Source organism: Lontra canadensis, unplaced genomic scaffold (genome assembly GCF_010015895.1).
Source record: "Lontra canadensis isolate GAN:19392208 unplaced genomic scaffold, GSC_riverotter_1.0 scaffold12, whole genome shotgun sequence".
NCBI classification, from domain to species: Eukaryota; Metazoa; Chordata; class Mammalia; order Carnivora; family Mustelidae; genus Lontra; species Lontra canadensis.
The window spans coordinates 17,975,696-18,118,777 of record NW_022631006.1 but is presented as its reverse complement, the minus strand read 5'-3'; the positions used below and the strand labels follow the sequence as shown (position 1 = coordinate 18,118,777).

General features: G+C 42.1%; 3 protein-coding genes across 9 annotated transcripts in view; 2 read left to right on the top strand and 1 right to left on the bottom strand.

Annotated features, from left to right (window-relative positions):
• Positions 1-2,039, bottom strand: part of LRRC57 (leucine rich repeat containing 57) — a 6,221-nt gene extending 4,182 nt beyond the window's left edge. Inside the window, exons 1-4 of the mRNA XM_032856724.1 lie at positions 1,920-2,039; positions 1,565-1,670; positions 1,320-1,458; positions 503-771 (exon numbers count right to left, since the gene is read on the bottom strand). Coding sequence (XP_032712615.1) covers positions 503-771; positions 1,320-1,458; positions 1,565-1,648 — 492 coding nt within the window. The 5' untranslated portion in view covers positions 1,649-1,670; positions 1,920-2,039. The remainder of the gene's footprint in view (positions 1-502; positions 772-1,319; positions 1,459-1,564; positions 1,671-1,919) is intronic.
• A 13-nt stretch (positions 2,040-2,052) lies between these two features.
• Positions 2,053-14,411, top strand: HAUS2 (HAUS augmin like complex subunit 2). 4 transcript variants are annotated; one of them, XM_032856727.1, is made up of 6 exons: positions 2,053-2,186; positions 8,119-8,211; positions 8,548-8,617; positions 10,112-10,244; positions 11,678-11,786; positions 13,988-14,411. In XM_032856727.1, exons 1-6 carry the CDS (start codon positions 2,094-2,096, stop codon positions 14,195-14,197), a joined length of 708 nt encoding a protein of 235 aa, XP_032712618.1. In that variant the 5' UTR covers positions 2,053-2,093; the 3' UTR covers positions 14,198-14,411. The 4 variants fall into 4 exon arrangements, with proteins under 4 accessions (XP_032712618.1, XP_032712619.1, XP_032712620.1 ...); XM_032856726.1 differs by lacking the exon at positions 2,053-2,186 and adding an exon at positions 2,241-2,423; XM_032856728.1 differs by lacking the exon at positions 8,119-8,211.
• A 12,469-nt stretch (positions 14,412-26,880) lies between these two features.
• STARD9 (StAR related lipid transfer domain containing 9) lies at positions 26,881-142,790 on the top strand. Of its 4 annotated transcripts, XM_032856720.1 has the most exons (34): positions 26,881-26,969; positions 32,167-32,236; positions 34,181-34,297; positions 84,648-84,764; positions 85,923-85,955; positions 86,045-86,106; positions 88,362-88,474; positions 96,653-96,722; positions 98,128-98,200; positions 103,633-103,700; positions 104,863-104,960; positions 105,372-105,581; positions 105,757-105,854; positions 106,880-106,957; positions 107,386-107,457; positions 110,120-110,299; positions 113,241-113,279; positions 113,731-113,782; positions 114,109-114,246; positions 114,904-114,986; positions 115,122-115,225; positions 120,125-120,312; positions 120,781-121,255; positions 122,982-133,184; positions 133,371-133,544; positions 133,959-134,142; positions 134,527-134,664; positions 139,059-139,176; positions 139,367-139,485; positions 139,714-139,778; positions 139,953-140,155; positions 140,353-140,450; positions 140,616-140,774; positions 141,312-142,790. In XM_032856720.1, the coding sequence occupies exons 1-34, from the start codon at positions 26,923-26,925 to the stop codon at positions 141,411-141,413; spliced, it is 14,148 nt and encodes a 4,715-aa protein (XP_032712611.1). In that variant the 5' UTR covers positions 26,881-26,922; the 3' UTR covers positions 141,414-142,790. The 4 variants fall into 4 exon arrangements, with proteins under 4 accessions (XP_032712611.1, XP_032712614.1, XP_032712612.1 ...); XM_032856723.1 differs by lacking the exon at positions 113,241-113,279 and having other exon boundaries at positions 140,353-140,432; XM_032856721.1 differs by lacking the exon at positions 113,241-113,279.
• Positions 142,791-143,082: the final 292 nt, after the last annotated feature.

The window sequence follows — 143,082 nt, the reverse complement described above, 5'->3', positions numbered from 1 at the left end:
TCTGCCTTCGGCTTAGGTCATGATCCCAGGGTCCTGGGATGGAGCCCCGCATCCGGCTCTCTGCTCAGCAGGGAGCCTGTCTCCCCTCCTCTCTCTCTCTCTGCCTACCTCTCTGCCTACTTGTGATCTCTGTCAAACAAATAAAATCTTAAAAAAAAAAAAAAAGCCTATTTTCCACTCTACCTGACATAGCTCCCTGCAAGATGATTAGAGGCATATTTGAAGAGGCTCTGAATTCTTCAAGATTTGTGAGACAGTTTAACTTTTGAAATTATCCAACCCCATTACCCATCCCACTCTCCTAAAAACACCTACGCAACACACACACACACAGTGTCTCAACTAATTCTATAGCACTTTGAGCTTTGAAATAGTCCAGCCCATAGACTTTACTGTTCATCTAGCCTCTGATACCCAGCTCCATGACTACAGTTTAGAGAACAACGGATTACAGAAGACTGTAAACCCACATGATGTAAGAAAAAACCCTTAAGCTCTAGACCTGGTTCTGGTTGAGATTGAGTTCGATGACCTGCAGCTCTCCCACTATGTCAGGTATGCTCCGAATCTGATTCTTGGAGAGATCCACCACATCCAAGTGCCGGAGGCTACAGAGTTGTGGTGGTAGTGCTCGAAGCTGGTTCCCAGAGAGGCTCAGGGTCTTGAGGGCTGCCAGTTGCCCAAAGGTAGATGGTAGCTCTCTCAAGTGGTTGTTGTTCAGGCTTAGCATCTCTAATTTTTTCAGATTGCATAACTCCTCAGGAAGAACAGCTGGCAAGGAAAAAAATTAAAAACCTGAATGATACAGCTGAGACACACTTTAGACAAAGTCTAGAAAAACTACATGGCCACCTTATATGCCTCCTATCAAAATTCAATAAAAATCAATAAAATTCCAACATTTTGTGCCATTTTTAAGTATTGCATTTTACCAACATAGTCTTCAGAAAGTGAGGGTGCCATCAAAATACAGGAAAGCATTTATGTGTATATTGGGCTCCTTTTATAAAAGGACCTCTGCAGAATCCGACAGCAATTTTGTGGGCTCCCCCTTCCCACTCCATCCCCTTTTTTAAATTTGCAAAATTAGCTCTGTTTACATTACATCCCAAAGATGGTCTTCTCTTTCAAGTCCAAATTAAGCCAGTACCAATCATTACACACCAGAGGAGGCGTGTAGATGTAATTACGAGATAGCTTCAAGCACTCTGTGTCTTTAGCTCTCAGAGCGGTTTCATAACAACAAAAATCAGCTTGTAAGAGAAAACCTTCTTAACAGCTGATCACTAGCAAAAGCTTCCCAGGCGCAAAAGCCGTACTCAGTTTGTTGTTGTTCAAGGAGAGGCTCTTCAGCACAGTGAACTTCCCTATAATCATAGGCGGTAGGCTCTCGATCTTGTTGTTGGACAAGTCGATGGTCCTTAGATTGCTGGTCAGCTTCTGCAGCTCTGAGGGGAACTGGAGAAAGGGGTTCACAGCGCGAAGAATCCCTCACCGATTAACTTCGCCACCCCCGCAGTCCCTCTCCCTTTATTTTCCCTGGTCCGTCCCCTCCCAGTCTCACCTCGGTCAGCCCACGGTCCTTAAGCTGAAAGACACCAGTTTTCTGCGCGGTTTCCACATGAGCGCGGAGGGCACTGTTTCCCATCCTAGGACCGCGGCTCAGGTCCCTGCCGGAAGGAAGCGCAGCTGTCACCGCTCAGTCCAGGCACCCAGCCACCCCATCCGCCTCTCGGCTGGGTCTCTTGGCCAAGCTGTCACCTCCTGCCGACTCCTAGATCTTGGGGATCAACTAAAAGTGGCAAGGAAGAAAGGGAAGAACAGCCCGACCACCACGCCCAATAAGTTTTACAGCTGTTCTGAGGCCTGACGCCGCTAGAGCCTACAAATGATCAGGGAGCGCGGAACTCGTCTCCTACCCCTCAGCTCACAGCCAGCTCAGCAAGGGAAGACCCGCGGCCCGCGCTCGCCCGGGATGAGCTCCCTGGGCTTCCACCCGGGCGGAAACGCCCAGTGACGTCATCGATCCGCGCCGCGCGGTCACCGTGCGTTCCACTCACTCATCGCGGGAGCCGGGGAGGTGGGTCCCAGCCATGTCTGCTGCGAACCCTTGGGAGCCCGCGTCCGCTCCGAGTGCTGCCGGGCTACTGCTGGGCCATTTAGTTGCTTCGGGGGTGGTCACTCAGGTGCGTGGACGGCGATGGCGTCATTAAGGGGGTGCCGGCGGTGGCGACAGAAGATGGCTGTGAGGTGGTGGTGCTGGGCGGCGGGCCTGTGTGTGAGGGTGCTGGGTGGGGGCTGTGGTGGAGTAGAGGCCAATGGAGGCCCTTCCAGGCAACAGTAGTGACGGTTCTGTAGTGGTTGTGCGAAAGCGGGGCTCCGAGCAGAGGATGTTTCAAGTGTCTGCGGGCGAGTTATCCTCGGTCGGTTCTTGAGGGATAATAAAGATCAGTCTTCTCCTGCTTTTTTTCACCCAGTGATAGCGCCTCTGTATAGTAATGAGTGCCGGGGTTAGGAAATACGATTAAGTGTTAAACGCTCCCAAACGCTTGTTTGAGGTATTGAAGCATATTTGGGGTGGGAGATGCTGGGTACAGGAGAGCTTCAGGGAAAGCACACAACTTTAAAGGCAAAAAAAAAATAAAGAAAATTTTTTAAAATGTTGAGAAGTACCGGGAAGACCTTGGAAGGTGAATGCAGGAGGGGAGTAATTATCAGAGAAGAGGCACATTATTCCCAGCTTTTTAGTTGTAGTTTTAGGCTCCGCAAAAAGAACATGTTAATATGCCAAAGTGAAAGGAGCCAGTAGAGGGAGAAATTAAAGATACGCGGGAATAATGGAATCCAAGTGGCAGAAGTGAAAAGGGAATGGGGAAAGTGAGATTGAGGGAAAGAAATTTTGAGATAACGAGCAAGTTGAAGGTTTTCACTAAAAAAGAAATGGAAAAATAGAAAGGTAAAATCATCCGTGGAGATTAGCTGTATGAACATGATGGAAGATATTTAGAAGAGTCATTAGAGAATTTTACCTTACTCTGTTTTTTAAAAGATAGATTGATTGATTAAAGAGAGAAAGAGGGTGGGGAGGGGCAGAGGGAAAGAATCTCAAGCCGACTCCTTGCTCAGCTGAGCAGGAGGTTGGGGCTGCATACCACGACCTTGACATTAAGACCTGATCCGAAATCAAGAGTGGGAGGCTTAACGGACGGAGCCATTCAAGCGCCCCTACTGTACACTGATTTTTAAGATGAGGAATGTAAAGGGGCGCCTGGGTGGCTCCGTTGGTTAAGCCTTAGACTCTTGACTCTTGATTTCGGCCGAGGGCCTGGGGATGGAGCCCCATGTGGGGCTCCCCGCTCAGCAGGAAGTCTACTTCATGATTCTCTACTTCTGTCCCTCCTCGCTTGCGCATGCGCGTTCTCTCTCCCTCTCTCACTCTCAAAGGTTTTTTTGTTTTGTTTTGTTTTGTTTTGTTTTGTTTTGTTTTTTAATGAAGAAACTAAGGCGTAAGGAGAGCAAGAAATTTACCCAAGGTCACTCAACCAGTGAAACAGATCACAGTGCTCTCCCTTTTCTGACACATTGTATCATCTCTGGGATGAACTGTGATAGGTGATACTATGACACTATCTTGAAAAAGTTTAAACTTCTGATGAAGAATTCCTGTAGATTAATGGAGGTTCTAGTAACCAGATCTTAAGGATTGGGGGTGGGAGGGGGTACAAATGAATGCGTTGGAAAATAGGCAGAACATAACTATAGAACTCCACCAGTTCTCACCTTCTCTTACCTCCTGTTTTCTTCCTACCAAATCGCCTGGTAGTCTCACTTACATTGTTTAGTTCTGTAACAAAGTAATTTGGTAAACCTACTGTAAGACATTTGGGACTTACCCTCTAGAGTGTATTGGTAGAAGAAATAAACACCTAAGAGAATTTTGACATTGATAACTCAGGTATTTGTTGGGGGAAGTTGTTGTGAAGAGCATTGTCTAGTGTCCTTTAAGTATCACTAATTGGACAGTTAACTGCTTTGCCTACAGGTAAAAATCTCTTTAAGACCATCTTACAATCTTACTACACAACTAGTCCCAATGAGGAAACCTTACAGATTTGTAGCATGATTTTACTTTAAGCAAACTTTACATATGAAGACCCATTTTTATTAGGAGGATTTAGCATTGGTTCTTTCAAAATGATGTTATATGATCTCTTTAGCCTATCCCTTAAGTGCGCATCATCCCATGTGCATTAAAAAAATCAAGTGATGCTTGAAATTGTGATATGATGCAACTCTTCCAGAAAACATAACTTGTTGTGTTTTGTTTTGATCTATCCATTGGGCAATGATTTAGTGGAAGAAAGTATAGCTAACTCTCTGTGGGGTAAATGGGGTATTTGTTTTCCTTTATGCCCTAGGACTACTTTAATGGCCTTACATCCTAGCTATTTTTCTGGCAAGCTTTAGTGAGTTATGGTAGGTCGATCGAATACATACACATACACTATATAGAGATATATGTAGATATTATTTATATGTGTGTTTATACATTTATATATATAAATTTTCTATGTAAATTCTGTATAAATATATACATTCATATATATATTATTTTCTCAGTGTGTCCTGCCCACCTCTGTATCCCCTCCCCCACTTTAAAGACTCTGCTTTTAATTTCTCTGCTATACTGCCTCCCTTTTAATGTCCCTCAGCTAGAATTCAGTATGAAGTAGAAAGGACAAAAAAGAAGAAAGGGTGCCCCCAAACACAAGTTTATACATATATATACTTTGTACAGTGTTATCAGGATTTTTATATTATACAGAAAAGTCTTGGATTTCATCTTCTTGTGCCTAGCATCAGAATGAACAGAAATACCTTAAACAGACTCCCTTTTTCAGGATCCTTTCATTTTCGGTGTCCCTTTACCCTACTGGCATATAAAGTGTATAATATATATTGGCAGTAGTCAACAGTAAAAACTTTTCTGTAGTCCCAATCCTTGCCTTTTTTTTTCCTTTTTTTAAGATACAAGGTTAAGTCACAATCCTCAAATGTTAGAATTTCTGTTTTATTAGAGAAATTTGGCTACTCTTTCTTTCCTCTCTCCTTTTGGCTCTCAAACATTCTTACTTTTCCATTGGTTTCTCTTACATGTTCTTGGCTAAGCTCCATTACCCTGCTGTTGAACCTAACAGTTTACTCGTTTGCATGTGTTCACTTAAGATTAGCATATACGCAGGGAGGGATGAGGAGATACCAGACTACCAGTAAGTTACAGTGAGGAATGGGAGATGTTTTACTTTTCATTGATCTTCTACCTAAGAGCAGAAAGAAGAGTAAAAGAGTTATGCTGATATGATGGGAATTCAGTAGATTAGATTCATCCTCATTTCAGCCATGATACATATTTATAGAATGAAGTTAAACTCATGCTTTGCTCTCCCAAACCTCGGTTTTGCCATCAGTAAAATAACTTGTGTTATCTTCGTCATTGAATGGCATATCTATCTGTCCAGTCACTAGGGATCCTCAGAGTCAGTATTGACTTGACTTTATCCCTAGTACCCCATATCAGCCAGGATTTGCCCTTTTTAAAATAGATTTTATTATTTATTTGAGAGAGAGACAGAGTGGGAGAGAGAGAGAGCATGAGCAGGGTGAGGAGCAGAGGAAGAAGCAGACTCCCCGTTGAGCAGGGAGCCTGATGGGAGGTTCAGTCCAATGTAGGGCTGGATCCCAAGGTAGATGCTTAACTGACTGAGCCACCCAGGTGCTCCAGTGGTGGGTTTTTTGGTGGTGAAATGCTCATAAAACTTACCATGTTAACCATTCTTAAAGTGTACAATTCAGTGGCATGAAGTACAGTCACAGTGTTGTGCAACTATTTTCAAAACTTTTTTTTTTTATCAACCCCAGTGAAAACCCCATCTGCATTAGTCACTCCCCATTCCTTACTGCCCCCAAGCCTAATTAGTTTTATTTTCCATACCATCCCCATTTAAATTTCTAAGATATATATCATCATGTTACTTCTTCACCACAAAGCCTTGAATTACTCAAATTTCCTGCATTATAATTGCTTGTCATAGCCATTAAGATCTTCCACAATTATGTAGGAAACTACATAATCAGATTCTTCTTTCCCTTCTTTTCACATATATGTTAGTACTAGAAAGCTTTTCCTTCCCATCCATCCTTCAGTCTTCTACAGCCTAACTCAATGAATGCCTATAAAATCGGTTGTCATTGGTCAGCAAATTTTTGCTATTAAGGACCAGAGGGTGAGTATCTGAGGCTTTTAGGTCAATATGGTTGTATCTTGTCTATTGTAGTGTGAAAGAAGCCAGAGATAATAAGTAAATGAATGGGTGCAGTTGAGTGTATTCTGGATCCTGAAATTTCAATTTCATGTTGGACGTGTGTCACAAAATACTGTTTTTATTTTTTTTCCCAGCTTTAAAAAATTAAAAAACCATTCTTAGCTTATGGGCTGTACAAAAATAGGCAGTGGGCTGCATTTAGTTCATAGACTATCCTTTCCCACCCTTTTTCCTATAAGATCTCTAAAGATCTCTAAATGTGCTAATATTCTTGAAAAGAAGAAGAGGATACAGAAACTTGTGGATGAAGCCAGGGGATGAACAATATTCTTATTCTGAAGTAACCTGCAATTTAAGGAGGCAATATATGCAAGCAGTATTTTGCATAGAATTAAAGGATAAAAGGAGGGAGTAAGCTTTTTAGAAGAATAATTCCACCTGGACAAAACATTCCTTTAAGAGAGTGAGTATGTGGGGCACCTGGGTGGCTCAGAGGGTTAAGCCTCTGCCTTCAGCTCAGGTCATGATCCCAGGGTCCTGGGATCGAGCCCCACATCAGGCTCTCTGCTCAGCGGGGGGCCTGCTTCCTCCTCTCTCTCTCTGCCTGCCTCTCTGCCTACTTGTGATCTCTGTCAAATAAATAAAATCTTTAAAAAAAAAAAAGAGTGAGTATGTGAAAAGAGACAGTATGCATGAATTATAGCCAATAGAGGTCATTTAATGAATCAGATAAATCATTCCATGGTGGGAAAGTATTTGACTTTAGCCCCAGGAAGGTCAGAGGCTCGGTTTTGTTGATTTGTGTAGAGGTAATTCTCCATTAAGCTCAAGCTCATCCTTCTTAACCTTATCAGCTGTTACTAATGCAGTTGTATTGTGCATAGTCCTTGAGGAAATAGGACAAAGTGACTGAGTCTTGTTTGTTTTTCTTATTTTTTAAATATTTGGCCAAAAGATTTCTGATAGTGAATATTTAGTGCCTTTTTTTTAAAAGAACATAATTCTTTCTTTTACTTTTTTTTTTTTAAGATTTATTTAGGGGCACCTGGGTGGCTCATCCAGTTAAGCATCTGCCTTCAGCTGGGGTCATGATCCCAGCGTCCTGGGATCAAGCCCCCTGTTGGGCTCCCTGCTATCTCTCAAATAAATAAAATCTTAAAAAAAAAAAAGTTTATTTATTTATTTGAGAATGAGAGAGCAGGCACAGACTGAGGTGCAGAGAGGAGGGAGAGGAAGAGGGAAAGAATCCCAGGCACACTGAGCACAGAACATAATGTGGGGCTCAGTCTTAGAACCCCAAGATCACTACCTGAGGCAAAACCTAGAGTCTGCCTGACGCTTAACCCACTTAGCTACTTGGGTGCGCAGATAGTGAGTATTTTAAAAAGAGGAATGTACATTGCTACTGTTACTCTCTGTACTTCATTTTTCAAGGGCTCTGTTGGATGTAATAAATCCTCATGTTTGGGGCACCTGGGTGGCTCAGTCCTTAAATGTCTGCCTTCGGCTCAGGTCATGAACCCAGGGTTGTGGGATCGAGCCCCGTGTTGGACTCCCTGCTCTGCAGGAAGCCTCCTTCTCCTTCTCCACTCTCCCTGCCTCCTTCTCCTTCTCCACTCTCCCTGCCATTCCCTTTCTTGCCATCTCTGTGTGTCAAGTAAATAGGATCTTAAAAATAAGAAAGTAAGTAGGTAAATAAATAAATAAATCCTCATGTTTTAAGCCTGTGGGGGTGCTATTCCAATGCGCACAGAAACTTTGTGACACACTGCTTTCTCTGTTCATTTACCAATAGGAGATGTTAAATATATCCAAGAAATCAGCTTCCTACTTTGCAAACTTCTCCAGACTACAGCAGATCACAGATATTCAAGCTGAAATCTACCAGGTATATTATATTGGACTTTGTACTTTCTGTTTCTAGTGCAGGAAAAAAAAGATTAATTGATTCCAGCAGTAGTTCTCTTACACTTGGAACATTGTCTAGCACATAACTGGGTAAGTGTTTACTTATTTGTAGTAATAGTCATAGTAATAGTTAGTAGTAGTAGCAGTAGCAGCAGTGCGGCTTCAACACCAAAATGAAAATCTTCAGTAAATTCCCTGGGCTCATAACAAATCCTCCTCTCCCTGTGGGGCCCGCCCCATATTCATGGGTTAAAGACTATGCCTTTTTTACTAAACATTCTACATGAACTAAATATTATTTTTCTTCTCAATGTAGAAAAACTTGGAAATTGAACTTTTAAGACTAGAAAAAGATACAGCAGATGTTGTTCATCCTTCCTTTTTGGGTAAGTAATTTGATGAAATGGGTAATCATTGGAATTTCAGCTTTTTCTTGAATTACCTTGGATAAGCACCAGGCAATAAAATTACGATATACCATAATTTTTTTAGGTATTAGCCCAAAGCTAATAAAATCTTATATTCTGTGCTCAAATAGAAGTTCTGTTGGTTGTAGTGCAAATAGCATTAAAAGTGACCCAGGTTAGAGCTCTTCAAATTCAGGAAAGCTTGAAAGACAAAGAAAGGCTGAAGAACTTTCCAGATTACAGGAAACTAGAGGGACTCAACAGCCAAAGTACAATGTGGTCATGGATTGAATACTTGATTACGAATTCATTTTGCTATAAGGGACATTATAGAGTTATTGGTGATATGTCAATATGGACTGTATTAAATACTGGTAGTATTGTACCAATGTCAAATTTTCTGAATTTGATACTTGTAGTTACATAAGATTACGTTCCTATTTGGGGAAATACATGCTGAAGTTTTAGAGGTAAAAGTTCATGGTATTGACAACTTACTCTCAAATGGGTCAGCAAAAATACATGTGAAGAAAGAAAGATGTAGGTAAATGTTAATAGTTGGTGGGTCTAGGTGAAATGTATGTGGGAGTTCAATAAAACTTTTCTCTAAGTTTGAAATTTTTCAAAATAAAAATTTAAAAGAATCAATTGGCAGCATTAATTGAATTCTGGTCAAAATATTGAAATAATCAGAAATAGCTTGAAGACATGTTCATTTTCTTAATTTCATGTAGAATGTTAGAGGCAGAGACGAGAAAAGATTTTATGTGAAGAATATGGCTCTGGCTATAAAAACCTGAACTAGGTATAGAGTTGAACAATGAAGACAAAGAATTTAGCACTGGATTTGGTTGTCAGCAAGCAAAATAAGAGAAAATCATTGCGGGGCGCCTGGGTGGCTCAGTGGGTTACAGCCTCTGCCTTCGGCTCAGGTCATGATCTCAGGGTCCTGGGATCGAGTCTTGCATTGAGCTATCTGCTCTGGCAGGGAGCCTGCTTCCTCCTCTCTCTCTCTCTCTCTCCCTGCCTGTCTCTCTGCCTAGTTGTGATCTCTATCAAATAAATAAATAAAAACTTTTTTTTTAAAGATTTTGTTTATTTATTTGATAGACAGAGATCACAAGTAGGCAGAGAGGCAGGCAGAGAGAGAGGAAGGGAAGCAGGCTCCCTGCTGAGCAGAGAGCCCGATGCGGGGCTCGATCCCAGGACCCTGGGATCATGACCTGAGCAAAAAGCAGAAGCTTTAACCCACTGAGCCACCCAGGTGCCCCTAAATAAATAAAATCTTAAAAAAAAAAAAAATCATTGAAAGTAAACTGATTTTGATATTAAAGATAGCAAAGGGGAGATACTTAGGGGGAAATGGATTAATTTTTGACATTGGTAGTGTCAAACCAAAGCAAAAAAAAAATTATAAGTGATTTTAAAACTTGTCATATTGCTAACTGTAATTACGGTTTCTGGTTTGTATAGCTCAGAAGTGTCATACTCTGCAAAGCATGAATAATCATTTGGAAGCGGTGCTAAAAGAGAAGAGGTCCCTCAGGCAAAGACTGTTGAAACCCACGTGCCAGGAAAACTTGCCTATTGAAGCTGTTTATCACAGGTTAAACTAAAGAGTTGAAATTAATGGTTACACATATTTCTTGAGGGTTTAGTTTATTATTTTTTTTGTTTAGTAGTTATTTCATAGCATAATTTATTAAACAATATATAGTGATTATATCTGTTATCATTATTTTTAATGCTGATACATACAATCAGAAAGAAAATCTTCTGCTTTTAAAGAGTTAAGCTGTGGTGAAGAGAAAGGCATTCTTTTTGCCCACTATATTTTGGGAATGATATAATGAATTCAATTAAAGAAATTAGATCAATAGCATCTAGTAAGATGGATAAAAATTATTTTTATCATGTATAGACCGTTTTCTATGAAGTAAACTTATTGTTGTGTTAATCGTACCTATATGTAAAAATTCTCTTAGGGAGTGTAGGCAGAGAGAGATGAAAACCATGTCGGCTAAAAGGAAAAAAACATGAGTTCTGCTCTCATTTCTGCTGTTTGTACGCCTCAAAACCTTGGGCAAATGATTTGTTTTAGCCTCAGTTTCCCAGTCCATAGAGTGGGGATGCTTTCCGTTCCTCTTTTCCTCATACGAGTATCGCAAGTATAATAATAAACAACAGTGAAGAAGCAAACATTTGGGAATCTGATTGCTAACTTTCTCCACCAGTGCCTCACTAGCTGACCCTTAGCAAATCAGTACCTCTCTCTTAAATGTCAGATTTGTTATCTTGTAGTAAAATAATAAATGTAAAAATCCCATTCTTGTGGATATATTCAGTTATCTATTCAGTATAGTAAAATACCATTAATGTATATATTATACATTATATATATCAGAAGAACTGAGTAATGATTTTAAAGCATTTTGCAAATGTGAAGATTCAAAGTGGTTTTAGGTGTAGACAGTTTCAATCAAGTACGTTTATCTTTATTATCTTCACCCTTCATGGAAAATGAGTAGATTGAAATGGAATGAGATTTAATCTAGGAAAATTATATGAGAAAATTACTAACATTAAGTTTTGTCTCATATTAGGTTGGGTACCAAATTAGCATTGTCTCTGTTTTTCTGTATGGATGACGAGTTAATTTCTACTTAAAGTGAAAGAAAATGACATTTTTATCACTGGTATTTCCATGAATGCAGAAAGGTTATTATTGGCTCACTGGGTTGATTGTAGTTCTTATATTAAAAGTCCTGATTGAGGGGTGCCTGGGTGGCTCAGTGGGTTAAAGCCTCTGCCTTTGGCTCAGGTCATGATCCAAGGATCCTGGGATTGAGCCCCACATCCGGCTCTTTGCTCAGCGGGGAGCCTGTTTCCCCCTCTCTCTCTGCCTGCCTCTCTGCCTACTTGTGATCTCTGTCTGTCAAATAAATAAAAAAAAAAAAAAAAAAGTCCTGATTGAAAAGAAAAAAAAGGAACACAAACTAAAAAAAAAAAACATAGTTGATTTTTTTCTCTCTCTTTTAGCTGTATGGTACATTTGCTGGAATTGGCAGTAACTTTCATTGAAAGATTGGAAAACCATCTTGAAACAATTAAAAATATCCCTCATTTAGATGAAAATCTAAAGAAAACGGTGAGTATTAACAGTAACATTTAAGTATCTCAACTACTTCACATTACATTTGGCTGTCTTTAGTTCTTTTATACCAGAATCTCAAATGTGTGATTGCTTTAACCTTTTTTTTTTCTTTTTTTGAGAGGGAGAAGGTGGGGAGGGGCAGAGAAAGAGAATCTTAAGCAGGCTCCACACCCAGTGCAGAGCCTGATGGCAGGATTTGAGCTCACAAATCTGTGATCCTGACCTGAGCGAAAATCAAGAGTTGGACGCTTAACCAACTGAGCCACTCAGGCACCCCTTTGTTTAACTTTTTGATGGCTAATATTCTAAATGACTTATTTTTTAAAATTAAAGTGTCTTTTTATAGCTTTTTTAGAAGTCATTTTACATTGTTTTATTCTAATATTTAATAAATATGTGTTAACTTTATTGTTCAAGGGGTTATGCCATAGGTATCAGGAGAGATAAACAGATATGACAAGTCCCTGCCCTCAAATTCTCAACGTTTAGTGAGCTCTAAGATACTATCTGTTTTATAATATTATTTTTGTGCAGTGGATATAGTAGAGAATTACAAAGAAGGTCCTGTTTATTAAGCAAAGAAAACAGAGGGATTGTTTCTACTTTAGGGAGATAGGGAGTAGAATGGGGGTAAGAATGCTTCAGTAAAGTTTTTATTTTATTTTATTTTTTTAAAGGTTTTATTTATTTATTAGAGAGAGAGAGAACACAAGCAAGAGGGAGAGGGAGAAGCAGACTCCCCACTGAGCAGGGAGCCCAGTTTGGGGCTCAATCCCAGAACCCTGGGATCATAACCTGAGCTGAAGGCATATGCTACCCAGCTGCCCTTTCAGTAAAGTTTTACAGAGTAGTTAGTAGTGAGCTGAAGCTTGAAAAAATCAGTGAAATTTGTATCAAAAAGAATAGTTTGGTCCAAAGCAGCAATGTGAGGAAAGACATGAAAATTAGCGTTGGCAGTTTGGGGGAAGAGTGGTACTCCACTTTGGCTGATCCTTAAACGTATTGAAAGGGAGATTAAATCATGGTTAGTTTATGGAATGCCTTGAAAACCAGACTAAGAAGTTGAGACTTTTGAATACTGGGGAACATTCAACAATTTAAATGGTTGTTTGGTTTGGTTTGTTTTTAGAGAAGGGCACAGAGGAGTGACTTGATCAGAATTACACTTTAATGGAGAAAATATTGGGTAGAAGAGACTGAGTCACTCAGAGTATGGGCAGAGAGCTCAGCAGCACCTGGAAGCTTGTTAGAAATGCAGAATTGCAGACGTCATTCACCTTAGACATTCAGATTCTGAATCTATAATTTATTAAGTTCCTCAGGTGATTCCTACACCCATTAAAGTTTGATAAACTGTAGGTTAGAGGACTAGGCAAATGAACCAAAGGCAGAGAAACTTGGAGAATAAATACAAGCATTCAGATAAAAGATTTAAAGCATAGGAAAACAGAAGATTATATAGACTTTGAGATTTGGGACATCAAATTTCTAGAATGTGTCTACTCTTTGGACAAGAGACACATCCAAAGTAATGAAGTAACTAGCCTTGGTGACTTGAGGGTGAGTAGGATCAAGAAATCAAAAAAGCTAATGACCTTGTTTTCTTACACGCCTTCCACAGAAAGTAAATCTTCAATCATTGTTGAATTGCAATAAAATCGAGTTTGTGATACTGAATGTACACTCAGGTAGAGATACTCAATAGACAAATATGGGACTGAATTTTAGGAAGGGAGTAGGTTTTGCAATACAGATTATGGGTCATCTGCGTTGAGGTGATAATTGAAGACAAAGAAGAGGTGAATTTATAAAGAAAAAGCATGTTCTGTAATAAGTGGGGAGGATACATTTTTTTTTAAGATTTTATTTATTTATTTGACAGACAGAGATCACAAGTAGGCAGAGAGGCAGGCAGAGAGAAGGGAGGGGGAAAAGCAGGCTCCCCACTGAGCAGAGAGCCCGAGTCGGGGCTCGATCCCAGGACCCTGGGATCATGACCCGAGCCAAAGGCAGAGGCTTTAACCCACTGAGCCACCAGGCGCCCCGGGAGGACACAATTTTAAGAAGCCTTTGTATTAAGGCAGTAGAAAAGGTCAGGTGTGAACTTTTGGTATCATAACCATTTATGATATAATAATGATATATTGATGACAAATGTAACTTCTCCTCTTTTCCCCTTCTTTCAAACACTACAGAGTATGGCTTTAGCAAAAATGGATATGTTGGTGACTGAGACAGAAGAACTGGCAGAGAATATACTCAAGTGGCGAGAACAACAAAAGGAAGTTTCCTCTTCTATCCCCAAAATACTAGCAGAAGAAAGTTATCTTCATAAACATGATGTTGTAATGCCTTCTTTACCTTGTACTTCTAAAGTTCATGTCCAAACTGTTAATGCCAAGTGACTTGTCAACTTTATTTTTGCCTAGTTGTATGTATTACGTGAAGTCTATTTCTAGCCAGTTGTAATATGGGCATGTGTAAGCTCTGCTGCTAGCAGTACTGAGAGAGCCCTCTTTATATTGAAGCAGTAAGAGTCCAAGTTCATTGAGACCAAATTGAGTTTTCCTTTGTTTTTCATATATTTTCATTATACTTCACAGTAAAACGCTTGAAAATCAAATATAACTATGAGAGTTTATTAACATGAGTGCATTAGCCATTTCTCAGACAGCAACTCTATTTATGTCTTCTTTTTAAATGCTTGTTTCTGAATTAGAAGAGTCTTCTTGCAAGTGAAAGTATGTCAATTTTTCCTGTGGGATAGTTACTGAATGTATAGAAAAGAGCAAACATAACAGGCCTAACTGCTATCCTTTGAAAGGCTTGCTTACAAAGTTGGTCCTTGCGTGGCTTCTGGGAATTTAGATTTCACTAGAGTTCCTTCCACTATCACTGATAAGAGCACTCACTGTGACTGAAGTGTTTGTACAGTGTGGTTTGTGCTGAGCACCTTTCCTTCTGGGAATCTAGAATTTTGGTCCATGGTAGAAGATAGCTATGTGGCTAGCCCATGATAGTAACCCTCGGCACTGCATTTCTTTCTTTTTTTTTTTTTTTAAGAGTTTATTTATTTATTTGACAGACAAAGATTACAAGTAGGCAGAGAGGCAGGCAGAGGGAGGGGAAGGGAAGCAGGCTCCCTGCTGAGCAGAGAGCTCGATGCGGGCTCGATCTCAGGATGCTGGGATCATGACCTGAGCAGAAGGCAGAGGCTTTAATCCACTGAGCCACCCAGGAACCCCTCAGCTCTGCATTTCTTTCTTTTTTTGTTTTTTTTTTTTTAAAGATTCTATTCATCTATCTGACAGACAGAGATTACAAGTAGGCAGAGAGGCAGGCAGAGAGAGAGGGGGAAGCAGGCTCCCCGCTGAGCAGAAAGCCCGACCCGGGGCTCGATCCCAGGACTCTGAGACCATGACCTGAGCCGAAGGCAGAGGCCTTAACCCACTGAGCCACCCAGGTGCCCTGCATTTCTAATGAGATTTCATGAAGGACATTTCACACGTTACACCTTAGTTGCTATGGGAATTAAGCATATCCTCTGTGACTCCACCAGCAGAGGACTCTGGAAGCTTGTGCTTGGATTCCTCTGGACTTTGTCCCTTGCACCCTTTCCCTTTGCTGTTTTACTTTGTATGCTTTTGTTGTAATAAGTCATAGTCATGGATACAGTGATATGCTGAATCCTGTGAATCCTCAAAACATCCGACCTTGTGGGGTGTAGGGGGTTGGTCTTCAAAACCCTGAGACATGAAGAAATTCCTGAGGGTGTTCACTGGCAGCCTTACAGATAGGCAAAGAAGAAAGGTAGAATAAAGAACAGAAAAAGGCACGTTATAGTAAAACTTTTAGATGTTTACCTTACAAATGCTCAGATATTTTACCCGAGATTATTATACACATAAAAGCAGTACCTTGGGGCACCTGGGTGGCTCAGTCAGTTAGGCTTATGATCTCAGGGTCCTGGGATTGAGCCCTGCTTTGGGCTCTGTACTCAGTGAGGAGTCTGCTTGAGATTCTCTCTCCCTCTCTTTCTGCCTCTCCCTTCTGTGCTCTCTTGCACTCTCTCAAATAAATAAATCTTTCTTTTAGAAAAAGTGTTATAGTTTCTAAGACTAAGCCTCAGGATGTATTAATTTGTATCAGTACTGTAACTACCTCTGGTTATTTTCAGACTTGGTGTTTTCTTTTGCTTTAAGAAAATGGAAGCATCAGTATTATTATGCTGTTGCAGTCTCTGTCACCAGGGTTCACTGATCCTTTTATTCATCACACTCCTTAACACGAGAAGACCTCAACAGAGTGAGTAAAGTAGTTATTCGTAAGGAAGCAATATCATTACCAAAAAACCGCTAGAACAACTAGAGATCATGTTTTGAAGCCTTCTTTGCTGACTTTTGTAAATTGGGTATAGAAGAGTGGTCAGAATATCTTGAACATTACCTAATATTGTCAAGTCATTTATACAGTTTTAGTTGTGTTTCATCAGAAATTTTTTCAAACCCAGCCTTGGTTTCAAACATCATACTATGTTTTTTCTTCATGTGATTTCCTATATGTCTTCATGTGATATCCTATATTAGTGTGTGTGTGTGTGTGTGTGTGTGTGTGTGTATGTATTTATATTTATATATATATCATGCCACAAAAATTGATATCCCTAGTGGTGTTTTTGTCTAGTTATGTCTTTTATAAAATAAAATGAATAAACCTGTAATTTCTAAATAAAATTGTGTGGCCTTGGTCTGAATCCTATATGATAGATTCTCTATGTAGTGTCTGCTGTTCAAATATAGGCATGTAGTCCTATAGGCTGGCCGACTCAAAAGCTTAAGGTAAGTTAGGACAGGTCTGCTTCAGGGCGCTGGGGTGGCGCAGTCAGTTGAGCATCTGATTTGTGATTTCATCTCCGGTCATGATCTCACTGTCATGGGGTTAAGCCCTGTGTGGGGCTCCACACTCAGCGGGGAGTCTGCTTCTCTCCCTCCCTCTGCCCTTCTCCCAACCCCCTCTCTCAAATAAATAAATCTTTAAAATTAAAAAAAAAAAAGTCTACTTCAGAGAGAAAAGCTAATTTAGTACTACATTAGTGTGAAAAAGTGCTGATCAACTTTTTTTTTTTTCTTTTTAGTTATTACCCACCTTTAGATGCGGATACTAAAAGCTCTGGAATGTCTAGATGGGGGAGGTCATTGAGAAGATGTGACTACCAGTTGATCTGTGAGCTGGACCCCAGCAGTTAGAAGTTCCTCACCCCCTCCCCTATCCTTGAAATTTGGGTTCTACTTTCCCTACTCCCCAAAACTGACCAAAGGATATATGTTTGAGATATATATAAGTAAGTCCTTGCTATTATTGGTTAAGATAGTCATGTGCTGAGACTATCTGGATGGTATACATGACTGAACCCAGTTAAGGCCTCTGCCTTCGGCTCAGGTCATGATCCCAGGGTCCTGGGATTGAGCCCCACATCGGGCTCTCTGCTCAGCAGGGAGCCTGCTTCCCTTCCCCTCCCTCTGCCTGCCTCTCTGCCTATTCGTGATCTCTGTCTGTCAAATAAATATATAAAAATCTTTAAAAAAAAAAAAAAGAAATGCAACAGATTTTTGTAAATTGATTTTATATCCTACAACAGTACTGAATTCTTTTATTCTAATAGTTTTGGGGGGGAATCTTTGGGGTTTTCTTTTTCTTCTTTTTTCTTATTCTTTTTTTTATTTTGTTCCTTCATTTGACAGAAAGAGAGAGAAAGCACAGGAAGGGCAAGCACCAGCAAGAGAGGGAAAAGCAGGCTCCCCACTGAGCAGAGAGCCCAATGTGGGGCTCGATCATAGGATTCCGGGATCATGACCTGAGCCGAAGGCAGACACTTAATTGAGCCACACAGGTACCCTTCTGTATGGTTTTCTATATATAACATGTCATGTCCAAGTAGTGACAGTTTTACTTCTTCCATTCCAGTTTGGATGCCTTTTATTTCTTTTTCTTTCCTAATTGCCATGGCTAGGACTTCCAAAACTATGTTCAGGGAAAGTGGCAAGAGTGGGCATCCTTGTTCCCTATCTTAGAGGAAAGGTTTTTAGCTTTTTATTATTGAATATGATGTTAGCTGTGGGCTTGTCATTTTTTTTTTAAGATTTTATTTATTTGACAGACAGAGATCACAAATAGGCAGACAGGCAGGCAGAGAGAGAGGAGGAAGCAGGCTCCCTGCTGAGGAGAGAGCCCGATGCATGCGGGGCTTGATCCCAGGACCCTGGGATAATGACCTGAGCTGAAGGCAGAGGCTTTAACCCACTGAGCCACCCAGGCACCCCTGTGGGCTTGTCATTTATGCCCTTAATTATGTTAAGGTACATTCCTTCTGTAACCAGTCTGTTGAGAGTTTTTATCATAAATGGGTGTTGATTTTGTCAAATGTTTTTCCTACATCAGTTGAGATGATCATATGATTTTAATCATTCACTGATTTTAAGATGTTGAACCATCTTTGCATCCCTGGAATAAATCCCATTTGATCATGGGGTATGATCCTTTTAACATATTGTTAAATTTGGTTTGCTAATATTTTGTTGAGGGTTTTTTTTTTTTTGAAAGATTTTATTTATTTGTTTGACAGAGATCACAAGTAGGCAGAAGGGCAGGCAGAGAGAGACAGAGAAGCAGGCTCCCTGCTAAGCAGAGACGCACCACCCCCATGCGGGACTCGATCCCAGGATCCTGGGATCATGACCTGTGCGGAAGGCAGAGGCTTTAACCCACTGAGCCACCCAGGCACCCTTGTTGAAGGTTTTTGAATGTATATTCATCAGGGACATTGACTTGTAATTTGGCATTCTTGTCTGGTTTTAGTATTAGGATAATGCTGGCTTAGTAAAATGAGTTTGGGATTGTTCCCTTTTCTATTTTTTGGAAGAGTTTGAGAAGTTTTGGTATTAATTTTTTGAATGTTTGGTAGAATTTGCCAGTGAACCTGTTGGGTCCTGGACTTTTGTTTGTTGGAAGGTTTGTTTGTTTGTTTTTTAAGTTTTATTTATTTAGGTAATCTCTACACCCCATGTGGGGCTCAAACTCACCACCCTAAGATCAAGAGTCACATACTCCTCCAACTGAGTCATCCAGGCATCCCTGGAAGGTTTTTGTTTTTTGTGTTTTTTTTTTTTTAAAGATTTTATTTATTTATTTGACAGACAGAGATCACAAGTAGAGAGAGTCAGGCAGAGAGAGACAGAGAAGCAGGCTCCCTGCTGAGCAGAGAGGCTGATGCGGGGCTTGATCCCAGGACACTGGGATCATGACCTGAGCCAAAGGCAGAGGCTTTAACCCACTGAGCCACCCAGGCACCCTGGAAGGTTTTTTATTTACACATTCAATCTCCTTACTAGTAATTATTCTGTTCAGATTTTCTATTTCTTCATGATTCAGGCTTAGTAGTTTGTATGTTTCTAGGAATTTATCTTATCTTCAAGGTCATCAAGTTTGTTGGCATGTAATTGTTCATAGTAGTCTCTTTTTTTAAAGATTTTATTTATTTATTTGAGAAAGAGGGACAGAGAGTGCAAGCAAAAGCATGAGAGGTGGGGAAGGGTGAGGGAGAAGCAGGCTCCCCACTGAGCAGGGAGCCCAATATAGGGCTTGATCCCAGGACCCTGAGGTCATGACCTGCACTAAAGGCAGACGCTTAACAAGCTGAGTCACCTAGGCGCCCTGTTCATAGTAGTCTATTATGATCCTTTGTATTTTTATGTTATTAGTTGTAACGTCTCTTCTTTCATTTCTGGTTTTGTTTGACTCCTCTCTTTATCTTGGTGGGTCTGGCTAAAGGTTTGTCAGTTTTTCATTTTTTTTTTTTTTAAGATTTTATTTATTTATTTGAGGGGGAATGAGTGAGAGAGAGCATGAGAGAGGAGAAGGTCAGAGGGAGAAGCAGACTCCCCAAGGAGCTGGGAGCCCGATGTGGGACTCGATCCTGGAAGTCTGGGATCATGACCTAGCCGAAGGCAGCTGCTCAACCAACTGAGCCACCCAGGCACCCTAAAAGTTTTTATTTTTAAGTAATCTCTGTATTCAACATGGGACTTGAACTCATAACCCCAAGATCAAGAGTTGCATGTTCCATCTATTGAGCCAGCCAGGCACCCTAAGTTTTTTCAGTCTTGTTATCTTTTCAAAGAACCAGTTCTTAGTTTCACTGATCATTACTATTGTCTTTTTAGTCTCTATCTTATTTATTTCTGTTCTGATCTTTGTTATTGCCTTCCTTTTACTAACTTTGGGCTCTGTCCCTTTTTTTCTCAGTTCTTTGAGGTAGGAGGTTACATTATTTATTTGAGATTTCTTATGATAGGCATTTATTTCTATGAACTTCCCTTTTATGACTGCTTTGCTGCATCCCATAAATTTTGGTATGTTGTGTTTCCATTTTCATTTGTCTCATGATATTTTTTTTCTCCATTGATTTGTTTCTTTGACCTCTGGTCAGTGGCATGTCATTTAATCTCCACACACTTGTGAGTTTTCCAGTTTTCTTCTTGCTTGATTTTTAGTTTCAGAATGTTGTGGTTGGAAACATTGCTTGATATCCTCTTAAATTTATTAAGACTTGTTTTGTGGCCTAAGATAAACTAATATATTTTTTTAAATTTTTAAATAAAAAATAATAAATAATAGAGACATTAAAAAAAACAGAAATCCTTGAAGAAATGGCTGATATCACATTTGGAGTGGGAAATGTTCAAAATGAACCTAGAACTTCTTGTCATATCAGAAATAAATGAAGCTACCAAAGACTACTGGAGCTGAGTCAGAATTCAGTGAGTTTCCCACTGGCCAAAGTTGGGATGATTGGGGTATCAATAATAGTAAGTACAGGGGCGCCTGGGTGGCTCAGTGGGTTAAGCCACTGCCTTCGGCTCAGGTCATGATCTCAGGGTCCTGGGATCGAGTCCCGCATCGGGCTCTCTGCTCAACAGGGAGCCTGCTTCCCTTCCTCTCTCTCTGCCTGCCTCTCTGCCTACTTGTGATCTCTGTCTGTCAAATAAATAAATAAAAATCTTTAAAAAAAAAAAATAATAGTAAGTACAATAGGCTGAAGCAAATCAAATACACTTAAATCCATGAATTTGTAATAGTATTAAAGACAACAACTCATTAACCATCTTTGGGAAGTGCTAGGGAACAAACTTATTTTAAAAACTGGTAATTGAAATAATCAAGCATTTGTTCTGCCTTTGCAATGTAAACTTTACCTCGGAGTAACCAAATAGTTGATGAGGAAAAGTTTCTCTGTAAAGAAGTATTTCAACTCATAAATGAAAAATGATAGGAGCACCTGGCTGGCTTAGTCAGTAGAGCATGTGAATCTTGCCCTCAGGGTTGTGAGTTTGAGCCCCATGTTAGGTGTAGAGATTACTTAAAAATAAAATCTTTAAAAAAAAATGAAGAATGATAAAATTAGAGTATCATCACTGCAATCCTATGACATTGTAACTTACAAAAAGGAATATGTATAATGGTCTTCACCCCATTTCTGGCATAGAACTCCTAAAACCCTTGGAATTTTCTAAGTGATGAGACTGTTAAAGGTGTCACTTGTTTTGGTAATGAGGTGACTTTTTTATTCCACCTAGGAATGAGGGCTGGTTGCCAGGAGAAGCAACCATGTGAACAGAGAGTTGGAACTTCCTCACCTCCCTAAACTTGTTGAATCCATTGAAGTCTTTTTTGGTTGAATTCATTGCCAATAGTCAGTTACTTAATCAGTCACGCCCTTGTAATGAAACATTCATAAAACCCCAAAAGGATGGTGCTCCAGTAGCTTCCAGAATGGGGAACCAGAACACTTCCATGTGCCACCATCCTGGGTTCTGAACTTAATGAGGAAAGAAGTTCCTTTGGGACCTCACCCCGTGTATGTCTTCATCTGGCTGTTGATTTGTATCCTTTAATATTCTCTGTAATAAAGTGATTATCTAGTAAGTAATTGGGTTTCCTGAATTTTGTGAGCTTCTCTAGCAAATCAGTTGAACCCAACAAGGGGCTCATAGGAATTTCTGGTTTATGCCCAGTTATGTCAGAAGTACAGGTAACAACCTAAACATTTTGACTGACATCTGAAGGCCACTCTAGGAAATTAATTAAATACAGGACAGGTTTGTGGTAACCTCCAGTTTGTGGCCAGTGTGTCTGAGGCACAGGTAACAAACTGGGTTAGTGACTGGCATTGGAAGTGGAGGGCAATCCAATGGTACTGAACCCTTAACTTTTGGAATCTGATGCTATCTCTGGGTAGATAGTATCAGAATTGAATTGAATTGTAGGACACCCAGCTAGGGTTGGAGAATTGCTTGGTGGTGTGGGGAACCACCCCCATCCCTCCACACACCTTTAAACACCTAATTAATTGATGACCCACAATGAGCTCAGAGGATAATTATTAGTGGTTGCAAATAGCACAAAAAGAAAGACAAGTGCTGATTGATTTGATCAAGGTTCTGGATTGAACTACCAATTACAGAAAATACAGAGGATGGAAAAATACTTCGATATCACCACAGGGATTAATTTGCAAAATCTACAGGAAAATGGCCTTTTGTTTGTTTGTTTGTTTTTTAATAAATTAATGCCAGGGAGAGAAAGAAAGGAACAAGGAAGTTACTGAGTAAAAGATTAAAAGACATACCAAGCCAATTTATTTGGATCCTGATTTAAACAGATTGTAAAAAACAAAAAACAAACAAACAAAAACCAACAGCAGCAGCTTTATGAGACAATAAGGGAAATTTGAACTCTGAATATTTATGGTATTAAGGAGCTAATATTCTTGGTTGTGATAATGGTATTTAAAAGATAAGGACTTACCTTTTATTTTTTATTTTTATTTTTTTTTAAAGATTATTTATTTATTTATTTGACAGAGAGAGAGATCACAAGTAGATGGAGAGGCAGGCAGAGAGAGAGAGGGAAGCAGGCTCCCTGCTGAGTGGAGAACCGGATGCGGGACTCGGTCCCAGGACTCTGAGATCATGACCCGAGCCGAAGGCAGCGGCTTAACCCACTGAGCCACCCAGGCGCCCCAGGACTTACCTTTTAAAAACCCATATTGAGGGACATCTAGGTGGCTCAGTCAGTTAGGCATCTGCCTCCTGCTTCAGTCATGATCCCAGGTCCCTGACAAGCAGGGAGCCTGCTTCTCCTTCTGCCTGCCACTGCCATTCCCTCTGCTTGTATGCTCTCTCTCTAACAACAATAACAACAACAAAACCCCCCAAAAACCCATACTGAAATATTTACGAGTACATACAGTTTGAAAATATAGAATATTGTTGTGCCAACCTCTGCAACCTGAAAATAGAAATATATTAACATAGTAATGCTTTTCCAAGCTTTATTGAGATACAGTTCATATTTAACTGTGTAACTTTAAGGTATAAAACATGACTATTTCTTCTTTTTTTTTTTTTAAGATTTTATTTATTTGTCAGAGTGGGGGGGAGCACAAGCAGGGGAGCGGCAGGCAGAAGTAGAGGAAGAAGTAGGCTCTCCACTGAGCAAGGGGCTTGATGTGGGACTTGATCCCAGGACCCTGGGATTATGACCTAAGCTGAAGGCAGCCACTTAACTGACTGAGCCACTCAGCCATCCCTGATTATATATTGTGAGGTGATTACCACAATAAGATTGGTTAATATATCCATCACCTCATATAATTACTTTTTTTGTGTTCCTGGTGGTAAGAACACTTAAGATTTATTCTTCTGGTATCTTTCTTCCTCCCACTCTTTTCCTTTCTTTCTTTCTTTCTTTCTTTCTTTGTAATCTCCACACCCAGCATGGGGCTGGAACTCACAACCCTGAGATCAAGAGTCACATGCTCTACTGACTGAGCCAGCCAGGGGCCCCTCTTAGCAACTTTCAAGTATACAATATGGTATTGTTAACTATACTCACTATTTTGTACATTAGATCCCTAGAACTTACATCTGGAAGTTTGTAGTTCTTGACCAACATATTTAAGGGCTGGAACCACAAAATCTAGTCTCTATTTTTATGAGTTTTATGTTTTTTAAGATTCCACATATAAGTGAGATCATACAGGTTTTATCTTTCTCTGTCTGAACTTCTTTCACTTAATATATTGCCATCCATGTTGTCACAAATGGCAGGATTTCCTTTCTTTTAATGTCTGACTAATATTCCATTACACACACACAGACACACATACACACACCACATTTTCTTTATCCATATTTTGATGGACAGATTTTTTTCCATGTCTTGGCTAATTGTGAATAATGCTTCAATGAATATGGGAATGAAGATATATTTTCTTTTTTTTTTTTTAAGATTTTATTTATTGGGGCGCCTGGGTGGCTCAGTGGGTTAAAGCCTCTGCCTTCGGCTTAGGTCATGGTCCCGGGGTCCTGGGATCAAGCCCCACATCAGGCTCTCTGCTCAGCAGGGAGCCTGCTTCCTCCTCTCTCTCTCTACCTGCTTCTCTGCCTACTTGTGATCTCTATCTGCCAAATAAATAAATAAATAAATCTTTTAAAAAAAAAGATTTTATTTATTTATTTGACAAAGAGAGACATAGTGAGAGAAGGAACACAAGCAGGAGGAGTGGGAGAGGGGAGAAGCCAGCCTCCCGATAAGCAGGGAGCCCTACGCAGAGCTCAGTCCCAGGATGCTGGGATCATGACCTGAGCCAAAGGCAGATGCCCAACGACTGAGCCACTCAGGCACCCCCATTTTCAAGATAGTGATCTCATTTCCTTTGGATACATACCTAGCAGTGGGATTGCTGGATCATAAGGCAATTCTATATTTAATTTTTTGAAGAACCTCCATACTGTTTTCCCTAGTAGTGATTCTTTTCACTGTAAGACACAGTGAGTAGAGAAGCCATTCGTAAGTCTAGGGTTCTAGGTGAATCTGGTTAGTAAACCAGCTGTCCTAATACTCCAGATGCACATTAAAGGCACCACCATAAATCTAGCACTGTCACTAGAGTACAAAAATAAGGTCCTGACTGGTCTCTCTTGGGCTTTCATCCTTCCCCATTCCTCAACTTAGCCTCTAAATGGCAGCCAAAGAAATCCTTTAAAGTTATATATCACATAATTTGCTTTCTTCTTAAAACTTTCCAATAGTTTGGGGGCACCTGGGAGGCTCAGTTTTTGGGCATCTGCCTTCTGCTCAGGTCATGATCCCAGTATCCTGGGATCAAGCCCCATGTAGGGCTCCCTTGCTTAGCAGGGAGCCGGTTTCTCCCTCTCCAGCTCCCCTGTGCTTGTGTTCCCACTCTTGCTAATTCTCTCTGCCATAAACAAATAAAATCTTAAAAAAATAAAAAGATGTATTCTTAAAAAAAAAAAAAAAAAAAAGCTTACCCGTAGTTTTCCAAGTCACCTAGAATAAAATCCAAAGACTTTATGGTGGTTTCATGTTACCTCCATGACTCCCTCCTCCTCTGTCACTTCATTCTGTCACTCCTGAATTTATTGTTCTTATTTTCCAGACTACCTCCCAGTTTAGGGCCCTCACATTGGCCGTTCCCTGTGTCTGGAGTTGTCCTTCCAGATTATTGCAGGAATCTTTCTTTCACATCCTTCAGATTTTTCTTGTGTCACTTTCTCAGCAAAGACTAACCTGGCCATATTTAAAATTTCAACACTCTTTCCACTCACTCTCTATCCCCTCTCCTGCCTTATTTTTTTTCTCCTTAGCTTATCTGATATACATATTACTCAAATTGTTTTGCTTATTCTTAATTTCTCTCACCAAGCTCCATGAGGTCAGAGGTTTGCCTGTTTTCTTCGCTGCTTATGTCCCTCCTGCTTAGAACAAAGCCTGTCCTAATAGGTGCTTACTTAGAAAATATTTATTAAATAACTGAATAACTGCACAGCTCCCTCCCTCACTTTCTTCAAATCTAGTCAAGCATAACCTTCTCAGTGAGGCCTTTCCTAAAGATCCTATATCAAATAAGCACCTTTCCCTTTACACACCCCAAACCGTTACTGTATCTTATCCTGCTTAAAAAAAAAAAAATTGCATTTAGCATCACTTGACAAATTATATATATATATAATATATATATATATTTTTTTTTAAGGTTTTATTTATTTATTTATTTATTTACCAGAGAGAAAGAAAGCAGGAGGGGGGGGGGGGAGCGGCAGGCAGAGGCTCCCCGATGACCAAGGAGCCCAATGCAGGACTGGATCACAGGACCCCAGAATCATGACCTGAGCTGAAGGCAGCCACCCAACCGAGCCACCCAGGCATCCCGACAAATTATATTTATTGTCTCTTTCCCTTCCATGTAGATTCTAATTTCCATGAAGACTTGGGCTGTGTCCTCAAGAACCTTAAAACAGCACTTGAGTCTCGGTAGGTACTCAAGTTATTTCTTGGATGAACTAATGAAATATTTCTGACTGACAGCATTCTCTTCACGATCACAAACACTGCTAGAGTGGCCCTGAAGTTCCATCACAATCGAGAGAAGCTTGGAGCACTCTAAACTTCTCCACACACCCAAAGAGACACTTGCTCTTTTCTGGTAACTGCAAAAACACTGGTGTTCCCCGTCTCATTTCTGCCCCTAAAGTTTAAGCACAGAATTGACAACTCAGGCCAACGCAGCGAATACAAGTATTTAGCAAATTCCGTTGCAAATTTCGCCTTAACCGAAAACTTAAACGTGTTTACTTGACCCTGTTTAGCGTTGTCCGAGAACAAAAGCTAGCTCTTAGTAGGTGGGACTTGGCCACACCCAGCGGGGACTGGCGCCCTCTCGGCCACAGGGCTCAGGATTGGCTGAGGGACCTCGGGCACCGCCCCCATGGAACGCAGGAGCGCGTGGGCGGGGCCGACCGGGAGGTGCGTGGGCGGGGCGGGGCGGGGCGGAGAGAGGTGGGCCCGGCTGGCGGGGCCGGGCCGCGCGACTTCCCGCCCATCGGGCTCAGGATTGGCTGAGACACGGCAGGCACCACCCACGCTGGCCCTAGGCGCGCGCATGGGCGGGGCCGTCCCGTGAGGCGCGTGGGGCGGGCGGGGCAGGGTTGGGCTTGGGACAGGGGCTGCTGGCCCTGGGCGGACTTGTTTCTTGGGTGGTGGCCGAGGGATGGCGAATGTGCGGGTGGCCGTGAGGGTCCGGCCCCTCAGCAAGAGGTGAGTTGGGGAGGGAGGGGGCGCCTGAGGCGTCAAATGAGCTGAGAGGAGGGCGAGGTCTCCGCCTCTCCCTCAAGGGATTCTGGCGCGGGGAAGTCAGACACAAAGTGGCCCACGGGGCCAGGGTCCGGAAACCTTAAAGGACTATCGGCACAAAGCCCATGTTAGAGCTTTCAGGTCGTGTCCTGGGGTATAGCGGTTCCTGGATTGCGTCAGGGGTGGGGTGCGCCGTGTCTGTGTTCCTGGAGTCCTGTGAGCAGGAGTTTTGGGGTACAGCGGCTCAAGTCTGGGTGCACGAGTTGGGCCTTTCTCAGTGAGTTCCCTGAGTAGGGCTGGGAAAGTACGCGGGGAGAGAGTGATCAGTCTCCTTTCCTTGGTGGCTCTAGAGTACCTATGGAGACTGAGGCAGAATCCTGCGTGTTTTGGGCGCACGTGGGTTTCTCTGCAGAGATGTGGAGAGAGTCAGGTTGTAAGGTGTGAGAAGGAAATTGAGGCCCGGGGAGATCGTGGTTTCATCCTACACGCGACAGCAATACTGTGAAATAGAAGGAAGTTTCCTCACCGTGGCCAGTGCGCATTTCCTTATGGGTCAGTCTCATGCAGCACCTCTCAGGTCTTGAGGCATCCAGTGTCCAGCTACATAATTTCTTCCCCTTTTCACTGATTTTCCACTCACATTTGGAAAGTCAGGGAAGAGCTGATGTCTGTATGTCCAGTGTGGGGCTTGAACTCACCACCCAAGTTCAAGAGTCAAATGCTGTACAGCTGAGCCAGCCAGGTGCTCCAGAACAGCTTTTTAAAGAGCTATTAGAGTTTGCTGACAGGTGAAGAAGGTGTAGAGAGCACTGTAGAAAAGACACTGAAAATAAAGGACTTCAGCTGTTAGAAAAGTTTTGGTGGTTTGGTGAGAAGGTGTGTAGAGGGAGGTGAGAGGACACAAAGCTGGCAGAGTATAGCCTGGGATCAGAAGACATACCGTGGAATTATTTGGGAGGTTTAAAAATTTCCAGGACATAAGATGGCTGGAAAATTGGACAGAAGAATCAAAAAATGCATTGTCTTCCATAACAAAATTTGGTACTAGTAGGGATTATATTTGTCCCTGATATGGTGGTGATTCATTTTGAAAAGTCATGCAACTGACAGTAATGAGGAGAACAATGGGATGAGGGAAAGAAACAGAAGAACAGAAAAGAAAGTAGGAAAAAGACGAAAGCGATACATGGAGAAAGAAGGAAAGCAGCACATGCCCGAACTACTGTGTTTAGATTGATAAGTGGCTTATGACATCTGGCCTCTACATTACTGGATGTGGTTACTTAGGGTTGAAAAGTTTTCATAGGAGTATGCTACCTTGGAGGTAGCCTCTAAGCAGGTCTTCTTTTTGCAAAACTGTTCTTTTAGGGTTCTCAGGGTAATTACCTTGGCCTCTCCTGACAGTGACTTCTCAATTCCTTGAGAGCTTGGAATTTATAATAGTGTGGATTAGGTTAAGAAAATGCTGTTGAGGGACGCATGGGTGACTCAGTGGGTTAAAGCCTCTGCCTTCGGCTCAGGTCATGATCCCTGGGTCCTGGGATCGAGCCTCACATCGGGCTCTCTGCTCAGCAGTGAACCTGCTTCCCCCTCTTTTTCTGCCTGCTTCTTTGCCTACTTGTCATCTCTGTCTGTCAAATAAATAAATAAAATCTTAAAAAAAAAAAGAAAATGCTTGAAACTGAGTTACTTGCAGCCACAGTAGAGAGTAATTTATCTCATCAAACAGAAGTGAGGGGAAAAGGGCACAAAAGCTTATTTACTTTCAGTCAGGTTAAGAGACTTCAGCATCAAGAGGTAGGATGCCAATAATGCAGATACCCAGGTGTGAGTAGGTTATTACCAGGCTGAAGATTCAGGAGCAAATATGGATAAACACAGTGTGACCACCAACATCCTCCCTCCCCCAGTTAAGAAGTAGAGACCACTCCTCTCTCCTCAGAGAATCCTGCAGAGATGCAGCTGTACTCCAGGGTTTGTTAACTTCCACCATCTTTGCTGAAGCTTATCCAAATGTAGGCACTCTGCTAATTACATGGTTTGTTCAACCTTCAAATAAGTTATCGGCACAGATTCAGTTAATAATCATTGGATCTGATGTTATTCTTGGGAAGAAATCTTAGAGATCATCTGGTCTAAACTTATATTTTTTGTTTTTCCAGATGAGGAAAATGATCTTGTTTAAGGGTTAAAGTAGGTAAAGCCAAGTTTCTATTCAATAGACCAAGCTGCTCCTTCCTGAGACTACAGAAAAATTGTACTGCTTGATCAAATGCCTATTTGCCTAGAAGAACTAGAACTGACCATCAGTAAAATGATAATGTGGGGCATGGTTTTGATTCCCTTCCCACTCCTCATAGTTTCCCGTGATTAGAAAGTCTGTAGCTCATTATGTGATGCTGTCCCTTGTCTATCCAAAATCATTAGTCATTAACAGAACATGTTCTCTTCTTCCAGTATTGTAGACTTTGGAACACTCCCCACTGCCCTGTCAAAATTTACTGTTCAAATAGTATATTCCCTTTATGTGGAGTGTGTATGTGTTGTCTGTGTGTGTGTGTGTGTGTTTTTTGAATCAAATATAGGATAGCTACTTCAGTGGTTTTTTATGAAGATTAAAAGAAATAATACATTAAAAATACTTCGGGCTTGGCTCATTTTAAGTGTACAATAAAGTGTTAACTGTATAATTTTTAACTGTTTTTATTACTGCTTATACTTAGCTTTCTACTTATATTTTTAAAGTTTTACAAAGGAATAGATAATAAGTGGTTTTGTCTTATTTTCTCTTCCAGGACAGTGATTCTCAAATTATAGTATGCGTACAATCCACCTAGAGAGTTTGTTACAATGCAACTTGGTTTTGTTTTTTTTTTTTACCCCCCCCATAATGCAACCTGTTAACAGGAATTTGAATTAATAAACCCCACCATCTCATGTAATTCCGATAAAGGTAGCCTGTGGACCATGCGTTGAGAAACATTGTTCTAGGAGTAAGTGTATAACTGAGGATTTATCCCTGTGCACAGGGAAATTCATCTTAAGGAATGAATGCCTGTTGGTAGAATTTAGGACCCAGAGGCAAGTAGTAGTAGTGCCACTCTGCCATGTGTAAGGCTCCATCTCCATAGACTTTCATTGAACTCTCTGTGGCCAGCTCCCCAGTTGAGGTTGGTGCCCTTTCTTTCTGTTCTGCTCAATTTTAATTCTCCCTCACTTTGTTTTAGAAAAGCTTGGAATCACTAGGTTACCAATGGCAGTGGTCCAGGCCAGGAATGAGAAACATCTTACTCTTATAGTTTGTATCTTTCTCCCAAGAAGTAAAATTCAGGGGGTGCCTTGGGTGGCTCAGTCGTCAAGCGTCTTCTTCGGCTCAGGTCATGATCCCAGGGTCCTGGGATCGAGCCCTGCATTGGGCCTCACACTGGGCTCCCTGCTCAGAGGGAAGCCTGCTTCTCTCTCTCTCACTGTATCTCTGTCAAATAAATAAATAAAATCTTAAAAAAAAAAAAAAGTCAAATCCAGGACACTTCTTTCTAGGCTGCTTTATGTGAAAGAACCTTAGATGAATCCTCAAGAAAGGGCATACTTTAAAAAAATATTTGATGATAGATTTGGAAAAATTATTGCATCATTTTTTATTTTAAGATTTTATTTATTTATTTGACAGAGATCACAAGTAGGCAGAGAGGCAGGCAGAGAGAGAGGAGGAAGCAGGCTCCCTGCTGAGCAGAGAGCCCGATGTGGAGCTGGATCCCAGGACCCTGGGATCATGACCCGAGCCGAAGGCAGAGGCTTTAACCCACTGAACCACCCAGGTGCCCCAGCATTATTTTTTCTTATTTATTGTCCAAGTTTACTACAATCTGTGTATTACTTTTATAGGGGGAGGAGGGTTAAGAAAATCTACCTTACAATGGAAAAAGGAAAAAAAATGTTACCTTGTAAAATGATAACAGCAAAGATGAAAGATTTTCTTTAGAATTGTGGAGGGCTGTGTGGGGGCGGGGGTGTGGTTTATGATCCTGAAGGCCTAAGAATATCTCTGCTGCCTTAAATACTGTGTAGCATGAAATGTGAAATAAAGAGCATTAGGGCCTTGAGGAAGTTTAAGTAACAAATGTTATTACATGGGAGAGGGAAATTTCCTATCCTGGGCTTTATCCCAGGCTCACTTAGTGGTGTCTTCCCCTCCCCAGATTCTCAAGATTACATCCTGGGAACCATGAGGAAGGATAAAAATGAGACAGAACATATTTTCTTAACTTTAAGTTCCCAGGCTAGGAATAATTTAATTGATTACTTTCACTGTAGTGGAGGAAATGCTGATGACTTAATTCTTGTCTCAACATTCTGGCTTGAGCATGTTAGCTAAAGGTTTTTATGTATGAGAAAAGATTTCATCTATAGAATGGAGTAATTCTCATTTTGGGCTTCAGGTTTATGGGTCACTTGGATTAAGCCCCTTAAAGTAAATTTAGGGGTTGGTTAGTTGTTAACAGTGTTACTGCCTAACTGCAACATAGGAAAATTTTTGAGAATCTTGGCTCTCATTCCAATTTAGGAAGATGAAACGATTTGGGAAATATGTTCTCAGTATGTCAACAGAGAGGACTCCAAAACCTTTTTCATTACTCTCCATGCTCAAAATCCCGGAGAAAGTGAGGGGGATGCCTTGTGCATTGAGCAAAAGATACTCTCCAGAATTTCAGGCCTCATTTCTAAGGATATAGTTAAGAGCCCAGGCTTTGTGGTCAGACAGATCTGGGTTTAAATCTCAGTTCTGCCACTGCTTGATGTGTGACCTTGGACAAGTTACATAATTTTTCTCAGGTTCAGTCTTCCATCTGAAAAAATGAAGATATGGTAGGAAACCATGTCAGGAGAGTGTGTTAGTGGGAAGATTGCATAAGATGAAGTATAATATGTACTGTACCTAATACAATGCCCAGCACATGAAGGGTGCTCAATAGTGGTCATTCGTAGCTGTTCTAGGGCCAAATTCAAATGATCCAGAGAAGCATGTCAGCTAGGGACATCTACTTACCGAGATAGCAGTAGGGAAACATTTTGTCCCAGTAGTACTGATCTCAGCTTCCCTTTTCTTAATTTTTTTTTAAAGCAATGTTTCTTCTTATATGGGCTTGGGTCTTGTTTCTAGGGAGACCAAAGAAGGAGGAAGAATTATTGTGGAAGTTGATGGCAAATTGGCAAAAATCAGAAATTTAAAGGTAAGCCTGAAATTGTTTTCCTTTCTCTTTCCACTGAGGAGTTTGTATATTACAGGGGCTTCTGGGATGAAGATGTGTGTGTGTGAATGGGTTTAAGGTGGGGGTTTGGGAGAAGGGAGAGTTTTATACAAAGCAAGTATAAAAATAAAGCAGGAAAGAAGTATAGGGACTGTGGCCACTACAGGCCAAGTTCTGTCAAACAGGGTGCAGCTGTTTGGAAACTGGTCGCTTACTACTTATGAGCGTCATGGCTAGTGTAAGTCACTTCCATGGGTATATTTAACTCACCGGACCACCAGTTAGACTTTGTCTGAAGCCTCTCATTTGATACCACTTAATCCAGAAGCATTACTAGATTTTAGTATGCATCAGCTCCCCGAAGGGAGTCAGTTGCTGTCCTGGATCCTGCTGTAGATCTTCTTTCACAGATCTCACTGACCTTTGAGTCACAAGTGGACAAACACTGGGAACTTCCTCCTCCACCCATCACCCCCCAGGGCTAATTTCCTCCATCCGTTCTCCATTTACCAGAACAGCGGAAGTGGAAGGGGTTCTTTCTATATGGGCCTTGGGGAGTGGAGCGAGACAGGGAAACTGACCTCGAACCTGCTGCTGTAGACAGCTTGCAGGTGGTACTCAGCATTCCCGGAGCTAAGGAATCGGACTTGTAGGAGCGAGGGTTATCTGGACCCCAGGTCTACAAGCCATGCCCACCCCTGTGATGTGGTATCTCCATTTGTCAGCAGCTCTCTGCTAAAAGAGAAGGGGACCTTCCAAACTTTCAATAGGTGCTCCCCAGGGACAAAAGACCTTTTATTCTCTACTGTCTCCTATTTATATCTCTGTTGCTTACATACTTCAAGGGCTTTGTTCTGAGAGTTGAGAGTTTTGGTTTTTTAAGAATAAATCCTGGCCAAGATCAAACTCTAATCTGTCACCTGCACACCTACTTAGCTGCTTACTTCCTTGAGTTCAGTTATCCCCTAAGAATTTCTTAGTAATTCTGACAGCCTCTTTCTTTCTTTTTTTTTTCCTAATTTTTTTTTTTAATAAACATATAATGTATTATTAGCCCCAGGGGTACAGGTCTGTGAATCGCCCGGTTTACACACTTCACAGCACTCACCATAGCACATACCCTCCCCAATGTCCTAACCCCGCCACCCTCTTCTTACCACCAACCCCCCACAACCCTCAGTTTGTTTTGTGAGATTAAGAGTCTCTTACAGTTTGTCTCCCTCCCGATCCCATCTTGTTTCATTTATTCTTTTCCTACCCCCCAAACCCCCCACATTGCATCTCCACTTCCTCATATCAGGGAGATCATATGATGGTTGACAGCCTCTTTCTATTGTAGTTTATGGCAGCTAGTGCTAGGGTTTGTCTATCCCTGTCCAGAGTCTAAATATTAAAGAATAAGATAAAACATTTGTGGCATTAATACCATTCTCCCCACTACCTGGATGTCAGTGTGGTTCCAAGCTCTGAATTTATCCTCATCTACCCTGGGCAGTTGGGTTGGTCCTCGTTCTTCTATCCAGTGTGCTTTCTAATGCACTGGGGGTAAATACCTCTTTGAAAGCCCTAGATTGATAGGGTCAGAACTACTCATGTACTCCTGGTATCATTTACAGAAATACTTGGAGAAAGAAATGATAGTGTTAAGAAGATGCTCAGCAAGGGAAAGGCTTTCCCTCCTAAGCTGTTCTATGCTTGGTTCATATGTAGGCAGATAGGTGATAGTATGAGAGACAAATTTAATTCTCTGGAGCTTTTATTTGATGATGCAAGGACAGAGTTTACATGTTTTCTTTTTCAGGTCGATAACATAAAGATTCTCATGGCCAGTCAGGATTTCTCTAGGTATAGCAGGGAGGAATCAAGTGGCACTGGCTAGATTCTGACATTATGATAGAGAGGACTGTATTCTATGTTTGATTTTAGGTGGACAATCGACCAGATGGCTTTGGAGACTCCCGGGAGAAGGTTGTGGCATTTGGCTTTGATTACTGCTACTGGTCGGTCAACCCAGAGGATCCTCAGTATGCATCTCAGGATGTGGTAATGTCATTTTCCTTCACTCTCCTTAGTCCCATAACTGGATAATTATTAGGAAATTGACATGGAATTGGGGCCTGGCTATTTCTTATTTTAATAGTTTGGTCAGAAATTAATAATGTTTTGGGGTACCTGGGTGGCTCAGTGGGTTAAAGCCTCTGCCTTCGGCTCTGGTTATGATCCCAGGGTCCTGGGATCTGGCCCCGCATCAGGCTCGCTGCTCGGCGTGGAGCCTGCTTCCCCCCTCTCTCTGCCTGCCACTCTGCCTACTTGTGATCTCTTTCTGTCAAATAAATAAATAAAATCTTAAAAAAGAATTAATAATGTTTTTATCTGAGAAGTAGTAGTGAGAGGCCATCAATTACAGAAAGAACAAAGGGGATGAGAAAAGAGTGCTTCTCTAGGGCATAGAAGTTGGCTAGTGTCCATTTAGGCTTGGGCCTCAGCATGATTCAGGAGGGTACAAGTTAGTTCAGTTAGTGATCTTCTCCAATGGCAGGTAAATGGGTTCACTTCAAAGTTGGCCTGTGTTTTATACAGCAGAAGGGCCCAGGAATCCTAGAGGCTCGTATCTTTGAGCCTTAGGCTTGTGCTTATGGTCCTAGGCTGAGCATAAAAGGCTTAGTTGGCTAGTCTGGCAATAGAGGTGAACTCTGTTGATGTGCTGAGGATTGAGAGAACAAGCCAAGGCCTTCCCAGCATAGTTGTGACTATATATGTGTCATAGAAGACAGTGGTCTTTATTCGTAGAAAGTGTGAGCAGTCTGATGGCTATTTCAGCCCTCCCTGGCCACAGCATACCTAGGGCTAGTCTCTTTTTCTAAGATTTATTTATTTGCTTTAGAGAGAGGGAGGGAGAGAGAGCGGGTATGTGCGTGCATGGTGGGAGGGGCAGAGAGAGAATCCTGGAGCAGACACCCTGCTGAGTGGGGAGTCTGATGTGGGGCTCAGTTGCAGGGCCCTGAGATGATGACCTGAGCTGAAATCACAAGTCTACCGTTTGGGATGCCTGGGTGGCTCAGTTGGTTAAGCATCTGCCTTCTGCTTAGGTCATGATCCCAGGGTCCTGGGATTGAGTCCCATAGGGAGCCTGCTGCTCCCCCACTTGTGTACTCTCTCTCTCCAGAAAATAAATAAATTAATTAAAAAAAAATTCCACCACTTAACCAATTATGAGCTACATAGGCACCCTAGGGCTGTTCTGGATACAAGAAAAGTTAAAACTCTTTTGTGTAACATTTGATAGATCAATAATCTGGGTCAATAATGTTTGTAAACAAAACTACATATCTATATATATCTCAAAAAACTTGGTATAATTTTGATGTGAGGCTCACATTTTACATTTATATAGCTTAAGTGTATAAAAAATAATGTAGTGGGAAGCCCAAAAGTCCATAGTGGAGGGGAGTTCATAAATATGATTTTTATGTTGTTGCCCGATTTGGAGTTTAGTGGAAAGATCAAATGGGATTTAGATAGGAAGCCTGTGCAGAGAGATAAAACCACTGTCCCCTGAGGTTTATTCTCACTTGTTTATTGTCTAAGACTTTCATCAGTCTCAAGGGGAGTTAAGATAGGAGACAGCAGGAAAGGAGCCTCTGTCACAAGCTTAAGTAGGGCCAGAGATCCTTGAATGATGGCAGGACTCATTGCTTTAACACAGAAATTGGAGCCCAGACTTAACCCTGAGGTCACCAGGAATGGAGAGGCAGACTGTAATAAAACCACAGGACGTGGGGTGGAAAGAATTTTTATGTCATCCAGTTCAACCTCTCCTAACAATCTTCTCTGTAGCATTTGTGGTCATATCTTGGGGGTGTGGGTAAGAGGGGTCAGTTTTTTAAAAAATTTTATTTATTCATTTAACAGAGAGCACAGGCAGGCAGAGTGCAGACAGAGGGAGAGGGAGAAGCAGGCTCCCCACTGAGCAAAGAGCCTGATGTGGGACCCTGGGATCACAACCCAAGTCAAAAGCAGACACTTTAACAACTGAGCCAACCATGGGCCCCAAGGACAGTTTTATTGAAATATAATTTAGATATAGTAGAATTCACATTTTTAATGTACAGTGTACAGTTTTATGAATTTTGACAGTTTTGTAGCTATAATCAGTATATAAAACAGTGCATCATTACTCAAATTCCTTCAGGTCCCTTTGCAGTCAAATTGTTATCCTTACCCCCATTACCTGGCGACTGCTAATCTGTTTTCTGTCCCTGCAGTTTGTCTAATCCCAAATATCATGTAAACGTAATAAAATAGCATGTAGCCTTTTGAGTCTGGCTTATTTCAGTAAGCATGATGTATTTGAGATTCACGTATGCTGTTGTGTGTATTATCTTATTCTGACCTTGATTCAGAGCTACTTAAATCAGCTTCTTGGCCAGAAGGAACTTAAGGCTTTGGAAGCATGGATTCTAACTGCAAAGAACAAGGGACAAAGTCCCTGGAGGATTGTGCCCCCTTCATCATTGGGTTTCTTCCTTTTTTAGTCAAAAATTTTTTAAAGATTTTTTAAATTATTTGTTAGAGAGAGAGTTCGCACAAGCAAGGAGAACAGCAGGTGGAGGGAGAAGCAGGTCCCCCGCTGAGCAGGGAGCCCAATGCAGGGCTCAATCCCAAGACCCTGGGATCATGACCTGCAGCGAAGGCAGCTGCTTAGCTGACTGAGCCACCCAGGCATCCAAGAAACCTCTGGGTTTCTTCCGTTGTGGGGAAAGACTGTCCTCACCCTCAAAAATATGGCACTGATTTCAGAATATTCACATATTGGAGGGAAAGTTTTCCTCCACTGGCTATAGGGGGATTTTGAGCAACGTCATAAGCCATTGCTTGATAGATATTAGCAGGAATGTCATCTATTTGGTGTCGGTTCTGCCTCAGAGTCTCTTAGAATGTTAGAGCTCGAAGGGAACTTAGCAGTCACATCTAGGCCAGGGCTTCTCAGCCTATTGATATTTTGATATTGTTACTGATATTTTGACCAGATAATTCTTTGCTGTGGGCATCTGTCCTGTGCACTGTAGTGTGTTTACCAGCATCTCTGGCCTCTACCCATGAAATGGCAGTGGCAATCTGAATCAGGAACATAAAAAAATGTTTCTATCACCCTCAGGTTCCAGATATAGCTGTTTGATTTATATGGCATTATACAGGCAGTTAATGCCCAAGCGAGCCTGGACCCATGCTTCCTGTGGTGGTCTTTTCATTGCACTGTACCATTCTACCTCCTTCTTTTTATATTTATTTTACAGCCTCAGAAGATAGGTTCAAGATTAGCATTTCTTAGTGCTTTAACAATTGCCAGTCCTTAGTGATGACACACTCAATTCATAAATTAGGCATCCACAAACATGGGCCTCTGGAGAACAAGTCAGCTACTCTTAGTTCTACTGAGAGGCAGGTTTCTTTGTTAATATATGGCTAAATATCTATAGATTAAAAATGTTTATTGTTTCATTTGATCATCTCCCAAACCTTTAAGTCCTTACTATTTATTTCATTTTATAGATAAGGAAACTGAGGTACATAAAGATTACAAGACTTCCAGATCACTTAGCCAGTAAGTGGTGGAGCAGGGATTCAAATCCAAGACTGTCCAATTATAAATTGTTTGCCAGCAAGCCTCACAGACCCTCAAAGTTAAAAGAAATCTCAGTCTACTAGGAGACCAGGTTATCTCTTCATACATACTGTCTGATTTAATCCCTTCAATAGCCTAAAAGGTAGGAGATTTTATCCTCTTATAGTCAAGAAAATTTAGACTTAGAGAAGCTATGTGATCTGCCCAAAGTCACACAATAAGATATGAGTTTTAGATTTGAACACAGGTTATCTGAATGTGAAATTCATATGCTTTGCTACGTTACAGTGTAAAAAGGAAAAAAAAGGGATATAGGAAAAAGAGATGGTAAATTAGGAAAGAGGAGAGAGGATGAAGAGGAAAGACAGGGAAAAGACTGTAGTGAACAGGGGCTGGTAGGGGATATCCTACCACCGGTCTTTTTTTTTTTTTTTAAAGATTTTATTTATTTATTTGACAGAGAGATCACAGTAGACAGAGGCAGGCAGAGAGAGAGAGAGGGAAGCAGGCTCCCTGCTGAGCAGAGAGCCCGATTTGGGACTTGATCCCAGAACCCTGAGATCATGACCTGAGCCGAAGGCAGCGGCTTAACCCACTGAGCCACCCAGGTGCCCCTCCTACCACCTGTCTTGTCCATTACCCTATGACCCTCGTTTTAGCTTCCCATTCTTAAGGCAGCTTGTTCTTCATCTTAATTGTGTTTTTAGTCTTTGTTAATGTTTAGACTTGCACTCAAGCCTTTTCTTGGTATATATAAGCCAAAATTGGCCTATATTTTATCTGGTTATAATCTGTATTAATGTTAATCTACTTCTTCTCTGAGGTTAGGCATGGGTTTCAATTCAGGCATAGCCACTTATTAGCTGGCTTACTTAACACAAGTTACTTAGATTCTCTGAGTCCTCGTTTCTTGAGCTTGAGTTCCTGTGAGGAGGAATTGAAATAATTAAGTTCCCAGCCTAGAATTTGGCAACCAGAGTTGATAAGGGAGGTCCAGAATACTGTGGCTTGGTTCCATGTTGTGATTACCCTATCACAGTATGAGAGAAACGAGGCCTATGCTCCTAAGAGCTGAACTAGATTTGAAAATCTCTTCTTGAATCTGGTTGTGATCCCTTCCGGATCATCATGCTTCACTTGGAAAAGTAACTTCCCTCCTTTCCTCCTGATCAGGAATATCTCTTGGAGCTGGAGTTCTCTGCTTAAGTGTATTGTGTTTGGGTAATTTTGTGTTTGTTAAACTTTCCATGAAGAGCATTAGCTCAGCTTTACCTAAAAAGGGCTGTAATAGGCTGTCAAAACAATTGCAGACTGAGTCAACAGAAAGCGTGTCCAGAACAAAAAGCTACCCAGCCCTTTGTGGAAAGCAATTGCTTCTATTCTCCTGGGAATCTTTATTTTTAAATGGCCAGTTATTTGGCTGAAACACAACACCTAAAACACTTGTATCTTTTCCAGATAAAAAGTCAGGTGAGTGTACAAGAGATTTCCTTCTCATAACCACTGAATCCAAAACTGAAATTATAGCAGCAATGTGGTTGTGCTTTTGTTTTATAATATTTATTTATTCTCTGCCATGCACTGAACACCGAACACACAGTATATCCATTGTCTACTCTCAAAGAGTCCTGAAGAGGGGTGGGGTGTGTGTGTGTGTGTGTGTGTGTGTGTGTGTGTGTGTGTGTGTGTTAACACATTCTTTGGTAAATATTCTCTTTAGTTCTAGACTTTAGTTCGAGCATGTTAGGAAACTCCAAGAGTCTTCAGAAAATAACCCCACATAACACTAAAAATGATTGAAGGGCTGACCACAGGAACCAAGAAGAAAGCCACTCTCGGTATAGTGTACATTATGTGCATCTGCATGTGATTATTTAATAAAGAAATGTTGGTTCAGGGGTGCCTGGGTGGCTCAGTCAGTTAAGCATCCGCCTTCCGCTCAGGTCATGATCCCAGGATCCTGGGATTGAGTCCTGCTTCGGGCTCCCTGCTCAAGAGGAAATCTGCTTCTCCCTCTGCTTTCCCTCCTGCTCGTGCTCTCTTTCTCTCTCAAAGAAATAAATAAAATCTTTTAAAAAGAAATGTTGGTTCAGAGACAAGACAGGTGATAATAATGCTCAAGTGCAGAACATGATGATTTTAACAGTTTTTGGAGCATTAGAACCAGTTAGTCTTTAGTTCCATTAGGATAAAATGGAGGAAATTGCAGATGATTATATGTAATTAGGACATGAAGAGTAAGTTGTGCAGAATTTTTGAATCCTAATATGTGACCAGGCTGTGATTAGATACTGCTGCCAAAGAAGGAATGTTTCTCTCTGGGGACCCCAACCCATTATAAGATGAAGACAAATGATCTATTACTTCCTCAGTAAGCAGAGTTAAGTAGAGAAACAGACTGAGACCCTCATTTCTTTTTTGTGTTCTGAGCTTAGAGTGTGAATGAAGGCTTTGGGGAAAGAGTAGAGAAGGTGGAGGAGTTACTGCAACTGAGGGAGGGACCTTAGAGGGGTAAGAGGAGGGGGAGCACAAAGAGAAAACTAAGACGAGAAGAAATTTGAGAGTTTACAGAGGGGGAGATGCTGTTAGGGTTATGGTACATTTTACAGTCACCATTATTATCTCCATCTTCAGGATGGGAGCAGGCTCAGGCACTATGAGTAGCTTGCTTTAAGGTCATACAGCCAAGTCAGAGACCCAATATTTAAACCCTTGACCATGTGATACCAGAGTCTCAGCTTTCAAATGCCGCACCACACACAGCTCTGTTTATTTCTGTATTTCCAGTGTTGCACATTTTATGTTTTTTTTTTTTAAGATTTTATTTATTTATTTGACAGAGATCATAAGTAGGCAGAGAGGCAGGCAGGGTGGGGGGGACCAGGCTCCCCGCTGAACAAAGAGCCAGATGTGGGACTTGATCCCAGGACTCTGGGATCATGACCTGAGCTGAAGGCAGAGGCCTGACCCACTGAACCACCCAGTGGCCCCACATTTTATGTTTTTTAAGATTTTTTTTTTTTTTAAGTAATCTCTACACCCAAAGTGGGGCTCAAACTCACAACCCGGAGATCAAGAGTCACAGGCTCCACTGACTGAGCCAGCTAGGCACCCCCAGTGCCATATATTTTAAATGACCAATTAATGGTTATTGGATCAATTATTCAATTTATGGTTCAATAGATGAAAGACAAGTTAGGACTCTGCCCTCTTGAATCTTGCTGCCTGTTTTCAGAAAGCCTCTCAGTTTACTTACGTTAGAGAACCACAGTCCCCTATCAGTTTCTCTGTGTATCCCTTTTCCCTAATGCATGTGTGTTTTAAGGGAGCTAGGGAGTGTGTAGGCGACAAAGCATTTTCTCATGAATATTTGCAGAGTTGTGTACATTCCATCACTAGTGCTATTTCTTCCCAAGCAAGATGGAGACAGAGGTAGAAGGGAGAAAAGTTTATAAGAAAAAGCCTTTTTGTGCAATAACTGGATGGGGCTCTGCAGGCACAAGTGGGGGAAGGGAGATTATCATGAGTGTTTCATTTCAGTATGTTCCATCCCACTGCCAGCAGCACAGCTGCTCAGCTACATAAGCATGGCCATGGGCTGGATTTTAAGGGAATAAAGTCATTCTTTTGGCTTCATCTAACACATTTTTCCCCTCTTTAGAAACTTGATTATAAATCTTTAAAGAGTAGCTTTCAGACTCATAAAAGTCTAAAGAATTGAGGTCCTTGAAACTTAGTTTGCTGCTGGTGCTGGATGCCTGTACAAAAATGAACAGCAGAAACAAGAGAACACTTTTAAAATGCAAAAGTTGGCTTGAAGCGGTCTTTTGGATTTTTTTCTCCTTCCCTGTGAGCCAAGGACTAACAGAAATTTCTGGTACAGAGCTGGGTCCTTGAGTTCTAAGCCAGTGAGGGAGGTTATTTGTAGAGGAGGCATACCCAAAGCTCCATAGTCAGTTGCAGATGTGGAGCAGCCTAAGTATATAAATAGGGTTCCTGAGACAGTTGTCCTTGACATTGCCCAGAAGTTCTCTTGCTTACATGTGCAATGCTGACAAGTTGATTTATACACGCACTCCCTTTATATTTGAATTTGTCCTGGGTTTAAAAGGTTTAAAAGGATTGCCAATTAATTGCTTAAAAAAGAGCAGTATGATGATGGTGATGCTTGCTTCGAGAGTCTGGAAAAAGTGATTCACAAAATCATCTAAACAAAGGGATATAAACTGAAGAGCAGCCCTTTGAACAAAAGGTCTATGTGTCTACCGCAGTAGACGTGTGCACAGGCAGACTGATAATGGTAGGCCTCTCCAGAGGAGGCCACCTGGTCTGCCTCGCTAGGTGCTAAATTCTCTCCCGCATACTTGCACAGTAAGTCTGTGTCCAAGCACACTCTCAACACCATGTCAATGGTCCTCTGTCTAGGGGAGCCAGTCCAGCTGACCAACAAAAGGCCCCTTCTAAGTACTGTGTTCTAAAAAAGATTCAGAAAGTGTGGAGAAAGAAATGGTACTGGTTTCTCTCTAGTTCTGTACTCAGTGGAAAGCAGATGACTCCATAAAAAGTGTCAGCAAATGAATTGGTTTATCAAAATATTTTGCTATAAAGGAAATGCAAGATAATTATAACATATACAAATAGTACAGAAGAGTGTAATGTAAAAAGTGGGAAAAAACCTTCTCCCACACCTCCCCCCAGTCTCATTCTCTAGAGGTAACCACTGTCTACAGTTTCTTTGGTATCCTTTCAGATAGTCTCTAAACATAAAAATCATGTATTACATATCCTTTAAAAAATGTGGAGGGGTTTACACTGTACATACTATTTTTCAATGTGCTTTTTACTCAGCTTATCCTGGCTCTAATTTATTTGCTATACATGTGGTTCTATCTCATTGTTTTAGTGCTACATAGAATTCTGGTGTATAAAGGTATTATAGTTTAACTAGTTCTCTAGTAATGGATGGCTGGGATATTTCCATGTTTCTGCTATAATACAGAATACTGTAATAAACTTCTTTGCATTTTTGCAAGTATAACTGTAAGACAAATTTCTGGAAGTGCTGTTGTATGTTCAGAGAGTTTGTGCATTTTATTTATTTTTAACATTTTCTTTTAAAATTTTATTCATTTATTCATGAGGGGGAAAGAGAGAGAGAGAGAGAGAGGCAGAGGGAGAAGCAGGCTCCCTGAAGAGCCTGAGGTGGGACTTGATCCCAGGACCCTGGGACCATGACCCAAGCTGAGGGTAGAGGCTTTAACCCACTGAGCCATCCAGGCGCCCCCCCCCCCCCCCACCGAGTTTGTGCATTTTAAATTTCAATAGATTTTTGTCTAAATGCCTTCCAAAAACATTGTACCACTTTATACCCTTAACAGTAATTTATCAGAATACCCTACTGTATCCCTTGTCAATACTAAGTATTACCAAACTTTTTAATCTTTGCCCATCTGACAGGTAAAAATAGTATCTTACCGGCTTTGATTTTCTTTCATTTATAATTGAAATTGAGCATCTTTTCATGTTTTCTTAGCCATTTGTATCTTTTCTGTGAATTATGTGTTCATATATTTTCCCTATTTTTCTACTGTATTGTACATCTTTTTCTGATTTTTAAGAGCACTTAGTATATTAAGGAAATTGATCCCCCATTTCAGATGTTGGAAATATTTCACATTTTTACTTTTGTTTTGGCTCTGTTTATGGTAATTTTTTTTTTCTCGGTGTGAGTATATCTTTAAATATAGGCAAATTTGGGGTGCCTGGATGGCTCAGTCAGTTGAGCATCTGATTCTTGATTTTAGCTCAGGTCATGATCTCAGTGTTGTGAAATCAATCTCCAAGTTGGCCTCTGTAGTGAGTGTGGAGTCTATTTAAGATTCTCTCTCTCCCTCTGCTCCTCCCCTCCTCTAAAAATCAGCATTTTTTTCATGGTATACTAATAGATTTATCTTTTCAATATTTAATATTCTATCATTTGAAATTTTTTAGCATAAGAAATGAGGTAGAGCTTCAACTTTATTTTTTATTTTATTTATTTTTTTTTTTAAAAAGACACATTTATTCAGCGTCATGATCAGACTATTACATTTAGCAATCAACAGCATGGGTGCAAAAAAAAAATCTACATTAAAACCCTTTGTTGGAATGCTTTACACTTTCCACAGAACAGAAACTAAAATAACCTGTTATACAATTAGTCACAAATACAGTCCTCGAGTTTTTTTTGCCCATACACATGAGTATTGTCTAAAACATGTCTTCTTTGTAGCAGCTAGGCCCTGCCACCACTGTGCTTGGCTGAGTTCACAAATCTGTTGTAACCTGTAGCTTCCCTGTCACTTCTCTGGCTCTCCTCTCCTGCTAAGCTTTGTTTCCTGGCAGTAATTAAAACCTTCTGCCACTGCCGTAGCTGCTGCTGCTGCTGGAACCACCATAGCCACCTTGGTTTCGTGGTTTGGCGAAGTACTGGCCTCCACCACCATAAGGGCCAGAGCTTCTGCCTCCAAAATTGCCTCCTTTCATGGGTCCAAAATTTGAGGATTGATTGTTGTAATTGCCAAAATCATTATAGCTTCCGCCACCTCCAAAGTTGCTTCCATCATTACCAAATCCGTTATAGCCATCCCCACTGCCACCATATCCACCACCACCTCGACTGCCACCAAAGCCACCTCGACCACTGAAGTTTCCTCCGCGACCAAAGTTGTCATTCCCACCAAAACCACCTCCACGACCACCACCAAAGTTTCCAGAACCACTTCGACCTCTTTGGCTGGATGAAGCACTAGCCATCTCTTGCTTAGAGAGCGCTTTCCTTACTTCACAGTTGTGGCCATTCACAGTATGGTATTTTTGAATGACAATCTTGTCTACAGAATCGTGGTCATCAAATGTTACAAAAGCAAAACCCCTCTTTTTGCCACTGCCTCGGTCAGTCATGATCTCAATCACTTCGATTTTCCCATACTGTTCGAAATAATCTCTTAGATGATGTTCTTCAGTGTCGTCTTTAATGCCACCAACAAAAATCTTTTTCACAGTTAAGTGGGCACCAGGTCTTTGAGAATCTTCTCTTGAGACAGCCCTCTTTGGTTCCACAACTCTTCCATCCACCTTGTGTGTTGTGTGGCCTTGCATTCATGGCTGCATCCACCTCCTCCACAGTGGCATATGTGACAAACCCAAAGCCTCTGGAGCGCTTGGTGTTTGGGTCTCTCATTACCACACAGTCCGTAAGTGTTCCCCATTGCTCAAAATGGCTCCTCAGACTCTCATCGGTTGTTTCAAAGCTCAGACCTCCGATGAAGAGCTTCCGCAGCTGTTCAGGCTCTTTAGGAGACTCTGACTTAGACATGACGGCGGTGGGAGGGGAGACTTTAACGATGCTTACTCGGCGGCGTCCACGGGCAGAAAGAAAAGAAAGGCTTCAACTTTATTTTTTCCCTCAGCTTAGCCATCTGTCCCATTATCATTTATTGAACACCCGACCTTTCTTCACTTTCATCATTTACTAAATTCTTGTCTGTACTTGGGTCTCTTTTAAAACTATTTTGTTTAATTGATCTACTCATATTTTGTGATAGAACCATATTGTTTGAGAAATTTTCGGATATATATAAAATATACACCACAGTTTTTCACTACCTTTTCTTTTTTTTTTTAAGATTTTATTTATTTATTTGACAGAGATCACAAGTAGGCAGAGAGGCAGGGTGGGTGGGGGGAAGCAGGCTCCCTGCCGAGCAGAAAGCCTGATGTAGGGCTCGATCCCAGGACCCTGAGACCATGACCTGAGCCAAAGGCAGAGGCTTAACCCACTGAGCCACTCAGTCACCCCAGGACTTTACTTGTTTTTAAGTAATCTACACCCAAAGTGGGGCTGAACTCACAACCCTGAGCTCAAGAGTCTTGTGCTCTACCAGCTTCCTCTCACTATTTTTTTAATATTGGACAGGGCTAGTCCTTTCCCCTTTCTTTCTCAGACTATCCTGGTTATTTTGGTTATTGCTCTTCCCCAAAATGTCATGTATTTTCTTGCTTTTGCTCATGTTGGCTCTTCTTTCTAGAATATATTAAAATATCTCACCTCTCCAGTTCCTGCCATTCAAAATGCTGCTTGTTTTTCAAGACTTGGTTAAAATGGTACTCAGTCCTTGAAGTTGCATTGCTTAATTCTCATAGTATTTGTTACTCTTTTCTGACACTTCCTGTGTATTACAGTTAATGCTCTTTGGGTACATGACTTACATATTTTATTTTTTATTTTTTTTTAAGATTTTATTTATTTATTTGACAGAGAGAGAGCGATCACAAGCAGGCAGAGAGAGAGAGAGAGGGAAATGACTTACATATTTTAATAGACTGTGATCTTTGAAGGCAGACGGGCCCTCTTCCATCTTTTAATACCCCACATTCCCTAGCACACTGACATTTCTTTCATTCATTCAGTGAGCATTTAGGAAGCAACTACCATTTGTAGCATAATGGGGTTGAGTGCTATGCAGAATGTGGAATATGGACTTATATAAGACGTGATCCCTGCCCTCAGAAAGTTTACAGTCCTATTGGGAATACCAGGCTTTAAATATATAAAAATAACCAACAATATTGAGCATTCAAGTGTAAATGGGTGGTACTTAATGATAACTACTTCAGGAATCCAGAGGAATAGCAATAATAATAGATTGCTCTGAGTAAGTTCAAGGGAGGTCATTTCAGTCAGAGGGAAAGGCAAAGATTATAAGGCAAGAATAAGAATGTACAAGATGTGTTTGAGTGGATTACGTGGTGGCAGTCCAGGGTGAAGCTAAGAGGATCTCAGAGTGCCCATCTTTCCAAGTGTTCTGGGAGGCCAGACTCCCATATTCCATCTCTTTAGCTACTCCAGATTCCAAGGGATATGGAGGCTAATTACAGTTTCTTTGGTATAGTGGCAAAGTGGCCTCAAGGATGTCCTGGCTACTCAGCTGAGTCCAGCAGATACAGGCCATTTCATCATTCCCATTACAGAAGCAAAAAAGGGGAGGATAGGTACTTTCACTTCAGATAATTTGGGCACCATGAAGATTTTCAACCTGAGGGAAGGAGGCCAAGTATCCTGGGTTCCAAGATGGCAGAAACAGCATTCGCTCACTCAACAAACATTTATCTACTCTATGTCAGGCATATACTAGGTGCTGGGTAATCAAATTGTGAGTGTGTGTATTTAAGACAGCGTTTTGCTCAGTTTTTTTTTTTGTTGTTTTTCTTGTTTTTATTCTTTTTAATTTTTAATTTTTATTTATTTATCTTACCTTACTTTGATAACAGCTCCTTTTCTCTAGATTAGATTTTGTGCAAATCTAATGTCTCATTCAAAGCTCCTTTTCCAGAGGTTCTAATAGTCTATAGTGCCTGTATCATCTTTCTGTCCACCCCACTGTTACTTGGGAATCACTTCCTTTTTTATTTCTAGATCCTGAGCTTGGGGCCATCATAGCTCCATCTCTACTAATTTTTCAGCAGCCTGCCCATGGGGCATCATACAGATCTGTTCTTGTTCTAAAACCGTAGAAGTGCTCAGATTTTAATTTAAGCTACTTTCTTGTAGAAAAATAACCTCCCAGGAACACATTGCTGGTTTTTCCTTCTGGATATGCCTATGAAGCTTTACTGAAGACCATGCATATCCAGAGGCCTCCTTGCCATGGGAGGAAGAGAACTTGTTTCCTACCCTGGGAACACAGATGTAGAGAGCCTGGGGTTGTTCTTGCTACTCAAAGTATGGAACTTGGTATTGCCTAGAGCCTATCAGAAATTTATATTTTGGGGATGCCTGGGTGGCTCAGTTAGTTGAGCATTCCAACTCTTGGTTTCAGCCCAGGTCGTGATCTCAGGGTGGTGAGATTGAGCCCCACATCAGGCTCCTTGTTCAGTGGGAAATCTGCTGGAGATTCTTTCTATCCTTCTCCCTACCCCCCCCCACTTGAGTGCACACACACTCTCTCTCTCAAATAAATCTTTATTTATTAAATATTTTATTTATTTATTTGTCAGAAAGCCAAGGAGGGGGAGCAGCAGGCAGAGGGAGAAGCGGGCTCCCTGCGGCGTAGGGAGTGCAATGTGGGACTTAATCCCAGGACCCTGGGATCATGACCTGACTGAGCCACCCAGGCATCCCAATAAATAAATCTTAAAAAAAAAAAAAAAAAAGAAAGAAAAAAGAAAAAAATACGTATTTTCAGACCCAACCCAAGGGTACTGAATTAAAATCTGCATTTTAGAGATCACCAGGTGATACATATGCACCTGAAAGTAATTCAAGTTAGAGAAACAGATTTGGAACCAAGAGGTCTGAGGTGGAGTTAAGATGCTGCATGTCTGAGGACTATACTTTGAGTAACAAGAGTGTAGAGTATGTGATGCATTCCACTGCAATTTATACAAATCTGAATTGATGACTGCTTTTTTTTTTTTTTTTTTTTGGCTACAAAATGTGGATTATTTTTAACCCACTGCGCCACCCAGGTGCCCCAAAATGTGGATTATTTTTATTTTATTTTTAAAGATTTTATTTATTATTTATTTGACAGAGATCACAAGTAGGCAGAGAGGCAGGCAGAGAGAGAGGAGGAAGGCAGAGGCTCAACCCACTGAGCCACCCAGGTGCCCTAAAATGTGGATTATTTTTAAAGATTTATTTGTTATTTTTTACTTTTTAAAGATTTTATTTACTTGACAGACAGAGATCACAAAGTAGGCAGAGAGGCAGGCAGAGGGAGAGAGGGAGAAGCAGGCTCCCTGCTGAGCAGAGATCCTCATGTGGGGCTCGATCCCAGCACCCTGAGATCATGACCTGAGCTGAAGGCAGAGGCTTTAAACCACTGAGCCACCCAGGGGCCCCTGGATTGTATATTTTTTATGATTCCATTTTATCCTTGTTGGTTTTTTAGCTGTAACTCTTTGTTTGATTTAAGGTTAGTGCTTGCTTTAAGGTTTATAGTATACATTTCTAACTTAATATAGTCTACCTTCAAATGATAAGATACTACTTCCCCCCACCTTAGAATACTTCTGTTTCTCCTCTCTCAGGCTTTATCCTATCAAGTCATATACTTTATGTCTACATGTGTTATTAACTCTATTATAAATTAGTATTTTTGCTTAGACAGTAAATTATCTTTTAAAGCATTTAAAATCTTTAAATATAAAAAATCGTATATATTTACCTGTGTAGTTACTAGTTCAGGTACTCTTCCTTTCTTTTTTAGATCCATATTTCCATCTGGTGTCATTTTCCTTATGTCTCTTAGTATATTCTTCAGCTTTATTTCAGCTATCATATTTTGGATACTGCAAAGATGGAGACTGTGTTTGATTTATATCCCCAAAACTATATAACATTATGACTGGTGTCAGCACATGATCCACATTGGTTTGTGATTTACTGTATGGACTCTAGTAGAGCACATTTTAACTTAGCATTTGTCTCTTAAATCAATGGCAGCCATAGCCTTTGTCAGGCACAGTGATAACTATGCTGTGGCTTCTAGAGCATGGACATTTGATAATTTTCTCTGTAACATTTTGGAGCATTTCCAGTTTTAGATCTTGGCTGCCGAACATCCTTGTTGCTACTTGCATTTCTTTCTGAACTGCATTTTTTGGGACAGTAGTTGGCCTCATATTTCTTTTTCAGGATCCAAAGTTAGGGGTGATCACTACAATATACTGGCTCTAATCTGTGATTTACATACATTTACATAAACTCAGCTTCCAGTAAAAATGGCCTTTTTGGAGTTCTGAGCTGGTATGAGGATGAAGAGGGAACAATCTGTTTTTATCTTTGTTCTATCATTTCTACTTGGTTGTCCACCTTTTCTGTTACCTGTCCCTTAAACCAACATTCAATTTGATGTTTCTTTTATTTGTGAAAGCTCATTAAGGTCATATAATATGCAATTCTTTTAACTTGTTCCATTATTTATTCAATGTGTATCTACTAAAAAATATTCCAAGAATTGTGCAAAGCACTGGAAATAACCAAAAAGAATTGGACACTGAAGGGACACCTGGGTGGCTCAGTCAGCTGAGCATCTGACTTGGGTCGTGATCTTGGGATCCTGGGGATCATTGTGGAGCCTGCTTCTCCCTCTGCCACTCCCTCTGCTTGTGCTCTCTTTCTCTCTCAAATAAATAAATGAAATCTTAAAAAAAAAAAAGAATTGGACACTATAGTTACCCATTAAAAATTCATAGTTCTTGGGGCACCTGGGTGGCATAGTCAGTTAAGCGTCTGGCTCCTGGTTTCGTCTCAGGTTGTGATCTCAGGGTTGTGATATCAAGCCTTGCTTCAACCTCCATGCTCAGCTTGGAGTCTGCTTCTGATTCTTTCTCCCTTTGCCGCTTCCTCTTGTGCATGCTCTATCTCTCTCTCTCAAATAAGTAAATGAATCTTTTTTTTTTTTTAAAGATTTTATTTATTTATTTGACGGAGAGAGAGACAGCGAGAGAGGGAATACAAGCTAGGGGAGTAGGAGAGGGAGAAGCAGGCTTCCTACGGAGCAGGGAGTCCGACAGGGGCTCTATCCCAGGACCTGGGGATCATGACCTGAGCTGAAGGCAGACTCATAACAACTGAGCCACCCAGGTGCCCATAAATCTTTTTTTTTTTTCAGACTTTCTGTTTATTTATTTGACAGAGAAGAGAGAGAGAGAGAGAGAGAGCGCACATAGCTTAGTGAGATTCCAAAAAGATCAGATACTTTTCAAAGCATCATGTAAATTATTCACTAATTTTGGGATGCATGGGTGGCTCAGTCAGTTAAGCATCAGATTCTTGATTTCAGTTTGGGTCATGTTTCAGGGTTGTGAAATGGAGCCCCTTGTTGGTCTCTGCACTGGGTATGGAACCTGTTTAAGATTCTCTCTCTTTCTCCCTCTGACCCTCTTCCTCTCTAAAAAAATAATTAGTTAATTTTACTGGAGCTCCCTCCTGGGTTTCTTTCTAGATACCATTTACTCTTATAATAAAATAAGTGTATGAATTAGTTGATTGAAGCTGGCTACTTAGCATACTAATGCAATGTATGATCATTATGGAGGGAACTGGATTCAGGAACTGGATTCCTTCTCTGTAGGAAAGGCAGTTGATGGTTTCTCATTTTTCAAGTGTAAGGCATAGCAGCATGAGCTATTTATAGACTTACTTCCCCCCACAGACTGAACACAATAGAAGCTTGAAATCAAATGATGACCAGATGAGTCCAGGCATCCCTCAGTTTGAATTTAGAAGTTGGAAAAGGCAGAGCCCTTGGGGAGTTGGTCTCTGGGCAGAAGCAGATGGACTCACTCATAAGATCATTTTCTATATACAAAAGCCCCTTACATCTGGTCCCCAGGAGTGAAAGAGGTAAACAGAAGAGTGTGTTAAACTTTTTTTCTTGCTTTTCTTCCTAGAAATGGGGGATAGTCCTTTGTCAGTCATTTCATTGCTTGACTCTTATCTCAGTAGTTACACAGGTAAAGTACAAATGTTTTATGGGGATATGTGCTGAATTGATGTAGGAGGAAGAATTATCGCAGCTCCCATACAGCTGGTAGAGATAGTGGTTCTACTCAGATGAGAAGAGATCTGACAGGAATAGGAACCCCTAGTTACTTTTCCCCCCCCTTTACTATTCCTCCCTTATTAAACTAATCCCATCTTATTTGTGGTGGTGGTAAGGTTTAAAGCACAAACATGTCGTTTCTGGTTGGTATTGCTTTTCCTTTTCTCCCACATCAGAGATTTTAAGAAAATAGAAGCAACTTCCTCCTTCAATAAGCATCTGGAAATATTCTTAGTTAGTTTAGAGATTTGATTTCAGGGTTTGGAAAAGTTGCATTTAATTTTGGAAAACGTTCTCATGACCAACTTGCTTAAGTGGGAAGTGAGAAAAGAAAATACCATTTCTTTTTTTTTTTTTTTTAAGATTTTATTTATTTATTTCAGACAGAGATCCAGAGTGTGAACACTCTGGTAGGGGCAGAGACAGAGGAGAAGCAGACTCCCCACTGAGTGGGGAGTCTGACATGGGGCTTGATCCCAGGACCCCAGGATCATGACCTGAGCCAAAGGCAGACTTTTAACAAACTGAGTCACCCAGGTGCCCCAGGGAGATACCATTTCTTGAGGACCTACTCTGTTCTAGGTACTGAACTGAGTGCCTGACTTATTTTCTCATTTACTATTTGCAAAAACCCTGTAAAGTGGGTTGTTAATATCTCTGTGGCAGAGACATGAAAACTGAGGTTCTGAGAGGTTAGGTCACTTGACCATGGCCACACTACTAAGAGGTGGAGCTCAGATTTAAACCCAGATCGCTCCAAATCCCTTGTTCTTTCCACTCCAACCAGCTGCCCACTATGTGAGATAACTCTTCCTGTGTGCCTGGCTCTCCTATTTGAAATACGCTACGAATTAGCTGACAAGTAGAAAAATTTGGGCTGTTAACCTTTGCATTTATTGTAGGAAAGGACCCCAAAGTTATGAATAAGGAACTTGTGTCGTCAAGCCTTCCTAATGGTGCCTCTCTTTCAGGTATGGAGAACCCCACCTATTTTTTATTTTGTTTCTGAAGCAAGTGCTTGCCTATAGGTGCAGTAAGGGTGTTGTGTTCTAAATCCTCTGAGTAGCCATAAATGACCCAACCATGAGACAAATAGTTCACACTTCAGAGCAAAGAGATGCTTCAGTTCACCTCTTCTAACCAGGGGCCAGGTTTTTAAGTGGATTTTAAAATGGTGAAGTGTAACCGGAAGTGCCCATGAAGGGGACTGGGATCTGTGCACTAACCCTTTCAGCCATTGTGCTCCTTTTCCTTCCTGGTACAACTCAGCATGTCCTGGTACTTGCTTTTTTTTTTTTTAAGTTGGTTTCTTATTTGTTAAGATACCCTATGGCATCTACTTTCATATTGGGAAGGGAGGGAAATAATGAATGCAGGACCTCCAGATTGAATCCAGAAGAAAAAAATCTTAATATGTATATATATTTGAATTAAATGAAATCCTACATTGTTGTCTAGATTTATCCTAAATTCCACCAGCTTTAATTTCCAAGTATTTATTTTTTAGCAGAGATGAATCTCATCTCAGTATTTTTCATATAGAAACATCTATGCACCAGAGAAAATGAATCTCTTAGACATTTTTCAGCTCTGTTAGGATTTTTAAAATCTTATTAACCATGGTTCATTGAAAATCAGTCCCAAGTTCCTGATTGGCCAGGTTTATGTCAGTTCTTCTCTTTGTTGTTACCAGCAGGTAATTGTTGCCCTGAGCACTCAAGTTGTCTTCCATCATCTTTTTTGTCTTTTGCCTTTACTTTGATAAGTGGCAGTGATAACCCTGAGATAGTCCCAGGCTGTTGGCTGAGGTTGGAGTCATGCTTTGTTTATTATTGAGGGACAGCAAATGCCCCATACCAATGGTTGGAGATGGAGATCTTTTGATTCTTTTTTTTTTTTTTTTTAAGATTTTATTTATTCATTTGACAGAGAGAGAAAGGGCAAACACAAGCAGGGGGAGTGACAGGCAGAATTAGAAGCAGGCTTCCCGCTAAGCAGGGATCCAGATGTGGGACTCAGTCCTAGCACCCTGAGATCATGAACTGAGTTCAAAGCTGACGCTTAACCAACTGAGCCACCCAGGTGCCCCTGAGATATTGTGATTCTAACATGCAGTTCTTCTCTTTGCAAACTGGTGTTGCAGGAGAGAAGTGTTGCTCCAGGGAGAATGGCCCATGTCAGTGGGATGCATGAGACAGATGCTGTGCAGATCAACACAAATCTCATCTTTTTAACTAGGCCTTGGATTCCTGGGAATGAAATGGGCTTCAGCAGGGCTGGCTGCACCCGACTATGAAACTGGAACTGTCTTAGGGGCTCAGTTCATTTGCTTCCTCAGCATTAAGATTGGTCTCTAGAGACCTATTCAGACTAAACAATACTAAAAACAGGAAATTTGTTCCTAGCAGCATGGTTGCAGGAAAACTTTTTCCACTTAGGCAGGAATGAGAGTTAAAAACAGAAACTCCATCCTCCAGGCTTACTTACTTCTTAGTACTAACAACTCAAACAAGCTGTTTGAAGCAGCTTCATCCTACTTGATTCCCTTCAGTGTGCTGGCTGATGGGACCTGTTATGAAAGGTGGTAAAGAGTCTTGTGAATACATTAAAAAATATGAAAACAGGGGCACCTGGGTGGCTTAGTGGGTTAAAGCCTCTGCCTTTGGCTCAGGTAATGATCTCAGGGTCCTGGGATAGAGCCCTATGTCAGGCTCTCTGCTCAGCAGGGAGCCTGCATCCCCCTCTCTCTACTGGCCTCTCTGCCTACTTGTGATCCCTTCAAATAAATAAATAAAATCTTTTAAAAAAATATGAAAACTGGGCGCCTGGGTGGCTCAGTGGTTAAAGCCTCTGCCTTCGGCTCGGGTCATGATCCCAGGGTCCTGGGATTGAGGCCCCAATTGGGCTCTCAGCGGGGAGCCTACTCCCCCCCCCACTCCCACCCGCCTGCCTCTCGGCCTAGTTGTGATCTCCCTCTCTCTCTGTCAAATAAATAAAATCTTTTTAAAAAATATGAAAACAGTGCTGTGTGGAAGATAATAACCTGGTGATGTTCATCTTGATTAAAGATCAAATATGCAGAATTAATGCAGGCAGGATTTAGAGGAGACCTAGAGAACAGCCATCATTTAATTTTATTCAGCACACATTTTTTTTGCGCACATTTTGGATTCAGTCCATAGATAATGTATTCATTTATTCAGTCAGTGTTAACTGAATGTATACTGTGTGTTGTGCACGGGTGCCATGTCCCAGCTGCAGCCTTAAGAAGTGTGATGTTCTCTTCCCTCTTTAGGACCATAGGGCCCACTCAGGTCTCTTTGTCACAGTCAGCTCAGGGCATCCCTAAATCTAGGGATTCAACTTCTGTGACTGCTCCTCTTTTGCATAATTTGCTGCTGGGGTTAGTGGGGGTGGACAAGGGACATTTAAGAAGAGAGTGGAGACAAAGAGGAAGCTAAAAGCTAGGGAGGAAGTGCTCTTTTCTTCCTCCCCTGCTGTGATGCTCTTCCTAAATAATCCAGTGTTGAGGAAGGCTTCTGAAGCCCTCTGTGAACACAACCTGAGCTCATTCTGTCACTCCAGCCTCTGTTTGCAGTCCTTACTCTGGCTCAGTAGATGTGTCATGAACAAGCTTCTGCAGTAGAAGAGATTATGTAGTCAAAAGATTCCTTAGCGGATGTATGTCATCACTTTCTGTTGGTGAGAAAACAAAATTACTCTTTTTAAAACTTTTAATTGGGGGACGCCTGGGTGGCTCAGTTGGATAAGCAGCTGCCTTCGGCTCAGTTCATGATCCCAGCGTCCTGGGATCGAGTCCCGCATCAGGCTCCTTGTTCTGTGGGGAGCCTGCTCCTCCCTCTGCCTGCCACTCTGTCTGCCTATGCTCGCTCGCTCTCTCTCTCTGACAAATAAATAAATAAAATCTTTAAAAATAAAAAAAAAAACTTTTAGGGCGCCTGGGTGGCTCAGTGGGTTAAGCCGCTGCCTTCAGCTCAGGTCATGATCTCAGGGTCCTGGGATCGAGTCCCGCATCGGGCTCTCTGCTCAGCAGGGAGCCTGCTTCTCTCTCTCTCTCTCTCTCTCTGCCTGCCTCTCCATCTACTTGTGATCTCTCTCTGTCAAATAAATAAATAAAATCTAAAAAACAAAAAAATAAAAAATAAAAAATAAAAATAAAATAAAAATAAAAAAAAAACTTTTAATTGAAATATACATAAAGACGCATGTATTGTAAGTGTACAGCTCAAATTTTCTATCCACTTGAATTTTCACAAGCTGAACATATCTGTATATTCAGCATCCAGATTAAGAAATAGAACCTAACTAGCCCCTTAGAAGTCCCACTTGTGCTCTATTAAAATACATTTTAAAGCTCTTTCCAGGGGCCTTTTCCAATAAATGCTCTGAAATGTTGAGAGGTGAACTGTTTGAGGATAGGTCTTTCATCTTGGTTCAAGTGTGACATTCATCATGCTGCTTCCTAGTAGACTTGGCAGAGGGTCTTATAAATATTAGAACAGTCGCTGCCTTTTTTCAGTCCCTATAAATACTCCAATGTCACAATGATAGAGTTTGGTTGCAGGGGTTACTCTTACATAGTCTTAGAATTTGCCTGGCAAAAAGAGGATGAAATACCAGCAAGTGGAGACCCTGTGCAAAACAGACCTAGGAGAAATCAGGATGGACTCATAAAAGTGCCCAGGAATACAAGTGGATAGAAAGTTTGGACATAGGTATAAGTCCTCCTCCTACCATCAGCTTGCTGCGTGACCCTGAGCCAATTACTTCTCTCTGGGTATCAGTAAAGTCACTACCTAACCTGCTAATCTGTGAATCTAAAAGATGGCAGTCCAAACACAGCCCTGCCGCCTTCTCAGCCTTCCCTTCTTTCTCGGACTTTCAGGACTGTATGTGGGCTCCTTGAACAAACTTCTGTTGAGACCTAAGGTCCAAGACAATATGCTTCCCCCCAACCTTTCTGTTCTATTTCTCTTTATATTGTGCTTTCTTTATGTGGGGTTTTTATGGAATTAGTCTGAGAGCTGTCAGTATCCTACCAACCTCCTTACCTTTAACCTGGGGCTGGTTTCTAGCTATAGAGATGGATTTTACTTTGTTCTTATTTTGTGTTACCTTTATAAAATATACTGAAAACCATAAAGTGCATTTCTTTACCAAATATGTATGTCATGTAGAATGTCTTTAAATAGAATAGATCCAGGGTGCCTGAGGGGGTCAGTCAGTTAAGTTTCTGACTATCTTGGCTCAGGTCTTGATCTCAGGGTCATGAATTCAAGCCCTGCATTTGGCTCCCTGCTGGGGGTAGAGCCTACTTTAAAAAATAAAATAAAATTGAGTAGATCAGTGAGGTTTTAGCATATTTGGTGTTCATCATCCCTCCTCATTTTGGTACTGGTCGAGTTGAGTACATGTCCTATTTAGTAGCTGCGTTAGAGCCCTACGTTGTGAGTTATCATGCACATGCTGGCAGTGCAGCTGGCAAGCTTCGTGGGAGCCAGGCCCATGCTTTGAGGTAGCTCCATGCTTGGTCAAATGGCCACATAGGAATGGAAGGTATACATATATATATGAAGGGGAGCCAGTAAGAAGAAAGATCATAGAGTTAGAAGTCTGTAAACAGGGCAGACTTTTAAAAGACCATCCATCATGCAATATTGTTTATAGTTAAGACTGTGGACTCTAGAGCCAAACTGCCGGGTTTGATTTTCATCTCTGACATTTACTAGCTGTATGATTTTGGGCAACTTTCTTGACCTTCAGTTGCCCCATCTGTAAAATGAAGATGATAATAGTATCTATTTCATGGGTTATTGTGAGGAGTAAATGTGAGGAGTACATGTAAAGTACTTTGAAACTTCCTGGTACATTTCAATAGTGAATTAACTGTTATTCTTCTTGTTACCTTAACATTGATCATGACACTAGATTGTCAACTATCTGAATCTCTCTCTTTTTTTTTTTTAACTAAATGCAAATCCTTATGGGATTGAGATAGAATATAGAGTTTCCTCTTCAGAAGTATTCTTTATAGGCAACTTTGCTTGCACACGTTTATTTCATAAGATGAGGACATTCCTAGCATTGGAAAGGCAATCTCACGAGGTTTTTTTTTTTCTCTCAAAGTTTTTTTTTTTTTTTAAACCGTCTTTCTCTCCTAAAAATTTTCTCGGTAGTAAGCCAGATCCATTGTAAGTTTCTATCAATTCCACTTTGCAGAGAGTGGCTGAAGTTTTTCTTATAACAGTGATTCTTTTTTTTTCCTTATAACAGTGATTCTTTTTTTTTTTTTTTTTTAAAGATTTTATTTATTTATTTGACAGGCAGAGATCACAAGTAGGCAGAGAGGCAGGCAGAGAGAGGAAGGGAAGCAGGCTCCCTGCTGTGCAGAGCGCCCGATGCGGGGCTCGATCCCAGGACTCTGGGATCATGACCTGAGCCGAAGGCAGCGGCCTAACCCACTGAGCCACCCAGGCGCCCCTATAACAGTGATTCTTAAAGTGAGGTCTCCAGATCAGCAGCATTAGTATTACCGGGGAGTTTGTTAGAAATGAGGCTTCTTGGGGTCTGCCCCATACCTACTGAATCAAAAATCCTAGGGGTGGGGCCTATCAAACTCTTTTTAGCAGTCCTCCTGGTGATTCTCATGCTTGCTAAAATCTGAAAATGACTGCTCTATAAATTTTCTATTAGTAGACAAGTGGGAGTATAATCAAAATTATAGGTTGTGGGGGAGGGACTCAAAGTTGGGAAGCAGCTGTCTTAAATGAGTTAACTTCATAGTGTATTTGCTGGTTTACAAAGTACTTTCACATGTGTTGTCATAGACACATCTATTTGATTATCTCAAAATTGTTTTGGTAGGTATCATTATTTCTACATTTTGGAAGGGCTGGTAGAGACTTCCATTATCTAATAAGTGGTAGAGCTGGAACTTTGTCATTTGGAGTCTTCTGAGTCCGAATTCTGGCCTCTATCTGTAACACTAATTAGCCTTTTTATCCTTAATCTGTGGGTGGGCTGTTTCCAGGCTGGATTACTCAGTAACCGACTCTAAGATGGGGAGTTGTGTGAAGTAATTTATTAGGAAGTATTGTCAGGAAAGAAATCATAGGTGGGGTGGGGGAGTGAGACAAACAAGGGAAAGAGACTGAGAAAATTCATGGAGGGTGCTTTAAAGACACTCTAGAGTCTCCCTGATCAAGAAATTCCCAATTAAAAAAAAGAAGAAGAAGAAGAAAGAAAGAAATTCCCAATCAGTTTTCTTGCACCTGTCAGCTGTTGGTTAAGGCTGACTCTTAGGACATCTGGCTTTCAAAAGGAGTTCCAGTAACCTGAGGGCAGTGCTCCAAAAAGAGAGAGAGACACCAGTATTGGTTTTTGGGGATTAAAGCACACCAGCTGCCCAACGTGCATGAAAATGGTGAAGGAATCCAAGTGTATATAGATGGAACATTAACAGCACCTGCTATTCCATCAAAATTGATCTAGAAAACTACAGTAGGGAACCTAAGGAATTGTGAAATATATGCTGATCCCAGAGTGGAATATGGGAGCACCCCTTTGTGAATCCTGTCCCCACTATCTCCTGGAGAACTCCGCTTCCCATGCAGTTTCTGGTTATAGCTCATGGTCGGTGATAACCGCAGAGTCCTGTGACTTCAAAATTCTTAGACAATAAGGAAAAAGATACCAAACAATTAAAAATTTTAATTTAAGTGAAGTTGACTGTGGTTTCTGGCTAACCAATTAATCAGAAATGTCTTCCATTAAGAATCTCATTTTGTGATCAATTAGGTAAAGTGGCTTAACTATTGCTATGTGATAGTCAGTCATGTTGCTTACTGAGTATTCATGGTTCTTCATCTCCTTTGTGATAGAATTTTACCTTCTGGGGCACCTGGGTGGCTCAGTGGGTTAAGCCTCTGCCTTCAGCTTGGGTCATGATCTCAGGGTTCTGGGATCAAGTCCCTCATTGGGCTGTCTGTTCAGCAGGGAGCCTGCTTCCCCTTCTCTCTCTGCCTGCCTCTCTGCCTACTTGTGATTTCTCTGTGTGCGTCAAATAAATAAATAAAATCTTAAAAAAAAAAAAAAGAATTTTACCTTCTGGTCCTGTTGTGTGAGATGGGGTCATGTGATTAATTTTGTACTGTGTGTTATGAGCAGAAGTTATGTCTGAACATTCAGTTGCTAGGGTATGACCTTTCAAGCCCTCTTTTCTTCTGGCACCATGAAGCAACATTGGAAATACGTTGTTCTGTCAACTGGGTCTTAGAGAAGCCACAACCCCAAGAGTCCTCTGTTGACCCACATGTAGCATGAGCCAGAAATAATAAAATAAAAATAGTTGTTTTAAGCTCCCATACTTTGGTAGTTTGCTGCAATAATGTTACTTAGCCTGTCATGACTGATAAACTATTCAGTGTGGAGTTTATTGAATAATCACTTTAACTTAGCTACAGTATGTCATTATAAGAAAATGGACAAGGTGATCTGTACATGTACTTTCATTTTATGTTTAGTGATAAATGATTTTAATGTATTTATAAGGATTAGAAGAACTGTCACATAGGCAGGATTTGCTTTAGTCTTGCTTTGTTCCCTTTTTTCTCTTGAAACCCACAAACCAACTTGTATTTTTTTAAGAAGTTGGCTCTAAAAAGGACTTTAGCCCTGTAGTAGGGATTGGCAAACTATGGCCTGTGGACCAAATCTGGCCATCACCTGTTTCAGTCAAGTTTTACTGGAACATGGCCATGCCTATTTATTTATGTAGTATCAGGGGATGCTTTTGTACTATGAAGGCAGTTAAGTAGTTATGACAGAGACCATATGGCCCACTAAGTCTAATTAATATATTTGCTCTCTGGTCCTTAATAGAGTTTTCTGACCCCTACCCTCTAGGATTTTTAATTGATTTCCAGATGATTTGCCTCAATTGTTGCAAACATCTTAGTTCTTGGAATTTTTACCTGTTAGAATAAAGGCTTTCTCCTGGATCTCTACTTTGTATGCTATCCTTAAGTCAGTGACACAGCTTACTATTCTTAGATTTTGCCTATAACTTAGCAAAGACTCCCTCATCTTTGATAATCAAACTGCTTTCTCTATTGCTACTGGCATTGTTTTTGTCCAGGCCAACTGTTGGACAAACTGCTAATAGGTCCACCTTTGCGACTGCTGCTCAGTATTTCTGTTTTGTACTTATTGCTGTTGACGTTGAACTTGCCATTGTGATAGGGCTTTTTCAGGCTGCATGGAAGGAGGTGATCAGATTATCTCAGAGTGGGTCGTGAATGTAAAATTATGTGGGGGAATAGGAAACTGGAAACTGTCTGCAGTCACACAACTAGCCACATGACCCTGGAACATTATTTGTTATGGCTCAGAATTCAGCAGTAACTGTTAGAGACTGATGGCAGCTCTGTCTCCCTAACAGAGTTGATAATGCCAGTTAATCTTTATCCAATTTGGCACACCATATTAGCATTCTTATGTAGGTCACCTAATCCTGATAGTCTCTCTTAGTCCCATGCTGAATGTGCTTGCTTTTGCTTGGAATCCAGTTAGCTGGGGCCTGGAAATGACAGAAAACATGGCAAAATGTGATCAAGGAGCCACTTGTGGTTGTCTTTTTAGAAGAGGTTGTGGGAATGGAAAGAACTTTGGACTCTTTTCCAGTAAAAACATCTTTCATCTTTTCTAACAAGATCCTGTCTAATGAATCTACCTTTTTGCAAGGAAAAGGAAAGCAGTAGAGCTACATATCCATCTTTTTATTCTAGGAATTCCTTTTTTATGTCCAGAGGGTACGACAACTGCATATGGGACCTACCAGATCTCACATGCCATTCAGACAGTTGTCCCTGTAAACAATCTTTAGCAAAACAATATTGTTAGAAATAGCAAAATCTTATATAAACAAAGACGTGTTTTGGTGATCTCAAAGCTCAGTTTTCTTGGTTCCTTCAGGAACCAGGGGCTTAGACTGGGAATATAAATTTGCGTTTCTCCATGTTTCTTTTAAGCTGTTGAGAAACTAGGTGAAATTAAGAAACTTGGGGTGCCTGGGTGGCTCAATGGGTAAGCCTCTGCCTTCGGCTCAGTTCATGATCTCAGGGTCCTGGCATTGAGCCCCGTATCGTACTCTGCTTAGCAGGGAGTCTGCTTTCCTCTCTCTGCCTGCCTCTCTGTCAACTTGTGATCTCTATCAAATAAATAAATAAATAAATTTCAAAAAAAATTAAGAAACTAGTATAATGATTGAATAATGTGGGGTTTTAGACAAAATAGAAGGTCTATAAAACTATGAAAATGAGTCTGTGTATAAAGCTTCATTATACTTGACTGAAAGTATTTCCCTGGAGAGGAAGAATATCAAAATGTTGTGCCAGACACTACCCTACCAAGTTAAGGATGGCACTCCTGGGGCCTTTAACTTTTAGATTGTACTTCTGAGGCGTAAAGTCTATGTTTGGTATAAGTTTGTCTTAGTGGGTTTTTTTCCTTCAGATTTTAATTTTTTTGAGAGAGAGAGAGAGATCACGAATGGGTGAAGGGACAAAGGGAAAGGGAGAGGGAGAAGCAGGTTCACCACTGATCAGGAACCCTGATGTGGTGCTTGTTCCCAGGACCCTGAGATCATGACCTGAGCCAAAGTCAGATGCTTAACCAACTAAGCCCCAGTCTTACTGGTTTTCTACTAAGAACCTTTAAAATTTTTGTTTGTGGGGCACCTGAGTGCCTCAGTCAGTTAAGCATCTGCCTTCGGCTCAGGTCATGATCCCAGGGTTCTAGGACTGAGCCCTGTGTCAGGCTCCCTGATCAGCAGGGAACCTGCTTCTCTCTCTCTTTCTCTCTCTTGTGCTTGCTCTCCTTCTTTCTCTCTCAAATAAATAAATAAAATATTTAAAATTTTTGTTATTGTAGCACTTTTTATGACAAAACTATACTTGAAGAGTTCCAAACTATTATATATATATCTTGTATGAAACCTCTCCAATCAATGGGTTTCTTCTTTCTTTTCTTTTCTTTTTTTGGTAAGATTTTATTTATTTACTTGAGAGGAGAGACAGAGAGAGAGATAGCATGAGCTGGAGGAGGGACAGAGGGATGAGAGGTAGAAACAGATTTCCCACTGAGTGCAGAGCCCACATGGGGCTCAATCCCAGGACCCTGAGATCATGACCTGCTGAAGGCAGAGGCTTCACAACTGAGCCACCTGGGCACCCCTGGATTTCTTATTTCTATGTGGAATTTTGTGTCTTGCAGTCTCCTATAAATAACAATTAAATTCCACCCTTTTCTTTACCTTAACAAAGGCAGCAATGACTATGGGATCAGCTGACATTCAGGGCCTAGAGAGTTCAGAGAAGGCCTCAGGCTTTCTTGCAGTTCTAATACAGGAAGCTGGTACGGGACTTCATACGGAGGTGGAATGGAACCCAGAGGTAAAGATTGAAATGCACAGATTCTTGGAGATCATGGTGCAAGATGAGGGGAAAGTTGACTTTGGTTAGTCATGCTCCTTGGTATTTACCCAAAGGATTTGAAAACTTATGTGCACACAAAAACCTGTGCTTGAAATGTTTCAGCTGCTTTAATTGTCAAAACTTGAAAGCAACCAGAATTGTCCATCAATATGTAAATGGATAAACTGTGGAACATCCAGATAATGGAATATTCTTCAGTGTTAAAAAAGAAATGAGTTGGGGCGCCTGGGTGGCTCAGTGGGTTAAAGCCTCTGCCTTCGGCTCAGGTCATGATCCCAGGGTCCTGGGATTGAGCCCCACATCTGGCTCTCTGCTGAGCGGGGAGCCTGCTTCCTCCTCTCTCTCTGCCTGCCTCTCTGACTACTTGTGATCTGTCTGTCAAATAAATAAATAAAATCTTTAAAAAAAAAAATGAACCAAGATACCCTTCAATGGACGAATGGATAAGGAAGATGTGGTCCATATACACTATGGAGTATTATGCCTCCATCAGAAAGGATGAATACCCAACTTTTGTAGCAACATGGACGGGACTGGAAAAGATTATGCTGAGTGAAATAAGTCAAGCAGAGAGAGTCAATTATCATATGGTTTCACTTATTTGTGGAGCATAACAAATAGCATGGAGGACAAGGGGAGTTAGAGAGGAGAAGGGAGTTGAGGGGAATTGGAAGGGGAGGTGAACCATGAGAGACTATGGACTCTGAAAAACAATCTGAGGGTTTTGAAGGGGCGGGGGGTGGGAGGTTGGGGGCACCAGGTGGTGGGTATTGGAGAGGGCACGGATTGCATGGAGCACTGGGTGTGGTGCAAAAACAATGAATACTGTTACGCTGAAAATAAATTTAAAAAAATTTAAAAAAATGAGTTATTAAATCATGAAAAGACAGGGAAGAACCCTAAATACATATTACTAAGTGAAAGAAGCCAATCTAAGAAGGCTGCATATTATGATTCCAAGTTGTATGACACTTTGGGGAGAGAGAGGAAGGAATGACTAGGCAGAATACAGGGCATTTTAAGGCAGTGAAATTGCTCTGTATTATACTGTAATGATGGATACATGTGATTACACATTATACATATGTCAAAATTCATAGAACTCTACAACACAAGGAAGGAACCCTAATTTGAACTATGGGACTCTAGTTAATATATCAATATCGTCTCATCTATTGTTACAAATGTAGCACAGTAATACAAGACATTAATGGGGGAAACCGAGAAGTGGAGAGAGAGCTGAAGAGATGCATGGGTACTCTACTTTCTGCTAAGTTCTTCTGTAAACGTATAATTTAAAAAATAAGGTCTTTTAACTTAAAAGTCAATAGATTTTGAGGAAAAAATATTTGCAGTGCATGTGACAGATATAGCACTGCTGTATAAAATATACTAGGAAGTCTTTTATATTGACAAGAAAAAGAAAAACAATCCTGTAGAAAAATGGGCAAAGGGTATAAATAGGCCCTTTCTAGGAGAGCAAACCCAAATGGGCAAAAAATAAATGATAAGTTCAAATTCACTGTTACCACAATAATGATAAGATACGAGATACGAGTTTACGTCGTTCAAACTAAGAGCAGTTAAAAAAAAAAAAGGCAGTAGTACTGATTGCTGGTGGTAATAGAAAGAAAAGGGTACTCATACATTGTCAGTGGAAATTTTTGGAAAACAAAATAAGAAATCTATTTGAAAATAAATCTTTGACCCTTTTACCTGGCAGCCCCATATCTGAAACGTATCCTATAAAAAATAAAAACATCAGTATAAGGATATATGGTCAAGGATATTTATTGAAACACTGTTAGTAGGATAAAATAGTAGAAACAAAGTGATTTACCCATTCCTACGGGGAATGGTTGAATGACTTTTGGTGCATTTATACTATGGAATATATTGCAGGTGACTTAGAAGAATTTTCATGAGATGATATTGACTGAGAAAAACAAAGTGTATAATACCAATAACATCCCTTTTTAAAAATTTTTTTATTTTACAGAAAAAAATTTTTTTGAGAGAGACCACACACTTGTGGGGTTGAGGAGGGTTGGGGGAGAGGGAGAGAGAGAATCTTGAGCAGGTTTCATGCCCAGTGCAGAGCCCAATTATGGGAGGATAGGGCTCCATCTCATGACCCTGAGGTCATGACCTGAGCCAAAATCAAGAGTCTGATGCTTGGGATGCCTGGGTGGCTCAGTCAGTTAGGCATCTATTGGCTCAGGTCATGATACTAGAGTCCTGGGATTGAGTCTGGCATTGAGCTCCTTTGCTTAGCGGGAAGCCTGCTTCTCCTTCAGCCTGCTGCTCCCCCTGCTCATGCGGTCTCTCTCTCTCTCTCTCTCTCTGACAAATAAGTAAAATCTTAAAAAAGAAAAAAGGCAGATGCTTAGCTGACTGAGCTACCCAGGAGCCCCAAAGACATCCCATTTTAAAAATAAGCAACCAAGGCCACCTGTGTGGTTCAGTTGGTTAAGCGTCTGCCTTCGGCTCTGGTCATGATCTCAGGGTCCTGGGATTGAGTCCTATATCCAGCTCCCTGCTCAGTGTGCAGTTTGCTGTCCCTCTGCTTTTCACCCCTGCTTGTGCTCTCTCTCTCTAATTCTCTTTTTCTCTCAAATAATTTTTTTAAAAAGGAAAAAAATTTAAAAGTAACCAAAACCCACAAATATGCAACTGTGTGTATGCGCACATGCATGCCATATGACTGTTGGAAGAACAAGAAATTATGCTAGTTGTTAACATGTTACCCGAAGGTGTGGGGTTAATGTAGAAGGAAAGAAAGAGGAGGGGAGAAAAGGAAAGTCAATAAAAAGGAAATAAAGCATTTCCCCCACAGCACGAGTGATATCCCAATTATTTTAAAATTTTTTTGGGTAACTATGGCTGTGGTGTGTATGCATGAAAAAGGAAAAGTTATATATGTGGCAAATAACCTGAATGTTCATGGTATAATATGTGACAAAAAGCAAGTTTGAAGTTGGTGTATATTGTATGTGTCTATTTCAGTGAAAACAGACAAAAACAAAGAACTATCTATCCTTCTATATGTGGAGAAAGGTATGGAGGGACATACTTGTTAGATATAGCCTTTTCTTCCTAAGCACCTGAAGGCTACCTGTCGGACACCTGAATGAGTGGGATTAGGGGTGAGGAAAGCAAGGTTAGCATTGTTGGATTTTTTTTTTTGTTACTTGATACAAAAATGAGCATTCTTCGTAATTTGAAAAATCACACAAAAAATATGTTTGTGTGTGTCTCTAATAAGGCTTTAGATTCTGGTCATTTAATAATGGCAGTGTGGGTGAAATTTGGAGATTAGATTATAATTCTCTTTACACACACTGAAAAGGTTAATGGAGCAGAAAACTCCAAAAGTGATTAACAAATGGCAGTAGGATCAGAGTTCATTGTTTTTGGCCAAAATATAACAAAATATTACTGAAAATTCTAATCAGAAATACTAAAAATGAGACTTGGTAAATTTTCTCCCAGTGTAGAGCAAAACCAACAGAAAACAAGGAAGCCATGAAGACAGTTGTAAATTGTAGGGTAATAGCTTAGTGTTCAGCAGGTGAGTTGAATAGTTACTTGTAACCGGTTGAACCCTTACTGATAACTCCTAACAGTTATTTTGTTAGCTACAGGTATCACAGTGGTTAAGAGCAACAACTTTGTTTAGAAATACTTAGTACACGGGGAAACTGGGTGGCTCAGTACTGGGGCACCTGGGTGTCTCAGTACTGGGGCACCTGGGTGGCTCAGTGGATTAAGCCTCTGCCTTTGGTTTAGGTCATAATCTCAGAGTCCTGGGATTGAGTCTGCTCAGCAGGGAGCCTGCTTCCCCCACCCCCTGCCTGGTGCTTTGCCTACTTGTGATCTCTATCAAACAAATAAATAAAAGTTCAAAAAAAAAAAAAAAAGGTTTTAGGAATACTTAGTACCTGTGGGACTTCAGTTTTCTTCTGTGAAATTTAGAGAATGATAATAATAGTAACTACCTCTATAAATGTGTTCTGAGGAGTAATAAACACTTTTAATGTGCTAAGAAGAGAGCCTAACACAAAATAATTGCTTAGTAAATGTTACTGGCTATATGGATCTAAAACCCTGGCTTTGAGTGAAATACTTCTATTTTTTTTTTTTCAAGACTGTATTTATTTATTTGTCAGAGAGCACAAGCAGGGGAAGCAGCAGGCAGAGGGAGAAATAGGCTTCTCACTGAGCAGGGAGCCCGGTGTAGGGTTCTACCCTAGGACCCCAAGATCATGACCTGAGCTGAAGGCAGACACTTAACTGACTGAGCCATCCAGGTGCCCCTGAATAAAACAGTGCTAATGAAGTAATTATTGTGCAAAGTAAGCTTAACAGTTATCTTTAAACAGTGGGAGTGGTGCCTAGCACAGTATTTTGCCTTAGTAGGCACTCTACAAATATTGTTTGAATAAATAATTTTAACTTCTTTCACTTGACTTTATTAGAGTCTCTGATTATTTTAACATTATTTCACATATTTCTGTTTTCTGAAAATTAAAAGGAAAAGTATATCTGTAGGGTGATAATTTGGGTGAATCATAGTTAATGGATTCAAGAATAAGAGAGATTCCTTTGTACTTAAATAGATATAGTTTTCAATAGGGAAATATGATAGTAATTTGTATTTTCAAGAATCATTATGGAGGAAAAAAAAAAAAAAGAATCATTATGGAGGAGAGGAGTTCTGGGAAGATGGCAGAGTAAGGAAACATCCAGAATCTGTTTCCCCACCTAGACAGGGATTTCACTGGCCAGATCTGTCTTATATAATGATTTTTGGAATTCTGGAGATTATTGAGGGTTTGCAGCTTCCAGAGGAAGACTTGGAGGATAAACTGCAGTTAATTTCCATTAATTTCAGCTCTTAGCACAGTAGCAGCTATCCATTCTTTATCCCTAGCCACATGGCAGGCAGCTGTGCACTGGTCCTAGAGCATCTTGCACACAGCCTGCAAGAGTCAGGTAGACAAAAAGTATCCTGTCTTCCAAATATCAAGAATCTGTGTTGATTGCTAATTCCTGCTTGGGAGCACAGTGTTGCAGACAGAGTTGGGCAGCCATTGTTGTTGAGGCATTCAGCCAAAGCGGCTTCAGGGGATTTAAAGTGACAGCTGTCCACCACCCCACTCCCACTTCATTTTTCTCTCTTTCCCCATTTGGCAATCATACATTGAAGACCAGGGCATTGAAAAACAACTATATACATGGGGAAGTTTGGGAAATGAGAATGCGTGCCCAGGGAAAGGCTCAGAAAAGACCTGTTAAACCTTCGGTTTACATGGCAGGCTGATCCTCAGCACAGAGACAGCCTACAGTAATAAAAAACAAAAACAATAAACAAAAAGAATAATAAGAAATAGCATACCCTGGGGAAAGGAGAGAATCTGATTTCCAGAGTTACTATACTGTTAGATTCAAATGTTCAGTTTTTACTTGCTCTTAGCCAAAAGGCTGAGAAGTGATGACACCTGTTTAGTTTTCAACATAAAAAGTCATAAGGCATACAAAGAAACGTGAAATTGTGGCCCATTCAATGGAAAAAAAAAGTCATCAGGGTGCTTGGCTGGCTCAGTTGGTGGAGCATGTGACTCTTGATATTGGGTTGTGAGTTCAAAGCCCCACACATTAGGCATGGAGCCTACTTAAAAACATTTTTTTTTTTAAATCCATCAATAGGGTGCCTGGGTGGCTCAGTCTTAGGCATCTACCTTTGGCTTGGGTCATGACCCCAGGGTCCTGGAATTGAGTCCCACATGGGCCTCCCCTCTTTGTGGGAAGCCTGCTTCTCCTTCTCTCACTCCCCCTGCTTGTGTTCCCTCTTGCTGTGTCTCTCTCTCTCAAATAAATAAATAAAATCTTTTAAAAAATATTCATCAATAGACACTGTTCTGGAAAAAGACCTAAAGGCAGATATACTAATTAAAAACTATAGACCAATGGCCTTTTTTTTTTTTTTTAAGATTTTTTGTTTATTTATTTGACATACAGATCACAAGTAGGCAGAGAGGCAGGCAGAGAGAGAGAGGAGGACGAGGCAGGCTCCCTGCCGAGCAGAGAGCCCGATGCGGGACTCGATCCCAGGACCCCGAGACCATGACCCGAGCCGAAGGCAGAGGCCTCAACCACTGAGCCACCCAGGCGCCCCTAGACCAATGGTCTTAAAGATGCTCAAAGAACTAAAGGAAGATGTGGAGAAAGTAAAGAAAACAATGTATGAACAAAAAGTTATTCTTTAATCATGGATTTTGCTGTATTTAATTGTATGATATGTTCTTTTCATTGCTTTGTGACTAGATTATAACATCAGTTTTGATTTCCTCTGATTTGAGGTTTATCTGTGTTTCTTAATTTCTTTCCTATTTGCTTGTCCTTGTGCTGCTGATTTTTCATGGTATAACAATGGCTCATCTGTTGTGTTCCTTGGGACTCTGCCATAAATAATGCAGTACATGTTAAGACGAGAGAAAATAAAACCTGATCCTTATCATGACCCCAGTACTTTATTTTTATCTTCCAGCATATCTGATTTTCTTTTTTTTTTTTTTTAAGATTTTATTCATTTATTTGACAGACAGAGATTACAAGTAGGCAGAGAGGCAGGCAGAGAGAGAGAGAGGAGAAAGCAGGCTCCCCACTGAGCAGAGAGCCCGATGCGGGGCTCGATCCCAAGACCCTGAGATCATGACCTGAGCTGAAGGCAGAGGCTTTAGCCCCCTGAGCCACCCAGGCGCCCCATATCTGATTTTCAAATTCCACCTGAACAGCCATGGATTTTTTATTTTTGTTACTCATAGCTTTGCTATGAGTGTTCTTTGTGCCACCTAAAACATTATCTCCATCATGAAAATCCTTGTTTGAGACTTAGTTCAGATGTTCTCTGTTTCATAAAGTCTGGCCAGGTTCTTCTCCCAGGATTCCCTTCCTCTTTTAGGTCCTGTTGAATATCTTCCTTTTGCCCTTCAAGATTAACTCTTAAACCTTTTCCACCTTACTCTCTGCCCCCAAGGATGACCTGTTGGACTAAATAATGGGCTCTCTTGGCCTCTGGCTTGAGGAAAAATGGAAAGCCCTAGCAGGAGAGCTGAGGGATATCCCGTAGGGTTGTCTTGGTCTGGCCTCATCCATTTGTGTTTATGAAGCCTGCCGCCTTCCCCACTGGCCAAAGTCTATTATTTTGGAAGTAGAGTTCCATACAATATTTTGTTAGTATCAGATATACTACATAGTGATTTGACAATTATATACATTATGAAATGATCATAATTATATAATTACTGTAAGTGTAATTACCACCACCATAAGTGTAATTACCATTTATCACCAAAGTTGTTGCAATATTACTGACTATATTCCCTGTGCTGTACTTTTCATCCCTGTAAATTATTTTATAACTGGAAGTTTGTGTCTCTTATGCCTCTACACCTATTTTACCCATATGCTAAACCTCCTTCCTTCTGATAACCACCAGTTTGTTCTCTATTGAGTCTGTTTTTTGTTTGTTTCTTGTTTTATTTCTTAGATTCCACATATGAGTGAAAGCATATGGTTATTTGTCTTTTTCTGTCTGACTTAAAAACATCACTTAGCGTAATAACCTCTAGGTTTACTCATAATATTGCAAATGTCAAAATTTCATTTCTTAAGGCTGAGTTATATTCCACTGAATAATATATATATATATTTTTATTTACTCATATATTGATGGACACAGGTTGCTTCCATATCTTGTTTACTGTAAATAATGCTGCAGTGAACTTGGGAGTTCATATATCTTTTCAAATTTGGCATTTTCACTTTCTAATGGAGTTAGAATTTGGAATTTCATTTTCCAATTCCACAGAAGTAGAATTACAGGGTCATATGGTATTTCTATATTTAATTTTTTGAGGAACCTCCATGCCTTTTTCTACAGGGGCTCCATGTACTTACATTCCCACCAGCAGTACACTACACATCCTTTCCTCGATATCCTCACTAAAACTTATTTCTTGTCTTTTTGATACTAGCCATTCTGACAGGTGTGAGGTGATAACTCATTGTGGTTTGATTTGCATTTCCCTGGTGACTTGTGATGTTGAGCATTTTTGGCCATCTTTGTATTTCCTTTAGAGCAGTGTCTGTTTAGGTCCTTGGCCCATTTTTGACTGGGTTCTTTGCCTTTTTGGTGTTGAGTTGTACAAGTTCTTTATGGTTTTTTGGATAACCTCTTACTGGAGATATCATTTGGAAATATCTTCTTCCATTCAGTAGGTTGTCTTTTCATTTTGTTGATTTTTTTTTCTGTGTGGAAGCTTCTTAGTTTGAAGTAGTCCCAATTGTCTATTTTTGCTTTTGTTTCCTGAATTTGAGAAAACAGATACAGAAAAATATTGCTAAGGCCAATGTCCAAGAGATTATTGCCTATGTTTTCTTTTTTTTTTCTTTTTATCTTTTTACTTTTTTTAAATTTTATTTTATTTTTTTCAGTGTTCCAGAATTCATTGTTTATGTACCACACCCAGTGCTCCATGCAATACATGCCCTCCATAATACCCACCACCAGGCTCTACTGCCTATGTTTTCTTTTAGAATTTTAATGGTTTCAGGTCTTACATTTAGATGTTTAATCCATTTTGAGTTTTATTTTTGTGTATGGTGTCAGAAAGTGGTCCAGTTTCATTCTTTTGCATGTAGCTGTCCATCTGGTGTAATATGTCATGCAAGGCCATTGTTTTCTTACTGATTTTCTCTCTGTGTGATCTATCCATTCATACAGATGGGGTGTTATAGTCCCCTACTATTAGCATGTTACTCTCAGTATCTCCCTTTATGTCTGTTAATATTTGCATTATGTATTTAGGTGCTCCAGTGCTTAGATGTTTACATGTGTTATATCCTTTTGTTGGATTGATCCCTTTGTCATTATGTAATGGTGTTCTTTGTGTCTCATTACTGTCTTTTGTTTTAAAAGTCTATTTTGAAAAAAAAAAAGTCTATTTTGTCTGATAAGAGTATTGCTCCCCCAGCTTTTTTTTTTCTCATTTTCCTTTTCATGGAATATCTTTTTCCATTCTGTAACTTCAAGTCTGTGTATGTCTTTAGATCTGAAGTGAATCTCCTATAGGCGGCATAAAGATGGCTCTTGTTTTTTATTCAGTCACCCTATGTCAGTTGATTGGAGCACTTAGACCATTTACATTTAAAGTGATTATTGGGGCGCCTGGGTGGCTCAGTGGGTTAAGCCTCTGCCTTCGGCTCAGGTCATGATCTCAGGGTCCTGGGATCGAGTCCCACATCAGGCTCTCTGCTCAGCAGGGAGCCTGCTTCCCTCTCTCTCTCTGCGTGCCTCTCTGCCTACTTGTGATCTTTCTCTGTCAAATAAATAAATAAAATTTAAAAAAAAAAGTGATTATTGACAGAAATGTACATATTACTGTTTTGTTAATTCATTTTTTGGTTGTTTTTGTAGTCTACCTTTGTTCCTTTCTTCTCTTGTTCTTCCCTTATGATTGATGACTTCATTCATCATTATGCTTGGATTGCTTTCTCTTCATTTTTTGTGTATCTATTAGAGGTTTTTGGTTTATGGTTACCATGAGGTTCATATATAACATAATAAATATATAGCACTCTATATTAAGTTGATGGTTGCATAATTTCTAACACATTCTAAAAGTTCTACATCTTTACTCTTCTATCCCTCCGTGTTTATGTATATGAAGTCATATTTTACATCTTTTTATAAACTTAAAATTTTTTTGAAATGAGGAAACACAGAGAAGATGGAAGTACATTTAAAGATTTTATTTATTTATTTGACAGAGATCACAAGTAGGCCAAGAGGCAGGCAGAGAGAGAGAGGAGAAGCAGGCTCCCTGCTGAGCAGAGAGCCCAACGCAGGGCTGGATCCCAAGACCCTGGGACCATGACCTGAGCTGAAGGCAGAGGCTTTAACTCACTAAGCCACCCAGGCACCCCTGTGGAAATACATTTAAAACTTTATTCCTGAACCATCTGAAAGTTGTCATCCTGATGTCCAATTACCCTAAGTAGTTGAGTGTGTATTGTCTTATAGAAAATGACATTCTCTAATATAACCACAATATAACCTTCAGAATTGGGAAATTAAAGTGTATTACTACCATCTCATCTTTATATCCATTCATGTTTTGTTGATTGTCTTAATAATGTCCTTCATACCAAAAGGATGTGTTTGAGAATCACTTGTTGCATTTAGTTGTCTTATGTTTAGTTTAACTCAGTCTGGAACAGTTCCTCAGTTTTTCCTTATGTTCATAATCTTGACACTTTGGAAGATTATAGGCCAGTTATTTTGTAGAATGTTTCTTAATTTGGTTGCCAGTGTCTCTTTGTGGTTAGATTCAGATTATACATTTTAATAGGAATATCAGAGTTCACTTTGATTACTTGATTAAGGTGTCATCTGCCGGGCTTCTCCACTCTGAACTTAACTCTTTCCCCCTCTTTGTAATTAATATTTTGTTGAGGGGTACTTACTATGTAAATATCCCATTCCTTGTCAGAGTTTCAAATTATTTATATATTATATTAATTCATGGGTTCCCATTTTATTCAGTGAATTACAGTCTGTTATTATCATTGTTACTATCATGCTCAAATTGTTCCTATTAGTAGAAAATGATATTTAGAAGCTGAGATCTAGGTGGTAGGTACAGTCATTGCTGTTTGGGTATCATTGCTCCCAGATCCTCTTAGTAGAGTTAGACAAAGTGAGAGATGATATATTTGCTTACACACACACACACACACACACACACACAGAGTTACATCATCATATCTATTTCTGTATCTTTTTCTGTTGAAACCCATGAGTTCTCACTGATTCTGATCTGACACTGTAAGGCTCAAAGATTAGAGTGGGAGGAGAGAACTTGAGTGCTGGATGGAGTTAATTAAAAATAACCCAACCAATGCAACAAGAGCAGTTCTAAGAGGAAAATCTGTGGTGATATAGGCCTACCTTAAGAAACAAGAAAAAGGGGCGCCTGGGTGGCTCAGTGGGTTAAAGCCTCTGCCTTCGGCTCAGGTCATGATCCCAGGGTCCTGGGATCGAGCCCCGCATCGGGCTCTCTCCTCGGCGGGGAGCCTGCTTTCCCCTCTCTCTCTGCCTGCCTCTCTGCCTACTTGTAATCTCTGTCTGTCAAATAAATAAATAAAATCTTAAAAAAAAAAAAAAAAGAAACAAGAAAAAGCTCAAATAAACAATCTCATCTTAAAACCTAAAGGATTTAGAGAAAGAAGAGACAAGACCCAAGTTGAGTGAAAGGAAGGAAATACTAAAGATCAGAACAGGAATAAAAGAAAAAGATAAACAAAATTGATAAAACCCTTAGCCAGACCCATCAAGAAAAAACAAACCCGAATAAAATCAGAAAGAGAGAACTGACACCATAGAAATACAAAGGATTATAAGAGAATAGTATGAAATCTTATATGCCAACAAATTGGACAACCTAGAAGAAATGGATAAATTCCTAGAAACATAGAATCTTCCAAAGTTGAATCATGAAGAAATAGAAAATTTGAACAGATTACTAGCAATGAAATTGAGTTAGTAATGAAAAAACTACCAAAAAACAAAAGTACAGGACCAGATGGCTTCATAGTTGAATTCTATCAAACATTTAAGGGACTTAATGCCTATTCTTCTCAAACTGTTTCAAAAAAATAGGAGAGAAAGGAAAACTTCCAAATATATTCTGTGGGGCCAACATTACCCTAATACCAAACCAGATAAAAACACTACACGCACACATGCACACACACACACACACACACACACACACACACGGACATGCTACAGGCCAGTATCCTGATGAACACTGATGCAAAAATCCTCAAAAAATATTAGAATCACTCATCATGATCAAGTGGGATTTCTTTCAGGGATGTGAGGATAGTTAGTATTTTGCAAATCAGCTTAATATAGCACATCAACAAAATGAAAAATAAAACTCATATGACCATCTCAGTAGATGGGAAAGAAAGCATTTCATAAAATTCAGTATCCATTCATGATAAAAGCTCTCAACAAAGTGGGTTTAGAGGAGACGTACTTCAACATTATAAAGGCCACGTATGAAAAGCTGACAACCAGCATCATACTCAGTAGTGAAAGCTGAAAGCATTTCCTCTAAGATCAGGAATAAGAAAAGGATATCTACTCAAAAGTACTAGAAGTCCTAACTGCAGCGTTCAGACAAGAAAAGAAATAAGAGGCATCCATATTGGTAAAGAAGTTAAATTGTCATTATATGCAGATGACATGATACTATACATAGAAAATCCTAAAGATGCCACCAAAAAACTACTGGAACTGATAAATGAATTCAGTAGAGTTGTAGGATACAAAATTAATATCCAGAAACTGGTAGTGTTTCTATACACTAATAACAAAGTAGCAGAAAGGGAAATAAAGGAAACAATTCCATTTACAATTATACCAAAAAGAATAAAATACCTAGGAATAAACCTAACAAAGGAAGTGAAAGACCTGTACTCTGATAACTATAAAACACTGATGAAAGAAATTGAAGATGACACAAATGGAAAGATATTCCATGCTCATGAATGGAATAATTAATATTGTTAAAATGTCTATACTACCAAAAGCAATCTATAGATTCAATGCAATCCCTATCAAAATACCAATAGCATTTTTCACAAAACTATAACAAACAGTACTAAAATTTGTATGTAACCCTCAAAAGACCCCAAATAGCCAAAACAATCTTGAGAAAGAACAATAAAGCTGGAGGAGAGGTATCCTAATGCCATATTTCAAGATACACTGCAAAGCTCTAGTACTCAAAACAGTATGGTACTGGCACAAAAATAGACACATAGATCAATAGAACAGAATAGAGAGCCCAGATGTAAACCCACACTTCCACAGCCTATTACTCTATGACAAAGGATGCAAGAATATACAGTGAGGAAAAGGCATTCTCCTCAATAAATGGTATTGGGAAAACTGGACAGCTACATGTGACATAATGGAAAACTGGGCCACTTTCTAATACCATACACAAAAATAAATTCAAAGTGGATTAAAGACCTAAGTGTGAGATCTGAAACCATAAAAATCTTAGAAGAGAACACAGATAGTAATTTATATGACGTAAGCTGTAGCAACATTTTTCTAGGTATGTCTCCTCAGATAAGGGAAACAAAAGCAAAAAATAAGCTATTGGGACTACATCAAAATAAAAAGCTTCTGCATGGCAAAGGAAACTATCAACAAGATAAAAAGGCAACCTACGGAATGGGAGAAGATATTCACAAGTGCTATATCCAGTAAGGGGTTAATATCCAAAATATATGAAGAACTTATACAAGTCAACACCAAAAAGCCAATTAATTAATTAATTAATTAAATTATTTAATTAATTACTGCCAATTAAAAAATGGGCAGAAGACCTGTCTAGACATTTTCTCAAAGAAGTCATACAGATGGCCAAGAGACACATGAAAGGGTACTCAGTATCACTAATCATCAGGGAAATGCAAATCAAAACCACAATGAGATATTACCTCACACCTGCCAGGATAGCTAAGATAAAAAACACAAGAAACAAGTGTTGGCAAGAATGTGGAGAAAAAGGAACCATCATGTACTCTTGGAATGTAAATTGGTATAGTCACTGTGGAAAACAGTATGGAGGATCCTCAGAAAATTAAAAATAGAGCTACCATATGATCGAGTAATTCCACTACTGGGTATTTACCCAAAGAAAACAAGAACACTAATTCAAAAAGATATATGCATCCCTATGAGTTTATTTTTAAACTTTTTTTAAAATTTCCAGTATAGTTAGCATTCATCTATTGATGGACACTTGGGCTGCTTCCATAATTTGGCTATTGTAAATAATGCTGCAATAAACGTGGGGGGCTGTGTATGTGTGTTGAGGGGAATATTATGCATCCATTAAAAAAGATGAGGTTTACTTAAGAAACTCAAATGATAATGGTAAAAAGTTACTACATGGCAGGCAGTTGTTTGTATGGTGGTGACTACACACAGCTCCTGCATTCATGCTTTTAGAGTTGAATGAGGAGAGACACAAAACAGGTAAGTAAACAAACATAAAAGTCTGACAATTGATAAATGCTGTGGAGAAAACTCTGAGAGAGCTATGAGAGAGAATTACAAGAATTGGAGAAAGTGTACTATAGAAAAAGCCATTGAAAGAAGTGAGACTATTTAGTTTAAAACAAAGAAGGTTAAATAGGAATATGATAAAGATTTTCAAGTATTTAAAGAGTGATCACATACAGTAATATATTATTTCTTGTATGTAACTCCAGAGGCCTGTCAGAACAGCCAAAATTAGCTATTTTTTCTAAAATTAGAAAATGTTTTCCTGCTGTTTTTTCCTAAAATTAGAAGAATTAAAAAAAATGGAATGGAAGTGTCTTCTGAGCCATGGAGTATTTTCAAAGAGAAAACAGATTTCAGAGAGGTTGGAGAAGAGGTTCATGCATAAAGTTGGTTTGACTAAATAAATTCTACTAAGTGTATTTCCAAAGCTAAGATTTTATGAACCCATGAAAATAAACTTTCAGGGTAAATGTTGATATAACCATTCTCTTAGAAGAAAGAAATAATTCAGCTTTAGCCCAAATGAATGAATTCATCATGGTGAAATTTTAGCAATTAAACAGCTAAGTGGGAACCTATTGTGGGTAGTAAATATTTCTGGTCACCAAAAAATAATACTGTATTTATAATCTTTTCTCAGATTATCACATGGATCATGCACTAATCTGATACATTTATTAAAAAGTGAAACTAAAAAAAAAAAAATGAGGTTGTGCCACTTGCAGTAACATGGATGGACCTAGAAGGGATTATGCTACTTGAAATATGTTGACTGAGAAAGACAAATACCATATAATTTCACTTATATGTGGAACTGAAAAAAAAAAAAAAAGAAAAAAAGCACAATCATATGTGGAAATACAGAGAACTAAATGATGGGTCCCAAAGGGGAAAAGCCTGGGGAGATGGGTAAAATAGGTGAGGAGAGGTAGGAGATACATGCTTCCAGTTACAGAATAAACAAATCATAGGAGTAAGTGAGTAAAAAGTACAGCATAAATAATATAGTCAATGATATTGTAAAGCATTGTATGATGACGGATGGCAGCTATACTTGTGTGCATAACTTAATATATAGATTTGTCTAATTGTATTTTATACTTGAAAGTAATGTAATGTTGTCACCTCTATTCAAATAAAGTAACCCACCCAATTCAGCAAATTTATTTCAGGGTAAGGGGTACTTGACTAAGGTGAGTTGATTTCAAAGAATTTTGGAAATTGAGGGCTTAAAAATTGTGAAATCTGCATTTTTTTTCTGTGTTTTCTTACAACCGGGAATAATTGATCTTGAATTGCAGTTATAAACCAGTAGCACTGGTTGCTACTAATATTCCTTTTAACAAAATTTTATTTAAAAAAATTATTTTTAAGTAATCTCTACACACAGCATGGGGCTTGAACTCACAAACCCAAGATCAACAGCTGCATGCTCTACTGACTGAGCCAAACAGGCACCCCACTACTAGTATTTCTTAATGGGAGTTTTGGGTTTCATTCATCTCATGTTGGAAAGAGAATAAGAAAGCAGTCAATTGTTAACTCTTGAGGATAGTTGAGTAAATTATGAATCTATAAAATTATAATTGTGAAAGTGAATAACAAATGTTTAAAATCCTTGAGTGTTTTAGGAATATAGGAATGAAAAGCAATACACAAGAGCTTATATATTCTGAGTAGCAACCATATAAAACTTACATATTTGTAGAAAAATGGAGAACTACAGTGAAAATGTATTGTGCACAGCAGTAACATTTGGGTAGGTCTTCCAGTTTTCTTTTGGGATGTTGACTAATCCTGATTTGGAAGTACTCATATATTGTGATATCAAATTACAGTGTGTACATTATAGAAAATAAGTACAGAAGAAAGTGAGATAGAAATGCATGTATATTTCACCCTTTATTCTTCCTTCTTTCTGCTGACTGAAGCAATATACTGAATCCAGTTAGGAAAAGGCTGAATGCTTTGGTCTTTTCCAAATGCCCCCTAGTTCTGTAATGATGACAGTAGCTATAGGGTCTGAGAAATTTTAAGTGGGGCCACTCTGGTCTTTAGTCCTGTGTCATGGTTAAGAAAATTGCAGCCCTTTTGTCTCCTCCTCTTCCTTCTTCAGGAGGGATCTCCTGGATCAGGTACCTTATAGGGCATTGTGAGAAGAGGGCTAGTTTACAAAAACCAAGCAGAAACTCCAGAAAGATGCTGTTTTATCTCACCACAGAGTAGTATTCATTTTAGGAAGTGATAGTTACATACCACTAAAGGGTTGCTTAATGTGAATGGGCCACTGCCACTACCAGTGGGACCCTTCCATTGAGGCTAAGAATATGTCACTCCTGATGTCTATCCTTTTTGTACCCATACCTCCGTGTTCAAATAAAGTAACTTTAATGAAGGAACAGGGAGAGATTTATTTGGCCGTTTCTGGGATTACTTCTCTGGATGTTTGTTGTTCCTGTGGTGGGAGATCTTGGGTCATAGGCATGAACTTTCCAAGGTTGACAGCCAGGTATTTAGAGATGGCAAATGGTGGTCTAAGGTTTTTCAGAGTAAAGTAACCTAGTTGTCTTATTGTTTCAGCCAGAACTCTGACTTAATGAAGGATTAAAATGACAAGGATACATTTTAGATCTTGTCGTGGGGTCATGGGGACATTGTTGATTCAGAGGAGAGGCCTTTACCTGGGGATATAATTTAAGGAAGGGACATATCTGAAAACATGCCTAAGAAGCAGAAAAAGTGACCTCTCTGCTATGAAGATTTTTGTAACTCTCCTAGCCCACAATCATTTTCCCTTCTCAGATACATTTATATCTACCCTTCATTCATATTTTACTATGTACTAACTTAGTACATAGTACTAACTGCATGGTCTGTCTCTTCAACCATATGGTAAGCTCATTTTGAACCAAGACATTGTTTTACTAACTGCATGGTCTGTCTCTTCAACCATATGGTAAGCTCATTTTGAACCAAGACATTGTTTTAAATGTCTTTCAAGTCTCTCACAGTGCCCCCTGCAGTGGTAGGGCCCTTTTGGCATTTTAATAAATATTTGCTTCCCAAGGTGAAGAGAAATCTGGTTCTGAGACCTGCCCTTGTCAAAACTAGTTCCTTTTAGAATGTTGATTCTTCTTTCTCTCATTGAGTATGGTATAGGTTTCAGTTGGCCTTATTTGTGTTTACTTGCATTTCAGAACTTCTGTTGTTTCTTTCACTTCCGGTTCCTTGGAGACTGTTTAAAGAACAATTTCCATGGTATTTAGTGTATGTGTACATTTGCAATATGAATGAATATGGGAAATAAATTTCTCTGTATTTCACCTTATAACATGGAGAAGCCAAGTAGGAAATCTAGTTCCATCTGTCAAAGTTAAATACAGGCTGTTGCCTGTTTCCTTTGGATAAAGCTGCTACAAAAGACGAGGGATAGTATCTGGTCCTTACTTGAACTAGGATCCAGATGATGATCAACTTCTGGCCAGGCTTGAAATGGAAATGGACCATCTATAAAAATTTATGCTGGCTAGCGACCCAAGGATGAATGACCTACAGTGGGATTGAGGGACTAGCCCAGAATTTACCTGACATTTATGGAAAGTGGACAGTGTTTCCTGACATTTTGTGGGGTTGTTTTGGCAAATGTGACACAGATGAGGCTTTTTTCCTCCCTTCCTAAATAACTTGCTTGCACTTTGGGTGGCACCTGCCAAGTGGACAGAAGAGTCTGGGCTGTGGCTTAGATATATTTGGATACCTGGTGGGTGGGACTGTAGCATGCCTTCCCACTTGGAAAATTAAAGAGAAATTTTAAAATAAAAAATACTAAATTGTCTAGCCATAAACATAAGGAAAACTATGAGTATCGTAATAATTATAACAAGATAAAAAATAATTAAAACAAGATAAAAAATAATTATAACAAGATAAAAAATATAAAAAATAAAAAATTAAACCTAGGTTTAATTTAGATTCTCATCATATTCAAGTATTCTTAATTACTATATTTGTGTCAGAATTTAAGACCTAGATTGGAACATGAAATATTATCTAGGAATAGAACAAAAGTTGGAAAGAGTAAGCTATATGCCAAAATATTAACAGTGGTTATCTCTAGATGGTGGGATTATTTTTATCAGCATTTTCCCCTATTTTCAATTCCTGAATTTTATAATAAAATTCTCATAGTTGATACTCAAATGTTGTTTCTGTGAGTAAAAATGGTATCTGTTACTGAATTAGATACCAGTTTTACATAATGATGTATTGTACGGTGACTAACGTAACACACACACACAAAATAGACAGCAGTTTTACTAAAAGGAAAAAAGTTTTCTAGTTGAAATCCTTTTATTTTAACAGTGAATTTATAGGTCAAGAGAAATAAGTAATATTTAATATTAATTTAAACAAAATACATCATAGAATTTAAAGCCATTTTTTCACAAATATTCCTTTAGATAAATTAAAAACTGGTAAGTATTTCTTTATAATAGCAACTTCATTCTATAATAGAACTGTGTGGGTCAAAGCTACACATTTCCAGTTATAAAGTGAATAAGTAATGGTGATGTAATTGACAGCATAGTGACTATAGTTAATAATACTGTATTGCATATTTTTCAAATGATTTTATTTATTTATTTGTCAGAGAGCAAAAGCAGGGGGAGTAGCCGGCAGAGCAGGCAGAGGGAGAAGCAGGCTCTCCACTGAGCAAGAAGCCCGCAGTGGGACTCAATCCCAGGACACTGGGATCATGACCTGGGCTGAAGGCAGATGCTTAACCATTTGAGCCACCCAGTTGTCCCTGTATTGCATATTTGAAAGCCGCTAGGAGAGTGGTCTTCAAAGTTCTTATCATGATTTTAAAAAAGTTGGTAGCTTTGTATGCTGATCTATGTTAATGACTTGTGATCATTGTGGAATACATATAAATATCAGATTAAATAATATATTGTATACCTGAAACTAATATAGTGTTATGTCAAATATACCTCAATAGAAAACAAAAGAGAAACCAGAAGAAAAAATATATGAAGACTTTCTGTGGAAAAGTATTAAGGGCCAAGAACTTAATATATTTTGTTGGATAGGTAACCTCCTATAAATGACATGATTTTCATATTATAGGTAGGAAATAATAATCCCTAGGCTCTAGCAAAAACCTTCAAGATATGAAGAGTTTTAATGATTTATTACTTTAATGGTTTATGAAAGTGTTTTTGGAAATAAATTTTTAGTAGGATAGAAAATAGAAGTTTTTCAAAAGTTATCTGTGAAGTTGGGAAGTATTAACTATGGTATCTGTATTCAGGTGTCTATTTTCCAAAATAAGTACATAGCTCTTTTTAAAATAGATGAGGATATCAGAAAGAAAGATGACTGAGTAGTTCTTATACAGAAAAGTGGGAAAAAAGTGTAATAACAACAAAAACTTTAATTAGTGCTCACTTTGTTCCAAACATTGTTCTAAATGCTTTCCATATATTAGAACAATTAATCCTCTCAAAAACTCAGTGAGTTTTAGGTGCTTTTTTAAAAACTCTATTTTTTTTTTAACTTTTTTGTTACGTTAGTCACCATATAAGGCATCATTAGGTTTTGAAGTAGTGTCTTCTAGGTGAGGAAACTGAGGTAAGGTTACCTCCCTAAGGAGCCAGGCTTGGAACCTAGAAAGTTCCAAAACGTGTTCTTAGTGATTAAACTATAGGTAGCTGTTTAGAGGAAGAGAAATAATCTTAAGCACTTTCCCCAACTCCAGGCACCATTAAGTTATATATTTTACATGAATGCTCTCTCTTTAAATAATAAGCTCCAGCCCTACTTTTCTCATTTTTTAATTTTAGCGAATAATTTTATTTAACAGTGTACTAATGTAACACATTATCAGATAGTTCTCCATTTTTTGTCTATAATGGACATTTTAAATCAGTATCCTGAATCTACAAACAGAAAAAAAAAAAAATCTCTTTGGATTTCTACATGTTAATGCAATGCAAAAAACATTTAAGAAATGGTTAATATAGTTAATATAACAAACTGTATAAATATATACCTTCTCTGAAAGATTTTAAATGATATAAAAATAATTATAGCAATGTGTTGTTGGATTTTTTAATTAACATATAATGTATTATTTGTTTCAAGGGTACAGGTCTGTGATTCATCAGTCTTACACAATTCACAGCACTCACCATAGCACATACCCACCCCATCCCTTCCACCCCCCTCTCCTCCAGCAAGATTAAGATTAAGAGTCTCTTATGGTTTGTCTCCCTCTCTGGTTCTCTATACAGATTACCTACCACAAGTTTGGAGAGAGGATGGGTCAATAGAGCCATAAATGGTATTAACCTTATGTCAACCTTGGGAGACAAACCATGAGACTTCTTTTTTTTTTTTTTTTTTTTTTTTTAAAGATTTTATTTATTTGTTTGAGACAGAGAGAGGAGAGAGCATGAGAGCTGAGAAGGTCAGAGAGAGAAGTGGACTCCCCGTGGAGCTGGGAGCCCAATGTGGGACTCGATCCTGGGACTCTGGGATCATGACCTGAGCCGAAGGCAGTCCCTCAACCAACTGAGCCACCCAGGTGCCCTGAGACTTCTTTTTTTTTTTTAAAGATTTTATTTATTTGTTTGACAGAGATAACACCTACGCAGGCAGGGGGAGTGGCAGGCATAAGGAAATGGAGAAGCAGCCTCCCCACTGAGCAGAGAACCTGACACTGGGCTCCATTCCAGGACCCTGGGAACATGTCCTGAGCTGAAGTTATGTCCTGAAGCTCATGTCCTGAGCTTAACTGACTGAGCCCCCATAAGAGACTCTTGATTATAGGACACAAACTGAGGGTTGCCAGAAGGAAGACGGGTGGGGGGATGGATTAACTGGGTAATGGGCATTAAGGATGGCATGTGATGTAATGAGCACTGGGTGTTATATGCAACTGAAAGTTCTACCTCTAAAACTAGTAATACACTATTTGTTAATTAATTGAATTTCAATTTAAAATAAAGTGTCAGTACAACTCTGGATTTTTTTTTTAAGTTTTTAATTCCAGTTAGTTGACATACAGTGTTTTATTAGTTTCAGGTATACAGTATAGTGATTCATCAATTCCATACATCACTACTCAGGGTTATTTGTTCATTTTTTAAGTTTTTAAAAATTTTCTTTATTTTAGTTATCTCTATACCCAATGTGGGGCTTGAACTCATGACCCCCAGATCTAGTGTCGCATGCTCTTCCAACTAATCCTTGGGTTATTTTTAATCTAAAAATAAAGTGTTTCAAACACAGGTGACTATAAATTCCCTATACTATCTCAAGAATCAATTCAGTTTCAGAAAAAAGGTTGCTAAGGAAAATGTATTCATTCAAATATATTTTAAAGTGCTTACTGTATGTCAGGCACAATGCTAGATATTATAAATTTTAAAATGATATGGTTCCTTAATCTGGTATGGGAAGAACTACATTGATGTGCTTTCTACTTTCGTTGTGACAGGTTTTCCAGGATTTGGGGACTGAAGTATTGTCTGGAGCTGCTAAAGGCTACAACATCTCCCTTTTTGCCTATGGGCAGACAGGCTCTGGGAAGACATACACCATGCTGGGGACCCCAGTGAGTATTGGTATTGGAATATGGTCTCTTTCTATTGCCACAGCAAGCCTGAATCTCACACTGTCTTTGTTACTGAGAGAAAGAGTGTGAATTTAGTAATTATTGAATTTTAATAAGATTTAATGGGCTCTCTTTTGTATTAAGAATGGGTTTCTCAGTCCTTTAATTGAAAGATGAACTTTGAATAATTAGCCCCTCTTTATTAAACCTTGAAGAACCTTAGAATTACATAACTCCCTTTGATGAAGCTGACCTTGTCAGTCGTTTTGCATTTCTCATATCATTTCCAAGTTCATCACTTGAAGCTTTTTAACACAAGCCCCAGACTGAATCTGAAGTGTTGTTTAGAGCTATGCAGAAATGGGGCTATGTGTGTTAGATCTGAGCATTGGAAAGAAGCAGGAGAACTACCTACTGGGTTGGAGACTTAAAAAGTGTGAAGGACTTATGAGAGCCTTACTTTGTCATGGAGAATTGAGAAGGTAGAGGTCCTTAAGCATACCTCTTTGTTTTATGTTTAGAAGTATCTTGGTGAGTTGAACTGGTGTGGCAGGTGACAAATAACACTACCCAGGGACATTCTCTGTAACACTTTTCTCTCAAAAGATTATCTGTATTTTGTGCTCAGCTCGTTGCTTACTATGTCCATGTTTAGTGTGCTTTTATATATTTGAAGAAAGAAGAAAATGTCCATTAAACCAGGGGTGTAAAATCTTTAACTACATACAAATTAGCAGTGGACCCAAGATGAAAAAAGAAGCTGCTTTTCCCTAAATGTGTATTTTAAACGCCATGTACTCTAGTTCTCCTGTGTATATAGGGACAGAAAGTTTTCAGAAGGGACCACAGTGGTAAATTGGTTTATCCAAGAAGGATGTAACCTTTATTGTGTGAAAGCAGGTACCTAGATTTGTTAGCTTCTCCTCTCTTCCTTCTTATGATAATAATCTGCCTCTCAGCTAGTACTTGCCTCCCTCCTGAGTATCTCCTGAGAGCCAGGCAAATAGTCTTCTACATGCCATCAGTGAAACTCCCTAAAGTGAAGAGGCTAGCGCAGGAAGCCCATGTGCCCATCCCCTGCTAACCTTGGTTTCTGGGTGTTGGGGGAGAGTTTTTCTGTGCGTGAACAGTAATGCTTTCCTTTCTTCTGTTCACCAGGCTTCTGTTGGGTTGACGCCACGGATATGTGAGGTATAGACTCTATTTTAAGTAGATCCTCTCAAAGTAGACCTTCTTTATACACTCCCTTCACTGAAACTCCAACCCTCTGGTTTGTGCAGGGTCTCTTCATCAGGGAGAAGGACTATGCCCCACTGCCTTCCTCTTGTAGGATAAAAATAAGGTAAGAATCTTTCAGGCTCTGGGGCCTAAAATATTTCCATTTCCACTCCAAATTCTAGCATGTTCAGCTGTCCTCTCTTTGCATCAAGAGTCATCCAGAGGAACGGAGAAAAGCCACAGAAGAAATATTTTGCAGTATAGGGAGATGAGAAACATACTTAGATCTTTGGGTTGTAGGAAACTTAATTCCTATCCCTACACTTAACAAACGGATGTTTCATGTGGATCAGCTTGCCCTGGCTGTCTATTTTACTTTTCTTCACTTTCCTTACAATTTACTACTAGCTTTTGGAATTTCTCTTCCAACTCCCGCTGCATTGTTCTTTGGGTCAGTTGTTCCTAAGCTCTAGTTCCGAGACAGTGCTGGTTACTCCAATGTGAAGTTTTAACCAGTCTGTAGTGAAAATGTTAGTGCAAGGTTACCAGCTGCCCAATTACCCTTAATTTTTTCTATTTTTTTGGGGGGGGGGGATTCAGTGTCCTTTTTAAAAAAACATGAAATGTATGGGGCACCTGGGTGGCTCAGTGGGGTAAGCCTCTGCCTTCAGCATAGGTCATGATCACAGGGTCCGGGGATCGAACCCCGCATCAGGCTCTCTGCTCGGCAGGAGCCTGCTTCCCCCTCTCTCTCTGCCAGCCTCTCTGCCTACTTGTGATCTCTATCAAATAAATAAATAAAATCTTAAAAAAAAACACATGAAATATAATTCACATACCATAAACTTCATGCTTTTGAAGAATATATTTTTCAGTGTTTTTATATTTACAAGGTTGTTCAATCACCTTACTAATTCCAGAACATTTTCATAACCCCAAAATGAACCCCTTTTAAGAAATTAAATGATAATAAACAGTATCTGTACATTTTTTTTAAGTTTGTGAAGTAAAAATTTGTAGGCCTTTGTGTGTGTGTGTGTGTGTGTGTGTGCCTGTGTGTGTAAACATGTACCTGTATATTAAATGTTTTATTGTCCCTGAAATCTGGGAATCACTATTCTGAGAGACATCTGGGCTTCCTGTGTCCAATTCTGAGAAAGAAGGAGAAACAATTTAAAAGAAGAGTGCAAGACGGCCTGGGTGGCTCAGTGGGTTAAAGCCTCTGCCTTTGGCTCAGGTCGTGATCTCGGGGTCCTGGGATTGAGTCCTGCGTCGGGCTCTCTGCTCAGTGGGGAGCCTCTTTCCTTCTCTCTCTCTCTGCCTGCCTCTCTGCCTGCTTGTGCTCTCTCTCTCTGTCAAATAAATAAATAAGATCTTAAAAAAAAAGATTTAATAAAAAATAAAAGAAGAGTGCATAGAGTTCATCTGAGGTGGAGCCTTTTTTTTTTTTTTTTAAGATTTTATTTATTTATGAGAGAGAGAGAGAGAGCGAGCACAGGCAGACAGAATGGCAGGCAGAGGCAGAGGGAGAAGCAGGCTCCCCACAGAGCAAGGAGCCCGATGTGGGACTCGATCCCAGGACGCCGGGATCATGACCTGAGCTGAAGGCAGCTGCTTAACCAACTGAGCCACCCAGGCATCCCAGGTGGAGCCTTTTTTAATGGCCGCTGGCTTCATAGGCAAACATCTGTGTTCTGATGAGGAAGACCTTTCTGTGAGAAGTTTGTTTTCTTAACAAAATTTTTGCTGATTGTAATCAAGAATTGTAGCTATGTTATTATTTTAAAAAGGAATTAAATACCAGCAGGTACCTATAAGATAGAGCATATCTTAGAGTCCCATTGTATGAAACAGGTAAAATGAGATCTCGCCTACTTAAATTAGGGGTGGGGACCAGAATCTTTCTCATTTAGCTTTCCTCATTGCTTAGCAGTGGCTCTCGAGATGCCTTCACAGAGCACTAAGAGGTTGTAGATGATGTTTGAAAATCACTTAGGAAACAAGCCTTAAACTCTGTGGTCTGATCAAGGTATAGGCTGGTGGCAGTATAATCCACAACTATGCTGAAATAGCATCTTGAAGGCTTAATTTGAATCAAGGCTGACTTTGTAAACGTACAGCTGTGAAGTGATGATAGCTAACGTGGCAACACAATTGTGCATGCGTAGAAAAAGACTCAAGAGCGAACCCTGGCATGGTCAAGGTCTTAGAGTGTCAGAGGTAGAACTAGGTTAAGAATTAGGGCCTTCTGATTCTTGGCTTAGTGTTTTGCCCACTTTCTTCCAAATCTAACTATGTTGCCTTCTTTAAAGTGTAATTTTGAAAAGATGTCATCATTTTCCAAAATCTGATTATGTGCCTTGTTCCACATGTCTCTAGTTTCCTGGAAATCTATAACGAACGAGTACGGGATCTGCTGAAGCAATCTGATCAGAAGAAGTCCTACACTCTGCGTGTCAGAGAGCATCCAGAGATGGGGCCCTATGTACAAGGTGAGCCACTGTGGTTCTGGAGGTCTGAGACCAAATGGAATTCTGGGAAGCTTTCCTAATGGTCATGGATTCATTCAACAAATAAATAATGAAACTTGCTATGTGCCACCTATTGTACTAGATGTTGGATAAATAACCATAAATAGAAAAGACAGTCCTGCCCTCATAGGCAGGCTTATAGTCTTGTGGGGGTGAGGCAGAAAATAAACACTTAATTACAAGTTGTGATAAAGACTAATAAAAAAAATAGATGTCGTGATGGAAAAGAACAGTGGGCAGTATAGATAGTCCATCTGCATGGCAGGGTCATGAAATGCTTCTTTGAGGAGATTCAAGAGCCAATCATGTAAAGAATGGTATTCTGAGGGGAAGGATGATTCTGACGGAAGGAGCAGCATGAGCAAGAGCCCTAAGAGAAGGGCTGGGTGGTTGCAAAGAGGCCAGTGTGTCTAAAGAATAGTGAAGGAGGGGGAAAGGGGCATGGAATAAGGTGGAGTCTTTCGTGGCAGGTCCAGAGGTCCTGGACTGATTTTCAGATCAGCTAATCTCCTTTTCAGGGTGGTTTTCTCACTGGTGGCGATAAGGGGATGAGGAGCTGTCTACACATGACACTGGTCTGAGCTGCTTCCTTATTGACTACTGATATTTGGTGTTCGGTACTATCTGTCTTATCCTACTAGACTAGGTCTTACTATGAGGTAGGAACAGTTGTATTCTTTTGTACAGGAAGTTTTTACCCTTTCAGCCCACTTTACAAAGAGCAACACATGAATTTTATGCTCCTGTTCCTTCAGAAATATACTAATTTAATTCCTAACAAAGAGATGGACACGAAAGATCAAGAGCTGGTCTCTTCTTTATCAGGGCATGGCTAATGGAGTGTGCCAGTTACAGATTCTGCTACCTGTGTCTTTTCCCAAAGGTTCCATCATGAACAGCAGCCTGGAAACAAACAAAAAATACCATTTACTTTGCTGGGAGCCAGTAGTTTACTTCGTAAAACTCTGTGCATATAAATTTTTGTGTAAAGCGGTACTTTGGGGGCAGACCAGAAGTTGATGCAGTGCTGTCAAAGTTTCTTACTTTTGTATTTTATTTTAATGTATGTGTGTGTAGTAGGGGGAGTAACTAGAGGAGACCCAAGATGTAGTCCAAGTGTTCCCCTTGCACAGAAGCTAAAATGAAGCTGCAAGAAGCTACAGGGTGTTCCCAAAGTCACACAGCTAGTTGGAGCAGGGTTGGAACTGGGAACCTTGCCTAGGATAGGAAGAGATCAGTGGGATGGAATCCTGTACATCAAGGTGACCTGTGACTATAGATTCTTTGATCGGCATTGTACTTGAAACCCAGAGAAGGTAGGAAATTATGCAAGGTCATTCAGTTTGGGTGATACATCCAAGGCCAGTGATAGGAACTGGACTGAAGTCTCAGGGCTCTTTTGGACCTTTATGGAGCAAACCCTTGTGGGGGCGGGGAATGGTTGGTAGGAAATAATTCTACCCAGCAAAAGGTCTCTTGGGTCCTTTGGGTTACATGTTTTTGAAAGTTGGTCTGGACTTTCTTAAATCATGACAAATATAGGTCAACAGTCCTTGCATTTCTTAGTGAAGGAGCCTTGAGCTCAAGTACCGTCCTGGGACGCTAAAACCCTGAATAGTCACACTGAACTATTACTTCCATTACCACCTTCTGATGGCATTGCCGTGAACTTCTTCTTTTAAAATTTTATTTATTTATTTGAGAGAGAGAACATGCATGCGTGCAAGTGGAGGGAGGAACAGAGGGAGAGGGAAAGAATCTCAAGCAGATTGCCTGCTGATCATGGAGCTTGACATGGGGCTCGATCTCACAACCCTGAGATGATGTCCTGAGCTGAAATCAAGAGTTGGACACTTAACTGACTGAGCCACCCAGCACCCCTACAGCAAATTTTTAGTTCTTTAAATGTTTGCCTTCTCACTCATTTATTTGTATTATCTGCCTGCCTATATCTGTGTCTATGTAGCTCTATCTTCAGGCTCATATATTCTGTGAATATGATTACTAAGTAGAAAGTGGTTTCTGCTTTGAAACCAATTTTATGGGAATTTATTGGGCACATGCTAGATACCTATACTATTCAGGGTATTCCAGGAAATAAATATGAGAACTTACAGTTCTAGTTCAGAATTGTGAGCTAGAACTTGATAGTTGCCTAAAGCACAGGAAAGGAAGGGGGTAGTAGCCTATTACTTTCCATTAAAAAGTTTATTAATTAGAATTTTTGCATCTGTGTTCATCAAGGATATTGGTCTGTAGTTCTCTTTTTTGATGGGATCCTTGTCTGGTTTTGGGATCAAGGTGATGCTGGCCTCATAAAAGGAGTTTTGAAGTTTTCCTTCCATTTCTATTTTTTGGAACAGTTTCAGGAGAATAGGAATTAGTTCTTCTTTAAATGTTTGGTAGAATTCCCCAGGAAGCCGTCTGGCCCTGGGCTTTTGTTTGTTTGGAGATTTTTGATGACTGTTTCAATCTCCTTACTGGTTGTGGGTCTGTTCAGGCTTTCTATTTCTTCCTGGTTCAGTTGTGGTAGTTTATATTTCTCTAGGAATGCATCCATTTCTTCCAGATTGTCAAATTTGTTGGCGTAGAGTTGCTCATAGTATGTTCTTATAATTGTCTGTATTTCTTTGGTGTTAGTTGTGATCTCTCCTCTTTCATTCATGATTTTATTGATTTGGGTCCTTTCTCTTTTCTTTTTGATAAGTCTGGCCAGGGGTTTATCAATCTTATTAATTCTTTCAAAGAACCTGGTTAAGTTGAAATCTGAAATGTACACAGCCCTGCCCAAAGCACATGAGAGGCCAGTGGTTGTAGGTGTCATTTAAGTGAAGAAAAGATAATATCATGTTTTTTGCCTTGATCTTAATCTTAACATAAAGGGATAGGTACAGAGCAGGAGATGTTGGTGGTAGGTAATTGCCTTGCCCCCAGTTTTTGTTGTTGTGGGTTGTTTTTTTTTTTTGTATTTTCTGTGTGTTCAATCTGCACAAAAGTTTTTTTCTTTTTAATTCTTTTTTTTTTTTTTTAACATCTTAAACCTTTTTTCCCCTTGCCTTTCTACACTTACTAAGACCTCTGGTACCATATTAAATAGAAGTGCTAGCAGTATTTAGTCTTGTTTCCAGGGGAAAGCTTCAATGTTATACCATTAAGTATGATGTTTGCAATAGTGTTTGTTTTTAATAAATATCCTTTTTTAAAAAAGATTTTATTTATTTATTTGACAGAAAGAGAGAGAACACAAGTAGGCAGAGAGGCAGGCAGAGAGAGAGGGGGAAGCAGCTCCCCACTGAGCAGAGAGCCCGATGGCGGGGCTCAATCCCAGGACCGCATGATCATGACCTGAGCCAAAGGCAGAGGCTCAACCCATTGAACCACCCCGGTGCCCCTTTATTTATTTATTTTTTAATTTATTTGACAGAGATCACAAGTAGGCAGAGAGGCAGGCAGAGAGAGAGGAAGGGAAGCAGGCTCCCTGCCGAGCAGAGAGCCTGATGTGGGACTCGATCCCAGGACCCTGAGATCATGACCTGAGCCGAAGGCAGCTGCTTAACCCACTGAGCCACCCAGGCGCCCCCAGGTGCCCCTTTAATAAATATTCTTTATCACACACTTGTAAAAATGTCCGTAGCAAAAGATCAGGTTTGTTTGTTTGTTTGTTTGTTTGTTTTTTAAAGATGTATTTATTTGAGAGAGAGTGTGCGCATGTGTGCAAGTGGGGAATGGGGTAGAGGGAGAGAGAGAATCCTTGAGTACACTCCCTGCTGAGCGTGGAGCCTAATGTGGGGCTTGATCCCAGGACCCTGAGATCATGACCTGAGTGAAATGAAGAGTCAGCCACTTAACTGACTGCCACTTAGGTGCCCTGCAAAGGACCAGGTTTTTTTTTGTTTTGATTTTTAATTCCAAGCTATGGCAAACTAACACTTGAGTAAAAGATGAGTTACTAGAAAAATGAAAATGACATCTTAATTACAAGCCCCCAATTTTTTTACAATTCAAAAGATGTAAAATCACTCTGTCACATTGTTATAAAAGTTGCTAAATTTCTTTATCTATCTCATTATGTACTAATAATAGTTTGAGAACCAGCCTTAGTCTTTGGATTAGCTTTGAGAAACATTGCCATAGCAGATTAAGGGAATTCTCTTTTTTTCCCCTAGTTTTCTTTTTTTTAAAGATTATATTTATTTATTTGAGAGAGTGAGAGAGAACATAAGCAGAGGGAGGTGCAGAGGGAGAGGGAGAAGCAGACTCCCTGCTGAGCAGGGAGCCCAGTGCAGGGCTTTATCCCAGGACCCTGGAATAGAGTTTCCCTGAGTTGAAGGCAGATGCTTAGCTGACTGAGCCACCGATGCGCCCCTTTCCCTAGTTTTCTAAGAGTTTTTGTTTTTTAACATTGAAACAAATTAAACTTCTTAAAAGGCTGCAAGAACTTTTTTCTGGAGCCATTTGAGAGTGAGTTGCCAATCTAATGACCCATCTCACCTGATTATTTTAGGGTGTTTTCTCTCCATTCCTTCAAACAAGAATGTTCTCCTGTATCATTACAACACAATCACCCAAATCAGGAAATAAACTTGGGCATGTTACCACCATCTAATCCTTAGAGCCCATTTAAATTTCTCTAATTGTCCCAATAATTGCTCATTTGAGATTCACATGTTGCATGTTGTTAGGGTGTTTCTTTGGTTTGGAAAGTTTCCTGGGTCTCTCTTTAACTTTCATGAACTTGACAACCATCAAGTGGTGTACAATTTTGATATGTCCCATTACTCATGATTTTCAAGATGATATTTTACAGCCTTCTTCACTCTAGAATTGCTGTTCTCCTTTTGTAATCAACAAGTGTTTGTGGGGCAGTACTGTGAAATCATGTATCTATCCCATCTTCATCTTATTTTCAATTTATTTATGTCAGTATAGATTCATGCTTGTCTATTTCATTCAATGAATTATCTTCTGTTACTGTGATTTTTTTATTCTGATGCTCAAATTATTCCAAATTTAGCCAACGGAATCCCTTTCAAGTGTATTTCTGTGACATTTTAACATGTCACTATTATTCTTTGAGCACCTCCTTGTTTTCTGGCATAGAGGTATTCCAGGCTTATCTTGGAATCAGCCATTTCTTTTTACTTTTATTTATCTTACCTGTTCCCTTTTGCTGGAGAGTAGTATTTAGAAATTAAAGCTACGATATAGGTGCTATGTATGCCTATTACTATTGATGTTGCAACGTGTGGTCCTTCTGAGTGGACAGATCTAGGTAATCTGTGTTCATACCAGTAGCTCTAATTGCTGTCCAACACAACAGAGTTCATTCTCAATTTCTCCCTTTTCATATTTGTAATTCCTTAATACTTCCAACTGACTGAGTCACTCAGGCACCCTTGTAATTCCTTTATTTAACAGGGGAAGTACTTCTCTGATCTGCCTTCCTACATGTAATCAGTCTCCTTGCCATTGCTCTTCTCTCTCTCATGTGGGTACCCTCCCTGCCTGGCTGTGGTTAGACACCCTCTGCTGGGCCCTGTCTCCACAGTTCCAGCACTCTGTGTGGGGCTGCCTGCCCCCTAGCTCCCCACTGTGTAGGTGCATTCTATACCCCTCTTGGTCTTTGTATCCCTTTGCTGGTCCACCTCCCCACTGTGACATGGAAGCTCTGCCTCTGACATGGATGCTCCCTTCAGCCCCCTCAGGCTCTGACTTTCTGGGCCAGGCTGCAACATGTGCAGTCACCCTCCTCACCCCACTGTCCTGCCAGGCTTTCCCTTTGTGTGGACCCAAACAAACAAGGTTGTGGACAACCCTGCTCAGGCTTGTCTTGGCTACATGTACCAGGCAACCCTATGTGGACACACTCCCTCTCCTTTCAGGCTCTTCACCCTGCTCTGCGTCACTGCAGCCATCACTGCAGCCCTTCACCTTCATAGTAGCCTACCCTGCTCTGTTCAGCTTGATAACTTTAGGATTAAATTTGCAGGGAAGGGAAATAGAAGGGGTGCTAAAAATGTTTTAATAAGATTACTGTGTTTTGGGGTGCTTGGGTGGCTCAGGTGGTTAAGCCTCTGCCATTGGCTCAGGTCATGAACTCAGGTCCTAGGATCGAGCCCTGCATCAGGCTCTGGTGAGTGGAAGTCTGCTTCTCCTTCTGTGTTCTCTCTCAAATAAATAAATAAAATCTTTTAAAAAATTACTGTGTTTTTACAAATGCTTTTCCATAGCATATGACTTTTGTCTTATCCTGCTAATGTGGTTAATTACACTGATTATTATTATTATTATTATTACTTGGTTTTTGGTGTTGTTTTTCCTAAAGATCAGGAAATAATTTAAAAATGTTTTAAAATTTAAATTCAATTTAGTTATCAGATTGTGTATTAAGGGACGCCTGGGTGGCTCAGTGGGTTAAGCCTCTGCCTTCGGCTCAGGTCATGATCTCAGATTCCTGGGATCGAGCCCTGCATTGGGCTCTCTGCTCAGCAGGGAGCCTGCTTCCCCCCTCTCTCTCTGCCTGCCTCCCTGCCTACTTGTGATCTCTCTCTGTCAAATAAATAAATAAAATCTTTTTAAAATTAAAAAAAAAAAGTTTCAGGGATAGAATTTAGTCATCTATCAGCTGCATATAATACCCAGTGCTCATTACATCAAGTGCCCTCTTTAATGCCTATCACCCAATTACCCCATTACCCCACCTACTTCCCCTCCAGCAACACTCAGTTTGTTTCCTATAGTTAAGAATCATCTATGATTTGTCTCCCTCTGTTTTTGTCTTATTTTATTTTTCCTCCCCTTCCCCTATGTTCATTTGTTCTGTTTCTTAAACTCCATATATGATTGAAATCATATAGTATTTGTCTTTCTCTGACTGACTTATTTCACTTAGCATAATATCCTCTAGTTCCATCCATGTCACTGCAAATGGCAAGATTTCGTTCTTTATGATGGCTGAATAACATTCCATTGTATATATATCCCACACTTTCTTTATCTTATCATCTATTGATGGGCACTGGGCTGCTTCCATATTTTGGCTATTGCGAATAATGCTGCTATAAACATAAGGGTGCATATATCTTTTCAAATTAGAGTTTTCCTATTCTTTGGGTAAATAGTGGAAATACTGGACCATATGGTAGTTCTGTTTTCTAATTTTTTAAGGAATCTCCATACTGTTTTCCACAGTGTCTGCACCAGTTTCCATTCCCACCAATAGTGTATAAGGGCTTCCTTTTCACTACATTCTCACCAACATTTGTTGTTTCTTGTGTTTTTTATTTTAACCATTCTGACAGGTATGAGGTGATACCTCACTGTGGTTTTAACAATAATTTCTTAATATAAAGAAATCCAGTCAATGTTGAAATTGCTTTGTTAATTTCTAGTATAATTATATTTACCAATCGAGCCGCCAAAGTTAGTCTGTCCCTATATCTCTGATTGAGTTGTGAAGGTACTTTTTGACCTGGTCAGTAACTACCCATAAAGACTTACTTTCATGTCCTTAAGCTCCTCTTCACCTATCTGAAGCTGACCAATTCTTTAGTGACTGAATTCAAGTCTCACTCCCTCCATGAAGCCTGCCCTGGCCACTCCTCTGATCTCCTTACCATTTATTATTTCTTTTACTCCTGTGGCATTTGGCCATATTATGTTGTGTAGTATAAGTTCTTATGATTGTAAACTGCGTTTGGGTAGGGACATGTATACTGTATGTTTTGTATGTCAAATTGAGTCTGCCATCTTGTGGGACACATAGTATCTGTTTGCCTTAGCAATTTGGTGAGGGCCAAGTGAGATAATATAAGAACTTTTCTTATATCCTATATAGCTCAATTGTAAGGAATTACCATTTTTTTGTTATTAGCATAACCACTATATGAATTCTGGACTACATTTTCTGTGAGAGCAGAGACTTGTGTTTCTAGAGCCTATCATAATGCTTGACAGTAGGCTTCCCATTAAAAAATAAGTAAATAAAAAGATAATTTACCATCTTAAAGAATTTAGTCAAGTTCTCTCATCCTTGTCTATCAAATGACATAAAATAGGATAAAGTTATTGGCCAACAGGAAGAAGTTAAACTTTACCAAAAATTTTATTTTCTTTTTTCCTCCCTCGCAAATCTGATAGGTTTATCTCAACATGTAGTTACCAACTATAAGCAAGTAATTCAACTCTTGGAGGAGGGAATAGCAAACAGGTAACAGGTTTATTTGTTGCTGTCCTTCTTTCAGTCTTACTCTTCTTTCCCCCTTTGGAGTATATGATTATACTTCTCCTTGCAGCTTTCCCACATTCACAATCAGGAGGCCTTTCTCAGAACAGTAATGTACTCAGGATAAGGGGCAGTGGCTGAGATTTTGTGCATTTCTCACTAATAGTGAAGGTGGAGTTTGTTCTGGATATAATAATATTGGGCAATAAGCCCAGAGTTACTCTGTGCTTCGTCTTATAATACATAGCCTTTTGACCTTAAGAAAAGATTCTTGCCTGCATTGTCCTCTCTGTAGGCTTGATAGAAATAAGATCCAATATAGTTTAAAGTGTTTCAGAAAATTGTTTTTCTTCTAGTTTTGCATACTTGTAAATGCTACCCCCAAAAGACTGTTTTGAATCTGCAATGAATAAGCACTGTAGACTTTCCTATAAACTATTGTAAATTGTGATAATATTGCATATTTTTAGTTACTAGGAAATACCCAGACTGTTATTAGTATATGCCTGAAAGAATAGCCTTTTTTACCTGGAAAAAACATTGGGATTTAGTCTTCTTTTTACCCTATTAGTAGCAAGTCCAAGTTAATTGACTGTAAAGGAAGACCTTTAAATTTAACATTCCACTCCTTGGGTTTCATGGAACTATCCTGGAGGCACTTGCCTCTGGTCTTCAGGATACCCTGGGTTCCTTGATCTTGAAGTGTCAGGCTTCACCTTCTCTATCCTTGAATCATGAGACCCGACTTTGGAGTTTGACTCTTCTTAAATTCTCCAGCTCCTCTGAGGACAGAAGTCAATGACATGATCTTAAGCTGAAATATGATTGAGTTAGATTTAGATGAAGGGAAGGCTCTTCTGACTTTAAGGATTAATATGATTAATATTGCAATGAATTTCTGAAGAAGACTTTGAATTTCACCTGGCTTAAGTATGACATTGACATAATTCAAGATCTCATTTCAAATTCCTTTCTGACACTGTAAAACTAATATTTAGTGTTTACTCACATTTTACTTTCTCTTTGATGCTTCTCCAGCAAGCTTTCTACCTCCATTTGTCCTACTTAACTGGGTCTGTTTTAGGGGTATTCTTCCACGTTGATGACACTCTAGTATTCCCCTTTTTCAACTCTGATTTTTGCTTCTATTGCTTAAAATATGTTCTAACGTGGTTTAATATGAAGCTACACTGCATTTTATTCTCAGATATCAGTACCTAGAATGATGCTTCTGCCATCTTTGGATCACTCTCCTAACTAAACTGGACTAAATATGGGTGTTTTATGATTCTCACCTGTGAACCTTGGCACTAACATTTCTTTTTTTCCCATTAAAGATCCGCTGTGGATAAATAATACTTATCCTAATTGTTTTCCTTTATGTACGTAGAATCACAGCAGCTACTCATGTTCACGAGGCCAGCAGCAGATCCCATGCCATCTTCACTATCTACTATACACAGGTTGGTTACTCCTTTATTTGCTTAGATATCTTCCTTTCCTTGTCCCTTTTGATTGCTTTCTTGTGTCCTTATTTCTTTTCCTTTCTTCCTAACTTTCCATTTACAGGCCCTCTACTTTGACCTAATGTTATAAGGAGGACCTACATATAATCTACTAAGTTCTACACCAGGGGTAGAGGCAGTTTCATAAAGACTAATCAAAATATCTTCAACTTATATTTTACTTATAACATTTTAAAGTACTTTTATATCTATGTGATCAGTATGAGCATTAAAATAAGAAGCAAGATTGAAATGAAAATAAGCATTAAAATAAAAACATAGAAGATTTATGGGGCGCCTGGGTGGCTCAGTGGGTTGAGGCCTCTGCCTTCGGCTCGGGTCATGATCCCAGGGTCCTGGGATCGAGCCCCGCATCGGGCTCTCTGCTCAGCAGGGAGCCTACTTTCTCCTCTCTCCCTCTGCCCGCCTCTCTGCCTACTTGTGATCTCTGTCTGTCAAATAATAAAAATCTTAAAAAAAAAAACATAGAAGATTTACTTCTGTTATGACGATTTACTTCTCTTAAAAAGTAGATTTACTTCTACTAGGAATAAGTAGATCAACAAATCCTCCCCCCGCCCCAAAACAACCGTAAACCTGGACAAAATGTCAAAGTAACCACTTCTCGGGGCGCCTGGGTGGCTCAGTGAGTTAAGCCGCTGCCTTCTGCTCAGGTCATGATCTCAGGGTCCTGGGATCGAGTCCGACATCGGGCTTTCTGATCACAGGGGGCCTGCTTCCCTCTCTCTCTCTCTGCCTGCCTCTCTGTCTACTAGTGATCTCTCTCTCTGTCAAATAAATAAATAATCTTTTTTTAAAAATTTAAAAAAAAGTAACCACTTCTCTGCTCTAAAAATAGACCAGAGTCCTATAATAAACCAAGACATTTATTCAAGAAAACTACTGAATTACAGGTAAGAATAGTGCAGATCTGTGGTGTATTGCCTTGGGCTGTTCCCATCCCTACCTGTCTCTGTAAGTGAGGTAGTTCAGAGAATGGAAGGCAGTGAAAACCAGCAACTTTGTTGCTACCACTGCTAGAGGAGTTCACTTGATTTGGACCATTGTCAGAATGGTGCTCTTGGTGGCAAGCTAACAAGGAAATCAGTGACTCCATTAGCCTGAGATTGTTCGTCTGTTTCAGGCAAGAAATGAACTGGCAAATTAAGGGGGATTTAATAGGGAGTTCTGGAAAATGATGCAGCCATAGTGGGCTTGATAAGATCTTCACATATCCTGTACTGAGCAGAACTTAAACCTAGAACTGAATTTTTAATGCATTCCCCAGCCCACACATAGATCCACCAAAAACGAATAGAGATCTTATTGGCTCAAGGTGTTTGATTATAACTTCTGAACAGTCTTTTGCTGTACACTCACCTATGCAGACAGAGGGTGGCCCCCCAAAGGTCAAGCTTAGAATTAAAAACAATTAAACGAAAAAACCTGAACAGAGACCTCTTTGGCTACATATTGCTAGAGAAGCAGAATTTAAGAAATTTTTAGCCCAGGGAAGTTACCAGAGAAACCAAACAACAACCACTACGACCCTCAAGATGGAAAAATTCAGAATTCAGAGTTGTTACAATATGTTATCTAAAATGTCTAGTTTTCAACCAAAAATTACTAGATGTGCAAAAGGAAATAAAGTATAGCCAATGTCATGAAGGGAGGGGAAACAGTAGAAACTGATTCTAAGTGCTCTAGATGTTTGATTTAGCATACAAAGTCTTCAAAGCAACTGATATAAATATGTTCAAGGAGCTGAAGGAAACCATGTTTAATGAATTAAAGGAAAAAGCGATGACAGTGACTCCACAGAATTTCAATAAAATCATAGGAATTGTTAGATAAAATAGGGTTGGGGTCCTGGAATTGAAGTGTACAATAACTGAAACAAAAAAATAGTGGGACTTGAGCAGATAGGAGAATGGCAGAAGAACTAGCTAACTTGAATATAGACAAATAGAAATCATCCAATTTGGGGACACCTTGGTGGCTCAGTTGGTTAAACGAATGCCTAGGATGAAGTCTTGTATCGGGCTTCTTGCTCAGTGGGGAGCCTGCTTTTCCCTCAGCCTGCTGTACCTGCCACTCCGCCTGCTTGTGCTCTCTCTCTCCTAAGAAAAATAGAGAGATATATAAATAAAATCTTTAAAAATAAATAAATCATTCAGTTTGAAGAAGAGAGCGTAAAAAGATTAAAGAAAAATGTAGAGTTGGGTGCCTGGGTGGCTCAGTTGTTAAACATCTGCCTTTGGCTCAGGTCATAATCCCAGAGTCCTGGGATCGAGTCCCACATCTGGCTCCTTGCTCAGCAGGGAGTCTGCTTGTCCCTCTCTCTCTCTCACTCTCCCTGCTTGTGTTCCCTTTCTCTCTGTCTCTCTGGCAAGTGAATAAAAATCTTCAAAAAAAATTTTATAGAGCCTCACAGACCTGTTAACACACAGCAATTATGTTAACATAAATGTAATGGGGATCCCAGAAAGAGAAGAGAAAATAGGCATAAGAAAAATTTAAAAAATAGTGGCCAAAAAATTCCAAAGTTGTTGAAAATCATTAGTGTACAGATACAAGTATTTTAAGAACTCCAAGTAAAATAAACATAAAAAGATCCATACCTAGACACATCACGGTCAATTGTTGAAAGACAAAATCTTGAATACAGTGAGAGAAAAATGACTTCTGCTATATAAGAAAACAGTTACATGATTAATGGTCATTGGACCCCAGAAGACAGAGTGCTGAAAGGAAATAAAACTGTCAACCAAGAATTGTATATGCAGCAAAACTAACTTTACCAAATGAAGATGAAATAAGAACATTCCTAGATTAAAAAAAATAATAAGAAAAAAATTCATTGCTTGTAAGTGTAACTTGTGAGAAAATCAAATGAAATCTTTCAGGCTGAGAGAAAGCAGTATCAGTAACTTAAGTCTACAGGAAGGAATGAAAAGTGCTAAGAATAGGAAATATGTGGGTTAATATAAAAAGCTACATAAATATATTCTTCCTTATTTTTCTTCCAATGTTATTAAAAAATAAGATTGTATAAAAGAATAATTATAGGGTGCCTGGGTGGCTCAGGTCCCAGCTCCTCGGAGGGTCTGCTTCTCCCTCTGACCTTCTCCCCTCTCATGCTCTCTCTCAAGTAAATAAATAAAATCTTAAAAAAAAAGAATAATTATAATGCTGTGTTACATATATCACATATATATATATATATATATATATATATATATACATTGTCATACATAATACACTAAGCACAAAGGAGTGAAGATGAAAAGAAGATACATTGTAGTAAACTTTCTATATTCATAGGAATTAAGTTATTATTATTATTTAAGATTTATTTTCTTATTTATTTGACAGAGAGAGAGAGAGAGCCAGATCACAAGTAGGCAGATAGGCAGGCAAAGGTGGGGGGGGAAGCAGGCTCCCTGCTGAGCAGAGAGCCCGATGCAGGGTTCGATCCCAGGACCCTGAGACCATGACCTGAGCCAAAAGCAGAGGCTTAACCCACTGAGCCACCCAGGTGCCCCTAATATAATGATTTTTAAGGCAAAAATAAAAGGCTAATCAAAATAGTGTGACATTAACGTTAAGATAGACAATAGATCCATGGAACTGAAAAGAGTCCAAAATAAACCCGTATATATACAGGCAAGTATTTTTCACGAACTTGCAAAGGCAATTCAGTGCAGAATGTAATCTTTTCAACAAATGCTGGTAGGACAAGTGGATATCCATATGTTAAAAGTAAAAACAAACCCCTCCCCCAAATAGAACAACTTTGATCCATACCTTGACTTTATCTAAAAATTAACTCCCAACTAGATCATAGAAATAAATGTAAGGCCTGAAACTATTAAACTTGAAGATAACTTGGGAGAACCTTTGTGATACTGAATTAGGCAAAGGTTTTTCTGATGTGGCACTAAAAACACAAACTGAACAAAAGAACAAATTGAAATTTACCATTGGTCAAAATTTAAAACTTTTCTTTGAAAGACGTTATTAAGAGAACAAAAAGAAAAATCACAGATAGGGAAAATGTATATGTAAAACATCTGATAAAGGACTTGTATCCACAATATATAGAGAACTATATCAATAGTAAGAAAACAACTCAAAACAGTGGACAAAAGTTTTAAATCAACACTTAAGTAAAGAAAATATACAGATGGCAATTAAGCACTTGAAAAGATGCAAAAATCACTAAACATTAAGGGAGTGCAAATTAAATGAGATGCCACTGTCTGCTTTTTAAAACAGCTAGAATTGAAAAGAGTGATTATACTAACTCGTGACCTGATATGTAGGAGCTGGAGTTCTCATCCACTATATTACCAGTTGGAATATAAAGTGATACAACTTTGGAAGAGAATTTAACAATTTAAACATATATCCTACCTTATAATCTAAAACCACACCTAGCTATTTTTCCCAAGAGAAAAGAAATGGTATGTCCATATAGAGACTTGTACTCAAATATTCATGGCAGCTTTATTTGTAATTCCTCAAAGCTAGAAACAACCCAAATGTCCATGAAGAGGTGAATGACTAAATAAGCCTGGTATATTCATACAATGGAATACAATTCAGTGATAAAAAAAAGGAGTGAACTCTTGATACACGCCACACTATGGATGAATCTCAAAATAATTAAGCAGTGGAAGAAGCCAGACCTTGTGTAATTCCATTTGTATGAGATATCCTGAGAAGACACATTTTATATAGAAAGTTGATGCGTGGTTGCCTAGGCATAGGAATGGGAATGGAGCTTGATTGCAAACGGACTTGAGAGAATTTAGGGGATTGCTGGAAATGTTTTAAAACTAGATTTTGGTGATGGATGCACAATAAAATGAAACAACAAAACCCCACACTTAATTTCTTTTAAAAAAAGTAAAAATAGTTTTGCTCTTGAGGGCTGGATGCCCCTGAGTAGAGAACATAGGTAGAGTGCTTGCCCTGGTGAGTTAACATGCTATGACTCCAGTTAAGGAGAGAGAAACCCTGTCAGGGGCCCCACACCTGCTATGGATCTCTACTGATGAGAGTCAGCCCCCAAGAGGGGAGTTGAGCATTTGCCTGCTAAATTGTATTAAAATTTCTGGTACCTCTGAAAATTGTGCTCATAAGACTTTGTGGGGATTTACTGTGTGGAAGTCCTGCTCATATTTTTAATGAAATAAAAACTCAGGGCTTACTGATTGAGTTATCAGACTTTGAGAGCTCATCTGGTTCAGGGCACATTCAAATACAGATTTCTTGAGTGATTTGGCTAAAAGTCCAGAATATCACCTTGTTTAGGAGGGCGTCTAAGAGGGGAGGGGGGACACTGTCTTCCAAATGACAAGCTTTAAATGTGTTTTCTCCCTTAGGCAATCCTGGAGAACAACCTCCCCTCTGAAATTGCTAGCAAGATCAACCTTGTGGATCTAGCAGGCAGGTAATTAGGATTTCAAAGCCAAGGGGAATTAATCCCTTGGCAATGACCTTGTTCTTGCCCATTTTACAAGGAATAAACTTGTTCCATCCTTTTTCACATTTCAATCATCCTGAGAAAATGATAAAAGAAACAAAATTTTTAATGCTATTTTAAGAAATTATAGTTTTCCAGGGGTTAAAAAAAATCTATGTCAAGGGTTCTAAATCTTAGCTGCCTATTAAAATCACCTGGGCCTTTAAAAATTCTCTGCCTTAGTTTCACCTCTGATCAAATAACTCGCGTTATTAGTGAGGTCAGAGGCAGTGCAGAGATCAGTAATTTTTGAAGCTCCCCAGATGATTCCAGTGTATAGCCAAGATCAAAAAACACTGCTCTAAATGGAAGTAACTGAGTTAATACACTTTTTTTTCTGTCCTAATATTGATTGTGTGCCGGTATGTTACTGGAAAAAAAAAAAAAAAAAGGAAAGAAAGCTTTTAAAATTACTGTTCCATTGAGGGAAGATATGATCTTCTAAGTATTAGAAGAAAGCATGAATTGTAGTCACATGTATATCCAGAAAGAAGAAAGTCTTGGAGATGTCACAAAAAAAGTTTGAGATGAGATAGAGCAAATTTTCTTATTTTAAAACTACTAAATTATTAATATGGTACATCATTCCCTTAAAAATGAAGTATTGTCTCTGTCAGCTGCAACTCTGGCATTTTGGGGGGAAAAAATGAAGGGCTGTCTGGAAGAAATGGTGTCAGGCACCTGGAAGTATGACTTTTTAATATTTCCCATTGACTGCAGGAAGATTAAGACAGTTGACAGATAATGACACAGATACCATAAGGCCATTAATAGATGAAATTAAAACAAAGGTTGGGCATATTGATGCTAATATCATTACTGTAAATGAGCATTACAGTTAGCTAAAAGTGCTCTGGCAGCCAAAATTAAAAAAAGGTAATGAACTATTTGATTTCCATTGCCCAAGAAGTGGAGGAAATGCCAGTTTATTACAAGATGGTAAGACTTTTCCTGGTAGTGAATTCTAAAAAGAATTTATCATGTGGGCTTTTAATATAATGTACAGCATAATGGATAGTGTCTTTCAACAGCATTTCAAGGACAGTGTCTTCTTCTTTGGTTTTTTTTTTTTTTCCATTGACTGTTTCAGTGAAAGAGCAGATCCCAGTTACTGTAAGGACCGCATTACTGAAGGAGCCAATATCAACAAGTCTCTTGTGACTCTGGGAATTGTCATCTCCACCTTAGGTATTTTGCTGATAGATGATTATCAGAGTGGGAGGGAGACTCTGGAAAATAGCTCACATATTTTCATTTTATGAAAATGGGGTAGACATTTACAAGGTTCTTTTTATAAAGTTACCTCCTGACTGAGGCCATAAAAATGGATATTCTTTTGTCTGCACTTGAGAATGCTGTGTGGTCATCATCCCAACCCTCTCATTTCAAAAAGAAGGAAGACTGAAAAATCATGTGGGTCAGATAGTCTTGTGTTCTGAGTCCAAAGGCTATTTCAGGATTGAAATTTGTACTATTCTGTCATGCAGAGAGGGATTACAAAGTGGGATACTTAAATTTGTGTTCTTCGGCCATTGTTTTAATGCACGTGTTTCACAATTCCTTTCTTCTTCCACTTTTATTATTTTGTTGTCTTTAAAGCCCAGAATTCTCAAGCATTCAGCAGCTGCCAGAGCCTCAACAGTGCAGCCAGTGATGGTGGTGACAGTGGGATCCCTAGCTCTCCGTCTGGGACCAGCAGTGGAGTGGGGTCCTCCCGGAGGCAGTCTTACATCCCGTACCGGGACTCCGTGTTGACCTGGCTGCTGAAGGACAGTCTTGGAGGCAACTCCAAAACTATCATGGTTGCTAGTGAGTGGGATGCTAGAGCCTGTTGGGACTAGTACTCTGCCTCAGAGAAAGGGCCATGACCACCCCTTTCATTAAGGGTCTCATGATATAGCATGGACGGTAGCAGTAAGGCACGTGGTTACAGGCTGGGTTGGAAGGGCTTGGCGTGGTTTCTAACTTTCTCCTTCTACCTCAGCTGTGTCTCCTGCACACACTTGCTACAATGAGACCATGAGCACCCTGAGATATGCATCCAATGCCAAACACATCATCAACAAGCCACGGGTAAATGAGGTGAGACCTTCATTTGAAGTCTTGGTCTGGTATCATTTACACTAACTTCATTTAGTCTCTCATTTTTAAAATTAATTTCTTCCTTCCTTCCTCTCTCTTTCTCTCTTTTCTTTCCTTCCTCCCTTCCTTCCCTCCTCCTGTCTTTCCTTCTTTCTTTTTTTCTCTCCCTTCACCCTCACCCCAACTTGCCCGACTTTGCCAAATGAAGACAGAGTGGAATTCTTTCTTTCAGTGCCATACCCTTCTCTCATATCTCTACTGACTTCATTAAGTTACCTTTTTAAATTATTTTAGATATTTCTCTGAGACCATTCCTTTTAAGATCTCTGGTATACCACTGCCACCCTAAGGGAGATCACTTAAAATTTTTTGTGTTTTCTGCTTTTGAGTTTACATGGATGTATGGTTGTATTTTATTTATTTCTGCGCAAACTGCAGTGAGTTCTCTGTTTCAGGCTAAAAGGGGCATATAAGGAACTTACTCGTTTTGAAAAGTTGAGTAATAGTGAGAAACTTTAAAAAATTCCTTATGTGCTTTGCAATTTCAGCAAAGAGTTTCAGGGCAGGGATCACAAACTGGTGGCCAGGCCTATATAGCCCGTCTGTAGACTCTTTTAAAGGGCCATATGATTAGGTAGATACTAAGTGTAGTTGCACTGCAGGAAGATGAGCATCTACTACCCACATGTGCACTGGCACTTGTGTTACCCGTCAGCCTCCTGCTCAAGCGCAGCGGTTCTCATACTTGAGTATGTATCAGAATCACCTCCTGGAGGGTTGGTTACACCACAAGTGGGCCCGAGCCCTCAAGAGTTTCTGGTTAAGTACTTGCGGGTGCAGAATTTGCATTTCTAACAAGTTCGTAGGTGGAGGTGATGTGGTTCTGGGACCATACTTTGAGAAGACTGCCTCAGAAGTTACTCCAAAGTAATAAACTACTTTTTCCAAACTATTTCTGTGTAGCATCTTAGAGCTTTTGGGGGCCTGATATCAGTCTTTGTGAAACCAAGTTCTTTGTGTTTCAGGATGCAAATATAAAACTGATCAGAGAACTCAGGGAGGAGATTGGAAGACTCAAAGCCATGCTGCTGAGCTTCGAACTGGTATTCTGGCAGTCAGAACTTTTCTGTTCCCCCAAACCTGCTTTTCTTCTGCATAAAATCCGAGCCCTGCTGCATTCCGTGTTTTCAATTAAGGGACTCTTGTAGAACAGAGGCAGGAACAAAGACAAGACATGGATGACTCTGATTACCTGAGTAGTTTCAGATGGGGGGGGCATCCCCACTATATCATCTTTGTTTTCCAAAGGGCATTTGCCTAAATGGCCCTCTTTCTGTGTGTGGGTGGATTCAGGGAATGGGGCCCTCCAGAAAAATTTCTTTGAATTTTTTTTCTTTGTACTAATATGATCCCCAGTATTTAAGCTTCTGATTTGTTTCTGATTTTAATGATAAAGTCTTTATCTGCCCCTCTCTTCCTTCATAAGAATAAGGATGAGACCCACATCACAGAGCTCTCTCTCTTTATGCAGAGAAACTACTGTCCATTGAATGAGGAAAAGGATGAGAATCTGAAGGAGCTGGTTCTCCAGAATGAATTGAAGGTGGGCGAATTGGGTAGACTGAGTTATGCTTTGCATCACCTTGGTAGTAGATCTCTCCCTCCATTATTCCTGAGTGGCTGCTCCCTTATGAGGACAGAGAGGTTCTATCTAGTTTAGAGACAGTTTTGGTATTCACTGAGCTTTGAGTGGAGAATGAGTTTACCCTAGGGGCTGGTAACTGGCTTTCTTTGTTTTGTTCTCTTAGGGGTTCATGATAACTTCCTTTGGATAGGGGCAGTAGCCTAGGAAAAAAATTATTTTCCAGGGATGCCTGGGTGGCTCAGTTGGTTAAGCGGCTGCCTTCGGCTCAGGTCATGATCCCAGCATCCTGGGATCGAGTCCCACATTGGGCTCCTTGCTCGGCAGGGAGCCTGCTTCTCCCTCTGCCTGCCACTCTGTCTGCCTGTGCTTGCGCTCTCGCGCGCTCTCTCTCTCTGACAAATAAGTAAATAAAATCTTTAAAAAAGAAAAAAATTTAAAATAAAAATTTAAAAAAAATTATTTTCCCGTCAGTAAATCAACTGACTGACATGTATTCACTGAGCACCAAATAGGTGTTCAGCATGATGCTTCAAGAGAGGAAAAGAAGTTCCTTCCCACGGGTGGCTTGCACTCTATTTGGAAACACATTTAGAGAATGGTTAAATGTAATGAACTACATGAGTTATATAAAAAGAGCTTAAGGAAGGAAGAAATCATTATGGCTTGGAATTTTCATGGCCAGCATCACAGTGATGTGGCTGAAGGCTAGAGGACTTGAACTAGACCTTGAAAGATTGGTAGAGTGTGTTAGATAGGAAGAAAGGGTTAGGCATTTGGGGTGAGGATGGGATAATCTCAGCAAGACCTTGGAACTGGAAGAATGAACTGATGTGGGCGGCCATGTGGAAGCCCACAGTGTGAGGAAGACCGAGCGGATGAGAATACATATTCATGGCAGAGAGTAGTAGAGGTGAGGTTAGGGCCAGTTTAGGAGGTTTGAACTTGACATTCACAATATTAATTGTAGCTTCTTGAACCAGGTTGGTGACATAATAAAGGTGTATCTTGGGAAATTAATATGACAGTTGTGCGTAGGATGAATTGGAAGCACAGAGATCAATCACGAAAGAGACTAATTTTGTGACTCCATGAAGGTGAGGACAAGACATCTAGGAAGGTTAGATTAAATGGTGATTTCTGGAGACACAAGGAAGAAATGGCAGGCATTATTTGGTGACAGGTTACATTTAGATACCACAACCCAAATGTCCCAATTCCCAGTATTCTGTTGCACCATCATTATACATTATAAAGTATCCTGGCTATGTCAGTATTTTGTTACCCAAACTAAACGTTAAGACTACATCACATATTCAGGCATTTCTCAAAAATTCTATGCATAAATATACATTCTGATTTTTGGTTCAGAAAAAACAAACAGGGTTTGGATGAACCTGGTGATGGGCATTAAGGAGGGCATGTATTGCATGGAGCACTGAGTGTGGTACATAAACAATGAATCTTGGAACACTGAAAAAATAAAAAAGAAAAAAAAAAAAGAAAAAAGGAAAATACCACTCCCGTATACATAAAAGATGAAGTACAGAGTCAAAATCATTCCAAGCTCATTAGCAGTTTTACATTATACATTCTGGCAGATCTGGATTTGAATCTGCCACTTGCTGGCCTTTGACCTTAGGCAGTAAGGGAGGTAGGTGATGAAAGCCAGCCAGAAGGGGAGGTGTGTTCAGTGGTACCTCCAGGTAGCTGAGCAGGCAGGCTAAACTGTAAGCCAGGGTGCCTTGCTGCTCAACTTTGCCAGGTCCTCATCCAACTCAGCCCTTCATGGGTACCCTGTAGTCTCATTCTTTGCAAACTTCAACTCAGTGAGTATAACATTAAAAATAACATTTCTGAGGTATGTAAAACACTTGTACCTAAACTTGACATACTTTGTTTTTTCTTAAGTATCCCTTTTACGAGAGAAGTACTTAGTCTTTCAGGTCCTTTTCTTGCTTCCTCAGTTCTTCCATTCCCAGGATAACTCTCCTGCCTGGGCATCCATTTCCACCATTTCCACCAAAAGAAGAGAAAAGCACCTTATGTTCAACATTGTTCATTCACGTTCCCCAGGTGGCCTTATCTTAAGGCCTGTAACTTGCTGTATTATATCTACCTATCTATCTGTCTGTCTATCTATCTATCTATCTATCTCTATCATCTATTTTTTTAAGGGGGTGGATAGAAGCAGAGGGAGAGAGAGACTCTTAAGCAGGCTCCATGCCCACTATGGAGCCTGATGTGGAACTTGATCTCACAGTATGGATCACACAGAAGAGGAATAGGGAAAGGGGAATTATAAACATATAACTAACTTCTCAATTAATAAAAAAAATTATGGGATTTTTGTCAAGTTATAGAAACAATACACGCTTGTTGCAGAAAACTTTAAAAATAACATTTACTGAGGGAGTTTCTATTTATAAAAGTAACACTTGCATTTTGGAGAGATGTTAGAAAACAGCTCACAGGGGAGGTGCAATGGCCTCTGTGGAGCTTTGAATTGTAACAGTGAGGAAAGTGAGGAAGGAATGCCATGAGGAATCAAGCCAGGATGGTTTCTGACCTTAAGTCTGCTCCATGGGCGGGGTGCCTAAAACCACCTCCTCCATCTCTGCAGATAGACCAGCTGACTAAAGACTGGACCCAGAAGTGGAACGAGTGGAAGGCCCTCGTGGAACATTACAGAGTGGACATCAACAGGAGGAGGGCTGGTGTGGTCATTGACTCCAACCTGCCCCATCTAATGGCCTTGGAAGACGACGTACTCAGCACAGGTGTCGTGCTCTATCACCTCAAGGTGAGCAGGCTGGTGCATTCCCTCTTTTCCTGAGCCACTGGTCCCAGAGGTCAAAAAGGGAAAAGTCAAGGGCAGCAGCTACACCTCTGTGAATTGAGCCAGTTGCCACAAAGCTGCCTTCAGGTTTGCCCTCAGGAAACTGGGCTAGCCAACCAATTGTGATTCATTTGCTTTTGTATAATTAGAGCAGAAGACTGGAAATCAGAATAATTATTTGTTTTTCTGTGGCTGCCACTGCTGCTCTTATACAACTTACTTTCATTCTCTGTGATTTAATTTCCTCATTTTAAAGTAAGAAAGATGCTGCTTATATTCCTTTTCTGGCTTCCTGAAGCATAAGAGTGCAGGCATGGAAGTGAAATCCTAACCTCGAAATCCCATGGGCACTCCTGAGCTCTGCACATCCAGGCTGCTCACAGACAGCTTTCAGAGGCTACAGGGGGAATCAAGATCTGAAACAGTTTCCTTCTAACAGCTCTCCACTTCTCAACTCTCAAGTCAACAAAAAGTGCACCTCCTGCTTCTCCATTACTAGGTTTACCAGGGAAAGAAGAGAGGAGAATGAAAGTAGACGCAGAAAGCTTAAAGAAAGCATGAGGGAGAGCCCAAAGAGCTGTTGGGCCAGCACGATGGGGGAGGGAACACCACCAGCCATCTGGAACAAGGGAAGGAAGCTCCTGCCTTCCAAGGCCTGGATCACATGGTTCTTTGTCACATAGAGGCAGGTCACCATTTCTAAATGAAGCATTTTGAGAGTCAGTTCCCAGTGGTAGGTACATCATATCCTGTCCTTATCAAAATGTTTGTGTCTCCGTAGAAGGACAGTCCCTGTGGTTGGCAGAATGTACTTTATGTGGCCAAAATCCCTATGCTCACTGCAAATCGAATCTTCATTCTCTGAATTGCCCCCAGCTGCCAATTGAAAGGAACAGAGTTTATGGGGGATACATAATGCTGCTCTTACCCCTGGAGAAATCAGGCTCCTAACGCTGTAGTGTATCTGATAGTGAGATGTTAAGAGAGCTTATCTGAGGATGAGCCCTCAGGGTCCGTATCAGGGACCAAGCCTCTCAGAAAGTTCAAGTAGCTCATTTTCAACACGGTGAATGTAAATTAGCTCAGTGAAAATGCCTCAGGCAGAAGTGGCTGTTACCTAAAAAACAGATCTAAATACCAAAGGCTATCAATTCTTCTATTAAGCAGAACCAAGGGGAGAAGTTAGAGGTTAGGAAAAGACCAGGTGGATTAAAATGGTTACTATTTGAGTAGAACTGATCTGCTGTATTTGTTGGATGCGGAGCGAGTAGATGAAGCTAGAATTCAAGTGGTAGAGCTCAGGATGGCATCAGAGGGTTAAAGGACAGGACTGAGATTGAATCAGGAGAGAGATGGGCGCAGGCCTCATCCGAATGTAGGAGCGCTGGTTTTCATTGCAGAGTCTGTGTGCGCTGAGGGTGGTGACCCCTCCTTGATGCATTTCCAGTGAACCTGAAGGGTGAGGGTTCAGTCTAGTTCTAATCCTGGCATTTCTGCATTTTATGTACCCAGTTTCTCCCTTTTTGTTTGTTTAGATCCTCGTTTGGGCAATGGTATAGCAGTAATTGCTCAAGATTCTCTGTGTGTTTGTTTGCATTGCTATCTTGGTTACAGACATGGAACTAATTCCGAGCAATGCCCAGGAAGCTCTTTTCCCTTTGGTCACCTTGGGTACTTCCCAAGTACCTTGGGTGGGAAGAGGACAGAGGGAAGGGTGGGTAGAGCACAGGTTAGTGGTATCCTGGACTTCATTCTCATAACTGCCCTGTGCCGTTAATTCTTCCTACATAAATAAGCAGAGGGGGCAGCAAGCACAGAAATCAACTAAGTCCTTGTAAAATGAGAATGCTGTTGGGATTTGTGATGGTTTCTGCCCTGTAGATGTAGGAGTTGTGATAGGCTGTGACCTTATCTTTTTGTAAGGAATGCATTTCATCATCAGGGCTGACCATGAGCTGGTAGGAGGGGTCTTAACCCCTTTTCCTCAGTTTTTTTTTTTTTTTTTTTTTTTATTTGACAGAGAGAAATCACAAGTAGGCAGAGAGACAGGCAGAGAGAGAGGAGGAAGCAGGCTCCCCGCTGAGCAGAGAGCCTGATGTGGGGCTCGATCCCAGGACCCTGAGATCATGACCCGAGCCGAAGGCAGAGGCTTAACCCACCGAGCCACCCAGGCACCCCCTTTTCCTCAGTTTTGTTTCATGGTGTTTGTAGGGGCCAGTGTCCATTTGTTTGTGTGGTCCTCAGTGGCTGAGCAGAAAAGGTGGGACTCTGGTTGTCTGCGTGTGCAAGCCCAGTAAGGTCAGAGTCTCTTTCATTTCTTCGAGGAAACTGCCTTTACACCAGCTATTTTGGGGGAGCTGCAGGGACCACCCACTTCTGACTACTAACGGTGAAGCCTAGTGGGGAACTCTCTGGTCACTTGAAAAACATCAGCTACCAGGGAGGTGGTGGTACGGTGACGATGGGCAAACATGGGCTCAGGCCCATAGAAACGTCAATTCTAGCCATGGCTCTCCTATTTAGTATATGGGTTCCACGGGCAACTTTCCCCATCAGCTTCAGATTCTTCATATATAAAAAGGGGGATAATAATTATTTTAGGTTGTTTCAGGATTGAATAAGAGATGTCTATAAAGCACTCAGTGCAATGCCTGGGACACAGTGACTGGTTATTCAGTACATGATAAACATGTATCTAAACTCAGCATTTGTCATGTTGTTGCCTTCCACAAACAGAGGCATGTATTCTTAAAAGAATTGCCCTAATCTGAGGGCCAGAAGGCCTGTCTTTACTAACCCAGTGATTCGTTTATGCTAACTCCAGTTTCCCTTCCTCTCATATACTCTTCCAGTCCTTTTTGATTCTAGATACGCTTTTCTCCTATTTGTGTTTTACCCTTCTTAGAATCTGGTGTCTGTCGAACTTCATCTGTCGACCAAGAAGGTAAAGATCCTGTGCTTCCATACATCTTCATAGAACATGTGCCTCTTTGAGATTAAATGGACTAAACTTAAACCACACCAACCTTAGTCCCTGGAGGAGAGTTCTGCCTGTGTGCCCACTTCCTCAGACTAGAGAATCTCTGACCAACAGTCATGGCTATTCCCTAAGGCTATGGGACAGAAGGGAGTTTGCCAATACTTGTTGACTTTGCAAAGAGCTGGTGCTGCTTTTTTATATTCCCCCCCCCCCCCACTGCCTTCTCAGAGGCTTCCTGGGCTGCAGTGAGTGGGCAGAGCAGTCAGAACAGCCTGGACCAAAGTTGAGAACTGGTGTGGAAAATGCCAGAGTGGCGTGGGAAGACAGTGATAACACTCCAACAAGTGGACTCTGCTTTGGGGGCAGGCTGTGTCCCTTTTGATTCTTGTTTAAAAAGATTTGTCTTTTCCTTTAGGAGGGGACAACAAAAATAGGAAGGATTGACTCAGACCAGGAACAGGACATTGGTAAGTGATAGAACATTTGGGTCTGACTCTGTGGCAGGTACTCATGACTCATGCCTGAATAGTCTCTTTAGAGGAACCTGAGAGGAGGAATCTTTGAAGATCAAGGGGCTGTTCCTGTTTTGCTTCAGCGTTGTGGTTGTGGGTCAGGGACATGATAGGAGGAGACCCACATGGTGGGAGGATCCAGGTCTGGGTGGTTTCAGGTGGTGGCTCTTCCTCTCTTTCCATAATATAAGATCTTCCAGGTGTGGATTCTGATCTCATAGAAGGTTGTCTCCCACCCCCTGGGTTGTCTCCCACCCCATTGACCCCCATCTCTTGTATAGTCCTGCAGGGGCAATGGATTGAGAGAGACCACTGCACTATCACCAGTGCCTGTGGGGTAGTCATTCTGCGACCTGCCCGGGGGGCCCGCTGCACAGTCAATGGCCGGGAGGTCACTGCCTCCTGTCGTTTGACCCAAGGTAAAACTGCTGATAACTCTTTATGCCAGGATGAGGGATGGACTCCCACCTTTTTCATGGGCCAAACCCAGAGAGCCCAGTGAAGCAGACTTTAAAGATGGGACACCCAGCCTCTGCACTCAGAGATGTGAAGGTTTCCTAATACCATCCTCTTCTCATAAACAAAGAAGCCTGAATTCTGGGGTGCCAGGGAGGAGAAGGACTGTCTGAAATTTGTAACTGTGTCCTTGGGAAAGTTTTGGAACCTCAGTTTGCTCATCTATAAAACAGCCGTAAGAGGATTATTGTGAGGATTGAATGAGCTAGTTCATGTGATGTTCTTCACAGTGTTCTTGGCACCCAGTGAATTCTCATTATCATTATTACTATTACTACTATTGTTACTCTATTACTATTACTACTGTTGTTAATCTAATGTTAAGCATTCCCTCACTATTCCACCGGGAACTCATTTTGCTTTCCGTTGGAGTAGCAGAACTCCTCTTCGTTTTGTTAATTCAGTACATATGCTGTGCAATATCCAGTGACTTCTACTGACTCAGACCTAAGTTATCAACTTGTTGAGGGCAGGATTTTGTCTTCCCGAAGGGCGCCCTACTTGTAATACACACTCAGAATGTGAGCTCTTGGTTAATTCTTAACCTGTCTCTGTCACAGGCGCAGTCATAACCCTGGGGAAAGCACAGAAGTTCCGATTCAACCACCCCGCAGAGGCTGCTGTCCTGCGGCATAGAAGGCAGGTGAGTGTGCTGAGGTTTCAAGGTGGCTGCCAGCCTCCCTGCTTCTCCTTTTTGAGGGACAAGGTTGAGCTTTGTCTCGTACTCTTGAGTTGGGGGTGGTGACAGCAGCCTCACGGCTTTCTTCCTCGTTCCCAGGTCGGAGAGGCTGTTGGTGGCAGTGGCTCTTTGGAATGGTTGGACTTGGATGGAGATGTCACCGCCTCCCGGTTAGGTCTCTGCCCTTTGCTTTGGAAGAAAAGGTGAGAAACATGTGCTCCTTCCACTGTGGCACCTACTGTTCTTACTTCTTGGTCTCTTAACAACATGGAGCTAGATAAGGGAGGTGAGTGTAGTAGCCAAGCTCTGAGTGAGGCCTGCACAAGTGACTGAGGGGAACCGAGCTAGCTGCTTAGCTTGTTTTTGGCAAGGAAGCAGTCTTGTCCCTCATGCATTTCCTGTTCAGTATTGTAACTTTCCTCATCACTGGAAGTAGTATATCATTTGATATTTCCTATGGCTGCTTTCTTCTGCCAGGATTTGAATGTGACTTGTTCACATGTATCTTTGAAACTGCTTCTGAACTTACCTCCCTGTGTTCCCCTTTAAATTCTGGACTGCCGGTGAGCTCATAGCATGTGTCAACTTCCAGGACTATGGCTTCCTCCAGGTTTTTAAAGAGAGTGTGGGACTCAGAATCCTTTTTTTCCCTCAATACCAAGGGTCCAGAACTACACATAAGAGGGTCGGAAACTTCTGGAACAATGTGCAAATATCTCAGGGTTCTACCCTCTCAAACCCACTTTGCCTGCATTGTGACCATGGAAGCATGGTGTCAGAATTTTCTATGTGATTGGTGGCAACCACTCTTCTTCATGGTTTGATCCATTCTACATAGAATGCCCTTCCCAGATCTACATGTCTCATAAGTCAGATACTGGGAAAAGGTTATCTTTCCTGTAAGTCGAAGTAGCCTCTGACCTGGGGAGGTTTTATAGAAAATGCCAGCAGGAGACTCAGTATCTGTGAGACCAGTGGTATCAGGAGGCTGCCCAGCATCATGAGCATGGAGCTCTGGGGGGTTCTGATGGCCCTTTCCCCTGGTGGCTTCAAGAGGGTTATAGCTGCTCTGTTCTCAGGCCAGGAGTATTTGCTGCCAGCTAACGACAGTCTTGGGTCTGACCTTGGTGGTGAGGGACATTAGTCATAGGAGCAGAAGTGCTGTGATGCAGGGAGCATAAACAGCAGGCAAGTCCTCACATGCGGGCTGCTAAGGACCAAAGGATGAGGCAGAGTTGAAGGCAGGATGGCCCCAGTGTTGCATGACAGAGGACTCTGGGGGGTGACAGGGAAGCTAGGAGAGGTGACACAACTGGAGTGTATCAAGGCCAAAGTGGATTAAAGGGCAGCTGGAGCTCTTGTTTTGTCAGAGTACAGTCATGAAAGGAGGCCTTGTCTTAGGTCAGGTTTCTGCTGGGAAGATACACTGGAGCTCTGTCTTTCCCAGAGTTCACAGGTATACAGGGAACAGCTCTGCAAGTTAACGAGCTATGGTATTGTAAAGTCATATTGGAGTTGGATAAAGCTGCGTCACGTCCTGAATCTCTTTCTTTTTTTTTGTTTTTAAAGAAATTTTATTTATTTATAGACAGGGAACACAAACAGGCAGAGTAGCAGGCAGAGGGAGAGGGAGAAGCAGGCTCCCCGCTGAGCATGGAGCCCAACATGGGGTTTGATCCCAGGACCCTGGGATCATGACCTGAGCTGAAGGCAGTCGCCCAGCTGACTGAGCCACCCACGCAGCCTGACATCCTGATTTTCTGAAGTAAAAGCTCTGTGGCTCTGGGCAAGTTACTGAGTCTCCAAGTCTGTTGGCTCACCCTAAGTAAGGATACCAACATCTGTCTCCAAGAGATCTGTGTGATAAGTATTGAAAGAGCAAGTACACACAGAGTGCTTTGCCTGCTACCTGATGCTGCCAGCCCCATGGCTAGAGGCCCTTGTGCAGAGCTGCACAGGTACACAGCTTCCCTTTCATTTTCATGCCTCCCACATTGTCCCAGCTGACCCATCCACCCTAGAGAACACTGCCTTTTTAAAGTCTTCTCAGCTCTATAGCCCATGGGCACTGACATGACCTTTCAGCAACACCAAGAATGCACCCTTTCATTTGGAGAGGACAGAGAGGGATTGGAGAATCAAGGCCTCTCCCACTCGCTGCCTCCAGTCTTTAGCACCAGCTCCAGGAGCCTGTGGGCTGGGCTGGTCCTACGCAGCTCCAATAGCTAGCATCTGTGTGTCAAGCCCTGGTGGAAGTGATGTGGAATGGGGCCTGGTGGAGAGAACCCAGGAGAGAGGAGAAAACTGCATGTTGTCAGCTGGGCTCCCAGACTGGGTTTGTGACTGTGTCTCCATGAGAGTCTCATCTGTTCTGGTGGGGTGGGCTCTAAAGCCTCTCTTTGTCCTAGAATTTTCTTCCCTCATTTTTCTCTCTGGAGGAGCACTCATGGGGAGACTGCAAAGCTGGAGCCAACTCCAGAGCCAGAGGAGATTGGCCAGCCTGCCTCTTTTTTCCCTTTGCAGTAGTGATGTAGACCAGAGAGGAGTTTGTCCTTGAAAACTGTTGCATTTTCCCCTTTGGAATTTGGGGGGCTTGGTGATAAGTGCTTAGAGCCTGGGAGACCCTGTTGCTGCTGCCACTGCCACGTCAGTGAGTACACACTGCTGCATTCTGCTCCAGAAGCTCTCAGGCCTCGAAGCAACTGAGAGGGCTGGGAGAGAAGGTGCAGGAGGACGTGATGGAGTCCAGCAAGCAGCAGGGAGATGCTGGAGCCACCCAAGATGAAGGGCAGTCATTTGACAGAGGTCCTTGGCTGGCAGGTAACTGAAGACTCGCCAGTAATAATCTACCCAGATGTGTAACATAAGGTTGGTATTTTTTTTTCCACCTGTTTTTTTGGTGGAAAAGCACATCTGACTGATGTGCTTAGCTGAGGAGCCATTTTTCAGTCTATTGGCGCGTGGCATCTTGGGTGAATGTGCTGTGTCTCTGGTGCTTATTCCAAACAGCTTCCCCTTGCAGGTCTTGTTGGTGCTGGGAAGCAAGCTGCACTGTGTCTGCAGAAGGTGACTGGCTAGCTGCTGGGGGAGGGGTAGAGGGAGTTGTCTACTCTGGAGAAGCAAATTGTGAATATGAGGATTTGGGAGACAGGGAGAAGAGGAAGTTGTGAATACCATCTGGGAATTAAAAATAAAGATGCCCTTCCTGCTCTTTGCATCTGATGTTCTGAACTTTAGCTGGGTTCTTCTAAGAGTCTTTGATGGTCATGTTTGTAATTCAGCCATATCTGTGGTCAGACAAAATTTGGAGCAGTAATGCATGTACAAAATGTTTCCCATCAGCAGCCTTTTCTAACTATTTGGTATTAACTGGTTTTCGTTCTATTTGCTGTCCCTAGTCTTTTGCCTCACATGAGGCAAAGGGTGCCTTTCCTCTTTTCTGTACATTCCAGTGTTTGTATTTGGCTTTTTGGCCATAGCAGTCAGCACCAGTTTTCCCCAGAGCTACTCAGTATCTGGGTCTGTCCCAAGTCCTCGGACCCATTGTAGATTGAGTCACCTCTTAGCCTCCTTCCCAGGGAAGAGATTGCTACCTCCTACCCATACTCTCCCCCTCCCCCATTCATCCTTCCCTCTCCTCTGAAGGCTGCATTAAGAAATCACAATCTCTTCCACGATAGAGGCAGCAAACTTTCTGTAAAGGGCCAAATAGTATTTTAGTATTTGTGGGCCATAAATTGTGTGCAGCTACTCAAGCAGCCTAGATAATACATAAGTGAATGAATTTTCCAGTAACAGTTTATTTACAAAAACAGGCAGTGGACCACATTTGGCTCACAGGCTATTATTTATGGACCTCTGCTTTGATATGCCTCTGTGATTTCATTCTGCTCTACAAAATAGTAAATGTAAGCCAGGTAAACGAACCCCCTAGAGTACTACTGCTCAGACTATCTAGTGTCAAGTCATTAAGTGGGCCTTGAAGAGGCATGGCATCCTGGACTGGAATGAAGGCTAAGGGCTGGTGAAGGGAGAGCAGATTGGGGGTTTTTTGCTAGCCCACGACAGATCCCAATCCCTCCCAGTCACACCCTACTCCTACAACCCAGAAGACCCATGCAGTTGGCTCCTTTAGAAACCCGAATGACAGGGATGGAGAGACCCTGCTGTGAGGTCCTTGCATAAGAGGCCATGTGTGACCAAGGGAAAAGCCAAACAGGTAGAAGCTGTCAGTCTTCAGAGGAAGACTGTATCTCATCCATGACCACACAGGAACCTGCAGTATAAAGCATGACTGCAATCTAGAATTCTTTTCAAACTTTGTATTCTGGAGAATTCCAAATATACAACCAGTCAGCAAATCATGGCTAATCTTGTTTCATTTATATCCTCACTCCCTTTCCACTCTCCCCTGTACTCCCTCAGCTGGGTCTAAATAAATCCCAGACTGTTTCACCAGTAAGTATTTCAGTGTGTATCTCTGAAAGTCATGATAGAGTCTAAAACTCTTGAACCCTATTCTTGGGCTCATTCACTGAGAACCGCCCTCGAGTGAAGACCAGCTCTCCTCCAGGTCTCCAGCCACACACACAGGTGTGGTGTGCATATAAATTCTCTCTTCTCTGTATTGGCATCACAGAGGGTTTCTGTTTCATAAAATGGAGAGAGAGTCACAATCTCTGAACATGTAGGAGACTTTGTGTTCCCACAATGTTTGTTGGAGCTTCTGTTCTACTCTGTTTCCAGCAGGTTTTAAGTTTTTTATTCTTTTTTTAAAGGACAAAGCTTCTTGATTTAACTAAAATGTTTGTGTTTTTTAAAGCTGCTTTATTTTTCTGGTCATTTTCCTTAACCAGAATGAACCTGTGTTTCTGGTCACCTCACAGTCTAACAATATGCTAGTCTAAGGACCATTCTCACCTCCTGCACTGTGACATCATGAACTGCCTGTGACAGCATGCCTGTGTGTCCCAAGTTGCCAGAAGTTCAAAGCCCTCTCTGCCCTGTTGAATTCAGGGCTCTCAGGAAGGCTTAGACTGCCACTGGTTTGTCCTGAAGTGGGTTTGCATTTCACTTGGGTAACCCCGGCCCCTCTGTGATAGGAGAGTGCTGGAAGAGCAGAGTGACGAGGACCACCAGCCACTGAGGGCTGGAGAGGCGCCCCACAGGGCCCAGATTCAGCAGCAGCACTACGTGGGGGATTTGAGGCAGCGAATCCTAGCAGGACAGATTAGAGCCAAACAGGATCTGGAGTTGGACCAGGCGCACATCAGCCGGCAAATTAAAGACAGTAGGTGCCCACTGCTCACCATGTCTGCTTCACCTTCTCATCTCTTCATTTTCATGCTTCAACATCCTTCTGTATTCTCTCCTTTGTTTTCTTTGTGATATGATGGAATCTTTGGTATTAGGTGTTCTCTCCCCTCTTTTAGAAACCAGAGGCTCTTATGAGGGGCTAGAAGCAAGAATAAGGAAGCTAGCTTCCTTACTGCCCCTCAGAGTGATTGGGCCCCCTGCTCTTTCCTCACATGCACATTTATCCATGCTTTGCTGCCTGCCCCAGCATGTGCTAAGGCCTGGGGGCTTCCTTCCCTAGCCCTGTGGTAAGGGGGCTGGGTAGCTCTCAACCCACCACATCACCCCTGGCCAGCACTTTTCCTCCATTAATGTCCAGCCACAGCCAGAGGTGTCTGAGTCTAGGCTGCACAGGCAGGGAGGGAAGTGCTGACTTTCTCTCACGGGTGTCTTTGGTTCCTAGACCAGGAGTGGCTCTTCAGAGAAGAAACTTGGCCAGCTGGCTTGCAGCAGCAGCAGCATCGAGACCACGTGGCAGAGAAAGAACTCGAGGCCTGTGTGCCACCTGGTGCTTGGCTTCAGGCAGATCCTGAGACTCCACTATCCCCACTGGTCCAAAGCCAGAAGAGGGAGGTGCGACTGCAACTTGGGCGCCGGAAAGTACTTCGGGCAGCACGGCGGGACATCCGGCGGCGAAGAAAGGCCTTCTTCCAGCTAGAGAGAATCATCAGCAAGCAGAGGCTGCTGGAGGCCCAGAAGGGACTGGAGTGGCCCACGGCATTGTGCTGGATCCAGGATGACTGCACCCAAAAGCCCCCACACCGTGTACCCAGCACTGACGCCATGGTACCAGGGCCTCAACGTGGAAGCAGACGGACAGGTTGCAGTTCTTTGAGCCTCCGAAGGCTCTGCAGCCTGTACTTTCCCCACCTACACAGGTACAGCCAACAGTGGTCACCTGAGATCATTGACCGAGGTTTACAGCCTTGTTGCTCAGGAGGTGTTCTTTACTTGCCAGGGCCTCAGTTTCTCAGTCTGAAATGGAAAGATTTGCCTACTCCTCTCTTCCCCACCACTTCTCCCACCTCTTTTTTTTTTTTTTTTCCCCTCTTTTGACTACTCTTCTTTCTCTGTAGGTGAGATCTAAGACTCAGGCTTTTACCTTCTCCTAATCTGAGTGGCAACTCTTGTTGCTTTGGTGATATCTTACAAGTAAGAATCTCAGCCTCGTTTTTCACCTGCTCTTTAGACCCTGGCTATCTATGTACATCTCTTTGTGTTTGTTCTGCCACCCCCTTCATCTCATGTCTCCTCACACCAGACTTGGTTCCTACATGCTTCCTCCTTTTCCCTCCCACCTGTCCTGCCACCCAAAGTGAGCTTCCTGACCCTACCTTCCAACTGGTAAGCAAGTGGAAGGCTATCTTTCTGACTCTCGGGTCCAGTTTGGGATCTTCCTTTTTTTTCTCCTTCACTCCTTGCATTCGGTCAAGGTGATGATAGAGCAGGGGACTGTGTCTACTTCTTTATATCCTCCAGGCCCAGCTGGGGCCTTGCCCATAGTATGTTTATAGTTCATGTCTGTTGGTTCTGTTTGCTCACCTCTCTGGTCCTCAGAGTACTAGGCAGGTACTAGGCAGGTTTTGTGGGGGTTTTTTGGCCTTTTAATTAAAATTTTTCAAATATAAACTAAGTTGAGAGGATAGTATGCCTGTCTCCCACATTCAGCAATTAGCAAGATTTACCATGCTTGCATTAATTTCCTTTCCTTCCTTTTTCTGATGAAGTATTTTTTCTAAAGATTTTATTTATTTATTTGACACACAGAGAGAGAGAACACAAGTAGGCAGAGAGGCAAGCAGAGAGGGAGGGAAGCGGGCTCCCTGCTGAGCAGAGAGCCTGATGCAGGGCTCCATCCCAGGACCCTGAGATCATGACCTGAGCTGAAGGCAGAGGCTTAACCCACTGAGCCACCCAGGTGCCCCTGATGAAGTATTTTTAAAGCAACTCCTAGACATCGTGTGATTTCTAAAAAATAAGGTCTTTTCTTATAATCACATTGTGTCATTGTTCACCTAACAAATTAAGATCAGTTATTCAATATAATCTAAAACCTGGGCCATATCCAATTTCTCTGATTGCCTCAAAAATATTTACAGTTAGTTGTTCAAATTAAGATCCAAGTAGGGTTCACACACTGCATGTGACCTTTTAAGTTCCTTATAATTCTTTTGGTTTCATTTTTATTTCTTCGTATCATTGATTTGTTAAAAGTGGATCAGTTCTGTAGAATATGCCACTTCATAGATTTACCCGTTTGATTCCTTGCAGTATCATTTAGATTGTTCCTCTGTTTCTCATATTACCTATTAATGGAAGTTTTCCCTAAAGGCATGATTAGATTCAGATTCGGTTCAGTCCTTTTATAAGATAAAGAATTTGAGTGACAGAGTATAGCTGGGCCTCTTTGAAGCCAAGACTGTAGTCCACAGGTGCTTTTTGTACCTGTAGAACTTTTCTCTGACCTCAAAGGCTAGAGGGGACAGTGACATTGGCTTAGTCATTAAACTCTTTTAGAGCAAACTAAATGGGACTTTATATTCCCTCTGTGAGCAGGAAATAGGGACCTTTTATTTTTTGAACTGGCTTTCCTTTTCTTCACAGTATTTTCCTGAATCGGGATCCCTCCACCATGTTACCTCCTATGCCTGATCCTACTGACCAAGTATCAGAAAAAATTCCATCAGAAGAGTATTTGCCCCAGGCTGCTTCTTACCCTCCAAGGACAGGATACTTCAATAAGAATGCCCTCTATTCCTCAGGCAAGGGGCATCTCTGCATTGCTAAAGGGGCCTTGGCAAGGAAAGGAACCTCAGCATCAGGCACCACCCTCACTGTGAGTTCTGAGTCTACCAGCATCCAGGAAATAGAAAGAGTGGGTAAGCAGCCCTGTCAGATGGTGTCCCAGAGCCTAACATCTCTGGATCATTCAGCCTACAAGCTAAAGCCAAGGGATGAGCCAGATGCACTCACCCCTTACACCTGTACCAGGAGGGGTAGGGAACCAGCAGACCCTGACCATACACGAGCAGGGTGGCGAAAAGAAGGGAACCTTGGGACCCACAAGACTTCTAAGGGAGCCTGTTGCATTTCCTCATGTCCCCGTGGGCCCAAACAAGCATCTGGGCATGGAAAGGCAGCCAAGACTTTTTGGGTGGAATCCAAACCACCACCTCCAACCAGGGCATCAAAAAGGCAGCAGAGGGTTATGGTCAAAGACATTGCCAAAAAGTCCTCCTTTTTGCTTCCTGGCAGCCCTTTGAGGGGGCAACACATTGTGGGAGACCCAGACTCCACATCCTCACTCACAGATTTCAGCCCAAGCGTGGACCACATAAGAGAGAAAGATGGTGACTTATCTGATGCAGATAGCAGTTACTCTGTGGATTCTCTCTCTTGTGTCTACACCAAAGCCCTAATGAAACCGCTAAAGCCAGAGGACCCCCAGGAGAAAGAACAGGATCTCCCAGAGCCAGAGAACTCTGAAAGTGAGGATGGCCAAATATCTGAGGACTCACTGGCTGAGAAGGGGTATGAGAGCCCACCAGACAGCCCAAGGAGTAGTTATCTTCCCAATGGCCATGGCCACCGCAGCGTCAGAGTGAGAGCCTCTATGAGGGGCTTCACCGCATCCTCAAACAGTGGACTATTCACCCAAACTCAAAGGAGCTTTTCCCTGGATAGCCTTCTTGATGCCCAGGAGGAACTGAGGGAAGATCAGCAAGAAGAGCCTTTCTTCAGTTCAGCTGATGAGATGCCCACAGAGACTTTCTGGCACCTACAGACCTCCAGTTTGCCCACAGTGGACCAGGAGGCAATGTACAACCTTGGTCCCATCAGCCATGGAACAGGAGCCAGGCTGGATGCCATCCTGCCAGTGAGCAGTTCATTTTACCTTGGGCCCCCGCCCCAGCCCCGCTGTGAGCAACCTGAGTCAGAGATAGAGGCAAGCTCCCCTGAACAGGCAAACATACTCCAAGGCCTGCAGCTTTCAAGAGGGAGCCCTCTGTTGTCCATGGATTCCTGGTTTTCCTGTGACTCTAAGATCAATTCCAGCAGCCCCTCAGGAATAGTGGGTTCTTTATGTCCAAGTCCTGATGTCCAGGAATCTCAGCCCTGTGGATGGGAGAAGCCTGGACACTGGCAAAATATGGAAGAACTAAAGCCATCAGGGGCAGAAACACTCCTGCCCTACAGCTCCAAACTGCCCCGAGGTGGTGCTGAGCTGACTGGCCATGTAAGCAGCGTGTACGCAATCCCTGCTTCTGATACTTCTAGGCTGTCAGTCTGGGGGTCTTACAGGCTTCTTCAGCCACAAGTTGCTGGCATCTTTCGGACCAAAGGTATCTCTGACACAGCCCAGGAGGCCAACCCTGAAGTATCCAACAACTCCAGTGTGCCAAGCGTTGTGGCTGCCTCTGCGGCCTCATTCACTCATGTAGGCAGCGCCCAGGAGAGGGACTGGGCTGCCCTTCAGCAAAAGTACCTCCTTGAACTGTCCCATCCTGTGTTGGAGGCTGTTAGAGAACCCAGGCCAGCTTTCTCCTCCCTCGAAGAAGACTCTGCCTCCTTGACCCAAGCTTCTGGCAAAGAAACAGATACTCTATTGCCAGTTGGTTCTGGGGTATCGAGTAGTCTGGATTTCAACAACCTTCCTATCTGTTTATCCAAAATTAGGTGTTTGAGAGCAGAGAAAGAACAGGACAGTTTGAGTGCTGAGTTAAAAGGGACTTCAGATTTCTTTATAACGAGAGAGAAAGAGGTGAGTCATAGTGGAACTTATTCAGCGGATGTAGAATCATTGACTTCTGGAACTACAAATGTACCAGTCTTTGCAGCAAACAAGATAGCAAACTCTATGACTGAAGCATGTGAAGTCAAGCAGAACAGCTTGGAAGAGTCTTCTCACAGTAGTGGGAAACCTCAACTGATCACTTCCTCTGATGAATACTTTTTACAGAGGAGCCCTGACAAGGGTCATGTCTCCATAGCCACTAAAAACCACTCGCTCCAGGGCTGGGCTTCTCTTAGGGAGAAAAGTGCAGGCCAGGAGGGGCAGTTCAGTCCCAGTGGCTACCCAGGCCTGCAGGAAGAGAAGGTAGACTATCAGGAGAGCTCCAGGGAAGTGGTTGGAAGACACCCAAGTGTTTCATTTGCGTCAGGTCCAAAGCGGTACCCTCACTCTGCCACCTGGAATCCATTCCCGTCTTCCTTAAAGCTACCTCCCTTGGAGACATTCTATGTGACCAAAAGCCGGGATGCCCTGACAGAAACTGCCTTAGAGATCCCGGCTTGCAGAGAATCAAGAGTGCCTTCCCCACCCCCAAGAGAAGCCTGGGGCTTTGGTCATGACCATCAGGTTCTCCAAAATATTTATTTGAAGAATAATTGGCCAGTGCTATTACAAAACCAGAATTCCAAGATTGCCTCATCTCAGCAGGTCACAACAGGGAGGCCATTTGATCTGAACACCAAGGAAGTTAGCAGAGAAAGAGGGCAGGGCCCTGGAAATAGTGAAGAAGAAAGCCATAATTCAATTTATTTTTTTGTTGCTCAGAACAGACATTTTCTTTCATCTACTAGCACAGAAGTATGTGAATTTGAAAATCAAGTTGGAATTTTAAATGAACATAGTCTTTCAGAGCGCAAGGAAGGAGAAAAGGCCACTGTACAGTCCTATTGCAATGTTTGCTCAAGCCATTCTAGGTCTAGGAAGCCTCTCCTTATTTGTGAGTCTGAGGCAGATGAGGAAGAAGAGCAGGATCACAATGTAGTCCTAAGGCAGACTCAGGCCTTTGATATGAACAGACAGTTTCCTTCTGGGGCCAGGTCTGATTTCATCTATGAAACCATCAATTTAGCCCTTGACAAGGACATGCTGGGGGAAACTGCTATTTCTTTGCAGTCCAGATCAGTACATCATAGAGTAAGTGGCCCAAACATGATGGCCCTGGATGAGAGTCTAGCTCACAAGGCTGAGAGGAAGAATGAATCTGGGCTTCTGGGGAAAGCTCTCTATTCCAAAGGCCACTCAAAAGAGTTTAAGCTTCCACAGACAGAGTCTACATATGAAAGATTCCAGTCAGTTACATGCTCTCAGGAAAAAAACCTGAGTGAATGTAAGGGCCCTGGAAGGTCACAAGTAATGTTAAGCCCTAAAGAAGAACCTTCTGGAAAGAAACAAAATAAAAGAGTCAACAATGCTGATGAAATGGCCAGGCTAATTAGGAGTGTAATGCAGCTGGAAAATGGCATCTTGGAAATTGAATCCAAGCAGAATAACCAGCCAAATGCTTCCCACTCACTGGGAGTCAATAAAGAGTTTGTGTTCCAGGACCGGAGGGACCAGGAGATGGCTGACTATGTCCTGAGGCCAGGCAGCTTTGGAAACCACCTCTTTTTGAAGGATCAACCATCTCCGAAACAGAGAGATGATGTTACCTTTAGAGATAACAAAGCTGGAGAAATGGAGGTTAACAGTAGCATTGGGAAAGGTCCCCGGGTCGAGAAAATCACCTTGTACCCCTTCAAGTCAAGGGAATGTGTAGAAGACAAGTTTGCAAAAGAGCACACTCTCCTAACTGTATTAGACAGACCCTCTTGGGACACGTGTGATGATGTAGGGACATGTACAGCTGGCAGAGAGTTCGCAGACATTTGTGCTGATCCAAGAACCAAGGCATTGGCTGGTGCTCTGCCATTGCAGCTGAGCCCCAAGATGTCTTCTAAGGAGGCCAAAGCAGGGAATGCATCTGCAAGTTCCAGAGGGCAGCCCTATGGCTTGGGAAGTCTTGAGGAACTGGGACCTGTGGAAAGTTTTGGGGAAAGCCAAGTTGCCAAATGTGTAAGTAGTTGTAAGCAAGAGGGACCCAGAGTTCAAGGCAGAGTTGAGGAAATGGCTGTGCGAAGCGGAGGGAGCCTACAGGAGGAAAACACAGTGATCTCGTCAACTCAGAAACTTCGTAGCCCAAGCTGGCATTGTATGGGTACATCTTCCAGCCAGGAGATTGGCCCATTGCTGAGTCAGCCAGACTCCTCTGCAGTTCCTCATGGAGACCTGAGCAGTACCTTGTCCTTGAATTGTCCAAGGCTGCCAAGAGACTGTCTTCATGCACGTGATACTGTAGGCATCTCTTCAGTTGACTATGTGCTGGATCCCACAATATTGAAAATGCCTGACAGTCCCTGGGTAACTGGAGCAGGGTGTCAGAATCTGAGTGGAGAGCCCCGAAGCCACAGTCCTCAGGGAGATGTTAGAGGGGGCTCCTCCTTGGCACACACTGCTTGGTGTGGGTCTGTGACATCCACAGCCATTGGATCTCCTGGTCAATCCCATGTATCAGAGAACATTCCCCTGGCGGCAGAGGGCCACCGGTCAGCAATTACCCAAGACCAAGGAGAGGACCTCAGAAGCATCTCAATGGGCTTGAGTCCCAGAGAGGGTTTTGTTTCTGAAGCTGAGGCAGCTGTACAAAGAGGAACAGAAAGAACCAGTTCCCTGAATAGCGTCTCTAGCCCACTTGAACAGAAGGCCCACTGCCTCTTAGAAGAGGGTAACAGGCAAGGCCAGCAAGTGAGGCAGAAGGCAGAGAAGGAGGCTGAAGACCTCAGTTCTCCTAGTGGCCCTTTCTCAGTGTCTGTGTCCCTGCCAAGGGTGCCTCACCCAGAGCACTGTGCTCATACTTCCACGGGCCTTGCTGTGTTGGAGATCAGACACGCAAAGGCCCAGGGAAAGCAGCTTCATGATTTTGGAGCTGAGGCCAAAATTCATTCTTACTATGAGACTTCATTGGGACCTGAATGTTCTTCAGGGCCCCCGGGTGGGTCTCAGTGTCCACAAAGGGGGGACCAGTTAGTGTCAGAGAGGACCAGGAATGAGGCTGAAGCACAAGGATTTCATGTGGCATCTCTCTCTGCTACATCAGGACATCTGTTGACTAAGGAGAGGAAATTTCCTCAGGCCACGCCCCTCCATGCAGAGAGCTTTCAACATCCGCCCAACATGGAGACTAAAACAGGACCACAGCGTACCTCACAGACTTCTTCCCCTGCAGCCCCAACTCTAGGCAAAAGCCATTGTGCTGGAGAACTGAGACATTTTCTGGGAACTGGTGAACGGTTTCTGTGTCACTCTCGTTCTTCTGAAATCACAGAGAAACAGAAGAAAGCACCCCGAACACCTTCCTCTTCTGATCCTGTGGGCTCAGGCAGTTTTCCGTCAACAGTTATGGAGGACAGGAAGGAAATATCAGAGGAAGTAGTGACTCCCTTATCTTCTTGGGCCCCTAATGACGACCCTGGCATGATTCCGCATGGGGGAAACCAGTTAGCTCTGTGGGAGACTGCAGGGGCCGTGCGCCCTGGTGGTCAGGAGTGCAGCCCAGTGCATCAGGATCCTAGAATTCTAGATACCACTTGTGGAGGAGGTTCAGGTAATTTCTTAGTGGCTGCACAGGGAGGAAAATCAACCCATTTTGAAAGTCAGCTCGTGACCTGTGATGTTCAGAATTCTGTCAGCCTCTCAGTGCATACCCAGGACCACTCCCAGTGCCTTGAGGCTTCCACTGGTTTGGAAGAAGGGGGTTCAAATCCCAGACAGGCTACCATCCTGCCTAGAGCCCTGAGGAGTGTTAAACCAGAAGCTGCCTTGCAGCAGTGTGTGAAGTGGAAGGAGAATGTTGGCTGTGGGCTGGCAGAAGCCTACAATGCTGGCAGCGAGCATCCCAGACTGACTCCATTGCCAGATCAAAGACCTAGCTTGGGTACTGGGGGAGTTCAGGAGCAGGCCCAGTGCAGGTGCCCACAGCAAACTTCCTTTTGTGTTGTCGTCTTAGGGAACATTGAAAGCACCAGGACTCTTAGTGCATCTGGGGGACAGGAAGACAGCAGAACAACTCCTTGCAATCCTCAACCTGTTACTTCTCTTGCCTGTTTCTCACTACCCTCCACTTTACCGTGTCATAGGGATGGTGACCTGGGAAAGGAGAGTTCCAAGGCTGCCCCACAAACTCTCCAGCCACGCTGCATAGTACCTTCCAGAGCCTGTGGAATGGATGAGAGAGGAGAGAGCTATACCAGGGAGCTTGAAGTGCTCTTGGCACCTAGTCTTGAGACCAAAGGCATTCAGAGAGAAATTGGGCCAACAGACAACAGCACTCTGGAGCCTTCTACTTCTGCTGCTGTCCTGTCTGTGGCCCAAGGGGACAGCTCCCCTTCTGTCTCTCATGTTGGGGCAAATTCACTGAGCCACTCAGTGGCCGATGGAAGTTCAAGGTCAGTAGAGTATCCTGAGAAAAAGGATGCTGAGAAGAAAGCCAGCACAGAGCTTGAGGCTGCCTTTTCCTCTGCAGGCACATGGTCTGAGCCACTGAAGATGTTTCTGGACAGCTCTGGAGGTGACCAGAGTATACAAGAGTCTCAAACCAAACCAGAACCACCTTTAACAACTGAGAGACCACACACTTTGGATTTAAATGAAGGGTCTGTTGAGAGTGAACTTCTGGGGGAACCACAGCATGGATATTTAGGAAATGCAATCCAATGCCTTCCAGAAAAGCCACAACTTTCCACTAAGTCCAGAGATCACAGTGGCTTGGATCCCCAAGCCACGTTTGTAGCAAAGTTAAAACACATCTCCAGGCAGCAAGCTGATGGGCCCTGGGAGGAGGAAGAGCAGCAAAGAGATCAGGCTTCAGGTGGTGGTAAAGAGCCTGCCCAGGGCAGGAATTCTCAGCCTTCGCATGAAGATGGCTTAGACAGCTGTCAGATTAGAGATGCAGGCAGAGAGGAGGCATGTGCAGCCAAGGCCTCTGTGTCTAAGCTCTCATCAGGCTTCAAAGACTCAACTAGCATGCCTTTGGAGCAAAGTGAAGCCCCACGGCCCACACCCCTGAGCCCTGGCCTGCCTGCCTCTGGCACAGAGCAGCCGGCTCCCCCCAGCAAGGGCTCACTTCCTGTGATTGCAGTTGTCTCTGGCCCCAAACACTCTAGGTCCTCCCTCAGACCACAGTCCTCTGTGATCAGCTCTTCCCGGTCTCTTCTGGAGCTGAACATGAGTGTGGAGCCTCCTTCCCCCACAGATGAATGTAAACAGGAGCCTAACAGATTGTGGTTTCCACATCCCAGGGACTATTTCTCAGGTAATTCAGCAGTGAGAACATCTCTGAAAGCTGAGGGCTGTGATCAGAGTGCCTCATCTAACTTGGACAATAGCACTGCTGACCACGGGCCCCCAAAACCTGCCACCCCTCCTTACCCAAGGTCATCAGCTCTCTCTTGCATGCCAACCCCTGATTTCATGACCAGTTGGACATCTAGTACCCTAGAAGAGACCTGGCAGGAAAGTCCAGAGAGACTAGGTGGCCAGGCCAGGCCAGAAAAGTGGCACTCCAAGGCAGACAAAGGAATGTTACACTTTGACTCCAGTGACATCCATCCCTACATCCTATCCTATCCAGAGGGGCCTGTGCAGATCGGCTGGAAGCAGTATGTGTTTGGCAATGCAGTGGATGTCTCCTGTGGTCAGACACCCCAGGGCCTGATACCATCAAACATGGCCCATTGTTCAAGCATGGACAATGGCCTAGAACACCAGAACTCTCCACTCTCCTCCCACCTCAGCACCTCTGCCAATGCCCAGGACCTGTCGAGCCCACACAGTGTGGGAAATGCCCAGGGTTCACATGAGGCCTGGGAAGTATGGGGCTCCTCATTTGCTTTGGGGAACCTCCACATCCTGAAGAGCCCTGAAGGAGCAACCGCCAGTAAGGGTCCTGACAAGAGAGCCCAGTTCCTGGGCACCCCTGATGAAGCAGGCTGGCTGAGGAGGGAGCCCCTCTTGGCTGAAGGGAGTGCTGCAGGTCCAGTAGATGAGATTACGCTGCTGTGTCCATCAGAGGCAGGTGGTCCTGTGGGACCATCCAGGATGAGCACCTTGGAGCAGGGTACACAGACCGTGGGGTGCAGTCTCCGCTGGAGCTCCACCGACCTCTCTTCTCAGCCAGAAGCCAATGCAGTGCCAGGCTCTGGTCTGGTCTCCTGGACCAGCATGCATAATCTGTCTCTCCACCTCTCACAACTGCTGCACAGCACCTCAGAGCTGTTGGGAAGTCTTTCCCAGCCAGGTGTGGCCGAAAAGGAACAGAACATCAAGAGGGAGACCCCAGATGAGGTGACGCAGGCCCTTATGATAGACGGCTGTACTCAGACCACCATGGACAAGGGCATCCAAACTGACCTGGCCTTACCACCTCTGCACCTTCAGGCCCCAGAGGCCAGCCCTCAGGAGGTCAACGTGGTCCTCGAAGTGCTGGGCTCAGATATTCCCACCATGTCTCAAGAGCAGGGTTATGTCACGGGGATACTTCAAAAGACAGAGGCAGAGGAAACGACATGGAAAATGGCAGGGCCTTTAGAACTTCAGGGAAAAAGCACCCACTGCAGGCCCCAGAGCATTCCGGCACCCCCATCATCCCACCTCAGGTTTCAGAAAGCTCACTTTGGGCAGAACCTCCCTTCTGTGAGCCCTCAGGCTTCTCCTGATGACTCCCTACCTCCCAGTTCCCAGCCAGAGGATACCTCCTGCCTGGCTGTTGGTAGCCCGAGCCTCAGTGGCTCCCAGTCCCCAGAGCCCTGCCCCAGTGCTGCGGAGTCAGTCAGGGATCCTAAGGTCGAGAAGGAGCTGGGCACTGTGGGAATGTTGTTGGTGGACAGGGCCTCCTCCCCAATCCTCACGCTTCGTGCCAGCACCCAGGGGTTAGGGCTTCCCGCAGACTCTTTGTCACTCACAGGCCCCTCAGCATGTCCTTTTGAAGGCCACCAGGAGCTTGTCTCCAGCCCAGACCTTCATGACACCTCCAGGCCTCTAGTGGATAATCGTTCTCAAAGCACTGATGAGGCAGGTGGCTCCCAGCGAGTGGGGGTTCCATGTGGGGAAGGCAAGAGTCCCTTAGAAAGGAGCGATGGCAGGTCATTCCTTGAGATGAGCCCCCCGGGCAGCTCACCGCAGAGCCCAAAACTCCCAGTCTGTTTCTTAGGGCAACTGCCTCAGCAGCTTCAGCCCAGGACCACCACCTTGGTCCAAAGCGAACTGCCGCCACCCTCACTGAGAAGCACAAGTCAGAGGCTGGCTGATGGCTTTGTGCCAGAGGACCCGGCTTCCTTAGAGGACAGCCCAGTGAGCAGTAGGGGGCCAAGTCAATGGGAGAGCAAGACAGAAAATGGGGGTGAGAGTCCAGCATTACCAGTGGAGCCACAGCCCAGTCTGGACTTTCCATCTTCAAGGGGAGGCCTCCAGCCCCTCAGCCCCTGCCCTGTCTCTAAGTTGACTGATACAGCAGGGCTCCAGGCTTCCACTTTGGGCCCGACTGAGGCCTGCCAGTCTGAGGTGCCGCTGTGCCCCACTTCCCAGGTGTGCAGGGCCCCTGACCCCCAGCATCATGGCCCAAAGGACTTCCCAGTGCATAACAAATTTCCTCGTTGGTGTGGGGTTCAGAATGGCTCTCCTGGGGAGCTAGGTGTGATGGAGTCACTGGAGACCAGATGTGATCTGAGCTCTGGAGAGCAGGGACAGAAGCCCCTACAACCTCCTGATGACCAGAGCCGGGATCCTCAGTGGTCCCAGAGGGATCGGATCCCCCTGCAATCTGGGGCGCAGAACCTCTCACTCAGCATGGAACTCACAGAAGCAAAACTGCACCGCGGCTTTGGGGAGGCAGACGCCCTGCTGCAGGTGCTGCAGAGTGGGACAGGGGAGGCGCTCACTGCTGAAGAGCCTGCGCGGTCCACCTGGGAGGAGCTCTATGCCCGGTAAGGGCCCGCAGCCGGGCGGGAAATGGCAAGAGGTGGGCTGGAGGAGAATCAGAAAAGGCTAATAGCTGGCTATACCGTTTTTCCCCGCTAAGCTCTGGGATCTTCTGGGGATCAGAGGTAGATCTTAAGATGGAGAAGGGCATTCAGGGCCAGCTTCAGTGAATCGGTCACATTTCGTCTCAGGCAAAAACAAACGATTGAGACCCTCCGGAGAGAAAGGGCTGAACGACTTCAGAACTTCCACTGGACACGGAGCCTCCAGCCCAGCAGGGATCTCCACACCCGGGACCCCGACCTACCCAGCAGGCGCCGAGAATACCTGCAGCAACTGAGGAAGGTTGTTGTGGAGACCACCAGGTGAGGGTGGACCCAGAACCCCGCAGAGAGCAGGTTGTGTGTAGGGTGACAGGGCTGTGGGGAGCAGGGCTTGGAGAGAGGAGGCTGCAGCTTTCTTGGACGGGAGTGATTCCAGGAGTGGGTCCCACGCTCCTGTGGGCAGGTGGAGGCGACTGTGGGAAAATGGGGCAAGGGAAAGAGGAGGATGTGGGAGGGCATAGGGTGGGGACAGGGGACAGGTCATGGGAGAAGGTGGGCAGAGTGGCTGTGACCTACCATGTAAGACAGTAGGCCTGAGCCTCAAAATGCGTTGTAAAACCAAACTGTAGGCAAAGAGAGGATGGTGTCGAATAGGTCTGGGATGAGCAGGCCAAGGCTGTCACCCACCTGCCCATAATGTTAGAGGGCATCTCTCCACCCTATGGTTTTCCTCAGGAGCCCAGGGTCGGCATCGCGGTCTGCTCACCCCGCCTCTGACATAGCAGTGATGCTGCAAGAATACCAGCGTGCTCGCGAGGAGGCCAAGGTGGAGATTGCCCGGGCCCGGGCCCGGCTACGGGAGCGGACTGAGCAGGAGAAGCTGAGAATCCGCCAGCAGATCATCTCCCAGCTGCTGAGGGTGGGAAGTGGGACAGGCTGGTGATGTCAGGGTAGTCCTAGAGCAGATGTCAGACTGGGTCAGCCTTCACTGGAGCTGCCTCTGAGTCAGGATGTGGCAAATGGAGGAAGGTGTTGGACTCCTAGTACCAGCTCAAAGCTGTGCTCACTCTTTTTCCATGCCGTCCTGCTCTGAACAGCTCCTGTCCCGAGGCCAGAGGCTGGGAGGAGGCAGCTTTGGTTTTTAGTTGGGGTAAGCTTGTGGGGAGGCCTAAGGGTTTCAGGTTGAGGTGGGAGGTGCTGGGAGGTGATGGCTGCTGGGGAGGTGAGGACTGGTGGTGTCGGGTGGAGTGGGTAGTGGGGAGGTTACACCAGAAGCTGGCTGACAGCCCCCTGTCCTTCTCAGGAAGAAGAAAAGCTGCATACCCTGGCCACGTCCAACTCCCTGTGTACCAGCTCCAATGGAAGCCTCTCCTCTGGTGTTACTTCTGGCTACAATAGCAGCACAGCCTTGCCAGACCAGCTCCAGTCCCCAGACAGTGTGGTGAGTAGGCGGCTGCTAACAGTGAGCCAGGGGCCAGAACAGAGGCAAGAGTTGGGGCAGGAAGTTCTCCCTCCTGGAGGCTGCTGCTGACGTGAGCCCTTCTTGTGGATGAGAGGTAGTCTTTGGTTTTACCTTTAGTTTTGTCTCCTACTTCCTGTTTGTTCATCCAACAAGTGTTTATTTCATAGGTAGTATTTTAGGCACTGGGGATATAGCAGTGAGGAAAACCATTCTTGGGCTAAGTACAGCTTATGTAGTGACTATTTAATCACCATCGCAGTAAGTTATGTGAAGAATGGGTACTAAGCCAATATAGAACGGGATCTGATCTAGTCTGGTAGGTCAACAAAGATAGTCTGAAGAGGGTGCCTTTAAACTGAGATCAGGAGGGGTGAAAGGCAGTTAACAGAAGAGGTTAGTGCTGGGGGTCAGGTGTCAGGAGAGATGCGGGTGGGAGCGCAGTCTTCCAGGCAGAGGGCTTGGCAAGTGAGGCCATGAGGGAGGAAGAGTTGGAGGAACTAATAAAAGGCTGGTGTGGCTGGAGAATAGTGAGACAGGAAAGGGAAGATCACATAGACTGTTGTGAATTCTGGCCCTTTTTGGATCCACGTGATCATGTTACTTCCCAGAAGCTGCTGTAAAGCTTTGAAGCAGGGGAGCAGGATGATGAGATTACAGGAGAAGGGGGCAGAGCAGCTGTGGGTAGAACCCAGTGAGAGTTGCCCATCGCCTTGTCAGGAGCCCTGGTAGTGGAGCCCAGCACAGAGAGTGCTGTGGACAGAGAGCATCCCCAGGACACAGGAGCCCGTTGCCTGTGAGAGGAGGGGACAGTGTAGAGCTGGGAACAACACACACTTCTGGCTTGAGCAGCTGAGGGGGCCGTGATGGCGACAGTACCTTGGAGCATTGGAGGAGGACAGGTTTTGTCTGGAGGATCGTCCGTCTGGTTTTCCTGGGTTTAGAGTGCCTGTGAGAAATGTGAGGAGAGCAGTTGGAAATATAGATATGGAGCTTAGGGGTAAGATCTGGCTGGGATATAAAATTTGAAATTTGTTTTATATTAAACTTCACATAGTAAAAATAGTATTCAGACAGTAGCAAAGGACATATGATATCAAGTTCATCTTCCAGTCTCCTGTTTTCCCTCCCCCGAAGCAGTCACACACCAGTATGGGGTATATTTCCAGAGGCATTCTGGACGACATTCTATGTTTTAATATCTATAAGAGTGTGCATATCTTTTTCTTTAAATTTTCTTGTTTTTTAGATATATTTTTCTTTCTCTTTAAAATTTTGTTATTTTTTGTTGTATATTTTATTTATTTATTTTTGAGAATGTGTGTATATTTCTAAAGTATATGAATGACAGCATACTGTATATACCTGCTTTGTCCCTTTTCATCCTGAGGAATGTCTTTCGAACAGCACTGCAAACGGGCAGATCTGCTGCTGACTCATCCTTTTTAACGGCTGATACAGTGTTTCCTTTTTCTCTTTGCATGTTTATAAATGTCATGTTTTTGATAGATAATCTATCATATGGTATTTCTACCATTCATGTGGTAGAAAAGACCAAAAATATGGACATCTGTAAATATATAGGGCAATACCTGTTCCCGTTGCCTGAGAACTTGGTCCTCTTCCTTCACTGACACCTACGCCCCCTCGCCCCAAGGCAACAGAGCTGTTGCACAGGGGGCTTGAATTCAGTCTTCTGCTGTTATGAACAGTGCTGCCAACCATAACTTTGTGCGTGTGTTATTCTGTACATGTGCAAATACACCTAGAAGTGGACTCAAAAAGTATACGTATTTGAGATCTTAATATTGACAAGTTTCCCCTCACACAAATGTACCAATTTATACTCCCACCAGCAATAGAAGAGAGACACGTTACCCCCATGCTCTCACCAAGTTGTTATCAAATGTTTGATTTTTGCTGAGCTATCTGTTCATATCTTTAACTCATTTCTCTAATTTTTTCTTACCAATCTCTGGAGTTCTTTTGGCAAGCTAGCCCTTTGTCTGATAGGAATTATATTTGTCTCTGTTCTTGGTTCTCTTCTGACTTTGCTTATTGTGTTTGGAGCCATTCAGAAGTTTTTATCAGTTTTTCTCTTAATTATCTATGTTCTGATCATAATTAGAAACACATTCTTCATTTGAAAGTTCCAAAGAATTTCTCCTGTGATTTCTTCTGGAAATTACATGGCTTTATTGTTCATGTTTAAATCTTTGATTAAAAAAAAATAAATCTTTCTTCATTTTGAAAAAAATATATGTGTGTGTGTGTGTGTGTGTGTGTGTATAGTATAAGGTGGGATCCGACTTCATTCTTTCTAGATGGCTATCAAGTTGTCCCTTTAACATTTGATAGTTCCTCTGGACAGCTCATCTCTACTTTACCAGCTTAGGATGCCAACTTTTCTTATATAAGGTTTACAATGTGTTTTACTCCCGGTTCTTCTTTTTCTGAGCTTTTTTCCCCCTTAAATTTATGTATTTGAAAGAGAGCAGAGCGAGTGAGAGAGAACTCGAGTGAGGGGAGTAGGCAGAGAGAGAGGGAGAAGTGACTCCCCACTGAGCAGGGAGCACGATGTGGCGCTCAGTCCCAGGACTCTGGGACCATGACCTGGGCTGAAGGTAGACACTTCACTGGCTGATCCAAACAGGTGCCCTTTTCTAGAGTATTTTTTCTTGTTTACTTTTTGTATGAGATTTAGAATTAGCTGAACTAGTCCATTTATAAAAACTTGCTCGTATTTTTAATGGGACTTTGTTAAATTTATAAACTGATTTATATTTATATTTATAAACTGAGATTTAGGGAGAAATCTCATCTTATGTGATGGACTTTCCTAACCAAGAACATAGTAAGTTCCAGCCACCTTTGTGTGTTTAAAATTTCCTTGACCTCTCAATTTCTTGTCAGATTTATTCCTAAGTGTTTTATTTTTTGTTACTGTCGTAACTGTATGTGTTTTATGTTATTTTTGTTACTGTTGTTTTGCCTTTATATCTTCCGTATGGTTGTTAATTTGTGTGTATGGAAGGCCCCGATGTTTATTTTGTGTGTCCGTATTGTTTTTTGGTCTATTCCCTAGATCTGTACTAATACAGCAGCCACCATCCTAGGTAAGCGATCTTATTTTAAATTTAATTAGAATTGAATCATAGCTTTTGCTCTTAAGTCACACGAGCGAAGGGAGAGGCTGGCTGAGTGGAAGTTCTCTGAGAGGTTGAGTAAGATGGGGCCTGGAGTTGTGGATCAGACCTAGCCACATGGACGTCCCAGGGACCCGGGTGATTTACTGTTTGGCGGAGTGGTGAGGCAGGTGCTAGGTTTAAGCAGGTTCAGGAGGGAGTGAAAGGTGGGAGACGGCAAATTGTAACAGTTGTTTCAAGAAGCATATCTGTGGGTGGGAGAGCAAAGACGCCTGTGAGGAAGGTTTTTAACGGTTTCGCATACTTAAATGCTCATAGGAAGCATTCAGCGAAGAGGGTGAGGCAGAGGCAACGGGTGAAGAAGGAGACGATCAGCAGTGGAAAGTTCCCAAGAAGAGGGCACAAGACCTCAGTCTGAGACAGAGGGACCCGCCTAAAGCAGGAGAGACCACTTGTAATGTTGCAGCAGGAGGAATGGAGGCAAGGATGGAGGTGGAACTGTCTGTGTTCACCTCTTCTTGTCTTAGAGTAGCAACAGGTTAAGCACTGATGATAGAGGTTGGTGCCTCTAGATGGATGATGCCTGTTGGGTCCAGCAGGAGTCAAGGTCATGTCCTTGAGTTGCTGGCTGAGATGAAGGTGGGAGGAACATATTGCAGATCCAGAGGATCATCCCCATCTGGTTCCAAATTAGGACCTTTGGTTTAGCCGCTGTATGGGGCGTGGCGGGGCGGGGCGTGGTGGAGCGCGTGTGGAGGCCCCAGGGTCGGGCTTCTCACAGCCCGTTGCTTTTCCTCCCCCTCTCCTGCTTTCTGCTTGGGCTTTGTTTGCTGTCCCACTAATCCCAGCTCTAGCCATGGCCACGTTCCTGTTGCCACAATGGTAGAAAGCCCTCCCACCCCCACACCCACTGATGCTCTCTGCTGGGTCTTCTGAGCTCCGTTTGTTCTGGTTCCTTTCGGGAACTCTCCTCCAAGCCATCTTTGAGCCTGTGGCTTGAAGCATAAGGGGAGATCATCCAGGGACAGGTTTCAATTGCTCTCAACTTCTTGGGGGGGCATCCAGCCTTCTGTAATCCCAGCGGGGAAGATCTTTTACGATTGAGCCTTTATGTTGGAAACTGTTGGCACAGCTCAGAGTTGGAGGAGATAATTCTGCACGGGCTTTCTGGTGCTCTGCTTTTCTCTTTATCTGCCTTTGCTCTGATCCTGAGCATTTTCTTTTTTGCAGGGGGACATAAACTTGCCTGATTCCAGTGACTCCTGGATAGGGGATGTTCGGGGCAGTTCCACAGTGAGGAACAGTCACCTGAGTCTGGCCGGGTCCACCTGGAAGAGCTTAGCTTACAGTGAGTGGAGGGGGCTGAGGGCACATAGCTACCTGCCTGGTTTGGGGACTTTGGGGGCTGAGGTCTCCTAGATCCTAGGGAGTCACTGGCCTGAGGTTATCAGCCCCCAGTCACCGTCCCTCAGGAGGCTGTTGCTGCTCTGGTGCCTGGATAATCACGCTGTCTCACAGCCTCTGCCCATTCATCGTAGGCCGCAGAACCTCCTTGGGCTGCTGCTGTTCTCCATCCAGCCTCTCCAGCCTGGGGACCTGCTTCTCCTCCTCCTATCAGGACTTGGCCAAGCACATCATAGACCTCTCTGTTGCTGATGTGAGGAACTGTTCCACTTATCTCCGTGGTTCCTTTATCAGACCTGTGCTGGGTGGGGAGGAAGGGAAAAGAGGGAAAGAGCAGGGCACTTGAGGGCCGCATGGCTGCTGGTGGCTCTCCTTCTTGATAGGAGGGGAATTGGGTGCTTGCTGGCTGGAGTGACTGGCTAATCCAAGGGTCTGGTTTGTCCTGTGCCTGCTAATGTGGGTGTGATCGCTGTGTCTCCAGGTGATGGCTGCTTGCTCAGATAATCTGCACAACCTCTTCAGCGGCCAGGCAGCAGCTGGCTGGAAGTAAGTGCCTTTGCTCAGCGTCTTGTCCTAGCCTCCTGGCTGTCCCTTTTGTCCTCTCTCTTTTCCCTTCTCTGCCCTGGCTTCCTTGAGTCCCTCACCCCAAGCTGTGACTCTCTGACCCTGGAGCCCAGTTTTTACCTCTTCTTCCTCTTCCTTACCCTTGGTGTTCCCCAGCTATCAGGGTGAGGAGCAGGAGGTCCAGCTTTACTACAAGATGTTTTCTTCTACTCGGCATGGCTTCCTGGGGGCAAGCGTGGTGTCCCAGCCACTGTCTCATGTGTGGGCAGCTGTGAGTGATCCGACCCTGTGGCCGCTGTACCACAAGCCCATCCAGACAGCAAGGCTGCATCAGCGCGTGACCAATAGCATCAACCTGGGTGAGCCTGGGGAAGGCTTCCCGTGGGCTGTGGCCAGGGACAGAGGGAGCAGGGCTGGAGGCAGCCCTCTTGGGAGGCCAGATGCTCAAACGACCTCCGGATCACTCAGGCTGCAGAACGATGGGATATCGGGGGTGCTTCTGGGCTGGAAAGTCTGTCCACACACCTCCTGACTCTCCGCATTCCTGACCCTCCAGTATACTTGGTGTGCAATACCACCCTGTGTGGCCTGAAGCAGCCCCGGGATTTCTGCTGCGTCTGCGTGGAAGCCAAAGAGGTGCCTGTCTTGCTGATGGTAAAGATATTATGGGCAGAACTTGGGCTGGGGTGCTGTGGGAGGCCGTCATCGTGGGCATCAGGACCTCTGGGCAAAGGAAGTTTGGGCAGGCATGACAGTAGCTTAGAGGCTGGCTTCACTGGAGCCTGTCCCTGTCTGACCCTTGTCACTCTCTGTCCCCAGGGGCACCTGTCTGTCATGGCAGCTCAGTCTGTTTATGACACATCCATGCCGAGACCCAGGAGGGAGATGGTCCGAGGGGAGATCCTGCCCAGTGCCTGGGTTCTACAGCCTGTCACTGTGGAAGGAAAGGAGATCACCAGAGTCATCTACTTGGCCCAGGTGATCCTCCCTGTGTGACTGGTTACGTGGAATGCCTTGGTTCGACCCTGGCACCCCACGGGAGTTTTCTCTTTAGCTGCTTGTCACCCTTCAGTGCCCAGGCCCTATGTCCCAAGAGCCAGAGACTTGGGCTTCTTGGGTCACAGTAAGGGGGTGGTCTGTGGGGAATTAAGGCAGGAGGGGGCAAAGTTGGTCAGTCACCGAAGAGCTCAGCAGCCTTCAGCCTCTCTGTTGCCAGTGTCCTCAGGAGATAGCCGTGGCAAGGGAGGAGCAGCAGCCTCAGCAGAGCAGAGTGAGCATGACCTGGGCTGTTTCTTTCCTCTCTACTCCCAGTTCCCCACCGTGACCTTCAGCAGCGGGAGGGGAAGCCCATGCCAAGATCTGAATAGCAGAGCACAGAGGCCTGTAAACTCTGGAACTGCAGACAGTTGGAGGAGATTTTCCCATCATGACAGCCCGGATGGCTCCTTGTGCCCGTCAGGAATGGAACATCCGCATCTGTTCACACCTTTAACTTCCCTCTCTGCTTAATTTCAGGTAGAACTTGGTGCACCAGGCTTTCCCCATCAGCTCCTGAGCTCCTTCATCAAACAGCAGCCGCTGGTGATAGCCAGACTGGCTTCCTTCCTTGGTAGTTAGCATCTTACCGTCAATATGGTGCTGCAGAGCCGCAGGCCCAGGATGTGCCAGTGACGCTAGGGTGGCTCTCGTCACTCTGTCCTGGGATGCAAGGAGAGGCAAGGCTACCGGCTGTGGCTGACCAAGCAGACAGCACTCAGGCTGAGTGGCCAGCAAAGCCCCAACAGTACTTGGGTCGGAGCTGGGGCCTCTGCAGAGCGAGGGGACCTGAGCTCTTGGCCCTGGCTGGCCAGAGTGAATGAAGCTCAACGCACCGTTTTGGACTTCTTACCTTTCTTTCCTGCCCCTGGGACCCGGTGGCAGACAAGTTGCTTGAAGACCAGGATTGGACGCAGCCAGCAGAACTGGGGAAGGGCCGGTCTCTGGCACCATGCTTCCTGGCTCTGGCCCAGCCCTCGGGCAGGGAGGGAAGCAAGCAGCCATTGGCCAGGACTGCTCGGAATCTGCCTCCAGTGTTCAACTCCACTGCGGGATGGAGTGTTGGAAAATAGCAAACCAGAAAAAGGGTTTAAAAAAACAGCTGCACAAACCACAACAGTGATTCAGAATCGTTTCTCCTTTGTTTTTTTACAAAATGCTTTATTATTAATTTTTGGTTTTTTCCCCCTTTCCTTTCCCTCACAGGAGAGGACATTTAGGTCTTTGCCTCATTCAAAGTATTGAGCAATGCTCAGTCTTGGAGCCATCACTCCAGAGCTCAGAATGGGAAGACCACTGTAGAAGCAGGTTGGACAGATTTGGGGTCATGAAGGGGAATCTAGGTCTTTGAGGAGGGGTGGGGATGAGCAGCTAGGTGTTGGCTGCTGTCCGCACAAGAAGAATTTTAAAAACCTGAAAAGTTGCTTTTTGAAGACTGGAGAGAAGATACTAGAACTCCTAGAAGAAGTACATGACTTGTTAGGAGGAAACTCAGTTCCATTCCTCACCTCCCTCAGAGCCTTGGTGCCAGCCTTCAGTGGTCTCTTGGGCATCCTGCTATTGGGGTAGGATGGGCTATTCTAGGAGGGGCTGGGGAATGGGCTTGGTTTTCTTGTACCTCAGCCTGGCTGAACTTGAGCTTTGAGTTTGCCATATGGTGATGTGGAAGTGCTAGGGGTGGGAGAGAGTCCCACCTTCCATTCTGGTGCTCAGAGTCTTTGGTGGAAGAGGGCGACCATATGGGGTTGGAAAAGATGTGGTGAAAAGGTTTCTGTATAGTACAGTGCAGAGATTTCTTTAGAAGTGTTTGCAGGATTTTCTTTTACCTCAGATTGTTACTTATGTAAAACTGAAGGCTTTTTAAATTGCCTTTAAGTGTATTTTTCTGGTTAATTTTTTTGGGTATATTTAACACCCTATTTATGTACTCCCATCTCTGTTCATATACATCTTTAAAGACTATTGATTGAAAGAGTACACTTGTAAATTAGAAGTCCATGGTGTCCTTTCATTTAGTGAAGACTACTGTATCACTTGAGTTCAGAATTTAGCCTGAAGATGATGACAGCAACACCTGCTCATGGCCCAGTCTGAAGATACACGGTTCATACAAATATACTGCGCTCTTCCCATGAGCTTAGCACAACTCTGCTTGAACAGCAACCTGATCTGTTGCCCAACTGTAGCCGGCTGTAGCCCAGATATACAAATGAGAGAGGATACCGGAGCAGTCACTGCCACGCAACAGCGA

What these genes read in the sequence shown, in the direction of transcription:
- HAUS2 (XM_032856726.1), top strand. Translation starts at nt 2,319, where the DNA reads ATGGAGGCCCTTCCAGGCAACAGTAGTGACGGTTCTGTAGTGGTTGTG. An exon ending in ATTGAAGCTGTTTATCACAG is followed by an intron (nt 10,245 to 11,677) that starts GTTAAACTAAAG and finishes TCTCTCTTTTAG; the next exon opens with CTGTATGGTACATTTGCTGG. An exon ending in ATGAAAATCTAAAGAAAACG is followed by an intron (nt 11,787 to 13,987) that starts GTGAGTATTAAC and finishes CAAACACTACAG; the next exon opens with AGTATGGCTTTAGCAAAAAT.
- STARD9 (XM_032856720.1), top strand. Translation starts at nt 26,923, where the DNA reads ATGGCGAATGTGCGGGTGGCCGTGAGGGTCCGGCCCCTCAGCAAGAG. An exon ending in TGGGAGGAGCTCTATGCCCG is followed by an intron (nt 133,185 to 133,370) that starts GTAAGGGCCCGC and finishes ATTTCGTCTCAG; the next exon opens with GCAAAAACAAACGATTGAGA. An exon ending in CAGGCAGCAGCTGGCTGGAA is followed by an intron (nt 139,779 to 139,952) that starts GTAAGTGCCTTT and finishes GGTGTTCCCCAG; the next exon opens with CTATCAGGGTGAGGAGCAGG.